Consider the following 144,179-nt stretch of genomic DNA (forward strand, 5'->3'; position numbering starts at 1 on the left):
CTTTACTCTTGTATACCAGTAGTGTTGTCCAAATCAATTTCTCCCATCCCCGTGTCTTCTTCTTCTTCACTATCTTCATCACCACTAACCTCCTCATTCTGATCATGGAGTTTGGCCATGTGCTCAGCAAGTAGTTTATCATCTCGTTCACTCACCTGGATCAATGGGTCAAAATCAATTTCATATTTGGAGAAGAAAAAAAGTCAAATCACCACACTAATTAATATACTTGGCTTCTGAAATATGTTATTTGTGTTTGAGGATAAAATAAATAAATAAAGGAACATTTTTTAAGACAATGTGCTATAGATACGTTGAGAGTACATAGGGTTCTCAAGAAAAGAAAATAGCAAGAAAGCTAATGCTGGATAGACTGATAACAATTGGAGAGAATGACTCACAGCTCTTGGTGCCTCCTTCACTAAGAGTTTTCCCTTGTGGCGATCTATTTCTTCAGTGCAAGCTTTGATTGCATTATTAAGAACCAATATCCCTTGTTCCTGCCCACAAAAAGAAACATTGGATGATTCATATAACAAAAATATCAACAAAGTATTATTACAGATATTTGGGGTCGGCCAAACGCATCATGTTCTTCCATTCCGTTCTCTTATATCTTCTATAAGCTTAAATGTAAATGAGAATTGCGTGATGCATTTTTACATTTGTTTTATGGGTCGGCAGGACTTGATCCCACGACCTTTGAAGTTGTGTTGCAATATGTCAAGCAACTGAACTATCGGTCCAAGCCCCAGATCTGGGCAGTTGTTCACCAAGAAATATCCAACTATCCGCAAACACACCCGCAGGAAGAGATCGAAAGCAAAGATTTTAAATACTAATGTGTGAGGCTTTAAGTATGCATTTTCTAAATAGAATAATAAATATAAAACAATTATAAGAATTCTAATTAAAGAGAATCAAGGGAAAAAAATCTCCAAATAAATCATGATAATTCATATTTCATGATTCAAGTTTAATATCATCATCGAGGCTTTCTCCCGAAGATTTGGGGTTGCTGAAATGAATCATGTTCCACCATTCGGTTCTGTACAAAGCCAAGTCTTCCATTATTGAAAGTGTTTTCACATCGGCTTTTTCACTATCTCAATCCACATTCTTTTGAGTCTTCCTCTCACGTTTTATCACCTTCAACTTGAATATTCCTTATAATTGGGAATGTAATCGACCTTGCTGAGCATACCCAAATCATCTCAATTGACTTTCTATTAGTAAGATTATTGTCTAAGGAGCCACTCCTATAAATTCTCGAATTTACATTTCTAATTTCATCCTTTCTAAGCTTTCCACTCATCCATCTCAACATTATCATCTCTACTATGCTCAATCTATCAACATGATGCTTCTCGAGTGCCAACATTCAACCCCATAAAGGATAACTGGTCTTATTATTGTCTTAAAAAAATATCTTTTTAATTTTATTGATCTGCATCCGTCACATACCACTCTGAAAGTGGACCCCACTTTAACCATCCAGCTCTAATTCTATGGACAACTTTTTCCTCAATATCTCCATCCTTACATATAATAGAACCTAGACTACAAAAATAGTTACTTCAGTGCATCTCCAGACCATTAATTTTTACTAGACTTTCATTTTCATGGGTGTCAGAACTAAACTTACATTCCAATGTTCAATATATTAGGACATGGTCCTAATTATTATAAATCCCTTGGACTCCAACATCTCTCCTTAATTCTAGTTTTTATGGACTCCCTCTCTAGTCTCATAAACTGCCACTACATTATACATCGAGGAGCATTCTTGTGAATATGAGCAGTTATTGCATATAAAACTAGACAAACAAATGCAGATTCAAACTTGGGTCAAAATATATAAAGCTAAACTCTAAACTCATCAAAATATAATTAAAATTGAACCATATTGAAGGTTTCATAATAAAAAAACTTTCCAAACCCTCAGAAAATTTAAAAAAAAAAAAAAAAGGAAATAGTGTAAGAACTAAGAACCACTCTGACAATAAGACATTATACTGATCTATGACTAGAAGAAATGGAGCATTACATTCGGCATAAAAAGACAAATAAAAATAAAGAAACATTAAAAAATAATAATAATAAGAAGAGCCAAAAATTGTTGGAGTTGCAAAATGATTACAACTTATATATAGGCCAAAGGAAATGCAATGTATAAAACAAGAACCTTTTGTAGACTAAAGACTAAAACAGGAACAGTTTTATAATTATTTAAGACTATACGTAGGATACTGCAAAAACAGATAGAAATGAAAAAAAAACACACACACACACATTCTAATAATGCCTATTACATAGTTTAAAGACACCAAAACGATGTGCACTTCCCCAAGATGCAAGCGTTTTCAAAGGCTTTCTGGATAAGACATAAACCTTTGAGGGAAAAGGGTCTTTCCTTAAAGCCACAAGCCTTTTCCGATATCCTTTCCCTAAGGTATAAGTGTCTACACCTTTGAAAATATTGATAGAGGATATAGAATAAATACGCAGATTCAACTTAGGGTTTGAATCTATTTTCATTGTGATTATTTTGCTAGATTTTATGCTACAATTCCAGTTGAAATAGTAATACAGGAACCAGTTAGATCATCTGAAGCTAGGCTGACAGTATCTCAGAGTTAAAATAGCAGTATCAAAAAGACAGTTGAAAGAGTTATTCTTGTCTGTGTGGTAAAATATGCTATCATTAGAGAAATCATTCATATGAAGCTTTCAACTAGAAGAGTACATGAAACTAAGCCAGATATGATTATAGGGCTGTAAATTATTGTAAAGTTTCGCACGGACCTTGTCAAGAGTCTGGGTGGTAAGAACATATATTGGAGGAGCCACCAGTTTAATTTTCACTGGACAATCATTATTGCCTGTGGCTTCAGCTTTCTTCATAGCTTCCTGTTAAATAAATAAATAAATAAAAGCTGATATTTTCGAAAGAACGCATACTGAAACAGATTGTCAAGTCTTAGAAGTGAAAAGCCATCAAGGGGACATTGGCATCAGAAAGAGATAGTTATAAAGGATGTGTGATCTGCCTTGATGTGAAGAACCCCATCAAATTGAAAACATTTCATTTCAATGTCTGCACGAATCTTCAAAGGTTGTGGGGTCATTCGCCTCCTGATATTTTTTATCAAAGCATCTTTGATCTCCTCTGACATAGCAGGTACCACCTTAGTAACCTGTAAAAAAGATAAAAAATCGGCGGAGGCAACACATCAAATGTTCTTGACTATCAACATAAGAATAGTAGTAAGCAGATGTTACGCAAACCAGTATTACCTCCAGCCCATCAGGACCAACTTCTTTAATTTCACGTGTGAGGGAATTTAGAATTGAATCTGGATCAGTCACAATTAACTTGAATGCCTGATTGATCAAGAAAGTTTAGGTCTAACTGCATATTGGTGAGCAAAATATGTAAAGATGCTATGCAGTGTTACCTCAAAAGCATGCCCATATTTTCGATATAAAGGCCAGCCAACATGGATATACAGATCCTGTCATGAATAACATAGATATGAAAGAAGAACATAAGGATGAAAAAATCAACAGTTTAACATCATTCAGCAATGCATTATATGCCTGTAACACTAGTACTTAAAAAGAAAGAAAGAAAAGAAAAGAATGATGTAAACCTGTTAATTACATGTTTTATGAAGTTCTCTTTTGCAAATGGGTTGGTCTTTGGAAAAGCATCTCCAAGGATTACGAAGAGTTCCCAAACAACAACTAAGGCATAAAATTCAATGTTGGCAACGGGAACAACCTAAGACTTTAGGAGGACAAATGGTATGGAGAGAACCACCTGTCAACCTCCATCCTTTCAAAACCTTTATGAGAGTGTATAGATTAAGGAGATAATCTTGCAGAAGAATGTCTAGATATATAAGAGATAGAAATCTCTCACTTTTATTTTAGAAGAAATCTATATATGGTAGAGCTACATCCATTTACTGCTCTATTAGGCTGACAACTTGAAGAAACTCTTGTTTTGACAAATGATGAACTTATTCGTAACCATGAATGAGACTTTCATCTTGCACATTCCATTTCTGGACTATCATTTACCAGGTGGGCCTGGAGCCCCCCTCTTGGGTATGGTATGAGTCTGGCAGTCAGTTGGTTTCTTTGATAAATAAAATCAATTCATTAAGAAGGGAAAAAATAAAAGCTGAAAGGAAAGCTCCGAGGAGGTCGAGGAGACCTACCAAGAGAAGGGGGAAAAACCCATAAATTTGGTCTAATGCATATAAGTGAGGAGGCTAGCTTGATTACAGACTCCACACCCTTAGCCTACCTCCCTTTACACCATGCAAGGCACATGGTGTCCTCCTTAGTCCAGAATAATAACAAAGATACAAGAGCAAATCTCATGAGTACCTTATCTGTTCTTCTCTTTTATCTATATCCCACAACCCTCATCTAGACAACAAACAGTTTTTAAGACACAAAATGCTGGTGTTCGATAAAAGGTAAATTGGTTCATAGAAAAAACTGAAGTCAGCATCACACATCCGAGAAAGAGGAATGACATCCACTCATCCAGAATGGAGAAGAAAGTAGAGGACTCCATACGTTGGGTCAAGGGTGCACAAAATAATCTTGTACCATAATCTGAAACAAGTGGATTTTCATGACCTGGATATAGTGTTGTCAACGTAGACATGGAAATGGTTTAAGAAAACACCCCTTACCCTGGAATCAGCGATTGGTGTAAGTATTTATATGTTGCGGCCAGCGTGGAGAAAGGGATTCTGAAATAGGGAAAAGACAAGCAAACCATGCCCCCTGGAGAGATTGGGATAATGGACACAGATGTTCTCTAAATAAAACCAGATGTAGTGATAGTGCGAAAGGTCCTTCATTATTTAATAAGGAAAAAAATATTATAGAATGTGGACATCTAATAAAATAAAGGACCTATCAATTGAGTTTGGACATAATCATTGAATCTTTGCTTATCAAAAACATTTAAAAAAAAAAAAAAAACAAAAAACAAATCAACGGTAGGGAAACAAAAAACATAAAGACAAACCAAAACAACACCCGACAACTACATTGAAATATACAAACCCAATCCCATCACCCCAAAAAATCTTTAAAAAAAATAACCCTAGACTATTCAAAGATTTTACACCAAATAATGCAAATCCCAGAATGGAGATAATGATTTTCTGAATGTCAAAGCCTCGTAAATATAATCTGAGGTAGGCATCATGAGTTCTACTCTGCCAGTCAATTCTATAGGGCAATGTCCTATGTTAGGAATGTATTTTCAAATCTTTTCTCACCATCTCAATCCATGCCACTTTCAGCCTTCTTCTTCTTTTTTTGTTTGTTTTGATAACTAAGATGATTTATTGGAAAGCTAAGGATATAGGAGACCAAGATGGTGGCCTACCTTACATACCAGGAAAAAAAAAGTAAATACAAAGGAACTAGCAAGATACAGAGCCTTCAAGATCATAATAAACCTCACTTCAAACAAATTCATCAAAAAAGAACCCTCTAAACTCTTTGAAAACTTTGCTCCAATAACATAAAAGAGCAACTATGGACAGGATAACCTTGTGAAGGGTATTTGTCTGCTCCATCCAAGTAACCCAACACACGGCAAATTGGGGTAAGGACCCAATGATTATTTTTCCTATGAGAGGGTGCTTTTATTTACCAACCATAAAATAAGGATAAAATTGAAAACAAAAAACAGAGATCTGAAATAGCAAAAGAAAATGAGACCAGACCTCTCTTGCAAAAGAACAATGGATAAGTGTATGATTGGCTGATTCCCCCCGTAATTTGCAAAGAAAAATAGAAGTTAACAGAAACTACTCCCTTGCTATGATTCGGTCCATTGTCAATTTTCCCAAAAACAACTTACCAAATGAAGAAGGATATCTTAGAAAGAACTTTAGGCCCCCAAATGGCAATGTTAGGAAATAATGATTTGAGGGATGATAGCTATGGACTTGTAACAGGACTCTACAGAAAATAGATTATCCTTGTTCCATACCCAACCCTGTCTATCCTTATCCAAAGAGTTGATATGGATCTCAGATGTACATTTGATTAAGCTAGAAATCTTTCTTTTTTTATGGGTATTAGGCTAGAAATCTCTTGAACCTCCCAATCATTAACGAAGCTTCTCCCTTGTAAAATCTCCAACCTGCATCATCTCAATTGACTTTTTTTATAGTCTATATCTATATGGAGTATGGACTACACTCCTAGACTACCACCATTGTTCTCTCATTTTTTGTTTTCCCCCCTAGTCTTCCCACACATCCAGCTCATTACTACATTCATTTTGTGACTCTTATGTTTCTTGTTTGCCAACATTTCCATTACTATCTTGCAAAATTTCCTTTAGTCTAATTGCAACATGCCAACCACATAAGCAATCCATAAGAAGACCACTACTTTAGCCACCCAAATAACAATCAAATCAATGCAATAACAACCGTCATTTGGGGTATTTCCTAGTTCTTACCCATCAACCTTCACTGGCAGCTCATTCTCCGCAATTCTCACTAAAATTACTTTGCATGAACACTCTATTCAGAAAAACTTAATTTTTAACAATATTTGTAATCCATGGAGAAAACTAAAAATGACATAGAATCTGTGTCACTAAAGAAGGAAAATACCGAATCATGGTGGCAGCCATCAGCTGCTGCTGGAAACCAGAGGAGGTTCAAATGGGGAGAAGGAATTTAGGATAAAGTAGGGTAGTGTAAAAGACTTTTCTTTTAAATGCAGGGCCCACTCTATGAACGACATAGGAATAAATGAGGAGTTCCTAACACACTATCTAAGAGAGAAGTCTAGATATACATAGTTACATACAAATCAAGGAAGATTGCTTCCTTTTTTTCCCGTTTTCAGGACTTTTGTACAAGTTTAAATCAAGAAAGAACCTAAAAAGGACCAAGACATTGAGCATCCAGATTGGGAGGAATTTTCTTGTAATGTGTTGCTCTTGTTCATGGTACCTACAAGTACAATAAAAACCACCAGCCCAAAAATCTCCATCTGTGAATTTTTCATTAATTGGCATACGGATGCACAATTATCAAAATGTCATGTACTTTCATTATCTAAATGACCAACACGCATCCAACAAATAGGGGGAACAGAATACTGTTTCTTATCTGCACAAATAGAGATACAGTTCCTTTCTAAGGAAAATAAAATTCATAAATTCAATCACAATGTAGAGTACAAGTTCGCAAGCCAATTATCATAGTCCGGAATCAACATCATGGCTAGGATATCCAAAGCACCGTTTATATACTTGTTATAATTAAAATCAACTCAACCCAATCGAACATTACGACATTTCATCAACCGCGATGAAGAAATTCAAAAGTACCCGAAAACCCTGATTGAGCATTCAACAGAGGTTTTAATTGTCTTAAATTTGATGCCACCCCATTTGATTCTAAATTTAATTTCTAGCATTTCAAAAATGGAAATACAAGTAAACAATATAAAATGAAGATCGAAAACACCAAAAAAAAACAAAAACAAAAATGAAAAAAATGGGTATCAATTCATATACCTCCAAATCGACTTGCATCGTCTCCGCAACATGGCGCATGATGGAGTGAACAAGTTTGCTCTTATTATACCTCTCCTCACATGTCTGGATATCTTCTTCAGAGACCCTTCTCTTACTGAGATCGATGTAACCCTTCTCCTTATCAACCCTAAGTACCATCACAGGCTCTTGTCGACCTACCTTAATCAAACTACTAACACTACGAATCCGACGGCGAGAAAGCTCTGAGAAGAGAATCATACCCTCTATGTTGTTGTACTCGAGGAGAGAAACGTAAGCACCCATGTCAGCTATGTTCTTCACCTGAATCATCACTGCCATGTCGACTTCTGGGTACTTCGCCTCGTACATCCTGCACTCTAGATTTGGAGTGTTCGTCGCCATGTATCGATGGAATCGAAGAACTAGGGTTTTTTGGGGGTTTCAGATCAAGAAATCCCTTAATTCGTGAGAGTTTGTGCGAGAGCGTTTTTGGTTTACCAAGGTTTCTTATTGAAGAAAATCTCTTCGATAACTCTCGCTAGTTATTGAGGGGAACGATGACCAACAAAGACACTTGATCTTTCAATTAAAATTAGGGTAACTTATAGAGATACTCATTATCTAGAGGTGTAAATGGGCCGGGCCTATTCGTCACTTCTTTGGTCGGGATTAAGCGATAGTGGGTCGAACTTGGGTCAGAACATTAGCCAAGTTCGAACCCGAGTCCGACTCATGTCCTGGGTATAAAGTGGGCTTAAGGTAGGTCTGTCAATTGATCCGATCGGATCCAACATTGATCGGGTTTTCTTTGGGAGATAGGCCTATTAGATGGTCTGGCCCGTCCATGCTTTATAATTAAAACATTTATACAAGGAAAGCATCTAACAAACAATCTTAGCCGAACAAAAGGTGTCTTTAACCATATTAGACGTCGGATCGTGCTCGATTTAACGGCTGTGATATGTTTGAATTTTTTAAGTAAATACATTTTACTAAATAACAACACCATACCTCATTTATTTTGTATTTATTACGACATCCTTGAACCCAAATGAGACCTTTGATTGTCTGTCAAGAAACAAAGATCTCACATCTAAAGCTTCTCTACTCTTCTCCTTCTCCACTCTCACATTCAGCTTCATCTCCCTCTAAACACTTGTCTCCTTCTCAATCAAATTAAATTTAAAAGGCTTTTCTCTGCTTCTCAAAATCAAACAAAATTCTAAACCACATCTGCATTCATCTCCTTCTCACTCAAACGAAGACGAAGACAGACTCATTATTCTCTCGACCTCTCTCACTCTCAGGTAAAGAACTATTTTGTTTGGTACATTATTCTTTAGAGGTCGTTTGTTAAACTAAATAAATAAATGTTGAAAAATTATAAGGGTAATTTAGCATGTTGAGAACTATTAAAGAGGATTTTATGAGGGTAATTTAGCATTTTTGAGAAATCCTTATTTTATTTTTATTTTTTTTACAATCGTAATAATCTGACGCTCTTTTTTGTACGCTCTCTGACATGGCAATTCACATAACCATTAATCTTTGTTTGTGTGTATCTCGAAGCAAATGATCTATAGTTATGTGAAGAGAGCGTATAAAAAAGAGATTCAGAATGTCAAGACTTTTTTTTCTCAACTAAAAGTGCTTTTATAATTATGATTCTCAAGAAGTTGCACGTGGAGGAGGAACAAACTTCAGGTAGGCAGTTTACTTCAAAATTTTGAAGGAACTCTCTTCGCACTACGACACATGGCATCTTCAATGAGGTATCCCAAATATTGATGAAAAAGTAGGGATATAAATTGTAGATGTGGATTTTCGTTCTACCTTGAGATCTATGAAGCAACCTTGCGAGCCCTTATCCTCGTTCTCTTGGGTGTGCCTACAACGACACCACTCCGACGTTCAAATCAGAGATTTAGTACAAAAAATAAGTCAAGTTTTGAGGGGGGAGAAAATCATACCATTTAGCTCATTTGTCCATTTATATATATAGAGATGAGACCTTAGGACTTAATTAGATCCCACTACCAATTTTACCCTTCTCCAACTTAGAAGGGGATTTTGGGACATATCTCGTAAGTATTTTGTACTCTCTGCCGAGCTTACCCTCGTAAATCCATACCAAACTCGAATCCCTAGGTGCCACGTGTCACTCATCGATTTCTAGTGAGAAATATCCTCCACAATACCCCCTCTCGGGGGTTTGGACTTTTAGTCCGAACGCCCAAGAATAAATGAATGGTACTATGTGACACGTGGTCACACACCCTATAAATTGTCATTTTCTGATTATTGACTGCGCTTGGTGTCATTATAAACCCGATCTCCAAAACCAATAAATATAAACCCCTATGGTCGGGTTTGGAACAGAAATCAATTAAACCCACCCCCAATGGATGGACTTGCCTCCCTTATGAACCAATTGGTATATATAAAAAAAAAAAACACAGACGAGTTAACCCGATCCTCATTGATTGGGCTTGGTTCCCTTCACTCGCCACGATTTTCGTTGTGTGCCAACCCCCTTACGATCGAGATTTGCTCCTCTCACGAGCTAGGATTTTCTTTAAATAATAGAAGAACCGACCGAAGTCCCAGTGTAGACATGAGAATGTTCATCTTTGAACCTCGATGCTACGTTGTTTGGAGTCACCACCATTCTTTTTTGGAAATGGGTGTGAATGGACATCTGAATCGATTCTTTTGAAAATAATTTTTTCATGGCATTGTAGTGACTCTCAATCATGAAAAAGGTATGGTCTACTTAAGATCTAAGTAAGGGAATTCGATTAGAGAATGGGAAAGGTATTAAGCACCCCATTCTCTCCACCTAAGGTGGTTACCTTTAGATTTGACCATTTAAAGAATATTAGCATAACAAATAAAATGCATGGGATGCATGAAATGGGTAGGTGCACATGGTGTGTATGTAGCTCTTTGAAAGAGGATTTGATGTTGGTGTTGACATAAGAAATATCTTATGGAGAAGATATTATATGGAGTCAACACACCTTTGCATGAGTTGATATGTTGGTTTAGGATTTTAGAAAAGTTCCATGAATGAAGTTTTCTTAGATCTATAACCTTAATGCATGCATGCTTAGCTAGAAACTTAGTGTTTTAACCCCATCAAGAGAGTTACATATTTCTTCATCATAGCCAAACATGTGTGATGTGTGTGCATAGTGTACATTATAATGCATGATATGAGAATAGGTTAATAAGGGCTTCAACTTCCATCCTTTCAACCAAACTACCTCAAGCATTCCATGCCTATGGTTGAGGTTCAATCTACTTGAAATGAAGGAAGATTTTCCATCACATCCTAAAGGTTTCTAAAAAGAAAAAGAGAGGGATAGAAGAAGAAGATGCAAGTTAAAAAATAAATAACAACTATTATACCCACATTGTCCCATTGGAGGTCTTGAATGAACTTGAGTTCGATAAATGAACTTGAGAATTGAAGCATGTAGTTGAGGGTTGAGAGAGTTGAAGGTTAAGAGATGAGAGATGAGTAGAGATTTTGGTAGAGTTTTAGGTTGAAAGATGGGGGCTCGAGAGCATAATTGTTCTTAGAAAATGAGGGTATTTATAGAGTTTTTTTAGAACTTTTTGGGATAAAATGGTCCAACCCTAAAAATAAAGAAAATGGACATGAGATTTAAGTTATTTCTTTTTGAATTTTTTATTTGTTTGAGGGCAAAGATGACATTTGTGAATAAACCTTAAAAATATTCTTTGATATTTGATTTTTTGGTAAATAAAGGTGAGAGAACAAAAAGTATTTTTGGGAGGGTGAATAAGGGAGTGACATGTATAAAAGTGGTAGGTAAAAAGTAGACCTTGGTTCATTTGTAAATAACACACAAAGCAAGGGTAGGAATACATTTTTGAAATGGATCAATGAGAGAACAAAAGTACTTTTGGGAGGATGAGTAGGAGAATGACATGTGTAAAGGTGAAATGGTAAGTGAAAAGTAGACCTTGGTTCATTTGTAAATAACACATAAAGCAATGAAGGAAGTATAATTTTGAAATGGACTAATGGGAGAGCTCCATGTATGTGCTTGAAAATTTCCACCTTTTGAAGGTATGATTGAAAATTCTCTCAACTTTATAGATTATTACCAAAGACCAAATTATTTTTTTAATTTGACCACACCTTTTGAGAAGGGTATTCTTGGATTTTCACATGAAAGAGTTGACTCTCCAATTAGATAATGCATTGGGTATTGAGGGCTTATGAGAGATCAACATGTGTCATCTTTTGAGAGATGTGAGAGAATAAACTTAGAATGGGCTTGGTGTTGGGCTTAGGATATGGACTTGGGTTTGGGCTTAGAATATGGACTTAGGTTATGTTGAAGAATAGATATAGGTTCGGATCGGATCATAGAAGTAAGTAAAATTAACTTGGATTAGGGACAAGGTATGGGTATGCAAAAATAATATGAGATGATGCATGTATGCATGAATAATGTTACCAAGTGGTAATACGGGCCTGTTGAGAGGCTCGAGTTCTAAATTGAAATCAATTCGAGGAAATTCAGATTTTTCTTAAGGGTTCGTGCAAATTGGGGTGTCTACACCTAGATCGGGCTTGGATCCCAAAATGATCCAAGACTTAGATAAATAATAGAAAAATCGATCAAAATCTCAGATCGGACTCGGATCTTACAACAATCTAAGACTTTGATAAATAGTAGAATAACCGATCGAAGTCCTAAATCGAGCTCAGCTCCCAGGTTTTAATAAATAATAGATAAACCGACCGAAATCCCAGATCGGACTTGGATCCCAAAATGATCCAAGACTTTGATAAATAATAGAATAATCGATCGAAGTCCCAGATCGAGCTCGACTTCCAAGACGGGCCAAGGCTTTGACAGAAGAATCGACCGAAATCCCAGATCGGGCTTGGATCCTAGAATGATCCAAGACTTTGATAAATAATAGAATAACCGATCAAAGTCCCAGATCGGGCTCAGCTTCCAAGACTTTGATAAATAGTAGAATAATCGATCGAAGTCCCAGATCGGGCTCGACTCCTAAGATGGGCCAAGGCTTTCTGTTATACCAACCCCTCGGTTGGGCTCGGCACTAGTGAAGGGCCAAGGCTTTCCGCTATACCAACCCCTCGGTTGGGCTCGGCACTAGTGAAGGGCCAAGGCTTTCCGCTATACCAACCCCTCGGTTGGGCTTGGCACTAGTGAAGGGCCAAGGCTTTCTTTGTAGGCCGACCCCAACGGTCGGATTTTGCACTAAGTGGTCCCGCATGACCGACTTAGGATGTGGACCAGACTCCCCATACGAGTTGAGTGTGTGTCAAGTTCTTCTGCTTCCTACATCTTTAAAGTAACAGTAGACACGCAACAATAATAATTGCATAAAATAATAAGGTAATAAGTTCCTAGTCCGGTGTTGTCGATCTGTGTCATTGCTTAGAACAACGTGGTTTGATCGAATTTGATTTATAAATCAATCTCTTGAGTCAAACCTACTCGGCTTGTTGAGTCGAGGTCAGCAAGTTGGGGTCGAATTCCCATACGACTCGGTGAGTCGGGGTTAACTTGGACCCTCACACATTTTCCCATAATCCATTGAGCTACTCGACTTGGACGAGTTCTCAATTAACCAATTTGAGTCAACAGAGTCCCTTGACTCCGAGGATTGAAACCCCACCACTCGAATTGGGCATCTACCAATCTTAGTAATTAAATTGGGTGCTCTCCAATTTTACCTTTTTATTTTCATGTTCCATCAGTCAATGATAGGTTTAAATAAATATAAAAATTGGTGTATACAAATCATTAAGCCCATTTACATCAAAAGTTGATGTATGCCCAAAGCATTTAGTTAAACCCAATTCTCATTTATGTTTGATGTTTCCTAATTAGTTTTACCATCAGAGGGAATTATTGCACAACAATTTTTTGTGTATGCGATGCACCCTATATAATTAAGATTTTTAGCCGTTGAGTCCGTTTAAATGACATAGGCCAGGTGGATCAACCATTTCCCAACACAAGCCTCCAAAGCTTTACAAAGCAAGGTGGAGATTTGTTTGTGACATTAAATCAAATACCCTGGATAATTAGAACTCCACAACCCCAATTCTCATGACTTGACTTGGAATTGGATTGGAAGAGAGAATGGAACCCAAATCACCTTTACCTCTCTTTTCACCTCTGTTTATTTATTTTATTTCAAAGGAAAAATAAATAAAAGATGAAAAATACCTTGTTTATCACAACTTATGTGATACTGTTCCTTTTTGTTTGTCAAACAGTGAGTCAACGCCACCCAAACTATCATATTTTTCCATACTCAATTTCAAATGAGTCTTGATGCACCCTGCTGGGTCAAGTCAAGCTTTCGCAACTTGTTGTGAGCTTTGTTGAAGGTTGGTCAACTTTACACAATAGCATCCCCCGCTTCCCATTGGGTCACAGTTTTATGGGTCAACTCCATCTTGTCTCAACTCCAATCACCAAATCATAAACCCGATCCTATGGTAATCGGAGTTGTAGTGTCCCTGAGTCACCAACTCAACTCAATCGGGTCCCACTTTTGTGTATCCTGTCCATGTGTAAATGCTCCCAAAATAACCATTTAATGCCTTCACCTATTATCACCTTATTTATTTCCATAGCCACCATATTAAACCTGCAGTATCATTATGCCGATGTGATGTTTTTCCCTTTAACAAGCAATGCAACTGTCAACATCACATAAACTCCATACATCAACAATGATGTGCAGGCTTATGTATCAAAACATAACCTTCTTTATCTCTTTTACTACTATTATCATGGAAAATGAAGGCGGTGAAGGGGAAGTATCAACCGTTGATCTAAACCAACACCATCGATTTAGGCCCCAACTATGCCATGATCTGAGCTTGATCTCGAGCTCCAATAATTGAGTTGGTGCAGAGTTGGAAGATGAAGGTTGAAAAGCGAGAGATGTAGACATGGCTTCTTGAATTTGTAATTCAAAAGTTAAGGCAAGATCGGATTCGAGATCTCTAGCTACCATTAGTTCTCGATGATGCTCTGAAACTTAATACAATAAGATTGTCTTTGTTCATCTCTCTCCTCTCATGAGACCAATCAATAGCTCACTGAGAGATCTCTTTTCAAAGGATCTTTGCCGTTCAATGTTCAAAAGCTTCGATTTAAAAGGTGGATGAAGGCACAAATCATAAAAAACGACTCTCTTTTCGAAATCTTCCCTCATCCATTACCCTCATTTGGTGAATTTGTGGTTCATATTCAAATTCCCATGGACGGCGTCAAATTGTAGATGCGGATTTTCGCTCTACCTTGAGATCTGTGAAGCATCCTTGTGACCCCCTCTCCTCGTTCTCTTGGGTGTGCCTGCAACGACACCACTCCGACGCTTAAGTCAGAGATTTAGTACAAAAAATAAGTCAAGTTTGGAGGGGGGAGAAAATCATACCATTTAGCTCATTTGTCCATATATATATATATATAGATGAGACCTTAGGACTTAATTGGATCCCACTACCGATTTTATCCTTCTCCAACTTAGAAGGGGATTTTGGGACATATCTCGTAAATATTTTGTACTCTCTGCCGAGTTTACCCTCGTATATCCATACCAAACTCGAATCCATAGGTGCCACATGTCACCTCTTAGTTTCTAGCGAGAAATATCCTCCACATGAATTAAATACGAAAAGTCACAAGTCACAGTGTAAAGAGGGTTTCTTCAAAATGTTGAAGCGAGCTGCCCGCTTCAAAGTCGAACTCATGTGGAGGATATATCAAAAAGTCGTGATAAACTATCTCAAGAAACAACTACTTGAAATTCACTTGTTGACGTGGCATGCGCATAAAACCATAGATCTATGGTTCCATACACACATCCACATCAGCGAGTGCATTTCGAGTGGTTTTTTTTCGAGTTAGTTTATCCTTAGTCTATGTCAGAGCATCAACAAATTAGTTTTATGTGGCTCTTCTTTCAATCATTGCACTATATCGAAGAGTTCCGTAAAAGGGAAACAACTTCTTGATGGTGCCTTAATAGTTAACGAATATATCAATTCAAGGACTTGATCTGGCAATCCAAGGATAGTGTGCAAAAATTGAGAGTCCGGATCTTATGCACCCTAAGTGGAGGATTGAAACCCTCCTTCCACACCTCAATGCATGCCATGTAAATTACAATACAAGGAATCAATGCCTAAAATATCTTCTTTTTAAAATTTCCTTGAGTTATGGCTTATGTGGTATGTAGTGAGGTGTGGGAGGAGGGTTTCAAATTCCAATCCTCCACCCTAGGTGCATACAATCTAGACTCATGGAAAAAACTTATGACCACGTAAATAGAAAGTTTTGTGGAATATATCTCCTTTTCTTTTCTAAATATTGATGGAGGCTTTGGAAAAGTTGATGGGGTCTAATGATCTCCCATCTCCAATTTGTCGATGACACTCTGAATTTTGTTTGTACCTCTCTTAATTTAGTTAAGGTATTGTACATTATTTCAAAGCAATGTTTGAACCATCCATATATGAACCTAGAGAAGAAGAAAAAAAAAAGACAAAGTTCTTACCATCGGTGACATCCCCAATTTAGAGTCCTTAACAAGTATTCCCGAGTATAAGATGAGGTGCTTACCCTTCATTCATCTAGTTTTTCATTGATCAGCTTCAGTAAAAAAAATATTTTCTTCTTAAATCAAAATGTTTTCTTTTCTTTAACTTGAACTTTCCCTTTTAAACAATTTCCTTGATAGCAGAAACAATCTTTACTTTTCCCTTTTAACATCTCAAGTTTTTGTTTTCTTTCTTAATTTCACCACATGTTGAAAAAGGAATTACAAGTTAAACTTCACAACAACAAAATATTACAGAAAAGTTCTAGTCTACAACACTGTTTGCGAAGATATTTTCTAGAAATCCCCTTACAAAATGGATCCCAAAGAAACCTGTATTGATCCCTTGTAAACCTGTGTTTTTTTTTTACTATTTCATGGTCTATGCTCTTGACAAATTATTTTCGACAATAGGCACTTTTGCATCACATATAGCGAGATAAGATGCCCAACCACTGTGAGAAGCAAAAAAATTTATCTTTGTGCATGTTTCCAAATTGAACTCATTAATTAGGATTGTTTTAAATAGAGTTATTATTTAATTAGAACTCTATTAGGGTTTTGACTTTTAGTCTCACTTGATTGACTTTGAGATTTTGACTTTGGTCTTACTTGATTGACTTTAGTCTTACTTGATTGACTTTAAGATTTTGGAGAAATCCCCTTTATTATATCTTTAATTCTTTGGGCCCCAGATGAAGGGGTCCTTTAATAAATATCTGGACAACCATTAACAATTTTGCCTGATAACCTAATTGATCGATTTTTTTGGTTCAAAATTTTAAATTAATTTTATTAATATTTCACTTTGTATTATTTAATTTTTTATTTATTAATTTTAAAATTTTTAATTATTCAAATAGTAAAATTATCGTTTTGCCCTCAGAGAGGATTTTTTGCATTTTAAGTCGTTTTTCAATGTTCAAGGATGTTTTGGAATCGATTTTTCTTAAGGAATTTAATGGGAATGCTGGTTTTTATCATTTATGAAGTTTTTGTGTGAAATGGTCGTGAACTTTATGAGGGGCATTTTTGTAATTTTGTCGAATTCTATGAAAATTGGCGAAATAATTTATTTGATTTCGATTTGTTATTTTATGTGTTTAAATGAGTTTTCCTAAGTGTACTGTAGGCTCTAAGGGTATTTTGGTAATTTGGTCATTTTTTAATGATTTTTATCGTGAAGCTTCTTTTTGTTTACAAGATGATGATTTCTATGTTTTTGAGGTTATATTTTCCTAGCGCAGTGTGGTTTCTACAATTTTGTTAGTTCGAGATATCTCATCCGGATTTTTGAAACATATCTAGTAACAAAATAAAGTATTGGAATGATTATCATCATTATGAACCGTTGCAATCGGGTTGACGAGTTGATTAATTAGGCGAATGCAAAAATGGGGTGTCTACACATGGACTTAGAATTTGATCTTAAACAAAACATAATAATTAGATTGAAAAACAATAAATGTAAAATACCTAGATTCACTTTTTTGATAATCCACGAAGAACTCTTTGATCTTGACTTGCGAAGACTAGACGTACTACCCCAATTCTGCCCACACCTTTGGTGATGGGAACCTCTATCTCAATAATAGAATAATCTGTGTAGAAAGGGGAGACAACCACCTATTTATAAAAGAGGATACTAGGTTTTCTACTCATCATAGAATTCTAGTATTAGGTGAATACCATTTAACCTTTGATAGGATATTCACTAACCCATCATATTTGATGTTGGTAACCAATGCCAGACCACAAGTATAATTTTCAATTTTACCCTTTATGTTTTGAACAAATCACAATCCAGTATTTATATAAAATTTGTATATGTGAAAAGGCCATAAAATGATTTTAATAATAAAAATAATAATAATAATATTCCAACAATCTCCTACTTGACCTTCACATATACTTTTTGTTTAAAATGACTCTTTAGATTGTTACCTTTTGAATAATTAAGTGCATTCTTTTGAAAAATAATTGTTCAAAATAATTCAGATAATCTTTAACTGTCACCTTTATTCAAAAATACCACTGATGATGGATAATGGATGTAACAAAGTGCTCATTTATCGGTCCTAAGATAGTTCTATGGTCTCAAAACTAGTATTATCAATGAATTCATGAGTTTACCTTTACATAAAAAAAATTGTGGTATTAAGGCAATGTACATTTCTCAATATAGTCTGTATGTACATTCCTTAAGTGTCCAGCTTCACACTCATCATATGTCATTCTGATATCTTACTAGCAACCAGCCATGTGATATTCCAATACCTTTCTATCTAGAATGAAGACTTCATTAACGTGATGCCAAGTCACGTCTAGTCCAAACATTTTTAACATTTTACAAATGCATCTAATCACAGGCAAAAACATGTGTATACAATAATGCATAAATAATTATTAGTTATGATCAATTTCTTTAAGTAATAATAAATAGTTTATCAGGAGTATAAATAAATCAAAACAAGCATAAAATGAACTCAATACTTAAATAACTTGAATAAATGACATGATAACTGTGGAAGTCATTTTTGTGATTGACCTCGAGATTTTATTTTTAACAAAATCATTCACCAATAAATCATAGAAATAATGAAAAAATAACGAAAAAGAAAAGAACACAAAAGGTTTTACGTCGTTTAACAAACGTGCCTTCATTCACAGGTTCGGGGAGTTGTTCCACTATAGATTTTAAATTTACATAGCTTTATCTCCCTCTTTCCATCTTTCCTCCTTCCTCCTTTACAATAGCTCAAGGTCTTAAAAAAAAAAACCCTAATTAGAGTCTTAATCCTAATTAATTACAATTTACCACATTGTCCTTTATCCAAAATATCAATTACATAATAAGGAGAATAATCCTTTTAAATTTAAAATCTTCCCTAATAAGATAGAACTCTCTTTAAATGAGGCCACATGTCCACCTCGAGATGTACATTGATAGTGCGAATGGACGATCCGGATAGGAGACGATTTTAGCCCTCCACAATAACTCTCATACGAGTTACATGTTCCTTGAAAATCTTTGGCGGGAATCCTTTAGTGAGAGAGTCAGTTATCATATTGTTAGAATCTATCTTGACAATCTTGATCAATATTTCATGAATCTTTTCACATATTAAAAGGTACTTCATTTCGATGTGTTTGTTTCCTCTGGTAACTATTTCATTATTTGCATAATCAGTAACGGCATTAATATCACAATATATAACAATAGGTCTATCAATGGAATCTAAAATCCTTAATTCACCTATAAAATTCTTCAACCAAACTGCTTGACGAGTTGCTTCGTAACATCCAATGAACTTTGAATACATGGTCAAATCTGTCAAAATGGTCTATTTTACACTTCTCCATGAGATAGCTCCATGCCAAAGCATAAAAATATAATCTAAAGTAGATTTCAAGCTATCACGACATTTAGCATGATCCGTATTAGAATAAGCAACAACTCGAAGCTCAGTATATCTTTTGTATACTAATATAAAGTCTTTTGTTCTTTGCAAATATCGGAGTACTTTCTTTATTACTCTCCAATGAGCAATATCGGGATTCTACTAGTATCCCCCAAACATACCAACGATGTAACTAATATAAAGTCGGATGCAAATCATTGCATACATAAGACTACTGACTGCTGAGAAATATTCTAATATATCAACTTCCATCTTTTCAAATTTATTCTTGGGACATTGATCTTAGTTAAATACATCTCCTTTTACCACAAGAGATTCACTAGGGGTACATTTATCCATACCAAATATTTTGAGCACATTTTCAATGTATGTCCTCTGTGACAAATCCAAAAATCCAGCTTATCTATCTTTGTGAATTTTAATCCCTAGGACATATTGAGCATCCCCCATATTTTTCATTTCAAAACTTTTTGACAAAAAAAACTTTGTATCACACAAGAGATAAACAACATTACTTGCTAATAATATATCATCAATATAGAGCATAAGAATGATGAATCGACTCCTACTCATCTTGAGATATATGCACTTATTGACAATATTTTTTTTAAATCTGTATTTGGTTACCACTTGATCAAATTTCAAATACCACTATCTTGATGCTTATTTCAAGTTATAAATTGATATTTTCAACTTGCATACAAGATGTTATCTTTTATCAACTTTAAAACCATTAAGTTGTCCCATATAAACCTCCTCATCTAATTCACCATTTAAAAACGTAATTTTTACATCTATTTGATGTAAATCTAAATCATAGTATGCCACTATCGTCAAGATGATCCTCAGTGAATCTTTAGAAGAAACTAGGGAATAAGTTTCATTAAAGTCAATACCTGACTTTTGCCTAAAATCCTTCGCCACAAGTCTCGTTTTAAATCTCTCGACCTTACCTTCTGAATTTCTTTTAGTTTTGAAAACCTATTTACATTATATTATTTTACGATCTTTTGGAAGCGTCATTAGTTCCCACACTTCATTCTTTTATATAGATCCCAATTCTTCTTTCATTACTTCCTACCAGAATTGGGATTTATTTGAGTCCATGGCTTCTTTGAATGTTGAAGGATCATCTACATCACCTTTGATTAACTCTCTTTCTTGAAAGTACACTTTATAATCATAAGTAATAGCAAATCTACGTTTTCAGGTAGATCTTCTAATGGGAATGAGTGGTTGCGGAACTAGAACCACTACCGTTTGAGGATTGGGTTCTGGTTGAATTGTTGCATCTTCTTTTACAACTATTATACTGGCATGTGAAGCCACTAAATGAGTTAAAGGTTGCAAAATAAAGCATATTGGTGGATCACTACGTTTCTATTCAAATATAACCTTCATTTACTTTTCACTCCTACTATTTTGATCATATTCAAGAAACCTAGCACGGTTGATTTTAACAATCTCCATATGTCTCGATGGCTAGAAAAATCTATAACCCTTCGACCTCTCTAGATAATTAAGAAATTGACAAGTCGTCATTCGATAATCAAGTTTTTTCTGATTTGAATTGTACATCTTTGTCTTGGTAAGACTCCCCCAAACATGAAGATGGCCAAGGCTTGGTTTCCTGCCAGTCCATAACTTGAAAGGAGTTTTTGGAGCTACTTTGTAGGGAACTCTATTGAGAATATAAACTACCGTCTTCAAGACTTCACCCCAAAAGTTTTTTGGTAGGTCTAAGTAATTCATCATACTACGAACAACTTCTTGATAAGTCCGATTTCTACTTTCAGCAATTCCATTTTGCTTAGATGTTCCAGGTGTGGTATATTGAGGAACTATTCCTTACTCCCTTAATTATTCCACAAACTTCCTATGGTTTGTTCAATTTTATGTTTGGGGATAAAAATATTTTCAAACTAGTTAGTAACTCAGACTTTTTCCCAGAACATGCAAACATGATTTTTAGTCTCGCACAATATATTTTCTCAAAGGTTTTCTTAGCCTTCAAGTATTTTTTTACTCAAAATTTTCCCAGATTCTTTTTGAGAATTTTCTCAAAAAAAAAAAACTTTTCAGATTTTTCTTAGATCTTTATCAGATTTTACTCGAATTTTTCTCAGAATTTTTATCAGGTTTTCTGTAAACTTTTTTTAGTTATTTCTCAAAATTTTCTTATAATTTTTCTTAAATCTTTATAAGATTTTACTTAAATTTTTCTCAAAATTTTCTTAGGTTTTCTATAGACTTTTCTCAGATTTTACTCAAATTTCTCTCAGGTTCGTCTTAGATTTTTCTTAAATTTTTCTCAGACTTTTCTTTGTTTTTTTTAGACTCATCTCAAATTTTTCTCAAACTTTTCTCAGGTTTTCTGTAGACCTTTATCAAATTTCACTCAAAATATAGTGAGGAAAAATGCTTTACTATGCCTCATCCACTGTCAAAAAGACATCGAGATGTGTTAAATGAGACCTTGATATTTGTTACAAATCTCAAGGACTTGCTTTACGAATCTTGAAGTCTTTTGACGATGGTTGAAGCATAGTAAGGCCTTTTTTCCTCTCTATGTTAGTACGACTAGTCGGACTTTTGAATAAATTAGTAAGGGAGCAATTACTTCTAGATCACCTTGAACTGATTGCACCCCATCATTTAAAATAAGATTCACCTTACTATGTTAGAATGGTTGCACTCCTTTTCTAGAAAAGAAAGAGAGAGAGATAAAGTCTACCTGATCTTCTTTGAAGAGAGAGGGGAAAGGAGGAGAAGAAGAGTTAAAATCAGAGTGAGGAGAAAGAGGATTGAATTGAGAGAGAGAGAGAGGGAAAAGTAAAATGATATAAGAGGTTGAAGTGGATATGTGTGAAAGAGATATTATTCTGTGGTAGAGAGAGAGAGAGAGAGAGAGAGGGGGGGGGGGAGTTTCGTAGTGGTTTGCAATTTGTAAAATTTTTAGAAATGTTAGAAAATAGACAGTTTTTTGAAATAGGGGTGCAACCGATTGGTTGAAGGTGATCTATAGGTCTATCGCTCCCAATTACTAATTAGAAACTACCGTTGTCAATGGATTGATTCCAAGTTGGGTCAATCCGATTTGGTAACATATCGACAAGGATCTATCAATGGGTTTTTTTTTATCCCATCTCAATATTAGTATCCAATAACAATCGAATTGGGTCTAGATAATAGCAAATCCAATTTGATATACAAAATTTAGATAAGCTTCGTATATTTAAAGAAACATATAATATAGTTATATATTTTCTCACATTTTATCGAATTGGTCCCTATAAGATCAAGTCTTGGTTTATCCAAAATCAATTTGATGTTAAGAGGTAGGATTGAAACTAATCGGATTGGAACCTTCTTGATATCCAAATTCTTGATCTAGACCCAAAGTTATAAGATCAAATTTTAGGTTTAATCCGATCCATTGATAGCCCGAATCATAAATATGATAAAATGAAATAGGGACAAGTGATTAACACTGACCCGTCGACCTTTCGATGAGTATTTGAGATGTTGTTATGTTTTCAAAGTAATGACCATCTTCAATCTTTAGCCACACACACAAAAAAAAAATCCTTGATTATTCTTCTCAAAACCTGTCTTCTTAAACCTATATGGTAAGTGAGTACCTATAAACTAGGGATCTTGCGTGACCGTGTAGTATTCGTGAAAATCCCCAACATTTCAAACTACTGGCCTTGCTTTAAGTCGATAAGGTATGTTACCTGACCCATTCATATTGTGTGAAACCATGTATCACCCCATGTTCTTCCCATAAATACCCATCTTCTTTTATTCTACCATTCTTCTTTTTCTTTACCATTGTGTGTTGTCTATACAATTTCGTTCTGTTTTTCTTCTTTATTTTATTTGTGTTCCCAGTGTTCTTTAAGCATTCTCAAGTGTTCAGGCACTCCTTGGCTCCCCCCCCCCCCTTTTTTTCTTTCAATTATCTCTTTTTCTTTTCTATTCTTTTGAATCCTTAATCAAGTTTATAGGCCTTGTGTCTTTGGCCCATCTTTAGACCCTCTTTTTTTCCATTCTTCCCATTTTTTCCTTAGAATGGGGAAGAAACCCTCAACCTTATTAAGGTTGCTATGGAGGATCCAAGGGCCCAATTTCATATCCATGACTCTTATACAATCAACACAAGCCCTTTAGCTTAGTGCGAAGAAGGAACCACAGTTGAGTATTGGGGCCAATTTCGGTTTGGTCTCTAGATCCTACTAAGTCCTTTAACCCAAGAAAATTTGAGTTGCTCCCAAAAGGTTGCTAGTCAGATGATCGGAATTTTTTATCGACTCATTCATATGATTGAGTTGGTCAACATTAAGCTTGACGATAACCACAAGCTCAGGCTTGCTGACATCTGACCCCAAAAAGGGTTGGACATTGCTATTTGATGAAGATGAAGGGGAATGACAAGATTTTTGGCCTCCCTAACTTCTATAAGGAGTGATTTGTGTTTCTGATCTTAATCTACCATATTGTATGAATTTACTAACTTGTCTTGTGTTACTGAAATAAATAGGTTAGGCTTGTTTATTTCATAAATACACAATACTACCTAACTATTATAATATGTTTATTATTATTTTTTGGGTGTTACATCCGTTGCACCGATTGGAATCTCGGGTATATGTTCAAGCGATGACAGACCAATTCTGGGTCAATCCTCGTTATATCCTTTAATGACCATTATTTTCTTTCAAAAATTGTATCATGGTTTTCCTCTCCTCTTCCTTGAGCTCTGTTCCAATGCATGTCTTATGCACCCATTCATCTCCCAAATTCGCCTCCTCCACTTTGTCGAATGTTGCCCTATGCTCTAGAGGAGACCCGTTTTGTAATTGTTATTGGGAGAACAAGCCCTTTTCTTCTTCCCCCATATATTTTCTTTTCTCTTTTTCCCTCATTAATAGCTGTCATAAATATTTTCGTGCCACCAACTGACTCCCCTGATCTCCATAGGTCATAATTGGGTTGAGAAACATACGACATGATGGTATATTGAAGGGACTACCTATATGGTGTGAATCCATCTTCTTCCTAAGAATGCCTTGTATGTTGATCTCGTATCGATGATCATGAACCTTGTCATAATGGTTTATGGACCTGCTGAGATCGAAAACATACTATCTCCCACGAAAGGGTTGCATTCCCATTGAGCTTGAATACGCTTGATTCAGATGGTTCGAGACTTCTGACCAATCCCATCTGCTCCGCTATAAACATAGACAAGATGTCCACCGCATTTCCCGCATCCACAAGGATTTTCCTTAGATATACCATTCCACTACCAAGGTAACGACCAATGCGTTGTTATGGGGTAGCTAACCCACGCAAGTAGTCGTGAGTGACCACGATTGATGTTGACCCCAAACTGACTTTGGTACTCGAGCCACTCTTACTCATTTTGAGATTTGACATACTTTTTTCTCGTGTATGGTCTTCCTTACTTTGTTTTTTTGAAAAACCCCAATTACCAGTATGATATTACACGAATATCGAAGACAAAATATTTTTGGGGGAATCAAGTTTTTCGCAAGAGGGTGATGACAAACATTTTGGTCATTTTGTTGATCTCTCGTAGAAGGCCAGGGTCAAGGGTCAAGAGTATGTCATCAGTTTAAACATGCAAGGTATAAAAAATTCATTCATACCCCTCCACGTGTGGATGATGTTTGAGATATCATATTTTCAAAATGATATACCCTCGAGTTTTCTTCCCAGATCATTAGTCTCCAATCTTTATGATAAAGGTTTTTACCATCATTTTCAACCTTAGAGATTCTATATACTTCCACCTTCAAACCTCGATAATAAGATATGAATTTTGAAGAAGTAAAAAATATGAGGAAATTTTGAGTAGACAAATCTAGGATTTTCTATGAGGGGGTTAAGGCAAAGTTGAAAATAACAAATCATGGATGAGCTTGAAATAACTTACCATATAGGTTAAAGAAGACAAGTTTTGAAAAGAAAAATCCAGGATTTTTTGTGTGTGACTAAAGATTGAAGATAGTCATCACTTTGAAAACATAAGGACATCTCAAATGCTCGTCGAAAGGTCGACGGGTCAGTGTTAATTATTTGTCCCTATTTCATTTTATCATTTTATTAGTGATAAAAAACCCCATTGATAAGAATCTGATAAGATGCTTATCATATTTAATAGTTACAGGCTCAATTAGATCCTTATCGATATGTTACCAAATTGGATTGACTCGACTTGGAATCAATCCATTGACGACGGTAATTTCTAATTAGTAATTGGGAGCGATAGACCTATAGATCACCTTCAACCAACCGGTTGCACCCCTATTTCAAAAAATTATCTATTTTCTAACATTTCTAAAATATTTACAAATTGCACACCACTGCAAAACTCTTCCCCCCTCTCTCTACCACAAAATAATCTCCCTTTCATACATATCTTCTTCAATCTCTTGTATCAATCTCTCTCACTCTGATCTCAATTCTCCCTCTCCTCCTTTCCCCTCTCTTCAAAGAAGATCAAGTAGATTTTCTCTCTCTTCAAGAAAATGAGTGCAACCATTCTAACATAATAAGGTGAATCTTATTTTAAATGATGAGGTAGAATCAGTTCAAGGTGATCTGAAAGTAGTTACTCCCTTATTAATTTATTTAAGAGTCTGACTAGTCGTACGATCATAGGGTGGAAAAAAAAAAGGTCTTACTATGCCTCACCCGTGGTCAAAAGACTTCGAGATTCATAAAGCAAGTTCTCGAGATTTTTTAGAAATATCAATGTCTTATTTAATACATCTCGAGGTCTTTTTAACGGTGGATGAGGCATAGTAAGGCATTTTTCCTCACTATCTTAGTAAGAAAAGGGTTTCTCTTTACTCAACAATATTTTGAACGTTGGGAGAAAAATGAAACCCGCGAAATAGACAAGCCCTAGAAAAAAGCGGGAAGAATTTCCCCAAACCTCTTCACCTTTTTCTTTCAATCCATTCCGGCCCACAGCGACACCTTCCTCTTCCTTTATATTTATCTTCACCAATCACCATCTCTCCCTCATCTCTTTCCCAAATCGAAAATCAGATTCCACCTAAAAATCTCCAAATGCAGAGAAACGAGCAGCCATTCCAGTAAGTCCGCCACTTCAAACCATAGATTCGAACCTCAAGTAGGGCTTCGAATGCCCTAGAAATCTCATTCTCGTCTCACATTCGGATTCAAATCACGTGACAGGTATGACTCTTAATGTAATCTGAAACCCTAGATCTATGGTTCTTTACATTCCAAGCTTTCGAATTTAATTGCTTTTGTTAGGAGCACTACTTGATTTTTTAAACAGAGATCTTTCTTTCTGGGGCTTAGACCCATAGCTCAGCTGATTGACTTCGAACTGCGACTCTGAGGTCCTGTGTTCAAGACTTCAAGTCAAGCTTACCCATCCAAAAAAAAAAATTATTTGCAATGCAACTATGTTGAATATTTCTCCAGTGGATTCTGCCTATTTTTGTTGATTCCCTGATCTTTCATGAGATGAGATTACATATGCAAACGTCAACTTGGTAGATTTCAAGCAACAAAGATTTTATTTTTATTCAAAATATTGTTTTTTTAGGACATTTAGCAAAAAAAATTCCATAGGTTTATGACAATGGCAAAAAAAGGGCGACTTTTTTTTTTAAATACTAAAAAACATTTCGTTTGGTACAGTAACTCGTGTTTTTTTTTGTGTGACAAAAATGCCCTTCACTTTATTTCTTCATTCAATCTTTTGTAACTTTCCTCCCTCCTCCATTTTCAGATTTTTTGAAGGAGAAAACTCTCTCCATTATTACACTTCAAAACCTACTGAATAGTTATTGGAATCATAAAAAAAGATTCGACTGTGAGAAACGACCAACATCTTGTTGATCTTGGTGAATCTCGTGTTCCATCCATGATCTATCGGGCATTTTCCCCAAATGTTATCCCTCTCTTCTCTCTTTATTTCATTTCTTTTAAAATCCTTTGTATAATTTTATCCTCATAGTTATATAGATGGAAATCGAAAAATGGAAAATGGAAAATGGTATAAAAAATCTGAATAATTTTGCGATTTTTTGAGGTCATAGATCATTAAAAAATTGCAGTGTCAAGGTTCGACATTAGAATATAACAGAACTATCGTCGAACCTATACTTAGGTGCTGTTTGTTAAACTAAAAAAAATAAGTGCTGAATAGCATTAAGCGCTGAAACTTATAAGCGCTGAATTTAAGTGCTGAAAAAGTTGTTTGTTTAGATGTTGAATCATGTTTGTTACACATTACTGAAACTGATAAATTGTCTTTGTTACCCTTACAATCATATTATACATTGTTTACACGTTTCAAATACTTATTTATTATCAAACACAATGAATTATATTATTTTTTATAAAATTAAAATACAATTTATTTTTAAATAATAAATAATACTCAAATAATCTTCAATTTATAAATAATAATTTCTATTTATAAAAACCCACAAATTTCAAATTAAAAATAATAATGTCATACAAGTCACCAAAATTTGAAATCAACTTTAAAAGAACTTAATTTTGGATGAATAATTTTCGATGGAAATGAAGGATGTGTAATTATAAAAGCACCCTATGAATTAATAAGGACATCCCACACTATAGCCATTTTTTGTTTTGTTTTATATGGGTTAAAGTTTTTGGAATGAGCAAATTTTTAGTGAGGATGGTCTATATGGTCTAGAGATCATCATCACCAAAAATCAGTCTATTTTGAAACTTCTAACTCGTTAAAAATAGTTTTCAAAAAAAAAAAAAGGATAATTTACGGTTCTTGAACTTGTTTTGATAGGGTTAGAAGTTTCAAGATGTGCTGATTTTTTGTGAGGATGATCTCCTCATTGTAGAGATCATCCTCACCAAAAATCAACTCATTCCAAAACTTTTAACCCATACAAGACAAAATAATTTAGCTATGGTGTGGGTTTATTAATTTGTGGGGTGTTTATATACTTATCCATGGGATATAAGAGGTAATATCCTTTTAAGAATAAGGGCATACTTGTCCATGCTCAAAAAAACAAAGGGCATACTTGTCCGTGTTGAAAAAAGCGAAGTGCTTACCGCTTCAGCACTTTTTTTCAGCATCAAAATAGTGCTGAATTTTTTTCACTTATTTTCAGCAATAAGCACAAGTAAACAAACGCGCTATTTTGACAAAAGTGCTGAATTTAATTTTTTTCAGCAATAAGCACTGAAAAATAGCGCAAACAAACACCACCTTAATGTATAATCGTTGAGGTTCGATGATACTAAAGTTTTATTTAACATTTTGTTATAAATTTGTTGTTGAACGTCTACAATACTATTATATTCGAACCTCTACTTAATATACAATCATCGAGGTTTGACAATTCAAACAAATTTTATTTATAGAAGAAACGTTTTATTAGTCATTGTTGAGGTTCAATGATAGGTAATGTTGAACTTCGACGATACTTCTGTTATATTTTAATGTTGAGCCTCGACATTGCAAATTTTGTATGATTGATGCCCTAAAAAAATCGCAAAATCATTCAGATTTTTGCTACCATTTTCTGTTTATATAACTATGGGGATAAAATTATACAAGGAATTTTAAAAGAAATGAAAGAAAGAGGGGAGAGAGGGTTAACATTTGATGAAAATGTCAAATAGATCATGGATGGAATACGAGATTCACCAAAATCAACCAGATGTTGGTTGTGTCTCACAACCGGATCCTTTTTTATGATTCCAATAGCTATTTGATGGATTTTGGAGTGAGAATGTGGAGTTCTCTCCTTCAAAAAATCTGAAAATGGAGGAGGGAGGAAGTTGTAATTTTCAAAAGGTTGAATGAAGAAGATGAAGTGAATGCCATTTTTGTCAAAAAACACGAGTTATTGTAGCAAATGGAATGTTTTTGAGTATTGAGATACTATTGCCACACCAACTTCTGCTAATGCCACCCAATTCATATTTAAATTGCCAAAAAATTGTACACATCTTGGGGTGGCATTAGCAAAAGTTGGTGTGGCAATATTAGCTCTCAAATTTTACCCTCCCCTATTTTATTTTATTTTTTTTTCAGAATTGTATAGGAATCTTTTGAAATGATATGAATTGGATAGAATCTCTTTATGGGTATTATCAGTTAGTACTAAAGTTTCATTCTATTATTCTGGTTTGGTTCTACTTATTCTTAAGCCTTTGGGCTTCGAAGTTGATCTACGTAGTTCTAATTTTGCAATGAATACCTCTTTAATCTCATCGACTTATATTGTTTCATTTTCAAATAACATATAAGGGACCTACTCTTTAGTATGATGAATTACCTCATCAATCAATACTGCAATAGATACAAACTCAAAGTCGATCCCTGATGTAAACCAACTATAACAAGGAACTCACTTGTTTTCTCATCATTTGTTTCCATATGGTTATATTTGTCTCACACATGACCTTTATTATATTGATATTTCCCACTCGGACTCCCTTTTTTTTGCAATACGCACTAAATTAACTCTCTAGATCCTTTGTTGTTACTCAATAAAACTATGTTGAGATTTTTCATCTATTCTCTAAGATTTTCCACATGGTTGGGTTTGCAAAACATGAAGCTAATGGGTACCATAGTACAAATATTCATAGTCATGATAGTCTATTGAGAATCTTTACTTAATGGATTTCTTATTCCATAAAAACGAGACGGTTTAGGTTAGGTTTGCATCCAGTATTAAGCTTTTGGTCAAACCTTCAATAAGACCATCTATGCTTTATGGAGCAAAATTCTTGGCAATTAAGAAACAACAGTTGCATAGAACATGTGCTACTGCCAAACAAGAACTAAAAGAGACATTTTATAATTCATATTTTGGACCAAACTTGGGGAACATTGAGAGTATCTACACCATAAATGGGAAGCTTTTGAAGCTACAAGGTGCATAGGCATGACCCATCAACTAATGATTGTAATTGCGTAGAATATTTTGTTGCTTGATTGATAAGCTTGAGTTACTATTGTGAATGTATATTTTCTGAACTTTGTATGCATTATATTGCCCTATCAATAACTAGTTGCTTAGGTATGGTTGAAAGCCACTCAAGTGTGTCAAGAATCCAGATTGATGCAGGAGTATTGTACAAGTGGGTAGACTTCCTCCTAGATCCTCTAACTAACTTTGTGTTATCAGGACCACCATAATCCAATGCTGTTGAGCGATAGTCCCACATTGCCTAGGTAGCATGACCTTGGGCTATATATAAACCTAGGGTAATCCTCACCTTACAAGCCGGTTTTGTGAGGATGAGTTAGGCCCATGGGCTTCTACATGGTATCAAAGCAAGTAACCATAGGGATGTAGGAGACATGTTACATGTGAGGGAGAGTGTGAGCGATAGTCCCACTTCACCTGGGTATCTTGACCTTGGGCAATCTTCACCCTACAACTCGGTTTTGTAAGGATGAGTTAGGCCCACGGGCTTCTACAATGCGCCTCCCCATTCTACTTCTCACTTTATTGAACCTCCCTAAAAAGTGGAAATCTAGGCAGGATTTTTCCCATTTTTCATGACAACTAAGATGTTGAAATCTAGAGAAAAAAGATTTAAGTTTTGATGAGAGCTTAGAAGCATTAAAAAAAGAAAAAGAAAAAGAAAAAGAAAAAGAAAAAGAAAAAGAAAAAGAAAAAACATGCTCGTGTCACTTTATTGAACCTCCCTAATAGGTGGAAATCCAAGCAGGATTCTTTCCATTTTTCATGACAACTAAGATGTTGAAATCTAGAGAAAAAATATTTAAGTTTTGATGAGAGCTTAGAAGCATTAGAAAAAGAGAAAGAAAAAACATGCTTGTGTTTGTTGAAGCTTGTCATCTAAATCTCATTCTTCCTAATCGATTAGTAATAGGGGTTTTCACATTTGAAATTTGCTGGGTTCTTTGTTTTCTTTTGATCCTGTTGTTGCTCATGGCAGGTACACTTCGTAGATGATCCTATGGAGCATTAATTAGGAAACCTTAATTCTTGTTTAATGTTATCTTCAAAAATCTAGGTTTGATTTGCATAAACTGTGGAAGTAATTGGCCTAGTGGTAAAACAAAACAAAGTTAGAGTTGTCTTTTGAGCATCTTTACTGAATGAATTTTTCATGTTGTGTTAATGAGCATTCTTGATTTGCATTGCTCTTCCTTAGCCCATAATAAAGAGATGGTTCAAGGTTGATTGGCACCAGTCTAAAGTTTTTGCTGAACATTCAATTTGACCAGCAATGCCTTATGGAGAAAAAAAAATGTTGGGTAATTAAAAACTAACACTTTCTTTTTGATGAGTAAGAAAACACATGTAGAATGAATTTAGTTAGATGAAGATACTTATATGGATCAATGACAATAACAGAGAAGGAATTTTTTTTTGGAATTAGCTCATCTAAGGTAACCTAGGGCATTGAGGCCCTTGTGAGAGACTAGAGTACATCTGTGCATGTTAAAGCCTCTACCAAGAGGTGGATGAGACCAAGAAAGCTTGGTTCAAAGTAGTGAAAAACAGAGCATTGATGCACTCGTGAGAAAGAGTACATATATGCATGTCAATGCCTCTACCAAGATGCATTGACACCCTTGTGAGAGTAGAGTACATCTGTGCATGTCAAAGCTTTTACCAAGAAGCTGGTGAGACCAAGAAAGCTTTGTTCAAAGTAGTGAAAAATAGATCATTGATACACTCTTGAGAAAGAGTACATCTATGCATGTCAATGCTTCTATCAATAGGTGGGTGAGACCTAGAAAACTTTCGGGATAAAAAGCTTTAAAATGACCCATGTGGCATTAATAGGTAAATGGCCATGGAGATTTGGAGAAGAAAAGTTGAGCTTGTGGAGGAAGGTTATTAGAGGAAAATATGGCGAGAAATTGTATGAGTGGGATAGTAAGGAAGTGAAATCACCTTATGGGTGTAGTTTGTGGACGAACATTATGAGTGTGTACACAAAATTCAAAGAATTGTTGGCTTTTCGATGGGGAAGTGAGGAAAGAATTTGTTTTTGGGAGGATAGTTGGTTTGGTAACTTTTCTCTCTCGATATAATTCCCAAGGCTTTATGCGTTGTCTTTAAAAAAGGATAAATCGATTGTCGAATTTCCGAGCAACCTTACTAACGAACGTGCTTGAGATTTGGGATTTAGAAGGGATTTTAATGATTGGGATATTCAAGAATTGGCAGAGTTGACCTTCAAGCTTGATCAGTCTTTATTGGAGAGGTCGGAACATGATAAAAGGATATGGACTTGTTCGAAGGATAGAGTTTTCGGTAAGTTCATTCCGCGAGTTGATTTCAAATCAAGGTGTTCCTTTCTTCCCGGTGGGTCCCATTTGGGGTCACAAGGTTCCGTCAAAGGTTTCTTTCTTTATTTGGTCGGTAGCATTGGGTAAAATTCTAACTTTTGATAATCTAATGATTTGGAGTTGGGTGGGTCCAAACGTTTTATTAGTAAATCACATATGCCATCCTAGCATATGCAGTTTAAGATTTTTGGATCATTATGCCATTGCATACAAAAATATGCAATGGCATATGCGATCACATACTATAATATGCAATGACATATTACTCCAATGGGCAAAGATTTGATTGTTGGAGCATTAAGTTCAACTTTTTTTAATCTATCTTCTCCTACAAATACCTTATTTCCCCCTTATTCCTACATTATTCTAAGCCATTTCTTTTACTCGCATATACTCTCTTTAAGTCTTGTTTTTTACTATTATTATTTTTCTTCAAAATATTGTGTTTATGCATTTTAACATAAGATCATGGTAAACTATTTAAGTGGACTCCACTTTAATTATCCAAAACTAGAACTTGATAATTAAACCTTCGTATCGTGAATAGTTTATACATTATTGACTATTTGGCTTCTTGAGTTCTTTTATTCTTGTTACTAAATGTAGTCAATTTAATTCAATTTGGAAAATGAATGCTATCCAAATATATTGTTTTAGGTTTGTTTTTATTTGCTTATATTTTTCTGATTTAAAAAAATATTTTTTCTCCTGTAAAAAGGGAGATATACTAAGAGGATAATTTGCATAAAATGCGCATTATCGACACTCCCTTAGTAAACAAAATGCGGAAGGAAAATGTTTTAAATTTTTTATTTTAAAAAATTGCTCAAGAAAGGATTGAAATGACTAAGAAATTTTGGCAAAAAGATTTTTGAAAAAACACTCCCCAACTTAAACTATTCATTGTCCCTAATGGATGGTAAAAGTTGGATTTCTCAAAAACATGCACGATGAGGATAAACATGATGTGAGACATGCATTCCAAAATGAAATAGATAGGGAGAGGCTATCTTTGTTCTTAATTTTTTTTATTATAGATCTTTGCATTCTCATAAGAGTCATTCATCAGCTCAGCCAACTCATAGAGTTGGAACTTTCTTTGGACACCAGCTTTGTCCAGGTCAAAGTTGAGCTTCTTGATTGCCCAATAGGCCTTGTATTCTAACTCAACTAGCAATTGACATTCCCTCCCAAAAACCAAGCGGTAACCATAAGCAGTTATGTAAGCCCACAACACATCAGATAGGCTTAAGGATGAATCCTTGCGGTTTGGGTTCACAGTCTTCTCCAAGATATTCTTAATCTCTCTATTGGAGATTTCAACCTACCAGCTTGTTTGAGGGTGATAGGGGGTAGCAACTTTGTGAGTTACTCCATATTTTTGCATGTGGCTCTCGAAATGCTTGTTACAGAAGTGCTTCCCCTCATCACTAATGATGGCTGTTGGGGTCCCAAATCTAGATAGGATGTTCTCTTTCAAGAACTTTAGGACAACCATATGGTCATTAACTTTACATGCTACGACCTCTATCCACTTGGACACAATCTACAACCACTAAATTGTATAAATTGCCAAAGGAAGAGGGGAATGAGCCCATGAAGTCAATTCTCCACACATCGAATATTTCGATGATGAGGATGAGATTCAAGGTTATCATATTTCCATGACTAATGCTACCTAACCTTTGGCATCTATCACATGACTTGCAGAAAATGTATGCATCTTTGAAAAGAGAGGGCCAATAGAACTCGCATTGTGGCACTTTGAAGGCCGTTTTCTTCCCAAAGAAATGGCCCCAATGAGCACCAGAATTGCAGAAGGTCTAAATAGAGTGATGCTCGGTTTCGAGTATACATCTACGTATGATCTACTCGGGACAATATTTAAATAAATATGGATTTTCTCAAAAGATTTCACCTCAAAATAAAATTTCTTTTGTCTTGTTTAGTCCAATGTGAGGGAACACGTCTAGTAACCAGGTAATTAGCTATGTTATCATACCATAATGCTTGGAAAATCTCAAACAATTGCTCATCAGGAAATGTCTTAGTTAGTAGGGCATTTCAAATGATGAGTGTAAGGTTAATTTAGATAGGTGGTCTGCCACTACATTCTCAATACCTTTTTTTGTCTCTGATTTCCAAGTCAAACTCTTGTAATAGAATGATCCACCTAATTAGTCTAGGCTCTGCATCCTTCTTTGAGAGAATGTACTTCAATGCAACATGGTCTGACTAAATGATCACATTAGAACTGTGAGGCATGACCTAAACTTGTTGAGAGCAAACACAACAACTAACAACTCTTTCTCTGTAGTATAGCTATGACATAGCCACTAACATCACACATTACCTCAAAAGGAAATGACCAATCCGGAGGTTGGATTATGGTAGGACTGGCAATGATCCGGATTTGACCCAGTATATGGTCTGAAAAAATAGGATTCAGATACAAATTTTCAATTTTTGGACAGATTCAGTTTTAAAATTAGAGATCCGATAAATTTTTTGGATCGGATTCGGATCAAACCCAATCCAATCCGATAAAAGTCCGATCCGAATCTAAATATACATATTACTCTCTTTCACTGCTCACTTGTTTTGACTTAGTTTTCTCCGTCATCTCCTTAAAACAAAATCTTTACTAGAGATTTAAATCTTTTGGTGATGAAACCCTTGTTTATACACCCCCAAACACGACCATGGTTGCTGCAAATGTTTTATGAAGATATGAATCGTTTGGTTGCCTTTGAGAGAAGGTTGAGAACATTGGCTTAGTGGGTTGATTCGAACATTGATAGAACAAGAACTAGGGTTTTCTTTGAAGATTTTTCCTTCACACATTACAAGTAAGCTCTCTCTCTCTCTCTCCAGCCCTAGTTGAGCAACCTCAACCATGTTTGAAGATCTCACCTTGTAACCTAAAATGGCTAGAGCTCATCAACTCCTGTGTCTAGTTGTGATGTTTCTTCCCGCATCTTCATCTTTCTTGAACCTTCCGCCATTGAAGAAGTTCCACCAGCACCACTACTACCTCTGCCACTATTGATTTAGTACTCTCTTTTCATGGTTTCTCCTCTGAGAATCAAATGTTAGAGAAAAATGGAGAAAAGTTTAGGTAGAGAGAGAGGAGAAATAGGGGAAAGGGGTAGATAAAGAAAGTTCTGGAGATTTGGTCTTGTGCCGTAAATGGACAAAGGCATTTAACTTGATCTTATTCAAATCGGATCGGATCGGTTTTGGATATCAGAAACATGTAGTCGGATCAGATCCGGTTTAACAACTTATTGATTGGATTGGATTTGGATCGTACAATAAAAAAAAATCAGTTAAGTATTTTGATCCGGTATTGAATTGATTCAATGCCAGCCCTACATTATGGCGCTGTGGTCAACAAAGTCTTAAGATGCTCAAAAGCTAGATTGCAATCTTTACCGAAGTTCATGTCAACATCCTTAGCTAGAAGATTGCAAAGGGGTAGGATATCTAACTAAAGTTTTTGATAAATCTTAAAAGACCTAACTTCCCTAATGGTTCTAGGGATGGACAAGTGAGAAATGAGAGATCTATCTTAGCTTGGTCTACCTCAACCCCCTCGGAGGAGATAATATGCCTTAGACATTTCCCTTTGAGACCATAAAATGACAATTTTCCCAGTTAAACACTAAGTTCTTTTCTTGACAACGGATAAGAACAAGTTTCAAATGTTGCAAGCATTCCTCAAAAGTATCACCAAAAATAGAAAAATCGTCCATGACGACCTTAAGAAACCTTTCAACCATGTCGGAGGATATACCCAACATGCACCTTTGGAAAGTGGCAGGTGCATTGCACAAGTCAAAAGGGTATGCCTACACACAAAAGTTCCAAATGGGCAAGTGAAGGTGGTCTTCTCCTTGTCTTCAAGAGCAATTTCATTCTAGTTATAACCAGAGTATCCATCCAAAAAGCAATAGAATGAGTTTCCAGCTAGCCTCTCAAGAATCTGGTCAATGGAGGGTATGGTTCTTCCTAGTTATCGAGTTCTGCTTTCGGTAGTCTATACAAACTCTCCTCGTGGTTCTTTGCCAAGTTGGGACAAGTTCATCATGGTCATTTTTGACTACTGTTATCCTGGATTTCTATGGTACAACTTGGGTTGGACTAACCAATTGGCTATCCGAGATGGGTTAGACGATACCCACATCTAAAAGCTTGAGGATCTCAACTCGGACATCTTTCAAGTTTCAGGGTTTCATTGCCTTTGACCCTCTCGGGCAGGCTTGGCATTGTCTTCAAGATGGATCTTACGTGTACAAATGGTTGGGCTAATGCCTTTGAGGTCTGCAATGGTCCAACCTAAGGCTATCCTATGCTCCTTAAGGACTTCTAAGAGTCTAGCCTCTTGTTCTTGGGATATCTTATATGAGATAATCACAGGAAAAGTCTCTTCTTTCCCTAAGAAATCGTACTTGAGTTCCAAAGGGTTTGAAGTCAAGCTTGGGGAACTCTATAGATGATGGAACAGGTTTGGTTTCGGTAATAGACAATGGTTCAAAATTTTACTTCCACCTAGTGGTCTCCAAAAGAAGGGTAGAGTTCACAATTATCACTTCCATCATCAAAGTCTTATTCAAAATATTCAGGTTGTTAACTTGAATCCAATTTTTTTCCTTTCAGGCCTATATTCAAAGTTAGCAAGTTGAAGTTCGGATGGATCCGTGTTAAGAGTTTGACAATGTTTTGGCTATCAGCTAGTAGCGATCCACCTCTTCTATTCAGGGTTAGGAGTGACAATGCAACTGTAATGCTTACACAGGCACAGTTTTTAGATACAAGTATTTAAAATATACTTTTTAAATATTGCTAACCAGGTGTTTAGGGTAAGGCCATGGTGACAATGATAACATAATATATTTTATTCTACATTTCTTTCTCTATAGCTCATCTACATGGGCATTTGTTAGCATATTTCTAGATAATGATTATCTGTTTTTGTCACCTTACTCGTGCATCGATTTTTTAACAGAATGTACAGCTCTAAACATAAGAACTGAATCATGTTTTTAGCCACAAATAATTGGGATGAGGCACCATGAATTTTGGTTCATGAATTTCTTGTTTGACTTCTCAGATGTTCATTGATTTAAATTTTAATTATACAGGCCTTATTATTCTTATTCTTCAAGAGAAGATTGGACAAACAGTTTTTTCAAGGATGATGCATAATCAAGTGTTCACAAATTTCAGAGTTTCAGAGATATTCACTAAATCTGGAGACTGAAGAAAATATCCAGTTCATGCATTCGAATCTCATCCTCCTTTGCTTTAATATTGGATTGGGAACCATTTGGGTTTGTCAGTTCAATTTAAGAGAGAAAGAAGCGAATTCTGTTGCTTTTCAAATGGACAATCTTGCTATGAAAATTGATATTGGGAAGTGCATTTCATATGGTGATGTTATTGTTGAAGTCCTCAAGAACAAAAAGGACATTAGCAACTTGAGGCAATCTCTTGAAGGGGCTAATATGCTTCAATCATCTTGTGAGACAGACTTGTCAGAGGTTCAGAACTCATTAGAAGGTTTGTTATTTTTTTTTTCCTTTGTTTATTGCTTTCATTCATGTGTGGGGTCTCATTTAGGTGGTTTTTTTTTTTTTTTTTTGAATTTATATATATTTTCCACTTAAACCATGGCTTTTTATGAGTTTATTTTATTATTTGCTTGAGTGTGTAAAAGGGAAAGTGTTGCAGGACCATGATAGCTGCTTACAACTTACAACAACAAATTGGCCTTTTGATTTTTAACTTATATACTAGATTTTTCATGATAGAGGTCGAGAGTCAATTTGTCAAGGATTACAGTAGTCTTAATTGATGTGGCCCTCTCATGAGGATAATTATTGTTGCTGCAGAGTATCAAAAGAAGATAAATGCATGCAAACAAAAGATAAATGAGGCAAAAAGTGGATCTGTTGTTGATACAGATATAGAATCTCTTGAAAATGAGTTGGAAGAGGAACTTCAAAGAGAACATTTACTTAAGGAGGAGCTCAGATAAGTATTTACTTGATTTCATTTTCTACTATTAATTAATAATATTTAGAAATATTAATCACATTGATTACTGAAATATTTGTCAATTTTACATCGACACAATCATCAGTAACGAGATTAATGGCCTAGAACATCAGAGGGTTTCTATTGAAGAAAGGAAGAAAAGCGTAAATAAATCCAAAAAAGATGAATTAAGAACACAGTAAGTACCTGATGACATGACTTGATAGAATGGTTTTGATAGTTCTCTGTTTAAGTTATTGCTTTCTCAATTGGTTTGAGAGATGATAGATACCGTAGCTCATCACTGCCGCCATCCAAGGCTTTATTGTTTCAGTTTTATTATGTATTATGTTTCATACATATAGGTATGCCATTATCTGATGGCTACTGATTCAACATTTCCTTGCCCTCTTAGTTATTTAGCTTTAGGGTAAAGGGTACTCATGTACATACTAGATGTTTGGTTGGAAAACATTAGACAATATGGACATAATAATTTGGAGGTATTTTTTTAGAAGCATAACATTTATTTTATTTTTTAATTTCTTCGTTATAAATATATGCATTTCTTTTTTGGACTGCTAAATTTATTTGTTCCATCATTTTATTCTGTTGATTCATTGAGGTAACACTAAATTCTCGGAAAATTCATCTGTCAAAGACCCTAAAAGCTGTAAAACAACATACATTTTTAGATTATATGTTGATTTTCCATGAATATTGTTACACCATCTTCACCTCCTTTCATTCTCCATTTCCTTTGTCCTCCCTCCATCCCAAACCCTCATCAATCACCTCAGCCAACTTGTCACCACTGTGACGGCCCGCCAAACTCTGTCAAATCTTAAGGTATAAGGTGGCACCTCGAAATTTTGGCATGGTCTCCTCTGTTTATGTTAGTATTCCAAGGCGTTCAACGTGCACCTAATAAATGACATACAATCCTGCAAATACACATACAAAAATATAATACTAGCGGAATCTTATATACATCTAATAACGTACGATAAATCAGAGTGCGGAAGGATAACAAAATATAGAATTATACAACTATTTCCTCATTCTAACAAAAGTCCTAACGCTCGATAAAAAAATCCATAATACTCCTAGACGAATCTTTCACCATTAGGGGTATAGCCCCAATACTCACCAAGTGACGAACTCTGGTTGTCTATTTGACCCACTAGATAATTCTCACTCGTTTTTTTTTTTACACTTGTCTTGCCAAGCTTCGGATCTGAAACTAAAAATAGAGAACGAAAGAATGAGTAACAATGGTTACCCAGTAAGGAAGAAAATAATTTATGCCAATAACCTCTCCTTACATGAACGAATAAACATACTGAATCATTTTAAAATAAGCAAAGTTTTACAGAAGAAACTACAATTAACTGGTACATATAGCCGGGGATGAGCAACAAAATGTTTTAAAGCTCACATTACATCGATCAACAGTACTCACTATAACATTTTCTTTTTATACAAGACTAATTGATCAAGTGGAAATATTAAACGTGTATTTCATTTTATATATTAAAATAAGGTAACGGATACATAATACACAATGGTGGAGTAGTGGAATTAGAGAGTTGGGATTCACGATTGGATTGCTCCCAGTCGGGACATGGTGTTTCATAATAAAGTATTAGTTCTTGATTTTGTGGCTGGTCGTTGTTTACCACACTTGCGGGACCATTTATTCGGCTCAGGCTGGTCGTTTGACGTGACCGTAAGCAATGGGTCTCTTTTCGATGTGTCAAAACGTTGGACTACTATAGATTGTTAGTGATCACTAACTAATCATCTTCGTCTATGCCTATCAGGCATGCATGTGATTCCCAAATATATAAACCATTCGTATACGACCCACCTTTACATTACAAGTTCACTGGTAAAAATATAGAGGAATAACCCGGATTTCAGTTGTGACTCCACTCTTATACGCGTCCCATACCACGTATGAGCTTGGTGGTCCCTACCGTACATCCCAGGATAGTACACCACTCCGGATGATATGACGCACTATCCCTTCAGGCATTCACAGACTCTTTAACAACTCACAAAATAGTTATATATATATTATTTTCATTTGAAAACAATTTAAAAATTAACAATACAAGATTGAGAATAGATATCCAGTTTCCTACCATGCAATTATGGCCACCCGACCTAAAATAAATAACAGAACGGAAAAGTAAACAGCGCCTTGTGCTAACAGAAAGTAAATAAACATGCAACCAGTAACATTATCCTTGGATATCCGTTCACCAACCTACATACAACACAACAATGTAAAATGTAGACATCACCCCTCGGGTGTGATTGACATTTTACTGTTTCATACCCTTTTCCCTTTTTGATTTTTACAATTTTCAATCTCTTAAACAAAATATCCACTTTCTGATATTCATCAACTCAATATGAGTTCATTGAATATTAAATCTTTTTTCTTTTCAATTATGAAATTTATTTTTATCATTTAAACTGAAAATTTACAAAATTTATATCAAAATAGGGTCCAAGCAGTGCAAAAGACCCAATTGGCGAAAATAACCCGGTGAAATATCATACCCACGTATAATTTGTTATAAAATACAATTAAACATATTAAATATGCAAGTTCTGGCGTGAATTTGAAATAAACAAACAAAATTCTATATTTTTTGAAATCTATAACAAATTTCCGATAAAATCTTAAATACAATTTTCATAATCTACGATTACTAATAAAAATTGAGAGTTTCTTACAATTTCTAGGCGATGGAATTGAAACACGTGCGCGGAAATCGAGGCGATCGGTTCGGAAATCGAGACGATTCAAACTTCGGGACAGCTGATTTTCGAATCTAACTAGATGGTTTCGAAGATCTCGATGTCGTAGTCTTTTCTCCCTTCTGCGGTGGAGGACGGTTTGATCCCGAAACGGATGAAATCTGAGGTCGAAGTTTCGAAACCCCCGTATATAAATACGATTGATTTTTGACAATATGGGGTGAAAAAGGCGAGAAAACGGAAGGAACTTGGGTGGATTTTGTAGAGAACAAAGTTGCAGACAATTTTCTCTTATGCGTTGAAGGTCGAAGACAGACCGTTTACGACGAATCTGAGGTTGAACTTCGGGAGAAAAATCAATTATTTCTTTTTAAATTCGTGGCTGATTTTTGGACGACTTTGGAAGATGAATAGTGAAAAAAAATTAAAAATTTTAGTTATATAAAGTATTGGGACGAAATCGATATTTCGCTTATTGTTTCGATCGACGATAACTTGACCATCCGGATTCTAAAAGTGATGAATGAATACTCTATTTCGTCTAATTTTTCATTCGGGATCTAATGGTGTGGTCAATTTCTACAAATTCTGTCTCGAACAAAAATTTGCATTTTTGGCCCAATGTGACCCTAAAATTGATGTCGTTTTCGTTTTTGACGATAATTCGACTTTCTGGTCTCAAAAAATGATAAGTAAGTAGTCCATGTTCAATAATTTTTCGTTACAAACCCAATGGTATGATCGAATTTTAAAAATTCTTCCTCTAGCAAAAAGTCATTATTTTAGTTTGGTCCGATTCGGTAATCGAGAATTTTACAACTTTTCTGTTCGGACTCGCATTTAAGCGTGCTTATAGGTTAAAGTATGTTTTTCAATCATTTTGAATCCAATGACGAGGTCAGATTCTATTAAAAATGATCAGAAACATCCTAAAATTTTATCTCTAAGTCCCACTTTTAGGATTTTTCTCAAGTTTACACTATTTATTTTTCCTCGAGATTTTACAGCCACCATATTCATCGTTGCCATCACACAATTGCCACCGTAGCCATCACCACCACCTCCATACCACCCTCTTCATTTTTTGTAGGCTGAGGTTGATTAGATGCGGCTTTTGTATTTCTTAGTTCCGAGGGCATTCAGATTTCAGTGGAGGGACTTGGGAAAGATAGTTAAAGAGAGCTGCTATTGGTACCCCCACTTTACTTGTTACACCCAATTAAAATAAAAATAAATAAATCAATGATTGAGAATAATTAAAAGTTGGGGTGCCAATAAAATTCTCTCTTTTTTTTTTTTTGTTGAGATTTCTATTTGCTAGATTTAGGATTTTATACAAGCCTAATCCTAATTGTAAACAACTGCTGAAATTGTTTGAATGTGTTATAATGCTTTGTAATGTTGAGATAATAACTTGAACCGAACTTTTATAATGTTCGAAATGTGCATTTTATTCTTTAGTTAGGGTGATAAATAATTTAAGAAATTAGGGTGTAATAAGTAAAAGTTGGGGTGCCAATAGCAGCTCTCAAATTTAAATTAACTTGAGTATTATTTCTTTGAACTTATTACCCGAGAAACTATGTTTCTCCTAGACTAGTACCTCTTTTCATTATCTACATTAAATTATGATATTCATTATCCACATTCAATTATGATAAATAAAGAGGATTTTGCCATAGAGTTGGTGGTTGAGATGAGTATGTTCATATCATATGAGTATAACAGAGATGAATGACTAGCAAGAGAAAAAAAAAACAGCTATGAGCACATTTAAGGGAATCTAGGAGTAACTCCCATAAATAAAATTGATTGAAATGGTCTGGGCATGTACAATAAAATGAAGATTGATAGTGGTACCAATGAAAAGGAGTGCTCTGGTCTGGGTTTAAGGCTTTAAAAGGGGCAAGATGAAGGTTGGAAATGAAATGGACTTGTGTAAGAGATTTGAAGACATAACTCCTGAAAGAATAACTTGAAATAGGATTCATGTTGAATGGCAAAATAGGATTCATGTTGGCAGCTCAGATAGTTGGGGATCAAGCATTGCAAATGATTATGATGAATAACTTGAAACCGATATCGAATCTCTCTTCCAGCATTCTCAAACTGTTCTGTTGCCTTTTTATTGTGAAAGTTAGTTTTTGAGGTTGAAAATATACGTAACTTTGTTTTATAATGCAGGAGTATGCTTTCAATGTATGCTTCAGTCACAAATATCATCCCAAATTTGGGTGATCAAAATGAAATTTCTGGTCGTATCCTTACAGTATGCATCAAGAAATTCTTGAAATTCAGATAAGTAATTTTTTTTTTTTTTAAATTTCATTTTGTGGCAATTGGGTTCTCCTTGATCCGGTTACAGATATCGTTGAAAGAGATAAAAAGATGGTTGAGAAGTTTGAATTTGAGACAGTGAATGGATCCCCCTCGGAGATATGCAACAAGCTTTGGAAAATGATAGATCTATGAAGGGGAATTTTTTTCTCTGTTTCCCATAGCAATACATAACATATCTAGAGCTATGTTTTCAGTATTCATATTCTCACAGATATTATGATAATTTATGAAGCTGTGATGTTTTAGACCATATTTTGTGATGTTTGCCTTTAAAAGCAAAAAATAAATATGAACTAATAGACATAAAGAACTGTCTATAAAAGCAAAACCTTGTGGATTGGATGACTCTTGTCATTTTATTACACTGATCTGAGTTTTATGAATTGTCAAAAGCTGGTTATGTTCCATGATCTCTTGAAGGATTTTTTTGGATCCACCATAGGGCTTGAACCCTTGATCCCTTGCCACACGACACTGAAATTTACAAAACTGCCCTCCATTTTATTAAAGGACCATGCATCTCTCTCTAAAGGCAACACTTTTATTTATTTACTGAAGATGAGAGGGCATCTAGTTCTTTTCTTGTTAGTCTATTTGAAAAGACTCAGGTCAAGTGGCATGTCATCAATTTATAAAAGAGGGGTATCTCAATTATTCACTAAAATCAGTCATTTTCAAGTTCTTTTGATCTCTAATAAATGATTTTAATCTATTAAATTTCATCTTCAATGCATTGCTTTCAACCTCACTTTAATCCTTTGAAGAAAATGGCTTCAACTCCTTCATTCCCAACCTCAAGAGTGAGCCAAAATTTGTCTTATATAGGTTATAAGTTTTGAAATTGACTGATTTTTTGAGAGGATTAAGTAAAAAATATTAAAAAGAAGAAAAAAAATACTTTTATGAGTCGTTTCTTGACTAGTTTAGGTGGCACGTGCAAGGCATGAGCCTGTGATTAAGTTTAATTGTTATAATTAAGAAATTAATTAAGCTTTATTGATTTTAATTTAAGGTGTTATTAGTTAACTCACTACTATAAATGAGTCGGAAGCACACTGCAATAAGACACTAACTTCATGTTCAAATCCTACTTGAAAAGGATATGTGCTTGGGGGTATTTTAGGTACAATAGCACATACATTAAAAAAAATTAGGATTTATGCATGATGTATATATATATATATAGGGAAATGTTCAGCAACAAACATTTTGACAAACATTTTGGCAAAACATTTTGCAAAACATTTTGCAAAACATGGGTTAGAGGTTTTGGAATGGGCTGATTTTTGGTGAGGATGATCTCTACACCGAGGAGATCATCCTCATCAAAAATCAGCCAATTCCAAAACTTCTAGCCCCAGTTTACAAGTTGAAAAATCGTGGACCGTCCATTTTTTGTAAATCATTTTTGATGGGGTTAGAAGTTTTGGAATGGGCTGATTTTTGGTGAGGATGATCTCTACGGCCCTAGTTTACAAGTTGAAAAATCGTGGACCGTCCATTTTTTGTGAACCATTTTTAATGGGGTTAGAAGTTTTAGAATGGACTGATTTTTGGTAATGATGATCTCCTCACCGTAGAGATCATCATCACCAAAAATCAGCCCATTCCAAAACCTCTAACCCATGTTTTGAAAAATGTTTGTTGCTGAACATTTCCCTATATATATATATATACCATATTATAACTTTTAATATCTTCTAAGGATTTTTTATAATATAAAATATTAACTAAAGTAATTTGCATATAACATAATAATTTTCTTATAGATATTTTAAAATTTTAAATAAATAATCTAATTTATATCATATTTTATCATTTAATATCTGATTATGGTGTTTTTGTAATTTAAAATATTAACTAAATATAATTTTGTATTTTAAATCTGAGTTTTATCATGAAATCTAAAGGTAATTTTGTAATTAAATCAAGGTTCTCAAAATGGATGGCTATTGAACTTCCACCCAACTCTAAAATTTGAAATTAAAAGTTAATGGTTCAAACTAATTATTTTTTCTTATTTACATAGAATTTTTCCTGTACATCTTTGTGGCATCATCATGTTTTTGGATGCCACAATGTGTCCTTAGTAAGACTTAAATTAGTAAAGCTAGATTTACTCATCGTTTTAGAGGACTGGATTATGAGTTTTTCTGGATATGAAATACAAGATTTTGTGATTTAAACACCTACTAACAAGGACTCGATTATGAGTTTTTCTGGATATAAAATACAAGATTTTGTGATTTAAACACCTACTAACATGATTTTAAGTATCGCATGAGACTCAGATGACTTACCCAAGTTGAGTCATCTCGGTCTCCTTTAGCAATAATGTCTCAACAATCACATCATCTCGTTAGATCATTTTGAACGATATTTTGAAAATCTCAACCGAGTCAACCAGGATTTTATAGATTTCGATTAAAATAAATAAATATATTTTTAAATCTAAGTACTTACTATATAAATAAAACGTGATTTTATCACCAACATCTTCTAATCTACCTTATTTTATTAAAAAAATCATAATTATTTTAATTTAAATATATGTAAATCAACCATTGTAAACCAAGTTGACTTGTTCGAGACAACTTGACAAACGAGATGAGACGTCAAACCGAGTTTTGAAACCATGCCTACTAATCCACCTTTTAATAGAAAAACAATAATTTTTTAAATATAAAAAAATTAAACCGATTTGATGGGTTTCACTCATTTGAGACAAGATGACTTAACAAGATTCAGTAAACTATGAGGTAATTTAGTCTTATTAAAAATAAAGAGATCAAAATGCACCACTCATTCATATCTTGCTCGCAAAATAAAGCACAATAGACGCTTGGGCAAAAGAAAACGATAATCACACTAATATAAGTCATTATTTTTACATAGAATAGAATAGTAGGATGTTCAAACCATAATATAATCTAAAATTATAAACTTTAACTTACGTCCCTTCCACTCAAAAAACCTTGATATATATATACTTGAGATTTGCAACTGCAGGCTTTCAAGAAATAAAACCTTTGCTCTTTAAACTCTCCACAGAGTCCTTGATGATTTGCTCCATAGGGATGAACTGGAGACCCAAGTCCATCAGCTTTTTTGAACCATCCTTGGTCCTCAATAACCCAGGTTGGGTATCCTTTGGGAACCTAAATAAATCACAAATATAAATTAATTCTACTTTCAATACTGATTAAATCTCACAATTACTCAACGCCATAATAGCAAATATAGTACACATGCAAACAATGGGTCTAGAAGATTTCTTTAGGGGTTTAGGGATGGATCTAAGAAAATATTTATTTGAGTTACAGTTTCCTTTTTTTCCATTTTGATCTCAGATGTTTGAGTGAGGAGAATTAAGATTTAACAATTTAACAATTTTGGATTTTTTATATTTACAACAATGCCATTGCATAAAGATCAACGTACCCTTGTCATAGCATAGTTATAAGGAAAATAATTTAATATTCACAAATGTATTACAAACCACGCTTCATATATAGCAAAATAAAACGTATAACAGATAATTGAGTCAAGTTCATTACCTGGGCAACTTGTATTCAGGGTAAAGTTCTGCAACTTTATTGGCGAAGTCACTATAATGACGAATAGCTTCAACACACAAGTGCCTTCCTGATGCTGATGTATTCTCATATAATAGAATATGAGATAGGGCGACATCTTTAACATGAACTGGTCCCATATAAAAATCCCCATACTCTTCAGTGCACCCTTTCACAAGAAACAAGCATTATAGGTTCAGATCAGATTGATTACAATTCTCCAAAATCCATTTAGTAAAGAAAGTAATATACTTCTGAAAAGGAATATTTTAAAATTTAAGATCTTTTGTTGAAGCAAAACCAAGATAACACTCCAAAGATGAGATGAAGAGAAAAAATCAAGATAGCATTTTTAAACAGGTAAGGAAAAGAAACCTAAAGATACAAAGATTCCAGAAAGAACAGAATTTGAAAATCAAACAACGAATAAATATTTTGTGCTAGAATTTTCTACTTAAATTCAAATTTGCAACAGACACAAATGGAAATGAATTGATAAACATTCCTATAAACAAAATTCTACTACTCGTAAATAGATTCGATTGGGTAACAAAAAAATATAGATTCAGGCTCGTAAAGATTGCTATTTTTGCAGGAGAACATAACTTCCTTTTAGCCAAAAAGAGTTTATTTTTCAAAATGTAACTCATTTCGCTCGTAATTTTTTAAGTAGCAGCTATTACATAAAAATAAATTTTATGAAACACTATAGCTTGTGGTGGGATAAAATAACACTCCATCTGGCCAGACATGTGGCACCAAAAGTGCGAAGCTCAATGTATGACTAATTCAATGCAGATCTTGAAGTTCACCCATCTAACGTGTTATGATCTTATCTGATTTAGAAAAGGATCCCGACTGGGCAATTAGAATTCCTAATTGATTAGGATTCTTTTTCAGTCACCTTTTTTATCTATTAAATGAGGGGCTACCCATGTAATAAAAGAAAATGCATATAACAAGATTTAATATGAAAATTAATGGAACGACTTTTTGGAGTCCAGGGACATAGTCGATGGATCCACAACGAACCTCGTAAACAAATATTGTGTTATTTCTCTTCGCGTAATTTATGTTTTGGTTACTGAAGAATTTTGGGAGATCAACATAACCTCCTCCCAGAGGTGGAGATTGATTTAATTGATTCAAACCTTCAAGAATATTAAATCTTGCTTGAATTGATTCAAACCTTCAAGAATATTAAATCTTGCAACTTCTGATAATTTTCCCAAAGACAAACTGACTTCACTCCTAGTTGAGTTGGATTTATTCTTCCATTATGGACAAATCCCTGAATGTCATCCAACCCATTGAGTCCAAGTCCAAGACAAGTTAGATTTGTTTTCCATCCATCATGGAAGATACTCCTTGAACGACACCTTACCAATACATTTGACTCTCCTAACCAATCTCCCAGAGCTTTCGCCACCATCACATATAAAAAAGGTGACAATGGATCCCCTTGCCTCAACCCCTTGAACTTTTAAAATGACTCACTAGGCTTTCATTGATAAGAATCAAAAAAGAAGGGGATGACACACATAACATTCTCCACTCTATCCATTTATCCCAAAAACCCATCCGACCCAAAACATACCTTAAAAAATCCCAATTGACGTGATCAAATGCTTTTTGAAGATCAAGCTTGACACAAGACAGCGAGGGAAGAGAAAAATAATGGAGGTTGGGGAATTTGGTTGATTGGGTTAAGGATTTGGTTAGAATATGGTAAATCCAAAGAGACTTGGGTCGTAGGGTTTAATTTTGGCATTTTGCAATTATAACCACAATCTAAAAAAATGCAAAATTTTATAATTACGATATTTTGATGATTGGGATTAATTGATAGGGTATAGTGACGTAGCGAAAGCATGTGAATCAATAGATTCGATAGGTCGTGTTCAATTGAACACTTAAAATCAATTTGAATCAATAGATCCAATTGATAAACAAGCAATAGTTAAAAAAAAAATAAAGCATAAAGCTAAAAAGTAATTAAAAGAGAAAAGATAGTTGAATTGATTATTGATTGATTGCTAATTTTCAGATTTGGAGCTCCGTATATAGATAACTCCATAATAACTTATAATCCTACTAAAATACTAAAAATTAACATTCTTAATCTATCTATAACATAATACTAACTTTCTAATCCTATTAAAATTCAAATTTGAGACTTCTAGACACTTCTAATTATGGTTTAAATAATAAAAACGAATTTAAAACAATTAGAAACTAACAAGGAATTATACTCCTAACATAATTATGAAATAGAAATCCTATTAGAACTAGAAATAGAAATCCTAATAGAATTCTAACTAGGATTGTAGATGTTCTACATCAAGCCCCTTTTCTTTGAGAAAACTCGTCCTCGAGTTTGGTGTAGGAGCAAAAAGACCATCCTCCAGAAAGTAAGGATAGATGTCCTTTACGTTGAATGTCGGGGATATGTGCATATCATCAGGCAAATCCACCATATAAGCATTATCGTTTATTTTTTCAAGATACGAAAAGGCCCAATTTTTTTAAGCTTGGTCTTGTTGTAAGTTCCAGCAGGGAAGAAATCTTTACTAAGATAAATCATGACAAAGACTCCTTCATAGCTCTTGAATCATTTATGCTTATCGGCATTTTCTTTGTACTTTTCATTAGAAGCTTCAAGATTCTTCTTCACTTGTTCGTGGAACTTGTGAAGGTTCTCAATCATATCATTGTTGACACATTGGAGTTAAGACGAGAAGGAATTTGCACCAAATCCAAAGTATGACTAGGCGATTTGGAATAGATTATATGGAATGGTGCGTAGCCCGTAGAGCGATTAGGGACTGAATTATAAGCGAATTCAACTTGTGCAAGTGCCAAGTCCCATTGTCTCGGTTTGTCACTGGAAAAAGCACCAAATCAAGTTGCCAAGAGTACGATCCGAAAACCAACTCAAGAACTTAAAGAATAACGATCTGAAGTGATAGTCTTGGGGATGACATGTAGACGTACGATTTCCCTGAAAGAAGAGGTTGGCTATATTTATTGCATCGTGAGTCTTGTGGTAAATGATAAAGTGCGCCATCTTAGAAAAACGATCAACAACGAAGGTGGAGTCGTTGCCTCGTTGTAGTTGAGGTAGTCCAAGCACAAAATCCATTGAAAGATCTTCCCAAAGGGCCATTAGGGACGGTAAAGGTGTGTACAAACAAGTGTTTTGTGCTTGTCCTTTCCTTTTTTGGCATATGAGGCATCGATGGATTTAATCTTCAACATCTTTCTTGAGAGACTTCCAAAAGTATCGTTCTTCCACAAGTGCAATGGTCTTGTCTCGTCCAAAGTGTCCCGAGAGTCCGCCACCACGTAACTCTTTGATAAGATGCTCACGAATGGAACCATTGGGAATGCATAACTTTATTCTTTAGAAAAGGAACCCATCTTGAACCACAAAGTCTGAAGTACCTTGCTGTTCCAAGTTGCAATTTTCCCACATAACTTGGAATTCTGGGTCGTCAATGTAGAGTTCTTTGAGGAAGTCAGAGCCTATCACATTGCTCCTTATAGTAATGTGCAAAGAATCTCTATTTTGCGAGGCGTGAGAAGGACTACAATTTACTGTGTCAGCAACTTTATTGTTGAGGTCAGATTTGTGTTGAATAGTAAAGTTGAACTCCTGAAGTAAGGTGATCCATAAAGAATGCATGTGGCTGATCGAACTTTGATTTTGGATGAATTTCGAGGCCTGGTGGTTTGAATAGAGCACAAATTCATTTTGGATCAAGTAATGCCTCCACTTTCTATGAGTGAACAACGACATAGAATTCAAGTTCATATGAACTCCAGTTTTGCCTTGCCTTCATTGGCTTCTCGCTAAGGAATTCAATAGGCTTTCCTTCTTGAAATAAAATAGCTCTTACTCCATGTATGGAAGCATCACAATGGACTTCAAATAATTTGTCAAAGCAACGAAGTGCCAAAAGAGGGGTGGAAGTAAGTTTACCTTTTAAGGTATGAAAGCTAGCTTCAACATCATTGGTTCAAGTAAATTTTTTGTTCTTCCATACATCGGTTAAAAGTGCTGTGATGGAGTTAAAGTCATTGATGAAACACCGATAGAAGGATGCTATCTCATGAAAACTTCGAGCTTCGGAGGCTGACTTTGGAGAAGACCAATCTCTTATGGCTGTAATTTTAGTTTCATCCGCGTGCATGCCTTGTTATGAGACTATGTAACTTAAGAAAAGTACCAAAGATGTACATTTCTTCAAGTTGTTGTAAAGATAGTTGACTTTGAAAGCCTCAAAAACAGTCCATAGATGCAGAAGATGCTCCAAATTAGATTTGAAATAGATTAAGATATCATCAAAATAGACCACAACGAGTTTACCAATAAAGGGTTGTAATACTTGGTTCATGAGGCGTATAAGTGCTAGGTGCATTTAATAAACCAAACGACATAACTAGCCACTCTTACAAGCCGTCCTTGGTCTTGAAGGCCATTTTCCATTCATCTTCAGGTTGGATCCATATTTAATGGTAGACACTTTTCAAGTAGAATTTAGAGAAGATGGTTGAACTCGTTAGCATGTCGAACATGTCATGAAACCTTGAAATTGGAAAGCATTACCTTATAGTAATTTTGTTCAGTGCACGACTATAATTACACATTCTCCATGTACCATCCTTCTTAGGTACCAACAAGGCTAGAACCGCGCATGGACTAAGACTTGGTTGAATGAGAGACCCTTACAAAGTAAGTCTTCTACTTGTTCCGTCAATGTCATGCTATTTTGGACTCATCCTATAATGGGGCATATTTTGAAGACTTGCACCGGCATCAAATCGATGTGGTGTTGTATATTTCTCATGGGAGGCAATGAATCAGGCAAGTCCAAAAGAAGAATACAAGAAAATTCTTTAAAGAGGGGTTGCACTTGAGGAGGAAGGTCCTGAGTAAAAGGTTACACTACTACTGCGAACACTTGACTTGTTTCCTTTAAGTCCTCATTGATTTGGGTAGAAAGAAAACATGTTCTTTTCTCTTTGACTAGCTGGGAAGCTTTAGGCTTGGCATAGGAAAGATGTAGGATCACTTTGACACCGTTATGCATGAAAGAATAGGTGTTGACTTTTTCTAGGTAGGTGACATCATTATCATGAAGCCAAAGCCTTCCCAAGAGGATGTGACACGCTTTTATTGGGACGATGTCACAAATAACCTCATCTTTATTATGTCCAATGCTAAAAGAAAGGGGGCATTGTCTAGTCACATTCTTCTTCAATCCATCTTTTCTACATTTTTTGAGAGATCAAGAAACCATTAAAAAACCTTTAATCCTTTCAAAGAACCACATATAAAATTTGTTTTCTTGAAATCTTGCAATCTTGAAACACATTTCATTTTACCTTTAATCCTACCCCATTTTCTTTTAACCCTCATTTCATTAATCTCTTTTCCAAATCTACCCTATATTATCGTAATTGATTCTTGATTCTAAATGATAGGATATATGGTAGATTTGGAAAAAAAAAAAAGATTAATAAAATAAGGGTTAAAGAAAATGGGGTAGGATTAAGTGTAAAATACAATAGGTTTCAAGAAATAAAAAATAAAAAATAAAAAAAACAGATTTTATGGGTGGTTTCTTAAAAAAATTAGAGGGTTATTTATGGTTTCTTGATCTCTCAAAAAATAAACATAAAAAAAGTAGAAAAGATGGATTGGAGAAGAAAGTAGAAGATAAGAAGAAGATTAAAGAAAGAAATAAAATGTTATTTACCTTGGAATCACCTCAATGATTTCCATGGCATCAACCACATTGAATGCACCAACATTCAAAAGAAAACAGAGATTTCTGTAATTTTGTTTATTCCATTCATTCTTTCCGTAAGTAATCCTAATACAATCTATAAATAAAGAAAATCAACCAAAAGTTCTAATAAAACTAAAATACCAAATAAAATAACCTAATTTTTCAATTCTAATAAACTTAAATAAAAGATAAACCATAGTTATTAAACTGCCCTTAAATATTATACTAAGATCATAAGCCAATAAAACATGAAAATAAGCCCAAAAAACATAAAAATAAAGTCCTAAAATAGAAAATTAAATAGAAATTAAATCTATTTTTCAAGCTTTGTTGTCCCCGACAAAGCTTGTACACTAAGCCTAGTTTCCTTCCTTTATTTTTGAGTCTATGCATTCATATGTAATGAGCACACCATCCAGGATCTACCTCCCCTTTACAAATGCCCATTGTTCGGAGCCAATTACCAATCCTAACCCAAATCGTAAACCCAGTTTCAAATCCTTAATCCTTAACCCAAATCTTAAACCAGATTCCCTAAACCCCCTATATTTTCTTATCTCCCCTCACCGTCCTGCATCAACTATCCTTTCCACTTTCTCCACTTCCGATAAAACCTCAGCCAATCTTCTCCACCAAAAGTCCCTCTTATGGAATAAATAAAGCTGGTGAACCCCTCCCATTTCTCACATTGAAAATTCATTTAAAGCTTCCATTCCTATTCGAACCTTTTTCTACAATTCTGATATCCAATTCCCAGCACGATTTTCTCCACATCAATATCTCACGATGGATCTTCAAAGCTTCAATCAGGAAACCCTGAATCCATTTCACTTCTTTACGAGTGAAATCCAAATAAAAAGATCCTCTTCTATTAATTTTTCCCACCATTACCACTAATTTATTTTTTTGCCATTATTTCTGCACCAAGAACCTCTTCACTTCCACTACAGAACAGATTTGTTCACTCCCCTTCACCATTTTCACACACTCCCCAACTTGGATTTAAACAACTTCCGAATCAGATGCTCCAATTTTAGTTATAGCTTGTTCGGATGCTATATAACGTGGGGAGCACAAACAATTTTGCAACTAATCCATGAAGAGAAATAGTCTACACATTTCTTAAGTTCGATCTTTCCTAATTTGACTCAGTTGAATCAAAGCCGAGATGTGAATGATGAACCTCCACCAGCACAGTTGATCATCGTTTTCTATATTTCTACGGCTCCTAACTATTAAACCTCTCCCAAATGGAGAGGAAGGAGTAGTTTCCCGCTCCAACTCCAAAATACCTTCAAAATGAGGTATACAATCAAAATGTCGATTCTAGTACTAAGACTCAAGACTTTGCAGCTCATAAAAATAAAAGCCACATGTTCTCAAAATATCGAAAAATCGTAGAGTTCTGCGAAAATCAGAAATATCCAACTTGGATAGCTCCCATTCTTGAGTGAGATCATCAAACAAGCACGACTTGATGTTTGATATCCTATGGATGGTGTCAAATTGTAGAGGAATAAGAGAGCACGACTTGATGTTTGATATCATTTGGAGTATCACAATAAATCTTGTTATACTAAATAATCTAACAAAGATACCCTCTCACAATCACATGTTTCTTTGAATAAGGAATGTATAGGTGGTTACAATAAATGTCCACCCTTGATTATATTGATTGAATGATTGATGTGCTAGAAAATGTCTTTTCTGATTTTGATGGTCAACACCTCTCTACGAAGCCCATCACCATCGCGATGCTCATCTCGAAACTGTTGGCACAATCACCAAATTCAACGATTTATTGGAAAAAACCACGATTATATGATGACTCTCTTCCTTCAATTTAATCACAAGGTAATCATGACTTCTATATAAGTTGTGACTTTTCGTTTTAATCATGAACTTCGCAATTAAAACGAAAAAGTTACTTCTCACTTTTTGGAAATAAAAATCAAAATAAACCCAACCTCTCACACTGTCTCCTATGGCTTGATTATCTCTTAGTGGATATTATGAATGAGGAAAGGCAAATGGAAAGTCAGTTGGAATAAGAACCATGAGTCTAATCATAGAATTGGAAGCAGCCATGGCCTTGATACCATGATAGAGCTCAAATCAAACTGAATAATGAGCGAGTTTTGGAATCTTTGTAAATCACATTAAATAAAGAAACATGGACAAGTGTAGATAGTTTCATAATTATCATAACTATTTAACCTAATCCTAATCTGATAATGATTTGGTGTATCACAACACACCTTATCATACTACATCATAAATTGAATACTTGATAGATTCTACACTTGTCATTCTCATCAATATGGTGAAAGGGTCTACCAAGGTACATACCAGGTTTGACTTTTCAAACCTGGACTCAAGGGAATGAACTAGTGTAGTCACCCCATTTTTGTACTCATCTGATTGATTAACTCAATTGCGGTGGTTCCCAATGATTGACGGATATTCTAAAGGTTTTTATCTATCACTAGATGTGCTTTCAAAGCTTAGATGAGATATTCCACGCAAACAAACCTTAGAAACCACATTATGCTAGGAAAATTTGATTCTAAAAGAAGCTTTGCGAGAAAACTTGTCAAAAACTGACCAAAATACCCCTGACACCCCTTTCGAACACATATAATAACATGGAACCAAATAAACTATTTTGCCAATTTTTACAAAATGCCCCTCATGGGATCTACACCTATTTCACGCCAAAAAGTCATAAATGACACAAATCGACATTTCCGTCAAAATTCCTCATGAAAAATAGATTCTGAAACATCCCAAAACGTTGAAAAATGACAACCTAAAGCAAAAGCCCCTTTTTAAGAGCAAACCGGTAATTTTCCAACTCTAAAATTTGAAAATCTAGAATTAATAATTTTAATAAATGTAAAGGGGAATCTTAATAAATCAAATTAAATTTTTTTGACCAAATATATGCAATTAATTGAAGCCCAGGGGCCAATTTCAAGTGGTTGTCCATCTATTCAAGTGGGGCCCACCCAATATTTAATTAAAGAACCCTCCATGGGGGTTTTCAAAAATTAAAAGATTTAATTATACGTAAGTCAAGTAAACCAAATAATAATCACTTGAAATCTTATCTAAAACCACATTAAGATAAGTTAGAGATGAACTCCATCTAAAAGAGACCTAATATAACTCAAACATTATCAAAACTTCATTAAAAAGCCAATTCTACTATCAAATCTAGTATGTCTTCAAAAAACCTAGAGCAAATAGGTCAAAAGATTCCCAGAACTCTTCCAAAACCTTAAATTTGAAGCCCCAACTCAATATACATACCCCATGCCTTGATTTTAACCTGAAAAATGCTCATAAGCCCTAAAAAATGCCCAGATTTAGCATGAAAAACGTTCAAGAATTCTCATCTTGGAGATTCGGAGCAGACTAGAAGTGAATATAGACTGAGAAAATTCTCTTCTCACAAGGTACGCTCACCGCTAGTAATCAATCACATGCAAAAATAATCACTTAAACACTAGCGACTAGGATTTTTTTCAATGTAGAATTTAGGTATTAGTAGAGACTAGCTTTCATCGGATGGGATTGGTGCTTAATATCTTCCAATCCCGTAACTTGATCCCTGTACCAGTAGTCTATTCGTAGATTTTTGTTTTATCTATTTAAAGTCAATTTTTGATTCCTAGACTGTAAAATTACATGGCGAACCCAGAAAAATGGATTTTTCATCTAAAACCTTAAAGTGAATCTGCACTCTCTGATTGAGGCGCTTTAAGTGGTAACTCCACTGGGGATCAAATTTAAAACTACCACAGTACATTGCAAGATCCGTACTAGTTTTCTCTTTCTTAAGGTAGGATTTTCTCTCTTTATTTTAGTTTAGTTTCAACTTATTCTCTTTTCCTTAATCTAAAATCTAAAATGTGGTGCCATTGGATCATACTTTTGAGTGCCACATGTGAGCTTAACAACCCTTAGCAAGAACGGAATCTTACTAAGTAAGGCTAGCCTTACCTTTTTGGGTGCCACACAATAATCAGGAAGCTTTCTCAATTTACAAAGGACTGGGACTATTAGTGTAATTGGAAATGATATAGAACTTGGTACATGGGTTGAATCTTTAAAAAGAAATGTGGATCCCGGTTGAGTAACAAATATGATAAAAGTTCATTCTTTTTATAAAAAAAGTGGGTCCCACACAAGATTTGTTAAACTTCGAAAATTGTTTCATTCTTTAAAACTAACAAAACAATGGGTCCCATACATGGTTTGTTAAGTAACAAACTTGACAAAGTAAATGAATTTTCATAAACAATTGTAACAGAACAAAAATCCCTTCTTTTTTCTTGCCAACACACACAAAACACCTACATCTCTATCCTCTCTTCCCACACACATATTTTTGTTTTTTTTCCCTTCTTTTTAAACACCTACAACACACACATACTCACTCATTTTATTTGAAACCCTTTTTTTTCTCTTTTCACTTCTAGCAGATGTCGCACTCACCTTCTCTACTCATATTTATCTGATCATCTTCTGTTTAAACACAACAACCGCCTTGCTGAATAGAAAAATCTCTCCCTTCAGATCATCTTAATCACCCTCATGGTTACTTTCTCTCTAATCTCTCTAACGCACTTTTTTTTTTTGTTGCATTCCATGAGAATTGTTTTAAAAAAACATTCTGAAACGTATTTTGCAGCCCTTGGACAACAACACTTCTCCTTTCCTCTCACAACATGCAGCTGCCTATCTCTTTCTGCCTTCTTTTGTTTTAACAAGAATCAACTCCTTTTTGGCACAACCCCACAACCAAACTTTGAAAAACCTTTTTTCTTTTTTTTTTCAAAACAAAAAACATCTTCATTTGTTAATTGAGAAAGCTCCTTTGATTATTGTGTGGCACCCAAAAAGGTAAGGCAAGCCTTACTAACTTAGTCGGATTTCGTTCTTGCTAAGGGTCGTTGAGCTCATCATGTGGCACCCAAAAGTATGATCCAATACCACCACATTTTAGATTAACAAAAAGAGAATAAGTTGAAACTAAGCTAAAATAAAATAAAGAGAGAAAATCTTACCCTACCCTAGGAAAGAGAAAACTAAAATACCTAGTAACCCTAACCAAAACCAGTATGACTCTTGCAATGTAATATTTGGTACTTTTAAATTTGATCCTCAAAATATCCCTAGTGGAGTCACCACTTGTAAACACCCCATTTTCACATTCGCCTGATTAATCAACTTGTCAACCCGATTGTGACGGTTCTCAATGATGGATGAATATTCTAATGTTTTTTGTTGTTATTAGATGTGTTACCAAAATTCGGATAAAATATTTCAAACAAGCAAACTTTAGAAACCACGTTATGCTAGGAAAATATGACAAAAAATATAGAAAACATCATTCTTGGGACAAAAAGAAGCTTTATGAGAAAAATCACTAAAAATTACCAAAATACCCCTAACATCAAAACATCCCTAGAGCCTACATTACACTTAAGAAAACTCTTTCAAACACATAAAACAACAAATTAAGACCAAATAAATCGTTTCACAAATTATGAAAACACTCTCATAGGGTCTACGATCATTTCACCCTTAAAACCCATAAGTGACAAAAATCAATACTCTCATTAAAATCCTTACGAAAAACTAATTCCAAAACGTTGAAAATCAACCTCTCAACTCAAAAGCTCTCTTTGAAGGCAAAACGGTAATTTTTAAACCCTAAAAATAAAAAAATCTGAAACTAATAATTAACGTAAAGTGAAATCTTAATAAATTAAATTACAATTTTTGAACAAATAAAATTAATTAATTAAACCCACAGGTCAAATTTTAAGTAGTAGCACACCTGATATTTAATAAAGAACCCTCCATTGGGGGTCCCAAAGAATTAAAAATATAATTTAATAAAGAACCCTCCATTAGGGGATTCTCTAAAAACTAAAAAATTTCTCATTCTACGTAAAATTCAAAATCTTAATTGTATCCTAATTGAAACAACTTAACCTTATTTTTAAGAGACCTAATCAAACCCTAATCTCCCAAAAGCTCTATAAAAAGGAATTTCCACCACCTGAATTTGAAGGCCAAGAAAAACCTTAGGAAAGAGAGGCCAAAAACTTTTCCAACTCCTAAATTTGAAGTCTTAAGTCTATACCTAACACCAAAACCTTATTTTTTTACTTCAAAACACCCAAAAATTCTCAAAACACCTCAAAAAGCCAAAAAATATTCAGATCTAGGAGGAGAAAACCTCATCTCGGAAGCAAATCTAGTAACGGAGATAAAAATAGGAAGATTTACACGAGGAATACTCTCCACCAGTTTTGAGGGAATCAACCGTTACAATCACCCAGGTAAAGAAGGTAATTTTTTTATTTTAATTTTATGGTCATTTTTTATTGCAATGTAAAATTTTTAGGAAAAGTAGAGATCGGCGTTCACTAGGCGTGATTGATGCCTAACAGCTTCCAATCCGGTAACATGATCCCCAAACCCATTTTTTTTGTAGATCAATATTTTTTATCTGTTTAGAGTCATGTTTCGATTCCTAGACCGTAAAACTAGGTGTCAACTCCTCAAAATAACAAAAAATAGGTCCACATCCGTGGATCGATGGTGCTTTCAGTGGCGACTCCACTGGGGATAGTTTGAGGATCAAACTTGAAAAATCCCAAATCTTTGTGCATTGCAAAATTGGCCTAATTTATTTATTTAATTTTTTTAAATTCTTTTGGCATAGTTGTAAATTGTTTGGTTGCTTTTTTGTAGATATTTTCTTTTTCAGTGATTTTTCTAGGGTCACGTTTGGTGACCCATAATAATTTAAAATTTTCAAAAATAATAATGAATTAAGGATGAATGATGGGGATTGAGATGAAGAGCCATGGGATTTTTTTTTTATAAAAAAAATTCTTTTTTTTTTTAATTTTGATGTGGTAGTAGAATATTTCTTTTTTTATTGGACAGTGTTTTTAGGTTTCTTTAAATAATTAGTAGTAGTTTTTAAACAAATATATATGAGTAGCGTTCAATGGCCAACAGTTTGGCAAACACATTTTTCAAAACATGGGTTAGAGGTCTTGGAATGGGCTGATTTTTGGTGAGGATGATCTCTATGGTGAGGAGATCATCATCACCAAAAATCAGCCCATTCAAAACTTCTAACCTCATCAAAAATGGTTTACAAAAAATGGACGGTTCACGATTTTTTCAACTTGTAAAATGGGGCTAGAAGTTTTGGATTGAGCTGATTTTTGGTGAGGATGATCTCCTCACCGTAGAGATCATCCTCACCAAAAATCAGCCCATTCCAAGACCTCTAACCCATGTTTTGAAAAAGTGTTTGCCAAATGTTTGCCAAACTGTTGGCCACGGATAGGGACCCAATATATATATAGGGAACGGATCAAGGGACATGAAAAAACATACGTAAAAACAATGTACCATTAATAAAATTTCAAAATATGGGTTAGAAGTTTTGGATTGAGCTGATTTTTTGTGAGGATGATCTCTATGATGGGAAGATCATCTGAAAAAAAAAATCAGTCCAATCTGAAACTTCTAACCCCATTAAAAGTGATTTAGAATGTGGATCGTTGATTTTTTGCCAATAATTTGTAAACCACTTTGATGGATTTAGAAGTTTCAGATTCAGCTGATTTTTTGTAAGGATGATCTTCTCATCATAGTGACCATCCTTGCAAAATCAGCTCAATCCAAAACCTCTAACCCATATTTTGAAAAACCATTGTTTTCACATATGTCCCATGAACCGCACCCAATATATATATATTAATATATATATAATATATTTAAAAACTACTAATTATTTAAAGAAACCTAAAAACATTGTCCAATAAAATAAAATAAAAATTCTACTGCCACACCAAAAACAATATAATTATATATATATATATATATATATATATATATATATATATATATATATATCTTATATATATATATAATATATGGGTCCCTATCCGTGGCCAACAGTTTGGCAAACATTTTGGCAAACACTTTTTCAAAACATGGGTTAGAGGTCTTGGAATGGGCTGATTTTTGGTGAGGATGATCTCTACGGTGAGGAGATCATCCTCACCAAAAATCAGCTCATTCCAAAACTTCTAGCCCCATTTTACAAGTGAAAAAATCGTGAACCGTCCATTTTTGTAAACCATTTTTGATGAGGTTAGAAGTTTTGGAATGGGCTGATTTTTGGTGATGATGATCTCCTCACCATAGAGATCATCCTCACCAAAAATCAGCCCATCCAAGACCTCTAACCCATGTTTTGAAAAATGTGTTTGCCAAAATGTTTGCCAAACTGTTGGCCATTGAACGCTACCCTATATATATATATATAGATATTATATATATATATATATATATATATATATATATATATATATATATATATATAATATATATCTATGTTTAAAAACTACTAATTATTTAAAGAAACTTAAAAACACTACCCAATAAAAAAAATAAAAATTTCTACTGCCACACCAAAATTTAGAAAAAAAGTATTTTTTGTATATATATACATATATTTTTGCTTAAAAACTACTAATATTTAAAGAAACCTAAAAACACTACCCAATAAAAAATGAAAATTTTTATTGCCACATCAAAATTAAAAAAAAAAATATTTATATATATATTTGTTTAAAAACTACTACTAATTATTTAAAGAAACCTAAAAACATTGCCAAATAAAAAAAAAGAAATATTCTACTGCCACACCAAAATTTAAAAAAAAAATCCCATGGCTCCTCAACTCAATCCCCATCATTCCATCCTCGATTCATTATTATTTTGAAATTTTAAAATTATTATGGGTCACCATACGTGACTCAGGTTACCCTTGATTAAGACCCTAGAAAAATCACTGAAAAAGAAAATGTCTACAAAAAAACAACCAAACAATTTACAACTATGCCAAAAGAATTTAAAATAAATAAATAAATAAATAAAATAAAAAAGAAAAAAGAAAAAAGAAAAAAGAAAATTAGGTCAATTTTGCAATGCACCAAGATTTGAGATTTTTCAAGTTTGATCCTCAAATTATCCCTAGTGGAATCACCACTAAAAGCGCCTTTGATCCACTTTTTGTTATTTTGGGAGTCACCACCTAGTTTTACGGTATGAGAACCGAAACATGACTCTAAACGCATAAAAGGTACTGATCTACAAAAAAATGGGTCCGGGGATTACGTTATGGGATTGGAAGGTGTTAGGTACCAATCCCACCCGACGAGCGCTGATCTCTACTTTTCCCAAAAATTTTACATTGCAATAAAAAATGGCCCTAAAATTAAAATAAAAAAAAAATTACCTTTTTTACTTGGGTGATTGCAACGGTCAATTCCCTCAGGACTGGTGGAGAGTGTTCCTCGTGTGAATCTTCCCGTTTTTGTCTCCATCGCTATATTTAAATATTTTCTGGCTTTTCGGGGTATTTTGAGAATTTTTGGGTGCTTTTAAGTTAAAAAGTAGGGTTTGGGTGTTAGGTATGGACTTAGGGCTTCAGATTTAGGTTTTGAGAAAGTCTTGGGGAGAGTTTTTGGCCTCTCTTTCCTAAGATTTTTCTTAACCCACGAATTTAAGTGGTGGAGACTCCTTTTTAAAGAGTTTTTTTGGAGATTAGGGTTTTGACTAGGTCTTTTAAAGATAAGATTAAGTTGTTTCAATTAAAGTTTTGAATCTTATGTAGAATGAGAAATTTTTTAATTTTTGGAGAACCCCCCCAATGAAGGGTTATTTATTAAATTATATTTTTAATTCTTCGGGACCCCCGGTGGAGGGTTCTTTATTAAATATCAGGTGGGCCCCACTTAAATAAATAGACCACCATTTAAAATTTGACCCATGGGCTTGATTAATTGATTTTATTTGTTCAACAATTTTAATTTAATTTATTAAGATTTCACTTTACATTAATTAATATTTTAATTATTAGTTTCAAAATTTTGAATTTTAGGGTTGGAAAATTATCGTTTTGCCCTCAAAGAGGGCTTTTGTGTTGAGATGGTTTTCCATGTTTTGGGTTATTTTGAAATCAGTTTTTCGTAAGGAATTCAATGAGAATATCGGTTTGTGTCCCTTATGAGTTTTTAGTGTGAAATGATAGTGGACCTTATGAGGGTGTTTTCGTAATTTTGTCAAATTTTGTGAAAATTGGCGAAATAGTTTAGTTGATTTTAATTTGTTGTTTTATGTGTTCGAAGGATTTTCCTAAGCATAATGTAGGCTTTAGGGATGTTTTGATGTTAGGGGTATTTTGATAATTTGATCATTTTTTTTTTTTTTTTTTTCATAAAGCTTCTTTTTGCCCCAAGAATGATGATTTCTATGTTTTGGGTCATATTTTTCTAGTGTAGCGTGATTTCTAAAGTTTGCTTGTTTGAAATATCTCATCCGAATTTTGAAAACACATCTAGTAACAAGAATATTCATCCATCATTGGGAACCATCGCAATAGGATTGATAAGTTAATTTATCGGGCGAGTGTGGAAATGGGGTGTCTAGACCATTAAAAGCGCCTCGATCCACGAATACAAATCCACTTTAAGGTTTTTGACGAAAATATCATTTTTATGGTCGTTACATAGTTTTACAGTGTAGGAACCGAAAACTGACTCTAAACAAATAAGACAAAAATCTACGAATAGACTATGGGTACGAGGATCAGGTTATGGGATTGGAAGGTATTAGGCACCAATCCTTCCTAGTGAAAGTCGATCACTACTAATACCTAAAATCTACATTGCAATAAAATCATAAGCTCTAGTGTTAAAATGATTACCTTTGGATGAGATTGGCGATTGATTACTGGGGATGCGTTCTCTTAGCAACTGGCAGTGAGTGATCCTCGTGCGAATTTCCTCGGTCTATATTCGCTTCTAGATCTACTCAATGTTGTTTCTGAATACTGATTTCTTATGGCAAAGAGAGAAGAAGTTTTAAACAAATCTTAATTTCTTTATAGAATGTAAAGAAAAATATTACCTAAAAAGAAAATGGTTGAGGCGTGCACAAAGCACTGTCCTAAAACGAAATTCGCCCCTGCTACGGTACCACAGTCTGTAGGCGTTCGTTCTGCAGGATTCAACAACCCACGTATCCAAAAGGGTACTCTAAATTGGAACGTAACTTCGAACTCGACGATGTTGTGTGCTCTCACAACAAATAATAAATTACTGATAATTTGAGAATATGAAATAGCAGAGAAAGTTCAGTGGTTAAAATCGATTAAACAATTGATATAAATAAAAGAGAAAGTGACTGTTTAGAACAGTCACAAACTGGTTCCGAACAGGCACATTGTGCTGGTTCAGAATAGACACACTGGTTCAATTTAAATTTAAAAAACGTCTAGAATTTTTAATAAAAACGGACCTTGAAAATTAAAGCAAAAACGGGCCTATGCACGCACCCACGTGAGGTGTAAATCCGAGAATTTGCACCCCCCCCTGCGCGCACGTCGTACGTGCGCACACGCATTAAGGTTTTCGGACCGGTGGATCCAAATTCCAATTAGAACCATGGGTTTCCCTCTTGGACCCCCGTGTGCGCGCGTGAGCCCGCCCACTACTTCTATCCACTTTAAAGTTACTAGAAGCACAACTACTTAAGAATTGCAAATCAATTCTTCTCCTAGTCGATGTGGGACTAAAATTATTCAAGGCAAAATCAAAACATTCAACTAAACATAAAGCAATAAAGTAAAAAGCATAAAGCATAAAGTAAAAAGCATAAAGCAAACATGGGATTTAAATACCCTATGGTTAATAGATTGATTTACCATATGGTTGCAATTAAATGAATATTAAAGGGTTTTCTAATTCAACCCTCTAAATTCCAACACTCAAAATCTCCAAGATGAGAATTCTTGGACGTTTTTTTAGCTAAATCTAGGTGTTTTTTAGGGTTTCTGAGTGTTTTTTGAATTGAAAATCAAGGCTTGAGGTATGTGAATTGAGTTGGATTTTCAAATTAAGGTTTTGGGTGAGTTTTAGGAAGCTTTGGATATATTTTCTAAAGACTTCAAGTGATTATACTAGGATTTCTAAAGACATACGAGATTTGGTGGTAGAATTGACTTTTTAATAAAGTTTTTGATAAGATTTGAGTTAGATTAGGTCTCGTTTAGATAGAGTTCATTTCTCTCTAGGTGATTTTAGATAAGATTTCAAGTGATTATTATTTGACTTAGTTTATTTGACTTACGTAGAATTAAATCTTTTAATTTTTGAAGACCTGCCATGGAGGGTTCTTTAATTAAATATTGGGTGGACCCAACTTGAATAGATGGGCCGCCATTTGAAATTGGGCCATTGGTTTTTAATTAATTGCATCTATTTGTTCAAAAACTTTTAATTTGCTTTACTAAGATTCCCCTTTACATTTATTAAGATTTTTAATTATTAGTTTCGGATTTTTCGAATTTTAGAGTTGAAAAATTACCAATTTACCCTCAAAAAGGGGTTTTACTTTGGGATGTCATTTTTCAGCGTTTTAGGATGTTTTAAAATCAATTTCTCGTGAGAAATTTATTGAAAATGTCGGTTTGTGTCATTTATGAGTTTTTGGTGTGAAAAGAGTGGATCACAAGAGGGGCATTTTGGTAATTTTGTCAAATTTTGTGGGAATTGACAAAATAGTTTATTTGGTAATAGGTTGTTATTTTATGTGTTTGAAAGGGTTTTCCTAAGTTTTATGTAGTCTCTAGGGGTGTTTTGGTAATTTGATAAGTTTTGACAATTTTTCTCACAAAGCTTCTTTTAGTCCCAAAATGATGATTTCTATATCACATTTTCCTAGTGTAGTAAGATTTGTTTGGGTGGAATATTTCATCCGGGCTTTAGAAACCTATCTAGTGACAAATAAAAACCTTAAAAATATCCGTCCATCATCGGGAACCAACGCAATCAAGTTGACAAGTTGATCAATTAAGCGAGTGCAAAAATGGGATGTCTACAGCTAGAGCAAATACAGGTTTCTTATCTATGATACATAGCATAATCATAATATATGAAAGACATGCTATCAAGGTGATAATTAATTATATACAGATGTGCATGTTAATAACCAAGACAAATGGTTAAGGGGGTATATACTTAACAAATGTTAATGCAGGTGTAGCAATCAGGACTTTTGATGGGCTGGTCTGACAGTTGACCTTCCAGGGCAGGTTCATGTTTGGATCTTCAGGCCCATATGACTATGCAACCAGGCTCGAACATGGTAACAATTGCAAATTAAATTGGCCTGACTCAGTCAAGCTCATGTTCTATTCAAAGGCAATGTCCCACTGGCTTTGGCGTACCATGCTTGGTGAGGCCTGGGATTGCCATGACAAGCCCAGGCTTGGCAGCTGTAACAGCACTTACCAACCCAATTGAGCAAAACAGATATTTTAAAGGCAATGCAGCAGATAAATTGATGCATGGGTTGTTTAAATGAGTGTGAGCATACACATTATTTGTGTTCTAACCATAAATGTTCATTCTTGGAGAACATTTTTGGTGTTGTAGAATCTCGAGGAAGAGTACCTTCAAGAAGGCGCTTGAGCATCAATATGCTGGCATTGATAGTGGGAGGAAGAATAGGTCCCATTACAGTGCCAGGATTTATCACAACTACATCCAAGCCTGTGTCCTTGGCAAACTCCCATGCAGCTTTCTCTGCCAGTATTTTAGAAACAGGATACCATAACTGTTGCACAATAGAAACAAAATAGAATGAAAAATATGATAATCAAACAATGAATCAGCCAGATGAGTCAAATGTGTATATGGTTATTCTCTGTCAAAAATGGCATGGACAAGATAGATCATGTATTAGGACTAGAAAAACCATATTGACTTAAAATTTGACCAAAAACAAAAATAAAGAAAACTCCATTGCCAAAAATATTGGATTTTATCAGTGGGGCCCATGGAATGGTAGCCAATCCTCTTGTTTGTGCCCTGTGTGCTGATATCACACTTATATGCTAGCACTCCATAATACTCCTATTCAACTTTAAAAAAGGGCTCCAATTGCAGCACAACAGAGAGATGTGATCATAGACGAATGTCATGTTAATAGAGGGGGCCCAATGTTTATGTAATAGCATTACATAACTTCGAAAGATATTAGGAAAAAAAGGAACTGAAACTGAAGTAGAATTATATCTATGTTTAAACTTAAAATTGGGAATTCAAATCTAAATTTAGTTCAAAAAACAAATGCTAAATAACATTAAAAAAAATGTTAATCTCAACTATTTCTAGCTGCTTAGGAATACAAGTGCTGTGCTGGAAAAAAATTTCAAAAATTTATCCTTAATAAAAGCATTCCACCACTTATACCTAAAAGGTATTTATTTTTCTTGTCTCAATATATCCATAAGAGTTCATCTCCTCCTACCACCTCTCCCTAAAACATAGAAAACCTACCATCTTATATAAAAACTGGACTGTAGGGGTGAATAGGTCAGTTCCGGTTCTTGTAAAAACAAAGAAAAAGAAAGATGGATCCAAAACTAGGATAATCCATTCCAGTTCCAGTCAGATATCAGATATCAGTCCAATGTATTAGAAAGTATGAAAGTAATTTTTTTAAAGCACTTCCCCAAAAAGCTAAACACATTGGTTCCAAGAAATATGTAGAATTAGCAATCGGAAATCTGAATAGCACTACTTGGACTTATTACAAGCTCATTTTATGCAATTTTGCAATGGGTTGAGATCTTTGACACACACAAATCCCAGACAGTTAAATATGGAAACAACTGTCAGGGTTTTTTTTTTTTTTTTTTTCTTTTTTCAAATGCATACCCCTAGGAAAAGTCTTGACCATTGGATTTTGTTTTTTGAAGGCCAAGATTTCACATTTCTTTATGAGTCATTTTTCATGTCACTGGATTCCCAACCTTTGGGGGAATCTCTAATGGTAATTAATAACTCAGTTACCGTAAAATTGATATCTACTAGAAAATTCTGTCCAAGATTTTCACTTGTGGCAAAACTGAGACACATGGAGAGGGGCACCCATCAGTCACTTAAAGAGGTCCAAACTGGTAGATCCTCCACTAGGTTGGATGATCTTAAACAACAAATCTACAAAAGTTTCTTTAATTTGTTCTAATCCAAACCATAGTTTTAAAAAACATTCGAGACCCGAATGATTAGTCCACGTAAACCAGTTTTTTGGAAAAATAATTAATATCTTAATAATTCAAATATTTATATATAAATAAAAATATGATCTTGTGAATGTGCATTTCCAATCCACCTTATTCTATAAAAAATTACAACTATTAGAATTTAAACATATATTAAAACGACTGTCCAAACTCCAAACAACCCAACTTCCCTGGTGCTCATAATATAAACAGATGAAAATCTCATCAAGGTATGCACATGGGCCCAGTTAGGTCCTTCGGGTCAACCCAAGCCTTGGTCTAGAACTCAACAATCTAGGCTTAAACAAGAACAAGTCCAAAGAAAATTTGATCCAAGCCCGGCCAAATACTGAAAATAGGCCCATTTAGATAATTCCAGGTACAAATTAAGATGATCGTGATTCGTTAAACATGTCAACTACGCCAGTGGTACGTAGCGGCCCAGTTAGGTCCTTCGGGTCAACCCAAGCCTTGGTCTAGAACTCAACAATCTGGGCTTAAACAAGAACAAGCCCAAAGGGTTTAGGGAATTTGGTTTTAAGGAATTTGACCGGTCCACAAGACCTAGTTGATGTAAGACGATGAGGGAAGAAGAGGAAAATAAGGGGGTTAGGGAATTTGGTTTAGGATTTTGGGTAAGGATTTGGGCGACAATAGGAAAAGGGTTTCCAAAATCCCAATGGGCTATATGTTGAAATGTAAAACACAGTTTTCCAATTACCACATTTTGAAATTATGATTAGGGGAAGGTTTAGGGGTTGAGATTTGTAGGTTTCAAGAGTCAAGAATTAAGAAATAGATTTCAAGAATCAAGAATCAAGAAAATAAAAAATAAGGAACTAAAAGAAAATCAAGAAAAATAAAATAGAAAAGAAAAATAAAGAATAGAAGAAAAGAATACTATATTAGACTCACTCCAAAATGGCCTCACACTACACCCAATGTCGGGAAGATCAAGCCCAAGCTTTCTTTTTATTTATCATATTCTTCATTATAAAAAGACCCTAATACGATCTATATATAGAAAATAAATCAAGAATCCTAGTCAAACTAAAATACCAAATAAATTAACCTTATTTTCGTAACTTTCTCTCTCCTAATTTTCAAATCCTAATAAACTTAAATATAAGATAAACTAAAAGTTATTAAATTGTCCCTAAATATTATATAAAGACCATAGGCCAATAAAACATCAAAATAAGCTCAAAAAATAAAAAATTAAAGCCTTAAAATAGAAATCTAAATAAAAACTAAAATCTAATCTTCAAGATTTGATGTCTCCATCACTAGTCCAACTCTTTCTTTTATTGAGTTCCTATTTTTCAAGTTGTTTAAGTAGTAATAGTTAGTTTTTATTTTAATTTTAGAAGGTTTCTTTTCCATCTTAGTTTCTAATTTGTTTTATGTTTCTATTCTTTTTTAAAATTCGTTTTTATTTTTTAGGTTATAATTAATAGTCCTATTGTAGAAACTAGGGGTACAACTTGGTTCGGGTTGGTTCGGTTTAGAGTAAAATCAGAACCGAACCGACCTTGGTCGGTTCCATTATATATGAACCAGAATCGAACCAAATTAGTCTAAAACCGAACCAACCCAAACCGACTTGAATTCGGTTTGGTTTGGTTCGGTTCCATGGGTTAGAAATACTAACCTGACTGCGTGTAACCAGCAATTATAGAAGTCCAACACACGACATTTCTTTCAGGCATTCTATCAAACACTTGACGAGCATCATTTGTTCGACCACATTTCGAATAAAAATCGCAGGTCGTATGTCGCTGGCCGGAGAGAGAGAGAGAGAGAAGGAGAGGGGGATGAGCCGGTGGCAGTCAGTTGCAGGTCGCACTGTTGCAGCCGCAGAGACGACGAGAGAGAGAGAGAGAGAGGCAGCCACAGGTTGCAGTCGGTGGCAGCTAGTTGCAGCCGCAGGTTGCAGGTCGCACTGTTGCAGCCGCAGAGACGACGCGAGAGAGAGAGAGAGAGAGAGAGAGAGACAAAGTGAGAGACGATGAGGGTTGCAGTCGGTGGTTGCAGAGACGAGAGAAAGAGAGAGACGAAGAGAGAAACGAGGGTTTCGTTTTGAAAAGAAAAAAAAAACATTTTATTTTTAAAAATAGAATCGGTTTCGGTTTGGGTCGGTTATTTATCAACCACGAACCGAAAACCGAACCGGATTCATCGGTTCTTATTTTCTTTAACCCGAAACCGAACCGCATTTACTTAAAACCGAACCAACCCAATCCAAAATTCATGGATTGGTTCAGTTCTCGGTTTGAACCGAATTAAGTTGCACCCCTAGTAGAAACCCCATTTTTGCACTTGCCTGATTAGTCAACTCGTCAATTCAATTACGACGGTTCCCAATGATGGATGATTGTTCCAATGTTTTTTATCTGCTACTAGATATGTTTCAGAAATTTAGATGAGGTATCTCAAGCAAAGAAAACTCTAGAAACCATGTTACGCTAAGAAAATATAACTCACAACGTAGAAATCATCATTTTTCAGACAAAAAAAAACTTTATGGTAAAAATCACTAAATAATGACCAAATTACCCCTAACATCATCAAAACATCCTTAGAGCCCACAGTACGCTTATAAAAACCTTTTCAAACACATAAAACAAATTGAGACCAAATAAACCATTTTGCCAATTTTCACCAAATTCGGCAAAATTACGAAAATGCCCCTCATAGGGTTAACAATCGTTTCATGCAAAAATTTCGTAAATGACACAAACCCATTGAATTCCTTACGAAAAACCGATTCCAAAACATTGAAAAATGACTTCTCAACACAAAAGTCCTCTTCGGGGGCAAAACGGTAATTTTTCAATTTTAAATTAATAAATAAAATATTAATTAACGTAAAGTGAAACCTTAATAAAATTAATCAATCAAGCCCTCAGGCAGAATTGTTGATGGTTGCCTACTTATTTAAGTGGAACCCCTAGATATTTATTAAAAACCCCTCCACTAGGGGCCTAAAGAATTAAAATATAATTAAAGGGATTTTTCCAAAAACCAAAAATATATTCTTTCATTGAACGTAAGAATTAAAACCCTAATCTAAAGAAACCTAATCAATTAAATAAGACTTAAGTCGAAACCCTAATCTATAGAAACCTAGTCAATCAAATAAGATTCAAGTCAAAACCCTAATCTATAGAAACCTAGTCAATCAAATAAGACTTAAGTCAAAACCCTAATTCACCTTATTTAAAAGGAGACCTAGTCAAACCCTAATTCTTCCAAAAAAATTAATAAATAGGAGCCTCCACAATCTAATTTCGCAGGTTAAAATAAACCCTAGAAAAAGTAGGTCAAAAAGTCTTCCTAGCCTTCTCCAAACCCTAATTTTGAAGCCCTAACTCCCTACCTATCATCCAAACCCCAGCTTTTACTCAAAAAACACCCAGAAATCCATCAAAAAATCAAGAAACACTCAGATCTAGGAAGAAGATACTTCATCTTGGAGACCAGAAGAGGATCCAGTGACGGAAACAAAGCAAAGAATCTTATACAAGGAGTCTCTCCACCAGCTTTGAGGGAACAAATCGTTGCGATCATCTAGGTATACCTTTTTTATTTTTTTATTATTTGTTTATTTAAGGTCTTTTAGCAATGTAATCCTTTTTTAGGAATTAGTAGAGACCGGTTTTTGCTGGGTGGGGTTGGTGCCTAACACCTTCCAACCCCGTAATGTGATCCCCAGACCGTAGTCTCTTTTTATTCGTAGATTAGTTGCTTTCATCTATTTAGAGTCAATATTCGGTTCCTAAATCGTAATAACTAGGTGGCGACTCCCAAACCTCAAAAATCAAAAGCGGATCCACACACCCCGCGGATCGAGGGCGCTTTCAGTAGTGATTCCATTGTGCCCTCGATCCGCGGGGTGTGCAGATCCGCTTTTGATTTTTAAGGTTTGTGAATCGCCACCTAGTTATTATGGTCTACGAACCGAATATTGACTCTAAATAAATGAAAGCAACTAATCTACGAATAAAAAGAAACTACGATCTGGTGATCACATTACGGGGTTGGAAGGTGTTAGGCACCCACCCTGCCCAGCAAACGCCGGTCTCTACTAATTCCCCAAAAAGGATTACATTACTAAAAGACCTTAAATAAACAAATAATAAAAAAATAAAAAGGTATACCTAGATGATCGCAACGATTTGTTCCTCAGAGCTGGCGGAGAGACTCCTTGTATAAGATTCCTTGCTTTGTTTCCGTCACTGGATCTACTTCTGATCTCTAAAATGAAATATCTTCTTCCTAGATCTGAGTGTTTCCTGATTTTTTGATGGATTTCTGGGTGTTTTTGAAGAGTTTTTAGGTGTTTTTCGAGTAAAAACTAGGGTTTGGATGATAAGTAAGGAGTTAGGACTTCAACATTAGGGTTTGGAGAAGGCTAGGGAGACTTTTTAACCTACATTTTCTAGGGTTTATTTTGACCTGCGAAATTAAGTTGTGGAAGCTCCTATTTATAGATTTTTTTGGAAAAATTAGGGTTTGACTAGGTCTCCTTTAAGATAAGGTGAATTAGGGTTTTGACTTAAGTCTTATTTGATAGACTAGGTTTCTTTAGATTAGGGTTTTGACTTAAGTCTTATTTGATTGACTAGGTTTATTTAGATTAGGGTTTTAATTCTTACGTACAATGAAAGAATATATTTTTGATTTTTGGAGAATCCCCCTTAATTATATTTTAATTCTTTAGGCCCCCAGATGGAGGGGCTTTTAATAAATATCGAGGAGCTCCACTTAAATAAGTAGGCAACCATCAACAATTTTGCCTGAGGGCTTGATTGATTAATTTTCTTAGTTCAGATTTTTAAATTAATTTGATTAAGGTTTCACTTTACGTTAATTAATATTTTATTTATTAATTTTAAAATTTAAAATTATTAAAATTAAAAAATTACCGTTTTACCCCCGAAGACAAGTTTTGTGTTAAGAAGTCATTTTTTGATGTTTTGAAATCGGTATTTCGTATGTAATTCAATGGGATTATGAGTTTGTGTCATTTACGAATTTTTTGGATGAAACGTATGAGAGGCATTTTTGTAATTTGGTGAAAATTGACGAAATGGTTTATTTGGTCTCAATTTATTGTTTTATGTATTTGAAATGATTTTTCTAAGTGTACTATGGGCTCTAAGGATATTTTGATGTTAGGGGTATTTTGGTAATTTGATCATTTTTTAGTGATTTTTACCATAAAACTTCTTTTTGTCTTAAAAATGATGATTTCTATGTTGTGAGTCATATTTTCCTAGCGTAACATGGTTTCTAGAGTTTTGTTTGCTTGAGATATCTCATCTGAATTTCTGAAACATATCTAGTAGTAGATAAAAAACATTGCAACAATCATCCATCATTGGGAACCGTCGCTATCGGATTGACGAGTTGACTAATCAGGCAAGTGCAAAAATGGGGTGTCTACACGTACTAAGATTAGAAAGTTAGTAATATGTTATAGATAGATTAGGGAAGTTACTTTTTAGTACTTTAAAAGGTTTCTAAGTTGTCATGAAAAAGTTATCTATATAAGGAGCTCCAATAAAACAAATTCGACAGTTAGTTTTTTTGAAGATTTTGATTAATAAAAGAAAAAAAAGAAAAGACTTCTTTTCACTTTCTTTGTTTTTTAATTTTTAGCATAAGAACCAGATATTGGTTCTTAATTTTAATGTTTGCGATTGATTTCCATCAATCTCAAACATAAATTAAAGTTTCTAATGTTTTGCTTAACATAGAGATTTCTCATCACTCCTAATTCTTGGGCTTTCACCCTAGAACATGATTTTCATCATAAACTTTAGGTTTGTGTGTTCTACCTTACATCAATTTGATGTATGTGATCAATTACTTTAGTAGTTGTGTTTATGTGGGAAGAAGTTATTTTTTATGTGAGTAGTTGTTTATAATTTAGTAGGAAGTTAGGGGATTGCAATGGGTAGTTAGGAGTTAGGAGTTAGGAGTTAGAATACTATATATTTAATTCCTTGTAATTGTATTGAGATATATCCAGTGAAAATATTATTAGAATCATGTTGATTTTAGAGACTAACTAATGCGGAACAGAAATCAAGTCAACGATCAAGGATTCCGATGGAAAATTTGTATTTATTTAGGTTTTCACTTATTTGGGTCTAGATTTATCATTTTATCGTTCATGATTATTTTGGATTAGTTATTTATTTAGCTTCTGTTTTAAGACTTTGATTTTATGTTTTTTAGGCTTATTTTCATGTTTTATTGGCCTATGGTCTTAGTATAATATTTAGGGGTAGTTTAGTAATTTTAGTTTCTCTTTTATTTAAGTTTTTTAGAAAGGTTAAAAAATTAGGAGAGAGAAAGTTACGAAAATTAGGTTTATTTATTTATATTTTAGTTTGATTAGGATTCTTGGATTTATCTTCTTTATATAGATTGTATTAGGATTTGTTTTTATTGAAAATGAATATGATGAATAAAAAGAAAGCTTGAACTTCATCTACCCAACAATGAGTGTGGTGTGAGGCTATTTTGGAGTGAGTCCAATATAATATTCTTTTCTTTTAATCTTTTTATTTTTTTTGTAATTCTTTTGTTTTTCTTGATTTTTTATGAAATCTTGAATTCTTGAATCCATCAAGAATCATTTTCTTTTGATTTTCCTTTTAGTTCTTTGTTCTTGATTCTTGATTTTTTATTCTTGAAACCTACAAACCTCATTTCCTTACCCTACAAACCTTTAACCATTTTCATTAGGATTGTGGTCATAATTGCATGAAGTCATAATTAAATACCCTAAACCTTCCCCTAATCGTAATTTCAAAATGTGGTAATTGGAAAACCGTGTTTTACATTTCAACATATAGCCAATTGGGATTTTGGAAACCCTTTTGGTATCAGAGCTAAACCTGGAATAGATAGAGATGGTATCAGAAGTCAAAACCAGATTTGTTTTACCTTCTAAGAAGTCATTGAAGGTATTGTGCAGTGATGAATAAGAGGAAAACTTGATTTCCACAAGATTTCTGAAAAGATTTTACAGAATGTTGAAAATAAAACTTATTGTGGTTATCGTGACTACAACTATGTCATTCAGTTGCTGAGTGCGAGGTGATTCCTCTAAAATATTGTCATATTTGGGTCGAGGTTGGATCTCACAAGTACAAGCTACATTTGATGCGGAGCGAAATATTTTACATGCTACTTTAAGCAGACAATATGATGCAGGACAATGAGAGGAGATAAGAAAATTTAGAGGGTTTAAGGAATTTGGTTTAGGATTGGGTAAACCCAAAAAATAGAATAAAAAACAATGATTGTAGGTATGACCACAATCCCAATGAAAATGGTTAAAGTTTTGTAGGGTAAGGAAATGATTAAGGGTAAAAGATTTGGAAAAGAGATTAATGAAATAAAGATTTAAAAAATTGGAAAAGGATTAAGGCTTGAGGTTTGAAGGTTTCAAGAATCAAGAAAAACAAAAAAATAAAGATTAGAGAAAAAAAAAAAGAGATAGAAAGGTAGAACCTTGGAATCACACCAAGGATTTCTTGGAATCACACCAAGAACGGTGGAAAACCCACTTCACTCCATGAAAGAAACTCATTATTTATTCATCAAAATCTTCATTAATAAAAAAAACCCTAATACAATTTATATAAAGAAATAAATCCAATAAATCTAATCAAACTAAAATACTAAATCAATAAACCTAATTTTCGTAACTTTCTCTCTTTTAAATTTTCAACCCTAATAAACTTAAATATTATACTAAGACCATGGGCCAATAAAACATGAAAATAAACCCAAAAAACATAAAATTAAAGTCCTAAACAGAAAACTAAGTAAATAACTAATCTAAAATAATCTCAAATGATAAATCTATATCCAAATAAGTGAAAACCTAAATAATTACAAATTTTTCATCGAAACCCTTGACCGTTGACTTGATTTCCATTGCGTATTACAATATCTATTCATGGTATGTCCATGAAAATCAACTCCTGTGGTACCATCAGTTCAAGAGTAGATTGAAGAAAAAACAAATCAAACATCAACTTCTGAAGATGGTGAGCCTACAACTCTAGAATCAACGCGGGAATAAGATCATGAAGTGGAAAATACGTCAAAAGAGTCTTAAGGAAGATCTTTTGGAGACAACATCTACAATTTGTATTCATGATGCAATTGTTCCATCACTATCTCAAATCGACTTAATCATCTTAGACGGGTACAATGGAAACTTTACCAAGATAAAATATCGTAATTTGAAGTTATTGGTTCAACACAACATCAAGACACGAGGACTAATTTTGGCCAAAAATGATGAATCACAAATTGTTATGATCATTCTCAAACACTTTAAAACTCGATATGAGTTTTCTCCAACTAGAGAAAAATAATGCGAAATGGAAATCAAGTCAACGGCCAAGGGTTCCGATGAAAAATTTGTAATTATTTAAGTTCACTTATTTGGGTCTAGAGTTATCGTTTTATCATTCGGGATTATTTTAGATTAGTTATTGTAGATGGTGCGTAAGATCCTGGTTAGTTTAAATGATGATCGTGAGGATGATTTAGGTAAGAGGAGGTTCCCTAAGAGAAGAGAATGAACTCCCCCCCCAAAAAAAAAGTTAAAATTCAAGTCCCTCTTTTGTTGTCATAGTGTCTAATTTATAGGCAAAAATAGAAGATTGAAATGACTTAAATACTCTTATGAGATACTTTTGTGTTTTTTAACTGATGGAAAGTCCCCTTGACCTAAGTCATTTGTTAATATAGACTAATTAAGATGACTTAAATGTCCTTATGATCCATTTTGCACCATCATCTATAGTTATTTATTTAATTTTCTTTTTTTTAGGACTTTAATTTTATGTTTTTTGAGTTTATTTTCATGTTTTATTGGCCCATAGTCTTAGTATAATATTTAGGGGTAGTTTAGTAATTTTAGTTTGTCTTTTATTTAAGTTTATTAGGGTTGAAATTTTAGGAGAGAGAAAGTTACGAAAATTAGATTTATTTATTTGGTATTTTAGTTTGATTAGGATTCTTGGATTTATTTTCTTTATATAAATTGTATTAGACTTTTTTTTTATTAATGAAGATTTTGATGAATAAAGAATTAGTTTCTTTCATAGAGTGAAGTGAATTTTCCACAATTCTTGGTGTGATTCCAAGAAATCCTTGATGTGATTCTAAGGTTCTATCTTTCTGTCTCTTTTTTTTTTCTTCTAATCTTTATTTTTCTTTTCTATTCTTTTTGTTTTTCTTGATTCTTGAAACCCCTTTCTTCATTCTTGATTCTTGAAACCTTCAAACCTCAACCCTTAATCCTTTTTCCATTTTTTAACCCTTATTTCATTAATCTCTTTTCTAAATCTTTAACAATTAATCATTTCCTTACCCTACAAACCTTTAACCATTTTTATTGGGATTGTGGTCATACCTATAATCATTATTTTTATTTTACCTTTTGGGTTTACCAAATTCCCTAAATTGCCCATATTTTCTTATCTCCCTTCATCGTCTTGCATCACTAGTCATTCTCCCTCCAATGAGATCATTTTCAATATTTATTTTCATCTTTTTATTACTTTTATAATTTGATCAAAGTAGTTACCTAACATTTGGTACTAGAGCATTGATCCTCGAATGGAAATCGAGTCAATGGATGAAGACTTGAAGGAATTTATCAAGTTAATGCATGATGATTTGAAGGAATGTCATCGCTTAATTGAAAATTTTTGCCTAAAAAATGAAAAAATGCTCTAAAGGTTTAATAAGAAGAAGTTCAGTGTTGCTGTGCAAGAAAATTTTGAAGAAAAAAAAAAAAAAAGTAAAGTGAAGTATTCGCAGTTGAAAGTGATATATATATTATCAAACCAATTGTTTTCAAAAAATGCCAAGAGACAAAGATTGAAGACATTGATGCGAGGATAATATTATTAATTTCAAGAGACAAGTAACTTGGAAGACATGTGTTGAAACAAATGTAATTGGTTCCAACATCATTTGGGATCCAGGAGGTTTTGATCTTGAAAACAAGGTCGCTTTCAAGAGAGATGGAATATTACGTAACTAAATATAACAAATGGGAGTAATGTAGCTTAGGTGTATTTGATGCATGTGATCATTACTTTAGTAGATGTGTTTATATGGGAAGTGAGAAAAAGTTATTTTCATGGGTAGTTAGGGAGTTATTTCTAATTAAGTAGGAAGTTAGGGGATTGTAATGGGTAGTTAGTACACTACATATTAGATCTATCCAGAGAGAATATTATTAGAATCCTGTGGGATTTTGGTGACTAACCATCTTGAATTGCTTTTGGAGGTCCGATATTCCAAATCATTTTCAAACTTTTTATTATTTTTGTGTTACGATCAAAGCAAGTATCTAATAATCAAGAGCGAAAACTCACCCCTTTTTGCTTGCAGTATTCAAGATCGGCCCAACAATCCTCCCTTTTGGGGACATCGGCTGGCCAATTAGGGCTCGGTGTGATAGCTGATATGGAAGATGTCACGACTACTCGCCTTACTTTGAGTTCTTTCGCTGCTTTTAACACATTAATCGTCCCTTTAATTGCGGGATCCAAAAGTTGCCTCTATTAATAAATAAAAAATTTCAGAAAAAAAAAAAAAAAGCAAAATTAAATTAACCAAAATAAAAAAGACAAATTAGGTTGGAATGGTTTAATGGCCGTTGACCTATAGACTGACCTCGGGATCAAGAACTCGGTCAACAATGCAAGGCGAAGCGAGGTGGAAAACGCCAACAGTGCCCTTGAACGCCGCAAGGATAGAGTCATAGTCAAGGAGATCGATTTGGAAGAGACGAAGACTTGTTTCCGCACCTTCTAGGGTTTCTAGATGCTTGGTTTCTTTCTCATCATCTGGAACAAATAACAAGTAAAATTACCTTAATGCCCCTAGATTTCTAAGGAATTATATGAAGGGGCCGACTAAGTTACTCATAACCTATTATCAATTGGACTCCAATCTAAAAAAATTGCACTTTTTGAGATATTTTATTGGCACACCAACTTTTACTTATAACAAATCAATCCCTTTGAAATTAAACCATTGTTTATGTTGGGGCAGTCTAATTTCCCGATTGCAATAAGATCCCAGATCCCGGCTACGCAAAGATTGAATAAAAAATACAAAGAACTAAAGAGAACAAGAAGAACAATTTGTTGTTGGGGTTCGTTGCAAAATCGCAGACTACGTCCCCATGCTCATGGTGAGCGGATCCACTAATGTATGATATGACTACAAATCTTCCATTCCGATTACAAATTTCTCCTATTATTTACATCATGTCTCCCTACTCCCTTCCATTTTATCTCTCCTCCTCCACCGATTTTCTCCTCCCCCTCTTCACATGTCCTCCCCATTTTTATAGAACTAAGAGTACCCTAAAAAAGAGCTCAAATACGATTAAAAAATAGAAATCCCCCAATCCCCCTTGATTACTTTCTAATTCGAAGTCTTAATCCAACTAAAATAGAAACTCCCCCAATCAAGGAAAACTTCTTATATGTGTAGATGCATATCTTTTCAATACCACCTCATTCAAAACGGGAGACATGAAGAAAAAGCTTAGGGAGATATTAGGGAGACTTGAATTTGTGAAGAAAAAGATCATGAAGCCTTGGAAACGGAATCTAGAATTTGTGAATTTTTGATACCACGGTTCCTCTATATACTTTTCAAGAAGAAGAAGAACTGTACACATTTTGTGTTTGGAGTGCAATCATAACAATGGAGTGCAAAGTGCAACTAGTCGGTACTTGTGTAAGTTGGGTGATTCTAAAACAATCACTAATGATTTTCTGACTTGAAAATTTTCACTCAATCTGAACTCGGCTGACGTGGCAAGGGCACAGAAACGTTGATAGTTTTACTTGTGTATCCCGATGAAAAAGATATATGGTTCTGTGCCCTCGACACATCAACAGTGTACAGACCAAGTGAAAATTTCTAGTCAGTAAATCACTACTCTCTAACCAATTTGATCTAGAGATCTCCTGCTGTGGTCCTTCGTAAAGTACCCAAGAACTAGAAGTAGACAAGTTCTAAGTGAAGTGGCATATCTGTGAACATGTGCATTTCACAAAGCAAACCATAAAAGGGAAAATTAAACAGAGAAAGAGGGGTAAAAAGGTAAAAGAAATACTGAGATCTTTAACGGTAGCGTTAACGGTGTAACCACGATCGAGGAGGAGACGGACGAGCCACGAACCAATGTAACCACTTCCGCCTGTAACGCAGACCTTCTTCTCCTCTTTCGACATTCTCTCTCTCACACTCTCACACTCTCTCTCTCTCTCTCTCTGTCTCCTTTCTTTCTATGTGAGTTGCGATTCGGAACGGTGTGCCCTTCATATAGGGAACATCGGTGTCTACGTGGCACGTGTTTATTAGAAAACAAACACATTGTATCGCGTGACATAGAATAACGGCTTGATTAGAATTCCAACGTGTCTTAAACTCTTACCAAAACACGTCACGTAGACATCGTTGCTATGCTATACTTACGGAACACCATTTTAGTTCCTGACTTCTCACTTTATTATTTTTTTAAAGAGATCAAATTCTCGATGGGCCCACTTCAAACTGCCTTCCAGGCCCAAACCCATTGTGGGCTAATGGGCCGTATTTGTATTAGGAATCAGAGCCCAATTTAAATATGCTGGTAATTCCGCTGTATTTACATCAATGTAATATGTTTGTTTGATGAATTAGTATTTGTTGGGCTAAAACTTCATCCTAAATTCAGCGAATCAATTCGTCTTGGGCCAAAGGCTAAACTGATAGTCCGATAAAGAAAAAGAGGGAATTACCATTTTGTGAGTTGAAAATGAGTTATTTACGATTCTGGCTCACTATTTATTTTAATTACCAAAATGTGAAAATTACGTTTTCATTATTAAAAATAAAATTCAGAATAATAACGAATTAGGAGGTTGTAAAGTGACTATTTCACAGGTTTAAAGTGATTAATTCCAATTAGTCACTTTAAACTTGCGAAATAATCACTTTAAAAACCTCCAAATTCATTATCGTTCACATTTTGGTAATTAAAATGAACAATGAGTTAGAATCGTAAATTCATTAAAAGTTGATTACTAATATCCCAAGAAAAATAATCCATGAGTTTGGATTGAAAATTGACTTAGATAATTTGGGAATGTTTAACTAAGAACGATTACAATTCCAATTACAAGGAATATTCAAGTAAAAGGCTTCAAAGTAGTGAGAGGAAGACGTTGACGTAGATCATGAAAGCAAATAAGAACACTTCCAATAACAAAAGCTATGGTTCTCGACATATTGGAACAGAGGAAAATGATTCATTTAGCTGATCCTATATCTTTGAATTAAGGCTTCAATTGAAGCATTGTCTTACAAGTGTACTAAGGAGCTATCACACATGCACATTGTAAGGGGGTAAAGTAGCACTTAATCTCAATGGGTCATGTGGCACTAAAAGTGTGAATCTTGATGGCAAGGTCCAAGGTGGATCTAAGATATCAAGATGACACATATCCTCATATTTGCATCAAATCCATTTATTATGCCATGTATTTAGGGGTGTCAATAGGTTGGTTCCAATTCGTCTCCTAAGAAAATTAGAACCATAACCACTATTTTTTTTTTTTTTTGGCTCCGATTCTAATATAAGTGGAATTAGAACCAGAATCGTAAAAAATCACAGGTATCCATCGGTTCCAATTCTCAAGAATCGAATGAGAAAAAAAATATTTTAAAATCATTAAAATAAAATTTCTTCTAAAAACTAACATGGCATCTACTAAATATAGCTCAATAATAGTTTCTTCCACTAAAACTATGAGTGAATGATTTTTTTTTCATAAACTAAATTCATCTCTTTACAAATTATAAACTTTAACAAGAGATGACCCATTTTAAACTCTAAAATTTAATTTATATGAAAATTTGAAGAACTTTATATAATATATGTCAATTCTAAAATATAAAAAAAAAAAAAAAAAAATCTTAAATCATGTATAATGTAAAACAAAATTATAAAATAAACCGTTTCCGATTACTCATTGGATAAAACCTAATGGATCTGGTTCCTATCGGTTCTGTTCTATGTTACATCGGACTTTAATTGATTCCAATAGGGGTTTATGAGTATGGATTACCTTACTTTTTTGAGAGCATAAAGATTACTTCTAAGATTAGGTTTTTATCTATTTAAAAAGAAGGATGATATTTTATAAAGTGAAGAAAAATATATCACAAATATTTAGATTTTAAGGAGTTTCGGAACTAGATGAACCCTAACAGTTTGTTTGGATTAAAAGAAATAGATAGAAGAAAAGAGAACAAAAAATAACTTTCTCTCCATCCTACTTGAATAGATAGAAGAGAAAAATAAAAAAAATAAATTGGAAGTAATTTATTTTAGTTTCTCACTTTCTCTCCAAATCTCTTCAAAATTGAACAGTTTTATCTCCATTAACTTTCTCTTCACTCCTTGCTTAACTTCCCAAACAAGATAAATGGAGAGAAAACTTATTCCATCCTCTTCGCTTCTCTCCATTTCTCTCAATCCAAACATAGTACAAAAACAAATCTTGTGTTCTCTTTTTCTCCTCGTGATTGGAATTGCTTTTTACATAATTGATTGAACAAATATTATTAAAAAAAATTAGCGATTGTTGAAAGATTCAAGAGATCAACTGCAACCCAATTTTTCCATCCACACATATTAGGCAAGATAGATCCTAAATACAAGTGTTAGTAGCTTTTATTTATTCTTTGTCCACCTCATCATTATTGCTATAAAAAAAAATTGGTTTAAGTTAAGTGAATCGCCTAGGTGGCAAAGAGACAACATTGAGGTGCCAAATCTTCCCGTTGATACGAATTCTTGGGAAAGATCAGGATGTTATCCCTAGAGTAATTTTTATCTGTTGAACGACGGCCCTTTCACTTGGCACCATCGGATCACCAAGGCCGACTTTCATCCATGTTTGACGGGTGGATCTTGTAGTCAAACTCCCTTCTGCCTTTGCACTCAAGGGCCACTCTTCGTCCAACTCGAGGAAATCTTATTTAAAAACTTAAACCAGAGGAAAGATCCATGACCTAGCACCTCCATGGGTGTAAAGCAAAAAAATTTAAGAACTTCAAGAACAATAAACAAATAAAAAGAAGGAAATTTTCAGAACATTTGAAATTTAACTTGGGAGTTCAATGGTAATCATTTCAAAACATTTGATAAGGCGAAAAAAAGGTTTTTTTTTTTTTTTTTTTAAATGTTTGAGCCAGCTAGTCTAGTCTAGAGGGCTGAGGTGTTATTGGTCCTAACTCCTAATGTTTTAAAAATGAACTAAACCAGTAGTTCTCTAGGGAAATTATTTTTTCTCACAAAAATCTGGAATAACCCAATCACACAAACCTGCGGTATTGAATAGCATCCCTAATTTACAAATTTACCCTTATTAGTTACAAAACTGACCTAGTTAGTTAAGAACTTTGAAAAAAAATTTGAAAAACTAAATTTAATTTTAACCCTTTAATTTCCTTTTAAATTTGGAAGTTCAGCAGCCATCACTTTTCAACACCTTCAATCAAGCTCTTTTTTCAATTTTTTTCTTTTGAATCTAAGTTTTTTCCTTGAAATCTAGAGGGCTGTGGTGTTGGATTGCCAATCTGACCATCCAAGTGGACCCAAAGAACCTTAGTAAGATTTCAAATCTTACTAAGTTAGTCATGCTAGCCTGATTCATTAACTAAGGGTTGTACCATAACAAACTTGATGAAGTAAGGAAGTTCATGTAATAAAATTGCAACATTTGGGCCTTCCCAATAAATCTAACTATTGAGCCCCATCCGCTTTTTGTGGGTGTCATCTTTTGACAGAACTAATCAAGGTAATTTAGATTAAAAGAACAAATATTTTAAACAGGGACCACCTAGTTGCACATCACCTAGAACCAGTTGCACTCCCACCACTTTGAAAAGAAAAGAAAAAAAATCATGAGCACTCCACTCTTATGGTTGCACTCCAAAAATAAAAAGTTGCATTGTTTTTATTCTCCCTGAAAATCAAAGAGGAACACGAAACCAAAGCTTCATAAACTCTAAATTCTATTTTCAAAGTTTCGTGATCTACAAAGGAGTGTGTTGGGGGGAGTTCTTGCTAATGGTAGTTTTGGTGTAAATGGATTCTTCATCTTCAGTTCAATTATATGTTTAATTTTTACGAACTTTTTTTTAAACCAAGGTATCCAGGCTTTTTTCTAGCGCTCGACTAATACTTGGGGCACATGTAGTTCTTTCACCCATTTAAAAGTTAAATGGGAGTGTAACAGGAATTGAGAGATTGGTAACGGTTTAGTCGGTTGGTCGGTACTTCTTTACCAATAATGCATCACCTATTCACATGTAGCAAAGGTGAAAATCCCTAGATATCGATCTTGATCTGATGACTTAATCATGATATATTTAAGACAACTAAAATTTCTCATACAAATTAATTGCCTAAAAATCATCCTCAATTGCTTAAGAAACAAATGAAGGGCCACTTCCTTTCTCTTTTTTTTTTTTTTTTAAGATAAATATAAAATAAGCTTTTTTTTTGTGAAAAAAGAAAAAAGATCCAAAAGGGTGTCATCTCAACCCAAAGCTAATGACCATATACCAAATCCCATCTAAAAACAAAATCTTCAAATATCATCCCTTTAAAATCGGAGTTAATCTTGGTCCAAAAAAATATCAACCCAAGAATGGAGATTACAAGCTCATGACATGCGTCACCTCGTCTTTTCCTCTCCCACCATAACCACCCTAGTACTTGTGAAAAGGTAAAAACCTTTTCAAGGTTTTCTTTCTACCCAAAAACAAATCAAGATCCCAGCTTTGGAATAGAGAAAAAATCGAATTAGGGAGAACCCAATAGACCCTGAAAAGTTTGAAGAACCGAGCCCAAATGATTTAGGAAAAACTGCAATGTAATAAGATGTGGTCTATCAATTCGCCAGACTTATTGCCAAGGAACTAAAAAAATTCGAGTCACAAAACTCCTATGAATCAAAAGGTCAAGTGTAGGGAGTCTATTAACCACTGTTAACCAAGTAAAGAAAGACACCTTGGAAGGGCTTGCCATTTCATAAAATTTGAAATAAGATGGATTGAGGGAGGATGAAAATATCTTTAAGTAGTGTACTTTATACAGTTTTATGGGAGATAAAATGCAAAAGGATTCACATTCATGATCCCAATATTTGGGGCAAGGCATTGATGATTATTGATTATGAAGGTGAGAACAAGGATACACCTGAAGTGACTATGCCGAGTCCAAGGATCTAGAAGGGCATGACATCGATAGAGAGAGAGAGAGAGAGAGAGAGAGAGAGAGTAGGAAAACATATAAAGAATCATACCCTCAATAACCCAAGATAATGTGGAATAAAAAAAAAATATCGAGAACATGTGACCCTGTATCTCCATTAACTGCATTACACAACTATTTGAACCCATAACAGACCCCAAATCAAATTTCATCTGAGGTTGAACCCACTGAGTCCAATAGAAGCAAATGTTTCTATTTTTGACCATTCGTTGAATCCATCACAGGATCTAATACTGCCATCTCACTCCATTTTCTACCATGGCATACCTTCTGCATAGATTCAACCAATAAGGCCACCCATATAAGCACTTGCTTCTACATGACATATAATCCTATAAGCCTCTACCAAAATAACAGAGTAAATAACTGAACTCAGTATGTTACCCATAAAATAGAAGTGTGCCATGGCTACCAAAATTCAATTGTGTGCAGGCCCAAGTAACAATAGCATAAGTTTGCTTCTCTATTATCAAACAAGAAATCAAATTAATAACAAAATCTCTTTCTCCCGGCATTATTTCATGTATAGCTTCTATATGATCTACTAATTATCCGCAGTTTAAACAAAACAATAGGCTCACTAAAGAAGCTACAATGTAGGAATACGGACAACTGATGGGAGGAAAGGTAAGAATAGGACCTAAACAAAACAAAAGGAAAAGTAGCTGGTGAACTAAGAACAGAAACAAAAAAACGAAAATAAATAAATAAATAAATTCTAGTCTAGATGTAATATACCACAGATGGGCAGAGGAATGGATAAAATTTGGAATAAGGGGGAGAAGAATTAGTCAATCATGCCTATCCAAAAACTTTTCAATCAGGACCGAAAACGTTGCGAAACCTGCACAGCCAACGCAAGCTGCTTTTGGACCACCTATAGGAGCACATTCAAGGAGGTGTTAGCATAATTAGCATAATTCTTCAACAGGAAAATGAGAAGACATACAGAGTGAATGGCCAAAAAAGTCAAATGTACTAGCAAGATATGATAATGGCTAGGTGGCACTTCAACCTGCATAAGACGCCTTCTATTGTTTTCGATGGATGATGACTTCAATAAAAAAAATTGAGAAAAGAAATGCCAATACAAAAGTCCACACATGCAATGCCTCATTAATTCTTGAAATTCGAGGTTATTTTTTTGATCGGTAAAAAAGATTGTTTATTAAGAAGCTTAAAGAAGGCCAAAATGGCCTACATATGAAACGACAGAAAACAAGCAGAAACAAAGAGGTTAACAAGATACGAAGCCTTTGAGATGAAGATGAACATAATAAGTCTCACTTGAAAAGCAAAAAAAACCCCCCACAAAAAAAAAAAAAAAAACTCCTTGAATGCTTTGCTCCAATAGGATAAAAACCCAACCATGGTTTGAAGGACCTCATGAAGGGTAGGCTCCTTCCCTTCAAAAACACCCCCATTGTTCGGCTCCATCCAAAACCCGAACAAATGGCAGAAGGGGTTTTATGGACCAAATGATTCTTTTTCTTTGTTCATCTGCCAGCTTTGAAAAGGGATAAAACTGAAGATGGAAACACCACAGAATTGAGAGTCCATTTGTTAACCCTATTATTGATTCCCTTATAGGCTACCATACCTGACACAAGATATGCAATTGTTTCTTTCATTCCAAAGGATCAGAAAACATAGGACAAATTTGTCAAAGAGTGAGTCTTACTCTAAATGCTAAAAGGTAGAGTAATCCATTGCATCCTCAAGTCTTTCACAGAGCTAGAAAGCACCCAAACAATGTTGTAGAAGGAAAAGGAAAATCATATCCTTCAATGCTAATCTATACAGAAACAATATAAAGGGGGGCTCCTCCCCACACCAAATGTTCTCATAAAAGCAACCATATCGCCCAAAGCCCATCTAAATGGATGCATACGAAAGCACGTCGTACCAATTACATACACCTCTCCAAACATTAACAAATAGGTATTTACAACGCTATTACAATCAGACAAGGTTTCTAGTACCAAAACCACTTGGCCCTTCCAACCTTAGAGTGATCACCCTTAATCTTAAAATCCCTGCTCTACCGGCCACTTAAGGTCCTCGAACAACTTTCCACCCAACAAGTGTGATCACTTTGGATCTTTCCTAGATTCTCAACAATTGAAAGAAACAAATTTCTTTCAAAATTTCAGTTATATCAAGATTGATCATAGTGATCAAAGATCACTTTTAACCGCGACTTTTCGTTTCATTGCAAACTGCACGATTAAAATGAAAAAGTAGCCTCTTACAGCTTTTTAGGTATATATATAAACTGTAAAACAAAATAAAACTTAAGCATCTCTCTCTCTCACACAAGTCTCAGTCCCTAACCCCCTCTCCTTTCCTCACATGACTCCTCTCTCTCAGGTGAAAAAGAACCCCAAGGGGAACTTTTATTTTTATTGTTATTTTATTTCAAAATTGGAGGTTCCATAATATGAGAATTCTGCAACCCCACTTTATTTTTTGTTATTGTAATTTAATATTAGATTTGATGATATAATAAGAACACCACTTGATAGGGAAAATTATCCAGCCCTAACCCTATCCGGATTTTCCCAAACTTTTTGAATTTCGCCCTTTGTCAAATTTTCCCTTGCCGACTTATTCTTGAACCTAACTTGGTGACTATGCTTTTCATTAATGCACTACTCCCACACCATGATATGATTCCTCTTCTGCATTACAGAAATCCTTTCAAATATTTTTTATAATCAATGCCAAATCACTTAGGAGCAACAACTCTATCCAAAGGAACGCAGAAGCCCATCATTCTCCTTGAACCTATTAAATTTTGTGCACCTATTAAAAACATCCTTAACCCCACATAAAAGCAAGAACTTTCCCTACTTACCTTTTATTTTATACATTGTACAAATAAGTAGCTCATACATTTCTCCTAGAAGAACATAAATTTGAAGTTGTTGTGATGTAATATCGATACTTCTAGCCCATTCCTCTTGCAAATCCAAGGGATATTATCCCTCAATGCCTCTCCCCTTACAACTTCGTTGTATAGCATCAGTGGATCCTCTTCCAACTTTTCACCAATCCGTGTAAATTTCTATTTGCATCCAATTAACGGCCACCACTACCAAAATCCTTTAGTTAAAAGAGTAACAAATGGAATGATATGTGGGTTGTGGTTTTGTGATATGGATTATTTTCTTTTTCTTTTAATCTAGCCTTCCACTAATACAACTTATTCACCAATACTATAGTGGTCATAATCACATGCAACCTACCTAGCTTGAGAGTTAAGCTGAGGTACCTTATATGCCAAGCCCTAGCATGTTCAATCAAACAACTCAGCCAGTTCCAGCCTTTTCTTATTTTCTTCATTTTTCTACATACGAAAATCCAAGACTTGTCATCCTTAACTGAAGAACATTTACGTAGTAGCCTAACTCATTGCACTAGCACAAACTCAAAGAAGAAGAGATAAAATGTAATTTTAAGAGCTTTCCTACTCGACTCATCAACAAAGATGATAAAATCCTCAACTTTTGTAGGTGAGAACCTCCTAACAAGTTTATAGACGGGAAAACTTCAGGATGTTCACTTGCCAAATCTTTGTGAAGCACGAAGCTAAACTTCCATCATAATTCATGAGAGTAACCTCAAGTGCACAACTACATTGCCAATTTTGCATTGGTATGGGTTAAGAATGTCAAAGTAAACATGGGGAGTTGGAGTCCAACATGTATCTAACATGGGGGTACTTCACCTACTGCAAGGAGTCGATGCAACATAGACGCCAACAAAATAGGTACTCAAGAGAAGCCAACTTTTGGCATTCCCACCTAGAGAAGAAAACTCACTTCTCCACTATGCAGTAGACTTCCTCATGATGAGGCTTAAACTTATACCTAAAGTTAGGTACATCACTGGTCTTAAGTCATAACTACCCTAGTCCAACAATTTCCTTTGCCTCCAAATAATTGTATATAATGATGAACGATTTTTTTAATTTAAGGTCATAATTTTATTATTTAAGGATTAATTGGTAATTTTATAGTTGTAAGTTTAAGAGGTTCAAAGTGGAAGAAACAAGCTAAAGATGGACTTTTGGATGCATTAAAAAGTTAAAGGGATGAAGAAATAATTTTGGAGGACAAGGACCAAAAAAAAGAAAAAAACATAAAAGAGATTTTCTCCCTAATTTGGACGTACCAACTCAAAACGCAACCAATTTCTCTCTCCTACCATATTCTCTCCTCAAATCTTTCTCTCCTCTAATCTCCTAATTTCACCCAATCTCCCATTCTTTATAGTTTATTTTCTCTTATTTAACCTCTTCTCCTCCAAAAAACCCTAATCTCCAACCATTATTATCTTCAAAAATCTCTTGCTTAATATTCATGTTCCGTGAAAAATTCATTTTTTTACCAATTTCTCCCAAATCTCTTCAATTTTTCTCGAATTTGTCAAAAAAATCAATAATCTAGAACGAAAAGTGATTGAAAAGGAAAAGTGAAGAAAAAATCGAGTTATACTCACATCCTCTAACTTTTTTTTTTAATTTTGTTATTTATTTTAGTTGATAAAACCAATGTTAAATTTTAAGATGATCGGCTAAAAGCTTTGTTAAGGTGAGAGAAGGGAAGCCGCAAATTGTATTTAGATTTTTTATTGATAAATTAATGTTTTAATCTTCTTGAATTTATTATTTTATTGTTTGATTTGATTTTCGATCTAACTAATTTACTTATAATTTTTTTTTTATCGATACTTATAAAATTCTTTGATTTGATGTATATTCCGATTACATGAGATGTTTGGAATCCCCTATAGTAAATTAAGGTTTAAAATTGATTAACAACAATAATTGATAAATTCTTTATTTTTATGGACAATCTAAACGGTTCGAATCTCAATTTTAGATTTTCCGATTAAATCGAATCTTTATTTGCATTTAATTGAGCGATAAAATCAATAAAAATAGCTTTTATAAATTGTAGTGAATCTTTAATCCTTAATAATTTTCCCAAATTTAATTTTAGTTTTTTTTTTTTTTAATTTGATTAAATTTAGTTCCAATTTTCAAGTTTTTTTATTTACAGATTTAGGATTTTTAATTTCCCTTTAGATTTCATAATCCATAATTTTGGTCATACTTCAATCCTTGTGGATTGATCTCGGGCCCCCGAGTATTTTATTACTTCGCTACATGTCCTACGCTAGGGATTTTGAATCTGCAATATTTAAGTTGTAGCACCTCCAAAGTCTAACTTGAAAAGTAAGTGACTATCTCATCGATAATCATTACCTGAAAATTGTCATTATTCACTTTTTGTTGATACTCTCTTGGTAAAAAAACAAACCTAAAAAATCCTCTATTCCATCTCCCTAAAACCTTATCTACACAGTACTCTTGGAGATTTTATTTTCAAAACTTTATATGTGCTCCTTTCTCTAACAATTTTTTCATTCGATAGATACATTTCCCTAACAATTTAGAGTGCATATTGTGCCTTTCATCAACTAATTAAGCTTGGTTGATTGCCATATTGACTTGTATACAAGGTGATGCAGGACGATGATGAGAGATAAGAAAATAGAATTTGATTTAGGCAAAATAAAGAATTTAGGGAAATTTGGTTGGGGATTGGGTTAAGGATTTGAGTGACAATAGGAAAAACGTTTCCAATTAAAACATTTTGAAATTACAAGGTTTAGTGTATTTGGATTAAGGGGAGGTTTACAAGGTAAGAAAATGATTAAAGCTTAAGAGAATGGAGAAAGTGTTAAGGGTTGAGATTTGTAAGTTTCAAGAATCAAAAATCAAAAATCAAGAAAGGGATTTCTAGAATCCAAGATTTCAAGAAATCAAGAATTCAATATTTCTTGAAAAAAAAATCAAGAAAACAAAATTTATGGGTTGGGTTTTTGAAATGATTAAAGGTTTCTTGATCTCTCCCAAATAATAATAAATAAATAAATAGAAAAGATGGATTGAAGAAGAGATAGAGGATAAGAAGAAAATTAAAGATAGAAAAAAATGATATTTACCTTGGAATAACCCCAATGATTTTCATAGCATCCACCATGTTGAATGCACCAACATTCAAAGAAAACATAAACTTCTTGTTTATTCTATTCATTTTCCATAAATAAACCCTAATACAATCTATAAATAACCAAGGGTCCTAAACTCCTAAAAAAATTAAAATACTTAAATTTCATAACTTTCTCTCTCCTAAATTTTCAACCTTAATAAAACTTAAATAAAATACATCATAAAGTTACCAAACTGCTCCTAAATATTATCCTAAGCCCATGGGCCAATAAAACATGAAAATAAACCCAAAAAATATAAAAATAAAGTCTTAAAACAACTCAAAACTAACAAAAAAAAAAAAAACTAATCTAAAATAATCTTAATAATAAATCTAGACCTAATTAAGTGAAAACCTAAATAATTATAAATATTTCGTCAGAATCCTTGACTATTGACTTGATTTGTGTTCCGTTACAAGGTTAATCCCAAATCTTTGGGAGAACTTGGGTCAACATTACGTTTCTAAGCATTGCCTTTTTTTATATAATAAGTTGGACTTGAACCAATGACCTCAAAGTTGCATCATAATATGTCAACCAATTGAACTATGGGTCTAAGCCTTTCTAAGCACTACTTGGATTTCCAACTGTTATAAACAAGAACCGCCCAGTCATGCAACTATCACAAGACAAATCAATCTTAAATCATGATTGAATTATGATTAATCTCCATTTTTTATGTATTTCATTAATGATAAAGCCCTTTCTATTTGTTTGCTATTTGCCGTTGATATTTAGGAAGTTATGTAATTAATTTAGGTAAGAATTGTCGATTCAAAGTTCAACAAGTCTTTAAAGAGTTCTATCTCGTATTTTTTGGATGTCTGGATAGAAGTAAGCGAGAAAAAGGATGTTGTCCGGGCCTCCATAAATAAGTCCCTTGTATTAAGTTATTTGAACCCAAAATTTACTAATTACTATGGCTTAGGCTACCTGACTAAATGAGTCTTTCCCCTATTTTCTATGTATACACGCTTAAAATAATAACTAGGGTTGGAGTTTTTTCCTTTTGCGATCCATTCTCCCCCTCTCCACTTGTTTTTCTCTTTGTTTGAATTGTGAACCAACCTAGCAAGAGTCGGGCATGGCCTACATTTTCTTGAATGCATTCATTTCTAATTTTATATTTCCTAGTGTTTTCATACATTTATCCCAGCATCATCATCTCTGCTAAGCTCAGTCTTTTAACATAATGCTTAGCTATTAATTTTTGTTCCTATATAATGATAAAGAGATAAAAGTTACCCTTTGCAGAAAGCATTCCTCCAGTTGCACAACCAGCAACAACCGTATTTGTTGTGTCATGTTTCGCTCGAGCCTGAATCCACAAAGGGGAAAAAAATACTCTTATCAGTTCCAGAGTAAAGCAACCCACTGTGATTAAGAACAAACCAAACACAATTTTGACTTCTTTTATACCTTCTCAACAACACATTCAGCAGCCGAGAAAACCACACCCATCACAGCAAAGGTCTTGGCAGAACTAAAGCTCTTTTTCCCCATCTGCTTCGCCATATAAGTGAACTGTTGCCTTGCACTCATTTCGTCTTGATGCAGAGGACTATCCAATGCCCCCAAAAGAAAACCCATAAACAACCCAAGCCCACCTCCTACAGATTTTACACAATAAAGAAACCTAAACTCAGAAATCATCCAAATACCAAAAATTCAAGATTGTAGAAATTTATAAAATAAACAACCTGAGAAACCAATAAAAAAAGATTTCACAGGGTGAAATATAAGAAAATAAGAACTTTGAAAATCTTGCGAGACATTTGGTGGTCTAAAACAGATAACCAAAAAACACAGTTACACCCAGAAATCGAATCTAAGGATGTGCGTTCTGTTACCTACTATTCCACTAAAGGCACTTCGGACAAAGCAGTTGTTCCAGATTTCTTGACCGCGGATATCATCGACTGTTGGTAGTCTTAACGGCTCTATGTGAGGTTTCTCTGGTTCTTTTGAACTAGAAGGTCCTGTTGTAGATTCGGTTTCTGAGGAGTCCACCATGTTAAACTCGAACTGATACAAGATGAGAGAATCAAACAGCCATCTGAAATCAAATACAAACATCAGCCAATATGTTTAAAGCATAATACACAAACATTAGGTTTATCAAATATGCCATCTGAAATCATCCCTATAAATGAGAAACTTAAGAACAATTATTATCACTTATCAACAAAAACAAAAAAACAAAAAAAAACCGAACAATTATTATTAAAAAAAATTAAAGAAAGAAAGAAATTCCTAGCCCAAAATACAAAGATTTCAAGAATTCAAACAATATTGACTAGTTTGAAAAAAAAAAAATCATCAAAGATACTAGATAAACTAATACAAGAAGATCAAAACCCTAGAAAACCTAAGCAGCTTAAACCATTTCCCGGAAGAAAAAACAGATTACTAGAAAGCTTGCATTTATTTAACTCTGATTATAATAAAAAAAAGAATAAAAATATATACAATTACAAAACATAGAAACTGTAGATACAATTTCTTGTATTACCTCGAGATCTTCAACTTTCGTTTTGGATCTACAACTCCTTGTGCTCCTAGGTGTGCCTGCAACACCACCTCTTCGACACTTTAATCAAAATCTTATATTAATGAGTAGCAATTCGAATTATGAGGAAGAATTACTTACTTTCATCCTTTCCTTCTTCTCCTATTTATAAGATTTCCTTAGTTTATCAAACAAAATATTCCCTCTTTTTTTGGTAACGAATTAACGTGTATCTTATTATGAAATGTGTCTTTATTCATCCCTTATTTCGGGGAGATTTTCCTTCAATCAAGGATAATCCCTCGAATTCCAGATCAAATCATACCTTACCTTATCATGAATCTTGAATCCCTTCGGATTCGATTCTATCGTTAGACCATACCGTGAAATATGGTTCTAAGTCCACTTATCATTCCTATCCCGAGGAGGAAATGCTGTAGATTTTCTAATTCATCGAACTCGGTACCTTAGAGAAAGTCAGTGCATACTGAGTCAGAAGTGGAGCCACATGTCACGATCCCGTGTGTTACAAAAAAAATTCTCCACAATACCCCCTCTCGGGGATTCGGATTGTATCCAAGTTCCCAAGAGACGAATTTGAGCGCTAGTGGGACGTGGCACCGTTTGATCCCATTTAATGCACCGTTTGATTTTTCGATAGCTTGAATGGCGCAATGATGATTCTATTAATTGTTGCTCTAGCCGACACCCAAATTGTGTCATTCACAAAACTCGAGAACGACGCATTTATTTCCCCTGCCACGTGTCTCCTTTTCAATGGTCTTTAGCACATGCACGTTTATACTTGTCGTTTCATTACTTGAGCCCTAGTTATGACGACTCATCATTACCCCACACCTCCAATCAATCTCCCCCATTAATTTCAAATTATTGATCTCAAGGATTTTGCCTATAAATACCTCTTGAACCTTTTTGTTTTTCTTTTACGTTTGCTTCCTCATCTTTCTCTCTAATTTTTCTTGTCATTCAACTTTTTCCTTCTCTTTTCGTCTTCCTTCATCTTTCAAAGCTCTCGCACAGCTCTCCTAGTGTTCTGTTGCAGTTCTTCTTCAAACAGAGGTTAGTACATTTGGGATTTCTAGGTCTTCTCCTCTATGCTTCAGATTTTTTGTATTTCTCTAATGGCTAAGGGGAAGTCTTATGTCCCCCCTTGCCTTCCTATGCATGCGGTTAGGGATGCTTACAATATCCCTGAGGAGGTTGGGACCTCTTACACAAAGGACTCCCCTACCTCACACGATTTCCCCGCTAGAACCATTGTGGTGTACTAGGATCAGTTTAAGGCTGGCTTCCGAGTCCCATTAAGTTGTTTGCTTCAATAAGTTCTTAATTGTTATAGGAGGGCCCTAGGCCAAATGAGCGGTAATTTCTACTGACTCATGCATACTATCGAGCAAATCAACACTCGGTTAGATAAGGGTGAGAAGATCAAATTGCTAGATATCCAACCTCACTTCCCCCTGAGGAGATGCCCCGGTCAAAAAGGGTACTTCTATCTGACTAAGAAGAGGGGGAAGGCTCCCTTGTTTGCCTTCCCTTGTTTGTTCTCCCCAACTCGGATAAGGATTGGTTCCTGTACCCGATCCACTTTACCGACGATTAGGAACATGCGGTTGGGGAGGAGGATCCTCCTTTGTCTTTCAACGAATTTAATTTGGCTGGTAAGTCTTCCGACCTTATGCTTGAATAATTTATTCTTTTCTGTTTTTATTTCTAATGACCGAGCTTTTTACTTTTTTCTTCAAACCCAGGCAAAGACAAGAGGGTCCTAGACTCAGCAATTATCGCCTATCTGATCGAGCCCTCTACGACAGGGTAACGGAGTTCTTAACTCCTGAGGGAGATAACGAAGAAGTCACTCAATCTTTCCCCGACCAATTCAACGTTTGAGGGACGAAGAAGACGACTTGGGAGATATAGCCATTCTCCGCACCAAACGTCCCCCTACTGTCAACTCTGATTCCCAGGCTAAGGTTTAGGAACTACCAGGGTCGAGGTCTCCCCCCCACCCCACCCACCTTCTACTATCGCTCCCTCTGATTCTTTGGGACCTTCCAAGAAAAACCAGAAGACGAGTGCTTCTTCCTAGCTCGGTTCCCATGGAACTGTCTACTATTGAGGGAAAGAAATCAAATCCCCGTCCCTCATCTCCAACCCCGACTCCTACTGAAGGGTCGAGTTTTAGGTGGGTGAAAACTTTGGGAACCCCCTGGTCGGTCACCCCCAAGATCAATGACCTTGTTGTCACTGAACAGCATTATGCGCTCAACAGTGCCCAAGTGGCATGGGTGGTGATGGAGGCGGCTTGCCTCCTAAGGGACCTGATTATGACCAGTTATGGTTTCTCCAACAACCCTTCGGGGTTTTTCAATGACGTCTTCCGTGCATTGGTGGTGGTGAGTTTCTTGTCACAGTGTTCCCTTCTTTTTAATTTTTTTTGAATTTTAACCTATTGTTTCTTGTTTCTTGGTAGGTCCAACACGAGTTGACCAGACTTGGTCAATCTCGAGACCACATCATCATGGAGGGGCGCAAAGCTGAGGCAATTGACTTGAAGTTGCTCAAAGAAAGGGGCCTCTGCACTCAGCTCAAGAAGGCCAAAAAGGAACTGGAAGAGGACAAGTCCAAGCTTCTGAGTTTAAAACTTCAGGCGGAAGAGGAATTCAAAAAAACTTGGACTCTTAAGGGCTGAGAGGGACTGGGCTCACGCTTAGTTGGCTGGGACCGCCAAGGAAGAGGAGAAGGAGAGGGCTCTGGCTGCCCATGTCACCTTCGTCCAATCGGAAATAAACGCCTCAAAAACGAGGTGGAAAAAGGCCTTCAATAAGTAAAAGTTAGACTGGAGAGGACCAAGAAGACCTTGGTTGAAAGGGTTCCACCTCCCTCTGTCACAACTTCTACTTCCATGGTCAACCTGGACGATTCCTTCTGAGACTGTTGTTCTTGGGATCTTTGCTGTGTCAACTAGCGGGTCTCCTCATCCCGAGCTACCGACTAATGCAGCTAGCCAAGACCTTCCTGAAGTTTAACTTTCTTTCCTTTTTGTAATTTTCCCTTTTTTCCGCCCTTTTATAATGATTTTTTTAATGAAGTAATATTTTCTTCTAACTCATGTCTGAATTTACTCTTAGGTTTCCTTTTCTCTTATTTGTGCTTGAGCTTCCAAATATCCCGAAGTAGACTCTTTACGTTATATCACTCTTTCAGGCTTACGGCCTTAAATTTTTTGTTCAGAATTTCTTCTGATCCCAAACTTGACTCCCTACCGAGTTAGGACTTCTCAGGTGCTGACCCCATACGATCGAACTTAGTTCCCATCACGAACCAAGTACCCTACTGGATCTGATCCCCAATAGCCAGGCTTGACTCCCTATCGAGTTAAGATTTTACAAGTGCCAACCCCATACAGTCGAACTTGGTTCCCATCACAAGCCAAGTACCCTGCTGGATCTGACCCCAACAACCAAGCTTGACTCCCTATCAAGTGAAAACTTTATAGGTGCCAACCTCATACGGTCGAACTTGTGTATATGTAAAAACCTTAATCATGAAAGAAGTTTACTTTATTAAAATAGATACCGACTCAAAAAGGTCAATTTCTTTATAAAGCCTGCAATTTAATTTACTTGTAATACTTCTTTGGGTTGTAAGCATTCCAATAAGACTCAATCATTTCTCTCGTTCTTGTTCTAAGGTGGTAAGCTCTAGCTTTCCCGAGTTTGTGCACGATGTAGGGTCCCTCCCAATTAACTCCGAGCTTCCCATTATTTTGCTCCTGTGTGTTTAGGAATACCCTACGCAATACCATATCCCTTGGCTTAAATGATCTGCATCGAATTTTCCGATCATAAGGCCTCTTCAAATACTGTTGATATCGCCCGAGTCTCTCTAAGACCCTGTCTCTGGTTTCATCCAGCCAGTCCAAATTCCAAGCAATCATTTCTTCATTTTCTTGTTTCTATTATCTGGGTTCAAGTGGTCGAAATTTGTATTTCAGTTGGGGTATGACAACTTCCGTTCCATAAGCCAGAAAAAAGGGAGAGTACCCAATTCCTCTTCGTGGGGTAGTTCGATACCCCCATTGGATACCGTGAATTTTGTTTACCCATCTGCACTTGTGTTCATTTAATTTCTTCTTTAAATTGTCGATGATGGTTTTGTTTGACGCCTCGGCCTATCTGTTTCCCTATGGGTACCTTGGTGTAGATTGCAAAGATTGTATTCCATATGTTTTGCAGTAGCTACCGACTTTGTTCCCCTTGAATTGTGTTCTGTTGTCTAAGACGAGTGCGTACGGGATTCCAAACCTGGTTATGACGTGCTCCTAAAGGAATTTAATCACCTTTTCTTCCCTAATCCGAACCAATTGTATGGCCTCAATCCACTTTGTGAAGTAATCCGTTGCTGCTAAGATAAACATTCTTCCTCTTAGCCCCTGACGCAAAGGTCCCACGACATCCATTCCCCAAATTGCAAATGGCCATGGATTCACCATGGGGTACAGGTCTCCCACTTGGTTGTCAAGCTACCTTAACATGTTTTTGACACTGAACGCAGTTTCTCACATACTTCTTGCAATATTCACGCATCCGTGGCCAATAATAACCTTGTGTAATCACCTATTTTCCACAAATCGTCCCCTAAAGTGATTGTCGCAGATGCCTTCGTGTATCTCTGCCATGACGACTTCTGCTTCTTCTGTCCTTAGGCACTTTAGATGCGGCCCACTGTAAGATATCTGGTACAGTTCTCCTCTAACCATGACATACTTGATAGATTTTCGTAACAAGTTTTGAGCCTCTCTACAATCTCGATGGAGCCTTCCCTTTTGTAAATATTCGATGTAATCATCCATCCAACTCGAACTTGGATCGATTTGCATGCATTCTTCAACTCGTTCTCCTATGCTCGGCCTCTACTGATATTCAAATGGGATTTCTCGGGACTCTGTATCTCTTAGCATGGGTGCAATGTAGACTAACGAATCATTGTGCCTATTATCCTCCTGTGTATTCTAATTTCATGAAAAGTAGCTACCTCAGCTTTTACAAGGGTTAAGTAACTAGCCATTCTCCCATCCTTTTCCTGGTACCCCCCATTGTTTTGGTTTGCCACTAATTGTGAGTTGATTAATAGTTGCATCTTCTATATTCCGAGCTCCTTTGCCATCCTTATCCCTACTAATACTACTTCATAGTACCTTCGTTATTTGAAGCTCTGAATCCAAATTTCACAATTTTCTCAAACCTGTCATTACTCGGTGTTACAACCACTATCCCGATCCCTGAACCATTTTGGTATGCAAATCAACAAACATTTTCCATCCGGCTTCAACTCCCTAAATGTCTTCTCTTTCAAATACTTCTTAATCGACAACCTCTTCTTCCATCCAGTTCGGATCGTTTGCAGGGAAATCAACTAGGAAATCTGCCATTACTTGCCCCTTTTAAGCAGTTCTGTTCTCATATGCTAGGTCATATTCTCCGAGCATTACTGCCCACTTCACCATTAGCCTTAATTTGTCAACTTTCTACAACATCTCCCTAAGTGAGTAGTCTATGACCACTTTAATTTGATGTGATTGGAAATATAGTCGAAGCTTCTACACAAAATATATTAGGGCCAACTCGATTTTCTCAGTTCAGGTGTACCTGACCTCGAACCTACCCAACATTTTGTTGAGGAAGTAAACCAAGTATTCTTCTGAGATCTAGGCGCAATGAGACCAAACTCACTGAGATAGGTGTGGCTGCGTGATAAATTCCCAATTCTTTTCCAAGTTTGGGTGTACTCAGTACTGGAGGTTTTCCCAAATATCATTTCAAATTTTGAAATGCTATCTCACAATCCTCGCTCCACTCGAATCTCTTCCCCTTCCTAAGAAGGTTGAACAATGGTCAACATTTGTTTGAAACCCGAGAAATGAACCTGTTCAGGGCGGCAATTTTTCCTGTGAGTTTTTGTATTTGCTTCACGATTGACGGACTCAACATATCCAAGAGGGCTCAAATTTGATCTAAATTGGCTTCAATACCTCTCTGTGTAATCATATACCTCAGAAACTTCCTTGGAGACACCCCAAAAGTACATATCTTCGGATTCAACCTCATCCCGAACTATTTGAGTTGCCCGAGAACAATCTTGACGTCTTGCTAGTGATTCCCCGCCTTTTTACTTGTTACTATCGTGTCATCAATGTATACCTCCATGATCCGACCTATTAGATCTTCAACCATCTCAATTACCAGCATTTGGTAGGTTGCTCCCGCATTCTTCATTCCGAACAGCATGACTCGGTAGCAAAACAATCCTTGTTCTGTGATAAAAGTCGTACTCATCTGATCTTCTGGACTTAACGGTATCTGATTGTATCCAGAATATCCATCCATAAAGGATAGCCTTTCGTGTCCTGAAGAAGCGTCAACCAATCAATCAATTCTCGAGAGTGGAAGATTGTCTTTAGGACAAGTTTTGTTCAAATTTGTGAAGTCAATGCATACTCTGACCTGTTCGCCCTTTTTCGGAACTGCTACTATATTCGCAATCCATTCTGGGTACCTTCTCTGATAAATCCAAGTCTCAGCAACTTTCCAATCTTTTCATTCACGCTATGTCGAAAGTGTGTAGCCAGTTGCTTCAGCTTCTATCTAATTGGTTAGACTGTTGAATCAACATTGAGCTTGTGGCATGCTATCTAAGGATCTATGCTTGACATGTCCTCAAAGACCATGTGAATACGTCCTTGTTGGCTTGCAAAAAGAGGATCAAGTGTTCTCGATCTTCCTTTAGCAATAGCTTGCCGATGAACGTAGTATGCTCTCCATTTGTTCCGAGATCTATTTCTTCTCTTTTCTACCGCTGCCACCTTGTTTGATGTTGGCTCATGTTGTAATTGCTATAATCGAGCATCCTGAGACCTTTCTTTTCTTTTTCTGACTACGAGTTCCGATGGGCTACTTCCGATCTTTAATGATGTCACGAAACACCTTTGTATCGTCTCCCGATCTCCTCGAATTTCCATAGGCCTCTCTGCTTGGAAATCTTATCACCTGATGATATGTGGAAGGGACAGCTTTGAGGCTGTGGATTCATCTTCTCCCAAGTATAACATTGTAAGTGGATTCAGTATATACTAAATGAATCTGGTCATGACGACCTCTGGTCCTGCTGTAACTAACAAGGTAATTTCCCCTACTAGAGTAGTTGGTGATCCGTTAAACCCGAAGATGGTAATCTGTGGAGGGTCTAACACTGCTGCTACCCCCATCTTTTCTACCACTAAAAGAAAAAGGATGTCTACCGTACTCCCTGCGTTTACCAGAATTCTTCAAAGGCCTACATTCCCGACCGGGAGAGTAATGACCAATGCATTGAAATGAGGTGATACAACTCTAATGTCCTCCTGCGTGAAAACGATAGCTTTGTCTCCCCAGATTGACTCGGGCACCCGAGCTGTGTTAACCCCCACGCTTACCTGGTTTACGCTGGTCTCATACCTAACTTTTCTTATCATGTTCCGAGTTGAATTCCCAACGTTCTTCTCAGATCTGAATTCTCCTGCAATTGTATGGACTACCATCTGTTCCTCCCGAGGTTGTTGGTTCTCCACTCTTGGAGGAGGAGGGAGTAGGCGTCGGACTTCTCGTTGCCGACTCTTCTTTCCTTAATTACTGCCATGTACCTCCTTAATTTACCTTCTTCTATCATGTCCTGGATGATGTGCTGAAGTTGATAGCAGTAATCTGTGGGATGATCTTTTACTCTATGATACTCGTAGTAAGGCTTCTCTAGCTTGCCTCGATACTCCTGTGGAGGTGGTATGTAATTTGGATCGTTCTGAATATGCTTGAGGATCTCTAACAGACTTTCATTTAAAGAAGTATACACCCGTCTTGTCTTCCATGATGTCCTAGCCCTTGAATCTCGGCTTCTCTTTTGCCCTTGCTTTTTAGTCAGAACTTCATTTAGCTTTGGTTCTGGATCAACCGTGTTAACAATGATGGTCTTCGCTGCTTGGCTATGTACCTTCATTAACTCCTCTACTAGTATGTATTTCTCCACCTTTACATAAAAGCCCTCCAACCTCATGAGCCCCAATTTTATCAATGATTCATGGGGTTACGACGGTCATGAATGCCATACAGACCGACCTCTCGTCTGGTTCTTGGACGGTCAAGAGTTTCGTATTGAATCAGGTCGTGAATGCCCGAATAGTTTCTCTGTGCTCTTGTCTTAGATGAAAAAGAACATTTACCCCAACTTTCGCTTCTTATTATGTATGTGTTGCCCCTTGCCTCAGAGTGGATGGGAAAAGTTTGCACATTAATGCAACATCTCTGTGATAGAATACCCTCTAGTCCTTGTAATGGAGTACGTGTTCCAACGAGTCTGTGGTACCGTCAAATGTTTCGAACTTCGAAAGATGAAATACCCTCAGTGGTTTGGCTGCCATTATTGCTTCTGAGAACAGGGTTCCTCGAGGCTCTCGAATTATATTCCAAACTATCCTACCAACATTTCCTTCTCGAGTATTCTCATCGTCTCTTCGTCGTAGCAAATCTTCTACTTCTTCTCTGGTCATATGTTCTCAGGCAATGAAATTTCCGTCGACAACTGCGACCTTTCTTAATCCTAAGTTTGTTCTAGGTTTACTCGTTCAGATCCATCCGTTTGAGGTATTCTCCCTTTGATATCTCGATCTCCAGTTGCTTCCGTCCCTTCTGCTCCTTGCTGACGTAGCCCTTTATTCTCCCTCCTAAGGGCTCTTATTTCCACATCTTGCTTCTCCAATCATGCTCTCATTTCCGCCCTCATTTGCATGAGCAATTGTTGCATAGCTTGAATATGATCTTAGGGAGCAACCTCACCTTGAGGTGTTCATTTTTATTTCCTTCTCGCCTTGTTCTTACCATGATGGTTGTTTCTCCTTGTTTGGTTTCCACGGACGATGCCAAATTATAGATACAATTTCTTGCACTACCTTGACATTTTCAACTTTCGCTTTGGATCTGTAACTCCTTGTGCTCTTAGGTGTGCCTGCAACACAACATCTCCAACACCCTAGTCAAAATACTATATTAATAAGTCACAATTCTAATTATGAGAACGAATTACTTACTTTCATCCTTTCCTTCTTCCCCTATTTATAAGATTGTCTTCGTTTATCGAACAGAATATTCCTTCCTTTTTTGATAACAAATTAATGTGTATCTTATTATGAAATGTGTCTTTATTCATCCCTTATTTCGAGAAGATTTTCCTTCAATCAAGGATAATCCCTCAAATTCCGGATCAAATCATACCTTACCTTATCTTGAATCCATAATCCCTTGGGATTCGATTCTATCATTAGCCCATACCGTGAAATATGGTTCCGAGTTGACTTATCATTCATAACCCAAGGCGGAAATGTTGCAGATTTTCTAATTCATCAGACTCCGTAGCTTTGAGAAAGTCGATCCATACTGAGTCAGAAGTGCTGCCACATGTCACGATCTCGTGCGTTACAAAAAATATCCTCCACAAAAACCCTAGAGATATAAAACCCCTGCAACTAAGAAAATCTTAAACCAACGTGATACGAACCCACGTTGATCGAATCACAAAAATAATAAAAGCTGAAGAAAGATCAGAAATTGATCTCGTTCGAGGGAGATCGAACCTCCTAAGCCACCAATTCGAGTTGGTGAATCTCCAATCCAATTAAGGACTAAATATCTTTTCTCTCCATATTTTCATTAAGATCAAAATGAATTTAAATACAAGAGAAAATAAAACTACCCATTTTCCCACTCTTAAACTAACTACTCTAAACTACCCACTCATACTCATTCAAAGAACTACCCCATAACAAAGCCACGTACTCTCAACCTCCCACTCACAAATGGTTATGATCCCATACAATAAAAGCACCATAAACTACTCTACTCACATTTCTCCCATATAAGCACATAAGATTTCACCCTCCTTGAAAAACAACCTTGTCCTCAAGGTTGGAACCTCCTGGATCCCAATTGATATTTGAATCAATTACAACATTCTTAACCCGCACCTTCCACATTACTTATCTTTTGGCGATTTGCTTGTAATTAATGATGGATTTCAATCCATTTGAATGAAACATAAATTTCGATGATTGGTCAAGGGTAATCGAAGTTTCTCACGATCTTCAATTCCATCCAAGCACCCATTTGCAAGCTAATCCACACCAAGAAATATGTAGGTTTTCTTTTTTTGGAGCATTTCTTCTTTTCTTTGGAGAAATGATTCAATTAGGTGATGAGATTCCCTCAAAGCATCCCGCATTGACTGGAAAATTTTCTTTAAGTTATCACGCATTGACTGAATTACTTCTATGAACGTTTCATTTGATTCTGTAATCTCCATAATGTAAATCGACAACATGCAATAAAATGATGATTGAAAAAATGTGATTGGTATGACGATCGACACAAAGTAATCCAAGGATCGTCGGGCTCTAAGACCAATTGATACGAACCTACTTTGATCGAATCACAAAAATAATAAAAGATGAAGAAAGATCAGAAATTGATCTCGTTCGAAGGAGATCGGACCTCCTAAGCCACCAATTCGAGATGGTGAATGTCCAATCCAATTAAGGACTAACTATCTTTTCTCTCCATATTTTCATTAAGACTAAAATGAATTTAAATACAAGAAAAAATAAAACTACACATTTTCCCACTCTTAAACTAACTACTCTAAACTACCCATTCATACTCATTCAAAGAACTACCCCATAACACACCCATGTACTCTCAACCTCCCACTCACAAAGGGTTATGATCCTATACAATAGAAGCACCCTAAACTACCCTATTCACCTTTCTCCCATATAAGCACATAACACAACGCAACAACAACTTCTCTACTCTTATATTTCTTAGAAAGAACATGAACTAAAACCATTTTAACATTCAGAAATATCGAGCAAACGAGGACTCAAAAAGAAGAGAAATAGAGCAAGAAAATGTGAGGGAAATATTAAAAATAGAACGACTAGAGAGTGTTCTCAGAGAAGAGATGACCGAAACCTGAAGATTCAACCAAACAAACAGATTAAAGAGATTTTTCCATCTTTTCGTTTCCATGGAATTACAGACGTCAAAAAAAAAAGATGAAATCAACAGGGTTTTGCTCATAAATGGAGTTTCAGAGAAATGCGTTTCGCGTTGGGCACTTGGCACGGCAGTACAGATTCATATGTAAACAAGATAGATACAGAGAAAGAGGTACCTGTATTGTGCCGCACTTCTTTCACTTCTTCTCTCTGCTTTTTTTTTAATCGTTTTTTTCTTCTCTGTCCGAATGAGTATAGTTGCTTATGAAATGCCCTTGACCTTGGTCTCCTCTAGAAGATTTTGTCATTTAGAGAAAAACCCCATGTTTTGATAACTGCTTGAGATACACCTGCATTTTTAAACTGATGACACTCCCCTTGACCACAGTCTTCAATGAAGGACTTCTTTTTAAATATTAATGATTTTATGACGCTCCTCTCTGACATATGCCCCCATCATAGAACCGTAGATCATTTGCCTTAGGATACTCATAGTCAGAAATCTTTTTCTTGTGTATCCCGATGCAAATGATCTACAATTCTATGATGGGGCCATAGGGGGGTGTATGGGTGTCATATTATCACGACTCATAATTTAATTCATTGGATGTTTCGATATTGTTTCGACTTTTTAAAAAAGATTGAAACACCAAATCAAAAAAAAAAAAAAAAAGATTTTAAACTCATTGTTAAAATTATTCTTCTCATAGTCAAACTAAGACCAATGTTGTCAATGAATACCAATCGAATCGGATACAAGTGTATACAAATTCAAATTCGAAATTAAAGGCATCTGAATTCGAATATATGAAATTTTAATCGAATTCGAAATCGATAAGTTTATCAGATATTCGAAAATACCTTATCCGTTCGATAAACAAAATAACCACAATACCCACATCTTCATCAAATACCCATGTCTTTAATCTTGCAATTAAAATCCCCAACTTTTTTCTCTCAAAATCAGTCATCTTCAATCTAATTCATCTTTCAAACTTCAATGAAAGATAAAACATTAAGGGAAATAAAATAAAAAAAAATATGGGATTTGAGATTAAAAACATTAGTTGAGGGTGATGGATTTTACAAAAAGAAATCAATGGTTATTTGGTGAAGGTTGCACACATAAGAGAAAAAAAACATATACATTATGTGGTCGTCGTCGCCTGAATTGATATGCTTGAAGATGGTAGATTTTTTTAAGTAAAATAGGAGGTTTATGACTCATGGATTGAATATCAAAGAAAGAGAAAAAGAGAGAGCTTTATGGCTTAACATTGAAGATTAGAAAGAAAGGGAGAGGCTATTTACTTGGAAAGATAAATAATCGATCGTCGTTCGTCGAAGAAGATGATCTGAGTCCTGATTCAAAACACACCCTAAACCGCGAAGAGGAGAATAAAGACTATAGAGTTGGGGTTCAAGAGATGAAACATTGAAAGATTTCTTTTTTTTATCAAATATAATGTAAAATAAATATATTAATTTTATTAAGAAATCGGATCGAATGCATCAATGTCTGAATCCGTATCTGAAAATATTTTCGAATGTGGAAATAATTTTTGAATTTGAATCCGAATTTTTTTGGATAATATTCAATGTTTCAAATACAAATTGGGATTCAGATTTTGATTATCCATTGACATGCCTAACTGATACATCAATATACTCTTGATTTTAAAAGCAGATAACTCGTCTAACCTCATCCCCAACTATGATTTCAAAACTCATTTTGACGAGACCAAGTTGTCTCGGATGAGTCAACTTGTCTCGAACGATTCACATAGACAAACTTACCCAATTTACCTTCTAAAAAAAATTATTGAGATCAATTGCCCTTGTCATCTCAATTCGGACAAGTTTTAAAACCATATCTAATCGAAATCTAGCTAATGACCTACTATGATAAGGGGTATCAATGGGTATCTAGATGGCCAATTACACGATGCATTTAGAATCGATGAATTGATTGTGTCTATCAGAATGACCAAATCATTTTTTAGTTATGTTCTATATAGCGTTCTTAGGGACTTGTTAAGACTTAGGGCTTCGTCAAGTACCTGAAGGATATCCTTTGATTAAACAAATATTGAATTTGTTTTATTTAATAATGTTTTTTTTTTTTTTTTGCATGGCAAATGAAGAATAATCCAGAATTAAATTGGGAAGAATATAGATCTTCTTGCTTAAGTTATAACTTATTTAATGATGATAAGTATAAATATTATCAGGATTTTATGGAGCGTACATTTTAGTCGCAGCGGAGACCTAAACCTTGAGTCGTGTTACGTTGAGTCGATCGTCGGAGATCGAAAATTCAAATACCCGTTATGTCAACGCTTTTAGAGTAGTCATTGTTTCCACGCCTTAAACCCTAGGATCTTTTGATAGAAACCCAAAAAACTGCCTTCTTAGAGAGAAAAAAATTATTGAGACAATCTGATATTCTGTAGTGTGTGTTTCACGTCCCTATTTCTTATCTATTTATATAAATAAATATAAGAAATAAGATTGCAGTCTCCTAGTACAATAGGGACTTAATCGTATTAGGACTCTGACTCCAAAAGAAGTCATAATACGTGATAATCATAAGTTGGGTCCACATGGATGTCCAAAATAACCAACATCTCCCACTCGTCTATGGTGGGACTCAACAATCATATCCTCATCTCAAGTTATATATGTATTTTATTCATACAAGAGAATAAGGTGTGCGACCAATGGGAGTTTGACTTCCGGAGAGAGCATTATGTCAAGTTTCTATATAATTGACAAAACACATCTCATCTCATATAACTCACATATGCCCCAGACTTATTTGACCACATCGGATTGAGCATTTTCTAAACCCTCGCAAGCCTAAGCTCAGAATAATGTTCAACTCTGTACACAATGCACGAGCTTTCTTTCTAAAAGAAAATAATTTGTAAATCTATACATTTCGTTGAATATACAATAGTATAAAAAAAACTTTTTAAAAGTAGAAATATCAGTGCCGGCATAAGTTCTAGTCATTGTGTATAATCTATTAATAGAATGTGATGCCAAATAATCTTCCTCAAGTCCTCATGTTGCTTAGTATTGATTAAGTTTCTTTCTCGATCATGTTCCATTAGACCTTATCAATCCTAGTCATAGGTGACAATGCTAGAGTCAATAAACATTGACATCTACTTTACAACATAGTCATAAGTCACTAAGGGCACAATAATTATCTAATTATTCAAAACACTTACATAGTAAAGAAACATTGAATCATTCACTTACTCATATTGGTAATAATAAAGTTCAAAAATAAATAGCACATGTAATATGACTTACATGTTATGGTGGAGCTCCTCAAGAATTTGTCAACCTCGACACCGTACGAATCTAAGTCTGGTTGCATTGTGAGCACCTAACCTGAACTTCCAAATCCAATTACTTACCAAAGCTCCTGATTAAAGTTCACATTCGGTTTCTTCAAGTTTTATGATTCTATTAGTCTATAAATCATAATTGATTCCTATGAATCTTATCTTGACAATATTCGATGTGACAATACTCGCAATCATTACGCCTTATAAATTGGTTCAACCCTTAAGGTTTAATTGTCTAAATAATACCTTCCTACTCACAATCTATGCGTCAAGGCAGTCATTATGTGAGTAAATGACCTTAACCTAATGACAAAAATCAAGTCTATGTTCAAAAACATAATTAAATGTGTGGACATAAGATAATTAAAAATATATAATATAATGATGATTTAATAAAATGAAAGGAATATATATATATATATATATATATATATATATATATATATATATAGAAACATCTGATAGTTATAATAAAACAAGAAGTCTATTACAATCACAAATCAACACCTACAAAGTCCCAAACTCCTAATATGAGTATGACAAATGTCTCGGGGAATAGGTTTAGTTAGAGGATCTACTACCATCAGACCTGAAGAAATATATGATAAGACTACTTCATTATGTGCAACCATGTCTCGAATGTAATGGTAACGAATGTCAATGTGCTTCGATTTTTCATGGTATTTAGGATCATTTGCATATGCTAGTACTATCATATTATTACAATGCAAAGATGCAGGATGTAAGGCACTATGCACTATACTGAGTCAAATAAGGAACTTTTTCAACCACAGCTTCTTGAACCATAGCACTACATATAACACATTATGATTCCATCGTAAATAATGTAACACAAGATTGTTTTTTGCTAGACCAAGAAACAACACCACCTCCAAACAATAATGCATAACTTGATGTATATCTACGTTCATCTAGATCACTAGCCCAATCCGCATCATTATAGTCCTATAATCACAAATCTACTCTCTGGTAAAAAAGTGTATAATCTGCAGTCCCACGCAAGTATCAAAAAATTCTCTTTACTACCTTCCAATAAGCAGTTCCCAGATTTCTTTGATAACGACTAACTAATCCTACTGCAAAATAGATATTTGGTCAAGTACACATCATAACATACATCAGACTTCCAATTGGATTTGCATATGGCACTTGTGCCATCTTTTCATTCTCTGCATCTGTCATAGGGTAAAGTCCAAGATATAAGGAATGCCCCTTTTGGACTAGAGTGTCTTTGGGTTTACAATTTTGCATATGAAAACGTTCAAGCACTCTTTTAATGTAAGTCTATTGAGACAAACAAAGAATTCTGTAAGAGCGATCACGCGTGATCTTAATTCCAAGTATAAAATTTGCTTCACCTATATTCTTCATTTCAAAATTTGAAGATAACTACTTTTGAGTAGCGACAATCAACTCCATATCATTAACAGTCAATAAAATGTCATCAACATGCAAAGAAAATATTAAAAACCTAATTCTACTCCGTTTAACTTACATACAATGGTTCTCTTCCATCATCGTAAATCCATTTATAGTAATGGTTCGATGAAATCAAAAGTACCATTACCTGGATGTTTACTTCAAACCATAAATTGACTTTTTAAACTTGCAGACTTTGCACCCATGTCCTTCTATTTTGAAACATACAGGTTGATCTATATAGATCTTCTTGTCCAAATCTCCATTGAGAAATACTGTATTAATGTCCATCTAAAAGAGTTCTAAGTTTAAATGTACGACAATGACTAAAATGAGACGAACGAATGTAAGTCTCACTACTGGTGAAAAAGTCTCATCATAGTCAATACCCTCTATTTGGGTATATTTTTTCACAACCAGACAAGCTTTATACTTATCAATAGTTTCATCAACCTTTCGCTTGATTTTTAGAATCTATTTGTTTCCAATAGTCTTATGTCTAGGTGGAAGATTAACAACTTCCCAAACTTGGTTCTTCATCATAGAATTAATTTCATTTTGTATAGCAGTCATTCATTCTTTAGAAACAAAAGATGACAATGTCTCTCAGGAATTCCTAGGTTCATCATCATCAAGTAAAATAGACATGAATGATTTCCCTTCAATCTCAAATCGATGATGGGGTATTGTTCCACGTTTACTCATACATAGCTCAAGATCATCATCAGTAACATCTAGTGGTACACTCACACTGATTGGTACACTCCTACTATCCTCGACGATCATCGAATTATTAAAATGTTTAGTTACCCTACCTTCGTCGAGAATAGGTAGAGGTTCATTTTCTGATTCTGGATTTGGTTCTATCAACTCATAGAACTCATGTGATGTCTAAGTTTTTTTCTACTTGAGAAATCATTCTCAATGAAATCCACATCTCGCAACTCAATCTCTACCATTTCACCATTGTCTCATTCATAAATAAACACAAAACCCTTAAAATGCTTAGAATATCTTATAAACATGCATTTCTTAGCTCTCATGTCTAACTTCTCAATCTAATAGGAAGGAATATAAATAAAATCAGATGATTCCCATAGACATAGATAACCCAGATCGAGTTTATACCTGTCTATAACTCACAAATGGTGGATGTAACAGATTTAGAGGGTACTTTATTGAAGATGTAGGCTATAGTCAAAAGAACATCTCCCCAAAAAAATAAGAAGGTTTGCTTACGCCATCATCGATATCACCATGTTTAAAAGGGTTATGTTCCTTTTTTCTGTTACGTCATTTTGTTGTGGAATAGAAAAAATTGTTAATTGCATACGAATGTCTTTTTCTTCACATAACCTTTTCATAGTGTCTAATAAATATTCACATTTTAGATTAGTTCTAAGAGTCTTAATTTTTCTCTTCAACTGATTTTCAACTTCCAACATAAATTTCTTAAAGTAATATGATGTTTCAGATTTATATGAAATCAAATAAATATGTCGAAATTGCGAATAATCATCAATAAATGTGATGAAATAGGTCGCTCCATAATGTGCCCTCATATTAAGTGGTCCGCAAATGTTAGAATGGACTAACTCTAAAGGAATTGACGCATGTACCGCCTTTCCAAATGGTTTCCTACTCTACTTTCTAGTTAGACAATGTTCACAAACCGGAAGATCAACTTTTGAAAGTGGACTCAATAATCCATCTTTCGTTACTCTTTTCATCCTATCTTGTCCAATATGACCTAATCTAGCATGCAATTTCAAAAAATCATAAACAATATTATTGAAAATCAAATAAGGATCAAGATTTAAATTATTAAAATTAACATCTAATTTAAACAAACCATTTGAAATAAAAACGTATCCATAAACAATTGAATCCAAATAAATGCTAACTGTTTCTAATGAAAAATAGAAATCAAAATCAAAATCTAATAATAATATAACTGAGAGCAAATTACGTCGAACTCTAGGCGCATAAAGAACATTGTAAAGTAACAATGTGCATCCTATGCGCATTCATAGTTGGTACATTCCCACTCCCACTATGTCTTCGCTAGAATTGTTTCCCATGAAAATCTTCATGCTATCATATGGGACTCGATGAAGCTCTACGAACCCTACTCTATCCCTTATTATATGTTTGATTGCTTCAAAATCTATAATCCAATCAAGATCACAATAATCAGCAACAAACACCTATGTGCAAATAAAACACTGAAAGGGGGTATTAGAGTTGGTTTTTACTAGAGGTGCACATGGTTTGGATTTTGGCAAAATTGGAACCGAACCAATCCAATTACCCTATAGAATCGAACCAATCCAATCCAATCTTGGTTCGAATTGGTTTTCGGTTCTCATACTTAATATTTTCAATAGTCATAAAAATCATTAAAAAATAATGAACTAATGCAATAGTAATAAAAATCATGAACCAATCTAAAATACTTATTATTTTTAACACATTAAAAATAAAAATCATGAAAACAATTAGAAAATAAAAATCATTTAACATTTACCTTGTAAGGGATGCTTGAAGATCAAAGGCATGCTTAAAATCAAATGTTGTTTGTTGCTTGTTGCTTATTTAAAGTCGAATCCATCATCAATCAAGAAAATATATCAATCTACAACAACATAAAGAACACAATTATGCACTTATGCTAATTAATATTAAATATCATAAAGTAAAAACATTAAATAAATAAATAAATTCACAATCACCAATGATTTTAATCAAAAGGCATAACAAAAATAAATATAATATGAAAATAATATAGAAATCAAGCAAATAAATGAATAAGTGAATAAATGCTTAACCACAATTCATGTTTATGCCAATCTAACTTGAATTTTAAAAATAAATTCAAATAAGAATCGTTCATCAAACAAAACAAATGTCTCACTCACAAAAATAAATACACTCATGAACATATGTCTTATATAACACAAGTCAATACAAAATGGAATTATAACTAAAATCAAGTGAGTCAATTCCATGTCTTCTTTCATACTCCAATCCATAAGACCTAAAAATCGAAAAATAAGTATCATCATAAATTCATTATTAAATAGGTATTTAAAAAGTAATTTACTTCATTACTATAATTTTAGAAAAGTAATTTACCTATAATCGCAAGTGAAGAGGCATTTGAAAATCAACTAATTACTAAATAAATGGAAAGATTTCATCATCTATAATGATTGGAAAAAAAATGAAATAAATTTTCATTAAATATAAGTATTATAATTTTATAAATGAGTAAAATGACAAAATAACAAAAATAAAAGGTTACCTGATTCAACTTCTTCAAGTTCCTCTAGCATCTCTTCAACATCAATTAGAAGAGGTGAAGCACGTAATCAATCTTGTCCACAAATTAAGCATTTCACTAATTTTGGAGTTAGGGAGCTTTGAAATTGATCTAATAAACTACCTCCAGTGCTAAAAGCACTCTCAGAAGCAACAGTGGAAACAAGAATGGATAATAAATCTCGTGCCACCTTAGAAAGTATGAGATATTTGAAAGAATTCATTTTCCACCAATTCAAAATTCAAGTCTTGCTTTTCCACTATTTCTTTCAAATATTTATCCACTTTCGATTTGCATTCCACACTTTCTTCTTCTTCCATTTGTCTTAGAAACTCAGATTGGAGACACTTCCTTTGCACACTAATTTCACTAATTGGTCGATCAAGATCCATCTCTTTTGAATTCTGAGTAAAACCAGATGAAGAAGCAACTGAAGTTGAATTAAGAAGTTGATATTGTTCAAAAATTTGATTCATTGTTTCTCTTACCTTCTTAACCAAGTCATTAACCTTCGTGGGTGTATAAAGATTTGAGTAGCAAAATTTGACATACCTCAACTTGTAACAAGGATCTAACACCACTGCAACCAACAACATCAAGTTTACTTTATCAATGTTCCCCTAATATTTATCAAAATTTTGCTTCATCTTTATTGACATAGAACTCAAGCAAGGATCAAGGCTTCTAGACCAATCAGAAATAGTGCTTTCAATAGCACAAACTTCATAAAAATATGTATTAGCAGTTATATACAATGAGCCTGACATGCGTTTAGAAGTCTCGTAAAAAGTTTTCAAAAACTTAGTTAATACCTGAGCATAATTCCAATCTTCTTCAGTGGGAAGCCCATCTTTGAGTTCATTACTAAACTGTGGTTCTTGTTCTTCCAATCGTTCAAATGCTTTTTGAAACTTTATTGCAGTTTCCAACATAAGGTATGTTGAATTCCATCTAGTTGAAACATCAAGAACTAATGAACTCTTACACGTGATTCTTTCTTGGTCAACACACTTCTTGAATTGTTGAGCTCTTGCAGGGGAACTTCTAACGTATTTTACAACACCACGAATTTTAATAATTGAATCATGCACATCATTCACCCCATCCTTCACAATCATATTTAATATATGCGCACAACACCTCATATGCAAGAACTCACCATCTAAAATGCAACCATGTCTTTATTTAGCTTTCTCTTCATGTATCTCACGGTAACATTGTTGGAACTTGCATTATCAACCGTAATAATGCACACATTTTCTATGCCCATTAAAGCAAACATAACTCGATCATTTTACCAATTTCCTCGCCATTATGACTCGTAACTACACAAAAGTTAATTATCCTTTTATGTAATTTTCAATCTTTATCTATAAAATACGCAGTAAGACACATATAAGAGATATTTTGTAAGAAAGTCCACAAATCTGTTGTGAGGGAAACTCTATGCATATAACTATTCAATAAGTTCTTCAACTTCTTCTTCTCAGCTGCATACAATTGTAAACAACCTTTTGCCACCATGGTGCATGATACTAATTACAATTTAGGTTGCAACACACTTAAAAAGAATCTAAATCCTTCACGCTCAATAATCTTAAAAGATAATTCATCAATAATAATCATCATAGTCAAGGCATCTCTACACAACTCTTGATCAAATTTTCAAGCGGTAAGATTACTATCTCCTTCTTGTCCTACTTTTTAGAATGATAAAAGTTTTTGTCTTTTGTCATTATTGTATAGATACTTGGAATATTTCCTTAAATATTTTCTTAATGTGGTAGTCCCGTTAGCACTTGAATACCCATAATATGTACCATAATAATTGCATTTAGCCCTTTCTGCCTTACCTCATTTATCAATTTTTATTTTGACAAAATGTTCTCAAACATCAGATTGTGGCCTATGAGATTTCTTTCGAGTAGGACTTACATCTACTTTTGAGGTTGCAGTGTCACTACCAATTGTAGAATTATGAGTAACAACTGGTTCAATACTAGAAGTTGAAACGTTCGCTTCTCCGATACTTGACATCTAATAAAAATAATAAATCCTTAGTCTAATCTTACATCGATCTATCAATACATACAAAATTACTAAAATTTATTTTAAAAAATGAAAAAGGAAAGAAAATACTACTTAACAATAAGATTAATAGCTTCAATATCATATATAGGAAAACATAACATTAAAACAATTATATAAAGCATTACATTCAAAGAGTTAGTACTTTGATGCTAGTATCTCATGATTTTGGTGTATTTATTTCTATTTATAAAAAATAAAAAATAAAAAAATAGTTAAAAAATATAACTAAGAAGCAACCAATTATTAAGAATAGAGAAAAAAGTTAAAACTACTCAATAATGGCTTTTAAATGTGTTTGGAGATTAGAAAGAGTCCAATTGAACTCCTCCTCTTTAAGGTATCAAGCCCCCATTTTTATACTGATTTTTTTGTCTCTCTTTAATGTTTATTCTTTAAAGAGAATGGAGATTAGAGAATTCCACCTCTCCATTTCTCTGATTTGTCGAAAATATAAAATATAAAATTTTTATTTTGAAATTTCTATTCTAAAATTTTTGTTTGAATAAAAATAAACACCAGAAGTTTCTATTTTATTCCACCTCTCCATTTTTCCGATTCATCGAAAATATAAAATTAAAAATATATGTTTGGAATTTATAACCTAAAATTTATGTTCGAATAAATAGAATAAAATTTCTATTTTGAAATTTCTATTTTTGTTCTGAAATTTCTGTTATGAAATTTCTGTTATGAAATTTCTATTATAAAATTTATATTCTAAATTTTTTGTTCAAATAAAAATGAACATCAGAAGTTTCTATTTTATTCCACCTCTCAATTTCTCTGATTTATCGAAAATATAAAATTAAAAATATGTGTTTGAAATTTCTAATCTAAAATTTATGTTCGAATAAACAGGAACATTAGAAATTTCAATTAGAAATTTATGTTTGAATAAAATTAAAAATAAATTTTCTGTTATGAAATTTCTGGTATTCTAAAATTTATGTTCAAATAGAAAGGAACATCAGAAATTTATATTCTATTCCATCCAAGTTACAGAGAATCTCACACACAGTTATATTCTATCCGAGCGAAACTCTTCGTTTTTTAAACGAACGAGAACGAAGACAACAACAGAGAGAGAGAGAGAGTTACCTCTGTGTTTTCCTACGAGGTGAGATAAGCGAGGAAGACGACCGAGAATGGAACAGACGGCGATGAGGTTTCAAGAGAGAAAGAGAGACCTCTGTGTTTTCCGACGAGGTGAGCAAAGGAGACGATCGAGTGCTATCCTATATGTATAGTATGCACATGTTTCTTGAAGATCGAGAGTCATCTCATTAATGGTATTGAAATTTAGGACTAAGGAGTAAAGGGAAACACTGACGAGAATTTTTTTTCAATTTAATTTTTTATTTTATCTTATTATTATGGCTTATGGACAATTGAATATTATTAATGTGAACTTTGATTTAGTATATATATTTTTTGTCTAAATATTCTTTTAATGATGGATTTGAGGTTGTGTGTGATTTCATTTATTAGGTTGTGTATTCAATGTTGTATTTTTTGTTTAAGATATTCAATTTATTTGTTGATTAAAATAAATTTTGGATTATTCAATGAGCTCAACCCTCCAAATTACTTAACTTAGGCTAACTTGAGCTCAATCTGATTTTATATGCTCAAGCTCAAGTAAAGTTTGGGTTAATAACTTTGATGGTTAGGTTGTGTTGAGCTCGGGTTGAGGGTTCTTCTACTTGGGTTGAGCTTGCGTTTACCTTCCAACCTACCCAAGTTGTAATCCTAATAAAAGTCTCACTCAAGTTACAATAGAGTAAGGTTCACACTACTCTATTTGATTACATTTTATCTTCATCCCTGTGTAGACATCCCATTTTTGCATTCGCTTGATTAATCAACTCGTCAACCCGATCGCAACGATTCCCAATGATGGATGTTTATTCTATTGTTTTATTTTGTTACCAGATGTGTTTTAGAAATTCGGATGAAGTATCTCGAACTGACAAAACTGTAAAAACCACGCTACGCTAGGAAAATACGACCCAAGAAACATAAAAATCATCATTTTGCAGATAAAAAGAAGTTTTAGGATAAAAATCACTAAAAAATGATCAAATTACCAAAGTACCCCTAACCTTAAAACGTCCCTAGAGCCTACGTTACGCTTAGAAAACCCATTCATCTAGGGGCCCGAAGAATTAAAGATATAATAAAATGGGGCTCTCCAAAAATTAAAGTCAATCAAGTAAGACTAAAAGTCAACCAAGAAAGACTAAAGTCAAAGTATTAAAGTCAATCTCATACGACTAAAGTCAAAACCCTAATCTAAACTAATCAAGTCAATCTCATAAGACTAAAGTCAAAACCCTAATATAAACTAATCAAGTCAATCTCATAAGATTAAAATTAAAATCTTAATCTAAACTAATCAAGTCAATTTCATAAGACTAAAGTCAAAACCCTAAATTAAAACCCTAAAGACTAAGTTAATCTCATAAGACTAAAGTCAAAATCCGAATTAAAACCCTAAAATAAACCCTAATCAAACCCTAATTCTTCTAAAAAACTTTATAAATAGGAGCCTCCACACCCTATTTTCGTATCCAAGAATAAACCCTAAGAGAAGTAGGTCAAAAAGCTTCCCTAGCCTTCCATAAATCCTAATTTTGAAATCCTAACTCCTTACCTAACACTCATACCTCAACTTTAGCTCTAAAAACACCTAGAAGCCCTTCAAAAACACCCAGAAATCCATAAAAAAAATTCGAAGAATCCAGATCTAAGAAATAAATACCTTATCTCAGAGCTCAGAGATCAGATCCGGAGATAGAACAAAGTGAGGAATACTATACGAGGAGCTATTCTATCAGATATGAGGGAACAAAATCGTTACGTTCGGAAAAGGTGAGTATTTTTATTTATTATTATTATTATTTAAGTCTTGTTAGCAATGTAGTTTATTTGAAAATTAGTAGAGACCGGTGTTTGTTGGGCGGGGTTGGTGCTTAACACCTTCCAACCCCGTAACGTGATCCCCGGACCCGTATTTTTCTTTTGTAGATTAGTTTATTTGTCTTTTAGAGTCAAAGTTTGGTTCCTAGACCGTAATAACTAGGTGGCGACTCCTAAACCTCAAAGGTCAAAAGCGGATCCGCACACCCCGCGGATTGAAGGCGCTTTCACCTTGTCAATTCTATTGCCCCCCCTCATCCATTCCCATAAAATCTCCCAATTTCACTATCTTTCATTTTTTACCTCTTTTTTAATAATACCCTTCTAATTTTACTATCTTTAATTTTTTACCCCCTTTAAGCCCAAAGAGTATGCCCATGTTATAGGCATGAGCAATCTTTACTTTATATGATAAAATACAACAGTGAGTCCTACTCTAACTACGATTGTGAAGTCTAAATATTCACTCAATTATAATGGAATGGAGTCTACATTACCCACTTTATTACTTTTTTTCTCTACCCCCTTCAATTTTATTGTCTTTCCTATTTCTCACCCCTTCCTTTTTAATAATATCTCTCTAATTTTACTTTATTTCCTTTTTTACCCTATTTTTAATAGTACCTCTCTAATTTTATTATATGTTCTCTTTTACCCATTTAATCCCAAAGAGGATGTTTGTGTCGTAGGCACTAGCAAACTCTAATCTATATAATAAAATACAACGATAGATCCTACTCGGTTACAATTTTGTGGGGGTATAAACATCCCACTCAACTATAGTGGAGTGGGATTCATACTAACTACTTTATTATATTTCCTTTTCACTTCTTCAATTCTATTGTCTTTCTTCTCTTTCCCTTCTCCCATTCAATAATATACCTCCAATTATATATCAAAATTAAACTTCTATTGGCATCTCAACTTTTACTTACTACAACCCAATTGCATTTAAAAATACAAAAATAAATAGAATATTATTCTTTATGGTATGACATAATTATATGTAGACCCCTAACGTTTTGATAATTACATTTACCTCCCCGATAGTTATGTAACAAGCTCACTTTTCGACTTTCCACTTATTTTTCGTCAATTAAATAGTTAAATTCTGATTTTCTTTTTCTTTTTTAAAAGATTATTTTATCATTTTAAAATATCATTCTTTGTCATTAACAAAAATATCTTTGTGCAAAAAATGGTTCATATGTAAGAGTGTGCAAATGTTCAGCTAGGGGCATTTTTATTTTTTCAATGAAAGAAAATAAAATAAGAGGGTATAATAATAAAATGAAATTTGAAGGTTATCAACATTTGACATAGGGGAGATAAGTGCAATTGTAAAAAATTTAGGGGGCCGACATAGAATTATGCCAAACTATAAGCGGTCAAAATGTAATTTATCCTAATTTTTTTTTTGGATTTAGTTAACATGTGCTTTAAGAATTAAGCTGCATTAAATACACCTTGGAAATAAGCATTTGAGGGTATTATTGGTAGAAAAAAAAATTTGACATTTTTGGTAGGACATTAAATTTTGAAGGTGTATTTAATGCCATTTAATTTGTGCCTTTAGGGTACCTATTAATAAGGTTTAAAATGTTACACATTTATTTTTTCTGAAGTACGAGTGATCCAAATCTGAATTTAACGGTTTCATCAAGTATATCCGAATTAAAATATAGTTCAAATATGGGTTGATGTCCCTTGACCCGAGTCGGATACGGTTCCATCCCTATATCTGCCAAAATTTGAATGATATATTATTTTGCAAATTGTATTGTTATATTTTTAAGTCACTTTCATCAACCAACAATAGTTGGGTGTAGTAATCAAGGTCTCTCTTCAAAATGAAGAGGTATTGAGTTCAAGTCACCATTTACTTATATTTTAGTAATTTTATTTGAAATAATCTTAAATGACCTGAATCAATTAATTTAATTGATCAAATTCGGATATGATTTTAATGAAGTAAAATGGTTCGGATATGATTTTCACTAATATGATCAAATCCGGATATAAATTCGGATATGGACATGGACACACTCATATCCGGCCTAAACCTTAAGCCCTACATGTTAACAAAACCCCAAAAAAAAAAAAAAATTTGGTATTTACCGACACATCTTATAAGCATCAAATTTGGGCAAAAAAAAAAAGCCCATATATTTATTTATGTTTTATGTGTTGCGATCCAGAACGATATCCCCTTCCTACAACAACATACGATTTCTAGGTGACAATTTTTTTTTTATTTCAGTTCAAACACATCGGGTTGCATGCACACCTTGATTAGGACTACAAGGTGTTTTAAACTCCAACAAAAAATGCCTCATAGACACCATATCTAGGGTTGCAACTTGGGCTGACGGGAAGGTCAACCCAGGCTCAACCAAGTTGTAGAACCCTCAACCTGAGCTCAATTCAACTTGACCATCGGGTTAGAGCTCATTAACCCAATCTCAACTCGAAATTGGGTGGGTTGGACAAGTTGGGCGGGTTGGGCTCATTAAGCAAGCCTAATTTCATTTTCAAGTTAGACAATTTTGCGGATTTAACTTGTTTTTCTCTTTTCAACATTTATATAAAAACGACTCTTTATCTTCAAAAATCAGTAAAATATATAGTTAAGCATAAATAGCAATAGATTTAAATATAGATGGAAAAATAAATAAATAAATAGATTTTTTTCCTTACTTTTAAAAATATATTTAGGAAGAGAACACTATTTTTTTAAAATAAATAAAAATGTTTATATGTAAATATATAACATCAGGTTGGGATTGAGTTGGGTTGCTCGAAGCTTCAACCCAAATTCAATTCGGGTTAAAATTTCCTAACCCAGGCTCAACTCATTTTCCATATAACCCAACCCAAGCTTGCCCATCAATCAGGTTGAAGTTCAATTTAGCCCATCCAAATTGCTGCCCTAACTGTATCTGATCCTAACTCGTGTTTTCTTATTAAAAAAATTCAAATTTTCAGCCCTGTGGCTACATAAATATTTTTTTTTTTTGGGAAAATTACTTAAAGGACCCTTGCAGAGGGACTTCTTTCTAAATAATCCCTAAATTTTCGACGGTAACTTGATGAGACATTTAGTAAAATATTCTTTTCTAAATGGCCCTTCATTATTGGCGAACTCACCGCTTTTTTTATTTATCATCAAGTTCACCACTTTTATTTACTACCGAGTTCACAATTTTTGCTGTCGAACTCATCACTATTTATTGTCAAGTTCACCACTTTTAGTAGTTGTCGAACTCGACGCTTTTTATATATTGTCGAGTACACCATTTTTTAAATAAAAAGTGGTGAACTCGACACTAGTAAAACCCACCCAGTTTCAGATTTTTGACTTTTTTCGACTAAAATACATGGAAAGATCGACTAAAAACTTGAGATAAGACTTATTTAGATGATTTCAACCCAAAAGAACCATTCTTGATCGATCCAAAAACTATAAAATAAATAAAATAAAATAAAAGTGAAAAAAATACTAATTTTTTACGTACATCTTCAAAATATTTGAAAAACTTCCTGAAATGACTTCTTCCTTCTTAAATCCTTTTCGACGGAATGGAGTCTTTGAAATTTGATTGAGATGCCAAAAATCCAATTTTTTTTATGAAAACGATGAGTTCGAACGGTTAGGGCATTCAATTGTGAGAAATGTGGGAGTTGAGGTCCAGAGACCGTTAAGCAAAGAAAAATTTACTAAATGGACTATTAAGAGACTACCCAAAACTTAGGAACTATTTAGAAAGAAATCCCTCCGCAAGGGTCCATCAAGTAATTTTCCTTTTTTTTTTTTTCCAAAGTTTAGTGGGGCCAGCTGATAGCCTATACTCGGCCTCATTTAGCTTCGCCCTTGATTTGGGGTGTAATAAGGAAACATTGTGGTCAGGCCCCAAACCCTAATAAGAGACAATTTTGCAGATGATACGTTGGTCTCTTCGGTAGGCGAGATGAAGGCTCAAGGCGAGCTACCGTGTGGGCTAGCTCTTCTTCTTTCAAGGGAAGACAACTCATAAAGTAAGGATTCAATCGTGCTCTCCTTGCTAGCTTAACACGACCCAAGAAGAATCATATGAATCATAAGAAGAAGAATAAGAATGGGATAAACAAAGACAGTGATTGGAGTGAAGGATAGAGGCTAATTACAGTCATAAACCAGCGACTAAGTCTCCGTTGAGAATTCATGCTTTTTCTTTTCCTTCTCAATCCCCGGGCATCCATCCAATGCATTCTTTTCGCGGTACACTTTACACCAACTCAATCTCGAAAGCAACAAAAACTAGTAGTTCTTGTAAATTAGATATAGATAGAAGTATCAAATTAGAATCTCACTCATCGAGACAAAACACCTCATTTAGCTAAGCCCCTGATTTGGGGTGTAATAAGGAAACATTGGGGTGCCAAAAGAATTTCTCCCATTTTTTTTTAAAAGGTTACTCAAGTTGCGGTGAAAATTAGAGATACCCGGCCTTTTAGAACCAGATGAAATGTTAGGTCTTCAATCTATTTGTCAAAAACTCTTGATTTTCAGCCAAGAAGGATGCCACTACCTTTCAAACAGATCAAATTACACTTGTGAAGTGGATAAGATATACTAGGCAGGGAAAGAAATGCTCTAAACTCAAAATCCATACTTTTTGGTAACAAGTTGAAGACGATGCAAAAGAAAAGATTAATGTGCTGCATTGATAGGGTTGGTAATTTGAACGTGAAGACTGGTTTTAAAACCAAGTTGCAGCATGAACGTACACAAAAATTTGGAAAAATTAGTAAAAGGGGGTCTAGTGCACAAATGAGCTAGAACTTGGTCCAGATGATACTAATGTACATAATTAAAAGTTAATTATGTCTGGTAGTGTTTTTGTGGTAGAAAAGAACTTGTTAAACCTGAGATTTTCTTGCTAAATGTGCTCAAATTTTGGATAATACATGCTAAAGTGATTTCCTACAACACTGCATTCAACACTACGCTGACATGGATCTAATCATAGATGTTTTTCCTTGAGAGATATGAGTGAAAATCATCTATGATTCTCAGCACAGCTCCATGTCAGCTCAACATCAAACACAGTGTCCTGCATTGTTGATTCTCAGCACAGTCACTCTAGCATTGTTTATAAGTTAATAACCCATAACTTTTTTTTAACTTAAATGTAGCATTGTTAGATTGCTCAGAGTAGAAGACAAAAAGTCTAGGACTTGTACTCAGAAGTCTATCACATCTCATGCATCTTGGTTCTGGATCCGTCGTAGGTGAAGGTCTATTTGACCAAAAGTCTTCGGATTTATATCTGAAAATGAGAATAGAACAATCTTTGCCATTGTATACCGTCTAGCTGAAACCATTCAACCCATTTTCTTTCTTTCAAATAAATATTGAAAAACTCCAAACATTCCAGAATAATACTACAGACGGAATAATCATCCCTACAAGATCAGGCCAGTCTTTTGCCAAGGTATGTAAAAGGCCAATTCCATTCAATTTCTAAAAACTTTTCAAAATCAATCTTTTGACACATTGCACTTTGAGGTCGTGGGTTCAAGTTCCAACTTACCTATCAAAAAATAAAAATAAAAATAAAAATCGCCAAAAAATCTCCTAATTACAATTACAGCAAACCACCTCATATTAACATAATTAATCTTCATTTTTTACCTCTTATGGTGGATATACCCACCCTTCACAGTTGAGACTACTCCCAAGTCACATGCATCGCCCCCTCGGAAAGTCCTACGTGCAACTAATTGAGTCATGGGTCAATCGAACCTTGGAGGGTGGCCCTAGGATTTCATTGTTTCGTGAGGTTTCGAACACTTGACCTACCCTTCCTGAGGAGCTTATCAAGGCTCGGCTTGCACTAGGCTAACCCCATGGGGTTTTCTTCTTCATATATGAGCATTCATACTGCCAAATTACACAATCTAATAAACTCCATGCACATCTCATCTAAGTCGTAATGATTCTAAAATGATGATGATGAGCTAACCATAAAGATAAAATCCTTATACAACATACATCAGTCTTTGGTGTACTTCCCAAACACTATCTATTTCTTTCTACCTGAAAATCAATCCCAAAAGCATCCTTATCTGAAAATAAAGGTTTCTAACTCCTCACATCTCTAACTCCCTACTAGAGAGCCACCACACTCTAAAACTATACTCACAAGACACACATATAAAATTGCAATCAAGAAAAACGGGATATTTTATCTCATCATGCAGCAACTCCATCCTTGAGGAGCATTTGATCAAAGTGCCAAACTCCTGCAAAACCCACCAGAATTACGACTGTTAGCACCTTTGGGGGAGGCAGAAGTGATGAAAGTGGAGAAGGGTGATTTTGTAATTTGGTACATACCATGTCCCTTGCCAACCCTTCTCAATTGGGCAACATATTCGGAGATCTTTTTTATGGCTTCCACCTAGGGAGAGAGGAAACAAATTACAGACATCAAAATAAAACTACCACTCTTCGAAATTTAGAAACAAAATATGGAAGGCTATTCTACCTGCTCAGTCAAAAACTCGCTCTCTACAAAGTCTGCTAACTGCACATCATTGTTTTGATCTGCCACCTGTTGTTTGTTTATCAAGAATAGAGTATCTCAGAAAGAATAGAATATTTCAGCTTGCAAGCTAACATACTAAACATTTTGCAGGTGCTTGATCCTATGAGCTAACAAATACTTTACCAATTAGAGACCTAACCAATGGTAATTCTCGAAATTCAAATCAGGTAGAGATGTAAAGGGGATTAAGATATTTTACGCTGTGTAAATTCAAAAGCTTCTCATTTGTTAACTTCTCCAAAGACAATGCGAGCTCCATTGCTGAATCAAGGAATCATAGGAAAAACATATCAATAAGTGCTTATGAAAAAGACAGAATAGTCATCATTTCATGTAATTGGCATGATCTTCTCCCCTATAGATTATGGAAAAGAGTAAACAAATCACCTAGTACGATTCTTAGGGGAAAAAAACAATTTATAGAAAGCAAAATGCAAAATAGCCTATAAGTGTGCATAATCTGACAAAAGTTAAACCTAATTGGGCCCTATAACACACGAACAAACAAGTAAGCACCCATATGCATGTTTTTGAGGCATGTGCCTGAGTGTGTAAAGAGAAATATATTTATTTTGGATATAGATGCAGAAATTGATATTGCCTGACATATATATTTTTAAGACATCGAAAGAAATATATGACAAGTAAAAGAACACACAAGTATGTGCGTGCACACCCACACATCACGTGACTTAGGGAAAATTGATTTCTTATATCAAACCATTTTGTGTCCAACATTTCAATGAATTAGTTTATGGAAGCTGGCTGCTTGAAGAATCTTTTGAATTCATTTTTTATATAGAAAATCCTCAAACTAAACGGGTCAAACCAACTTACAAGCTGGGATGTGTCAGGTGTGTCCATATATCGATGTGATGCATATGCGCACACACATCTACAAAAACATCCATAATTCCATACCATCTACATCTTTATCTTCATACAAATAACAAACTAAGAAGCGGCCGTTAAATCTTACCATACAAGGCATCACCCTTCTCGTGGTGATCAAATTCAGACAGGGGCATCACTATAGACTGTAACTTCACTCTCCCTCCCCGCTTGTTCTGTGAATTAGAGAAATAAGAGTATTAGAGATACAAAATTCAAAATAAAACAAACTATGTATTAGTGGGAGAACACAAAGGTAATTAAGCAAACACCTGATACTCCATCAACTTCTCTGCATGCTCCCTTTCTTCTATGCTCGACTCCTTGAAGAATCTGATTGAAACATGAACAAATATGCAATCAACATTGCTAAGATAAAAAAGAAAAAAAAATGGGTTTTCTGAGGCTATTACTTGGCAAGGCCTTGAAGGGACACGTTGTCCCTGTCAAAGTAGGAGTACATGGCGTGATACACATATGAAACATTGTACTCCACACTGTTAACAAAGAAACCCAAGTTAGACAAGCATAGGTTTCAACATAAATAGATATAGAGAAAAGCCATCAACATGTGTCATGGACTGCAAATTAAGGGTGTCAATGGGTATCCAATTATCAAATTTCCCAACGTATCCCCATGATTTCTTTTGGTCTGGTTTTGGGTAGCCATCTTAGGGACCCGATAAGACTACGGTCTCCTTCGGGTACTCGATTAGTAAATTATTTTATTTATAGCAAAATTAGTAGTCGAATTAAACATTAACCAAGAGATATCTTGAAGTAAAAATACTTCAACGAAAACTAAAATACAAAGAGAATATGGAATCTTTATATTTCACCTTCTATACATAAAGGTCCATTCATATTATACATTACTTTTCATTTTCAACTACAAACAAATACTCCATAGCACAATTTCCAAAGATGTTCTTCTCAAAAGTTTGATTTGCTTGAAGTATTCATTGTTGGTAATGGTATCAACTCTTGATCATGGTTTTAAAACTCGGTTTCGCGACTTGTCTCATCCAGGCCCGATACCAAGTCATCTCGGACGAGTTTTCCGATATGTTTGATACGTCTCGTTCAAAAAACCAAAAAATTGAACTTGAGTCCTGAATCTCAGTCAAAAAAGTGACTTTGTGAGTTGGTCTCGGTCAGCTCTGATACCGAGTTAACTCGGGCGATACATCTCAGAAGAGTTTTAAAACCATGCTCTTGATTGAATAATTACAAGTTCTTTTTTGTCACTAAAAAACAATTGTCTATTTTATAGGGTCCTAGTTTTTTTCTCCAACCAAAAAAAATTGTCTATCTTAATGGTACCCAGAACTGGAACCCATAAGAACTGAACCAAAAGTTTATTTAGATTCCGGTTATGGGTATATGTGGATCCGAACTGAAACCGACCCGTAGACAGCCCTACTGCAAATAGACGAACAAAATACATAACAATCCATCGATTTAGTCAATCAAGGAAATTAAAAAAAAGAAAATAACAAAAAACAAGAAGATAATAAAGAGAAATTGCAGAAATCCATGAGAACCATTGAAAGAAAATGCCTTTGTAAACGAAATGGAGAAGAAAAAATGGAGAGAGATGGATTGAAATAACGAAAACCCAAGATCACAAATTAGACGAAAATCCCATAAAACATGATAACCCAAACAAGCAAAAATACAGTAACAGAGACAGGTAGATGATGGCAGACAAAGAAAATCTCCAAAACAGAGAGTAGAGAATACAAAAGAGAGATAAAGAGAACCAAACCCACTTGATCTGCTCGTTAATGGCAGCCTCACATTCGTTCGAGTACTTCTGGCGAGCGAGCGATTTATCTGGAACAGTGGGAACTAAAAGAAGCTCCTTTTTCACCTCTTCGAAGGGCTCGAACACTATACCCGTAAGTGGGCGATTATTCGACTCAGTTGATGCAGAGACAATGAACCCATCTTCTCTTCCTTTTCTCTGTGAGAAACGTAGAACAGAAGGAGAAGATGAAGAGCTCAAGAAAGAAGATGAAGACAAAAGGGGTTTAAGGCTCTCTCCTTGTGTGGTCGAGAGAGAGAAAGCAGAGGCAGCTCTGAGAAGCATGGTTGGATAGCAGAGTCCGACAGAGATGCAGATGAAGAAGAAAGTTCTGGTTGAGACTTGAGAACTGTGAGAGAGAGAGAGACAAAAGCAAATGAATGGTGAAAAGTGCGGTGGGCACAAGAAGATAAAGATGGTAGGTTTTGATTTGGACCATTGATGGACTGCCACGTGGGTGGTGATGATTGTTTGATCGATAAGAGCGTGTGGCGAGCTCGTGCTTTCTGTGGAGATGCTTTTCTTGTAAGATTCCAAAATAATATCTGATACAGATTCGATCAGAGACAGAGCGAGAGAGAGAGAGAGAGAGGAATATATTGATGGATAGAAATTCATTAGTGGCCATGAAAGGGGGGAAATTTTAGGGGGTCAATATTCATTGATAGAGATTAATGGTCCTTTAATTTCGTGGTAGAGGAAAAGAATAATAATTTTTTTTTTAAATAAATTTTAATTTTAAATTTGATATTTAAAGTGATCATCCATTTTTATTTTCTTGAATGAAGTCGAAAAAAAATATTTTTTAAATTTGATCTATGCCATGAAATCTATAAATATGTGATAAGTTGATAAGATTAATCTGACTTTTCATTTAATTTATATAATAAGACATAATCGAAAAAAAAGTGTTTGTCGATACCAAAATTTGAAAAGTTAAAAAAACCTCCACAATGACCTTTTCACAATATTCTAACTTCAAAATTTTCACTCAATCAACATGACAAGTGCACGAAACCATAGACATTTTTCTTTGGGATGGTTCTATGCACTTGTCATGTCGACTGAGTATTGACCATGTAAAAATTTCTGAGTGAGATTATCATTATTCTCTTTAAAAAGGTTTCCATCAAAACAAGTGAAAGTACAATTCCTCTACTGACATTAGTTAACTTTCAATTTTTTAAAATTATAAAATACCCTTACTTTCAAAATATCTTTAGATTAGTCTTTTAAATTAATCAAAAAGAGTATAAAAATAAATATCTATTTCAAATTTTAAAATAGTTATAAACAAAATTAATCAAGCATAAATTCTATATATATATTTTTTATGCACTCACCAACTACTAGTGAAAAATAAAAAATAAAGATATTTTTTAGCATTATAGTCAATTTTTTTCAAGGTATCACCTATCTTTCTTCCTACATGGGTCCAAACTCCAAATTCTTCATCCTCTAATTAATAAACTTATTCCTCTATCGCTATATTACTTTTATAGAGCAATGAGGCCTCAGGGATCAAATTGAGAGCACCCCACTTGGATGTATACAAACTAATAATCTGAGCTGTCGATTGGGTGTTTGATGATAATATTAAGAATTGGGTCTATAATGTTTGCCTGCACACGCTTATTTATAAAATATCACAGTGTGACAGGTCATGGTACTATAAAATTAAAATTTTATAAGACTTATCACTGTTAGAGATTATGATTTATTTTGTAGGTTGGATATGTGGCATACCCTTCAGATGTGTACATTATAATAAAAAAAAGTATAGACACTTTAAAAATGATAATTATAGATTGATCTAGAGAAGACAAATAATATTATTTTTCTAAGGGGTTGCAATTTGAATAACTCCATTTCCATGGAGAAACAAGAGTAATTGAGCCTTGAACGGTTAGATTTATAGTTCTCATTGGTAAATTATCTCTTTTAAGTGGATAAGATCTTTGTAATACAATATTCATTTCTTTCGTTGTTTTTGAAAAGGAACTTCTATAAAGGGAAGAGATCCTTTTATTTCTAGTCGAACTGCCCAACTCTTGATTGTCATGTGATCATTTCTAATAAGGCATCATTCTCTCTACTTATAATCGTGTCTCTCCTCCACCTAACGCCCCCCTTATTGGCCCTATGCGTTATATTGGTCTATCACCAATCCTTAAAAGCGTCTCAACACTTTTTACTTAAAAAATAAAAAAAGTAGTTTGGTGTTAAATTGGGTGATTTCTTTTTTAAAATAGGGAGTCACTGCCTGACTTAGGTTTAGGGACCAAAATAACTCTAAATAGATCTTAAGCTGTCCATGACTAAGAGATGTGGGCAAATAGTCAGATTATAAGTTTCAGAATGTGTTAGACACCGAACCCACCTGATTGAGATGATCGGTCTTTACTACAATTTAAAAAAACTCTTAAAGTTAAAAGACAGAGACTAAGGTCCAATCATCATCATTTCATGTCAAGTTGGTCAAACAAACCCTATAGGAAGGATTCTCACAAATATTATAAAGTTCTTCGAATTTTGTACACAAATGAGGAATAAACAATTTGAAGAAAATTTAAAATACATCCAATGCACTAAAGTACATATAGCAAGTCTTATGAAAAATTCGATTAGTGTGTCACATATATAATCAATTCGATAAATATCACGTGCACAAGTAAATTTCTAACTTGGTAAATACCACCACATGTATGATCAATTTGATAAATATCATTTGCACAAAAAAATTTCCAAATTGGTACATATCATATGCATAGACAATTTTCAAATTGATAAATATCATGTACGCGAATAAAAATTTTAAATTAGCAAATATCATTGCATGCATAATCAAATTTCAAATCGGTAAATATATCATCGTATGCAAAAAATTTCAAATTAGTAAATATATCATCATATCCAAAAATCAATTTTCAAATTGGTGAAGATTCATAACATGTATCAATATTTTCCAAATTTGTAAAAATTCATCACATGCATCAATATTTTTCAAATTAGTATTCATAATATGCATCAATATTTTTCAAATCGATACAAATTCATAACATGCATATATAAACTAATAAATTGGTTAAAAATTCACATGCATAAATAATTCCAAATTAGTAATATTCATAACATGCACAGTTGATTTCCAAAATGGTAAAAAATTTCAAATGCATAATTAAGTTTTGAATTGGTAAAATAATATCACATGCGTAAATAATTAACAAATTGACTAAAAAAATCATAATAGGCACAAATAATTACTAAAATGGATAAATATCATTGCATGTATGAACTTTAGATCATGCTCCCTTATAATATTTATATCGATATAAATTTATCCATTAAGCCAAATGGTTAAAGATTTGGTTCAAAAGGAAAGCTAGAGCCTTCACTTCTAAAATAATGATAAGGTCATCAATAACAAATATTAAAAAAAAAGAAAAGATGATAAATGAATTAAAGTAGATATTGAAACATAAGTCTCTAAAATCAATTATTTATAAGTAGGTTAAAACAATTTTTTTTCCAATGTGTATGGATTACATCCTAGAAGCTAGCCCATCAAGGTCTCAAAAAAAAATTGAATTTTTAGCCTCAAAATAGTATTTAAGGGGTAATATAAAAGTAGTTTATTTTATTTTTTTGGGTAGACCTTGGACTTGAACACGTGACTTTAAAGCTGTGTAGCGATATGTCGATCAGGTAAGACGTAGGTCCATGCCCTAAAACTTTTGAGATCGTCACCGAGTGAATAGGTTTCGAATGAGATTTGTGGTTTGGGGGATGCCAGTTTTGAACCCTACTCTAGAATATCAACCATAGTTTTAGAACTCATTGAGTCGACTAGAAATCTTATCAACTTGACTTGATTGGCGTTATAGGTGACTTAGTCCTTAAACTCGAACTTCAAAGACGTCGAACCTACTCATCAACTGGACCAAGTCAAATAAAAAATGCATCGAGTTGGGACATATGCTTGATCAAGTTTCGACTTTATATAATACTCAATGAAGCACAAAAATATTTCTTCATTTATTTAAAATATTAAAATTTAATTTTTAAACATATATTAATTTAATATATTTTTATTTAACTCGTTTGAGTAGAGTTTTCATGTTTTAAAACTATAGTAATCCCTTCGCTACCACCACAGAGCCCCAAAAAATTTCCATTATTTTACTTCACTACAAAATGTCGCACCGCGAACCTTTCAAACTTAGTCAATTAGAATTCGAGTCACACACTCAACACAAATGATACTCTTTAAAGAGTATTATATGCCTTGATAGGGACAAAGATTTGAAGATCAAAGAAATCTGTAGGCAAATCCACTAGGTTTGACAAAGTTTACAATAAAAAAAATGACATCTTTAAGGGTTTTTATTTACCACATTTGTTAGATAACAAATCACACAAGTCCATAATTTTGGAATATTCAAAATTGCATCCCTTACCATTGACTATCTCTAATGGAAAAAAAAAAAAAATCCCTCAATTTTTCATATTTTTTTTTCCCATTATCTATTGCATTCTCGGAAGATTTGTAGTTGAATCATTTTTAGATAGACTTAGTCAAAGCCAAGTTGAGGGCGGTGGATGTATTTTTGTACTTAATGTGGGGAGGCAAAACTAAGTTAGCTCATTTTTTTTGTTGAAAAAGGTTGGGAAGAAAAGAAAATCATTACAAATTTATCACCATCATTATCATGAAAATATTCTTCAAAAATTGTTGAATCAACTTAACGAAATCATGTTGGTCCATTGAATTCATGTCTTCAATCATGGCTTTTGTATTCGAATCTGTCTTACTATATCACTTTACACTCTTTTGGGTTCTTTCTCTTAATTTTTTTCAAACCTTCGACTTTATATCCATTCTAATTGAGTTTTCAACTAGCAATCAATTTTCATTGCAAGTGATCAAATTATTTTAGTCGACTTTTTCTTAGTTGATCATGTGTTGAGGCTATTCCTATACATTTTCATGAATGTGTTATTAATTTCTAAGTTATCTTTTATAGTTTTTTTGCATTAATCGATCTCAATATTATCATCTCTATTGTCCTCAATCTATTAATATTTAGCTATTTGTTCATCTAATGTTGAATCTACAATAGCATATTGTTAGTCTTATTGCCATCTTATAAAAGTTTTTTTTTTAATGATTTAGTTGAGATGCATTGGTTAGGTTAGATAGCGATGCAGAAGCACACCTCCACCTTAACTGTATGAGTTCAATTATGTAAGAAAAATCCTCCTTAACATATTAATTTATTATACAAAAGAGGATTTTATCCCATAATCCACGGTGTGAATTGTGTTGAAAACCCCAAGAGTTGGGAACATTTTCCACAAACACCAATGAAAGAACTGCTTGAAACTACCCGTAAACACATTTTGTGGCATGTGATTGTGTTGCACAAATCCTATAGTGGAAAGGATTTTCCATTAAATCAAATGAACTATTTGAAATCACTCACTCTCTTAAAATGCCTCGATGGATGTGCGGTTGGGAGTTGCCACCTAGTTTTGAGGTCTAGGAACCATGAAGTGACACTGAATTGGATTTGAGTCGGTTTGCGATAGAGAAACTGGATAGGGTTAGGTTACGGAATCCGAAAGGTGTTAGGCATTGGTCCCTCTCAACTTGAAAGTTGATTTCTACTACGATCCTTCGACTAACATAGGGTCAACTTAAAGGACTTACGATCAAATTGCCAACCTAGGCTGAATGAGTTATTTATCATCATCATCTTATACACACAAGCCGAAGGAGTCAAACGGATCCATTTCACTAATGTAGGATCAACTCAGTATACTCATCGAGTCGACTCAACAATTTAAAAAAATCAATTGAGCACCATGTTTGAGTTATCAAGTTGATTCGGTTTGTTTGGAAATTCCAAAATTGTAGGAACACCCAATCAAGGGATTGACACTTATCTAGATGGAATATTAATTTTCCCACCAACATGTATCACCGTATTCAATTTTCGCAAACACTAAAATCATGGTATCGACTTGCCATGTTTAGTCAACAATGTGTGACTTTAAATTGACACGAAATTTAAGGCCAAATAAACAATGAAAAATATATTCATATCAACACCAAATTGGTACGAATCCAACCACCAAGGGGGTGGCTAAATGGTACCAACTTGGGGTCAAGGAGTCTTCTCTTTCATTGGTCTCAAGTTTGGCTACTACCCATAAAAAAACCTTGGTGGCCACGCATTGTCACACGTAGTGGGTGAAGTCTAGGTGCGGGGCGTAGAGACTAGTCTAGTGCACGCTAGTTGGCCCAAATACCCAAATATCAACAAAAAATATATATATATATATAATATATATATATATATATATATAATATGAATACAAGAGTTCAAAATCACGTTGAAACTACTTAAAACTAGCATCAACATTAAAGCCTCATGTAGTGGGATAATTGAATTATGGGTGGGTTCCTATGACCCCCATTACGACTCACATTGCGCCATACCATTTGTCTTATATTGGCAAAAATGTTTGGAGTGGGCTGATTTTTTGTGAGAATGATCTCTGTGATGAGGGGATCATCCTTGCAAAAAATCATCCCATTCCAAAACTTCTAACCCCATCAAAATTGATTTACAAAAATTGGACGGTCTAAAATTTTTCAACTTGTAAACATGGGGCTAGAAGTTTCATAATGAGCTGATTTTTGGCAAGGATGATATCCTCACCATAGAGGTCATCCTCACAAAAAATCAGTCCCATTCCAAACAGTTTTGTCCATATAAGACAAAACGGTGTGTCGCAATGTGAGTCGTAATGGGGGTCTACGGAACCCGACCCTTGAATTATATATGTATTTCATCAATGCCTAAAATAACTTCAAAACCAGTCTTATACGGACTTCGAAACATGGACTCGAAATTACATTATGGCTGTCATTCAAAGAGGAATGGCATTATTGCACCTATCATAAATCTATGAATTCAAGAATACAAAAATAGTAAGAAGGAAATAGCGGATTGTAATAGATGGGGATGATGAGTTTAAATCAAAACTTACATAGAAATGAATGGTTGTTGTGATCCCTTTAGAGAATGAATTATATAAAATTTATACATCCTTGCAAAAGAGACCTCTTAGCATCTGAAATTTTTGTAAGATAATAACCCAAAAAAATTGCTATAGATTTGTGAAGTTTGGTGATAATAAGAAAGATCAATGAATGTGAGAAAGGACTATAGGCACCCCATTTTGCATCCACTTGATCTGACAATCCATCACCCAGTTGCTGCAGATTCCTAATGATATACGCAAAATATGCGAAGAAGTCGAAAGCTTATGAAAGAATTTCTCTCAATTTACTCTAATCCCTTTTCTAATTCTCAAATTCTATGATTTTCTTTTCTCTTCTCTTAACATGCTTGCATAGTAATTATGCACGCTTAGGATTGTCACACTCTACACTCAATTTACAAAGTACAAATACATTTAGGATCGCTACATGTTTCGATTAACTTTAGGAACCTCGTTACACTAAGAAAATGGAATTTCAAGACTTAGAAATAATCATATTTTAATCAAACAAAAGGCAAAAGGTTACACAAATCGATAAAATGATTAAAATACCCCTCGATGTTCAAATTACACCTAGAAACCTTGTTTCGATAGGAAAATGTGATATTGGGACATAAAAATAATGACTTGAGGCAAAACTAAGCTTTTCGCTAATGTTCGTGTTAATCAACAAAATGATCAAATTACCCTTCAAATTCTAAATAAAATTAGGAATTATTACACATAGGTAAAACCCCTAGACCACATAAAATGACGAAATTTAAATAAAAAATTGAAACCTCAATTTAGAAATTTGGACATTGAAACTTTAATGAAAATATTTAAATTAACCTTAATCACTAATCAAATAAACGAGTAAATCAATAGGACTTCAACAAATGAAATTTAATTTTTAATAAACTTTAACCCATCAATTTCACATGACAATCAAACCAACAAAAAAAATTGATCGTGGATTTTTAATTGAATCATCGATCTAGACCAATCGTAATCAAATTCTAAAAATCAAATTATCAATCAATAAGTAAAATTCAATTTTCCGAAAAACATTGGCCAATGAAAAGATTAAATCCTTGATTAAATTTGGTATTAAGGTCATCCACCGAAAGATATACACCTTAGCTAATCTGAATTGGAAGAAGGGCCAATGTAAAATAGATCCATGGGATCGATGCCCCAAGTTACTAAAATATTCTCACTCGGTTTCTCACAAACCCTTCACCCAAATGATTCAGCAAAAAGAAATAAATAAAAAAACAAATGAAGAAAGAAAACTTACCGGTTGGGATATCCAAAAAGAAATAAAAAGGATGAGTCCAGCATTCTGTTGGACTCCTCAAGATATTCTTCCAACTCCGTTGACACTTAAGAGAGGAAACCAAAACACGTGAATCCTCATTCTCTCTCTCTCTCTCTCTCTCTCTCTCTCTCTCTCTCTCACACACACACACACACACACACACACAAAAGTAAAATAAAATATTCCTTTTAGGAAACTTGCACACAAGAGATCCAAGGGAAAAAGAAAGAAAAAAGCTATAAATGGGTGGGTTTGTCTAGGGCTGTCAACTAATATTTATCAGTTTGGATACAGTAATATCTGAATTTAAATTTGATGGATGTTCTAAAACTCTATCCAAATTCGAATCTGATTATCTTATTAGATATCGCATAATATTCGATTAGAATTCAAATAATTTATATATATATATAACATATTTTTTTCCTTATCCAACTAATTATTTATCCTTATTAAAAAAAATTTATTATATATTATATTATATTATTTGTATAATAAATAAATAAAATTATATATACAAATTTAATCAAATAAATTAATATATATTATTTCCACTCGAATATTATCGGATTTGAAATGTTAATATCCGAATCCGTATTCAAAAAGAATTCGAATATATAAAATTATTAAAAAAAATTAGATAATGTCCAATTTTTTTAATTCAAATTCGAATGTGATTCAAATTTCCGACCATCCATCGACACCCCTAGCTTCGTCCAATCCAAGGAGAGGATCAAATTGGGGAAATTTTCAGTCCATAAGATCTCATGACCATCTCTCTCTCTCGTACTCTTTTTTATCACGTCTTATCCCTCTCTCACTCCTTCCATAACAGCGACGAACACACCTTCGTCACCCCTCCATCTTAGCCTTCATCCTCCACTTTCATCCCCTCCATAGCTGTTAAAATTCAACACCAGCCCAAATTGGAAAAGTCCACATTTATTGTCCAAGCCCAATAGTTATTTATAGCCCAATTTCTAGAATCTTCCTAGAGAAAACTCTAAATGTCTTTAGATAAGAGAAAAATAGAAGATTCTAGAATTATAGATATTTTGATAGAAAACTCTAGACTAATAGATATTTTTAGAAAGTTCTAGATGACAAAATTGTAACCACTAGATAAAGAATGTGTTGGCACAATCCTAACCATTAGTTAAGGAGGTGCTACTAGTATAAATAGGGGTGAGTCCTCTCATTTTGTAATCAAATAGTTAGAAATAAGTTGTGAGAAATAAGTTGTGAGTAAGAGGTCTTGAGAGGTTGTAAAAAGTGTGAGTGTTTGTAAAAGTGTATTTTTCTTAATAGAGTGTTATTTTCTTCTTCAACTTGTGAGTGATATCTTTATTGAGGGTATAGTACAAGTAAATTGTTTACTTGTTTATATCCAATATTTGTGCATTTATAGTCAAGTACTCTAGATTTTTCCTCAACAATTGGTATCAGAGCCAGGTTGCCAATGATCGATTTTGGTGGAGTTATCTTGAGTCGTGAGGAGTTTACTACTTTACAAGATCGTTAGTCAAGTTTGTTCCGTTCAGTCGAAGCTCTGTCAGCACGATGGGTGACCTTCAAGTAGTTGGAGGAATCAAGAAGCTCAACAATCAAAACTACAACACGTGGGCAACATGCATGGAGTCTTACCTACAAGGTTAAGACCTTTGGGAGATTGTTGGTGGTAGTGAAGTTACGCAACCGACAACAGAAGATGCCAATGGCATTTTGAGAAAATGGAAGATTAAAGCAGGCAAGGCGATGTTTGCTTTAAAGACTACAATTGAAGAAGAAATGTTAGAGCACATTCGAGATGTCAAAACACCGAAAGAAGCATGGGATACCTTCGCTACACTCTTTTCAAAGAAAAACGATATAAAATTACAACTTCTCGAGAACGAGCTGCTATCAATGGCGCAACGTGATATGACGATCGCCCAATACTTTCATAAGGTGAAGTCGATATGCCGTGAAATTTCAGAATTAGATCCGAATGCTACTATTGGAGAAACCGGGATAAAAAGAATAATTATCCATGGTTTACGACCCGAATACCGAGGCTTTGTTGCTGCTGTACAAGGATGGCCGACACAACCATCACTTGTTGAGTTCGAAAATTTGTTTGTTGGTCAAAAAGCTTTGGCTAAGCAAATGGGAGGAGTCTCGTTGAAGGATAAGGAAGAAGCACTTTATATAAGCAAAAGTAAAGGTAACTTTAAGCAGTGCGTCAGAGGTGGATCTAAAATGAATGGTGACAAGATAAGAGGTCATCAAAGAGAGGGAGGCTATCGTCTAGGGGGAGCTTCAAAGAATCACGATAATAGTAAAAAGTTCGAAGGCGATTGCTACAACTGCGGGAAGAAGGGCCACATGGCGAAAGACTGCTGGTCTAAGAAAAAACATGCTGAAAGTAATGCTGCTACTTCCAGTTCTAAAGAGAAAGTTGAAGATGAATGGGATGTTGAAGCATCGTTTGTAAAGGAAGAAGAAGAAGTAGCTCTTACAGCTACATCTGAACGGATTGACTACGAGAATGACTGGATCGTAGACTCGGGGTGCTCAAATCACATGACAGGTGATAGACAGAAGTTGCAAAACTTGTCTGAGTACAAGGGAAGTCGTGTGGTGGTGACGGTTGACAACTCAAGGTTACCGATAGCTCACATCGGTAAAACGATAGTCACACCTCATTATAATTCTAACCAGGTGCCACTTCAAGATGTCTACCATGTTCCAAGAATGAAGAAAAATTTGTTATCCGTAGTTCAACTAACATCATCAGGCTACTATGTCTTGTTCGGTCCCCAAGATGTGAAGGTATATCGTGACATCAAAATCTCAGAAAAGCCAACGATGGAGGGACGACGATTGGAGTCAGTTTACGTAATGTCAGCAGAGTCTGCATATGTAGACAAGACAAGAAGGAATGAGACAACAGATTTGTGGCACATGCGGTTGAGTCATGTTAGCTATTCCAAGTTAAGTGTGATGGTAAAGAAGTCGATGCTTAAGGGACTTCCTTAGCTTGACGTGAGAACAAACACGGTCTGTGCAGGATGCCAGTATGACAAAGCACATCAATTGCCATACGAGAAATCGAAGTTTAAAGCAAAGGAACCATTAGAGTTAGTTCACTCTGATGTGTTCGGGCCAGTCAAGCAACCATCAATCGGCGGAATGCGGTACATGGTAACCTTCATTGATGACTTCTCTAGGTATATGTGGGTTTTCTTTATGAAAGAAAAATCTGAAACATTTTCAAAGTTTAAAGAATTCAAAGAGATAGTTGAAGGAGAAGTAGGAAAGAAAATCCGTTGCTTGCGCACAGACAACGGAGGAGAATATAGCTCGGACGAGTTCTCTCTATACCTATGAGAATGCAAAATACGTCGTCAGTATACATGTGCCAATACACCACAACAGAATGGTGTAGCAGAAAGAAAGAATCGACATCTTGCAGAAACTTGTCGGAGTATGCTACATGCAAAGAATGTACCGGGAAGATTTTGGGCCGAAGCTATGAGAACAGCAGCCCATGTGATCAACAGACTTCCTCAACCAAGGTTAGAGTTTGTTTCACCCTTTGAGAAACTGTGGGACATAAAACCTACAGTTAGCTATTTTCGAGTATTTGGATGTGTATGCTATGTATTTGTTCCTGATCATTTATGTAGCAAGTTCGATAAGAAAGCAGTCAGATGTATCTTTGTTGGATACGATAATCAGATAAAGGGGTGGAGATGCTGTGATCCTACAACTAGAAGGTGTTATACATCGCGAGATGTGGTATTCGACGAAGCATCTTCTTGGTGGTCCTCAGGAAAAGAGGTGTTGCTAGACTCAAGAGAATTCGAAGACAAACTACAACAAAAGATGGAGGAGCACACTGTCAACATTCAACCAAGTTCAGATGAGGCTGGAGATCTGCATGACAGTGATGATGATCAAGAGATGGCCCAGAATCCTTGGGAAACTGGTGTGTATCAACAAGAAGATCATCATGGAGAAACGGAAGTATCAACTCCACAATCACAACTGAGAAGGTCAAACAGAATTCGCAAACCAAATCCCAAATATGCCAATGCAGCCATAGCTGAAGAAGCAACTACTAAAGAACCCGAGACATTTGAAGAAGCATCACAAAACTCTGAGTGGATCAAAGCTATGGAAGAAGAAGTCATAGCGTTAAAGCAAAATCAGACCTAGGATCTGGTGTCAAAACCAAAAGATGTGAAACCCATATCCTATAAATGGGTTTACAAGATAAAGCGTAATCCAGATGGATCGATCGAGTGGTACAAAGCTAGATTGGTGGCTCGAGGGTTTTCTCAACAATATGATGAAACGTATAGTCCGGTGACAAAACTCACAAAAGGATCAAGTACTGGTAAAGTTCAAAAAATTTCGTCGTCAGCTCTGCATGGTGCAAAGAGTAAGAGCTGGTGTTGAGGGGGAGTGTTAAAATTCAACACCAGCCCAAATTGGAAAAGTCCACATTTATTGTCCAAGCCCAATAGTTATTTATAGCCCAATTTCTAGAATATTCCTAGAGAAAACTCTAGATGTCTTTAGATAAGAGAAAAATAGAAGATTCTAGAATTATAGATATTTTGGTAGAAAACTCTAGACTAATAGATATTTTTAGAAAGTTCTAGATGACAAAATTGTAACCACTAGATTAAGAATGTGTTGACACAATCATAACCATTAGTTAAGGAGGTGCTACTAGTATAAATAGGGGTGAGTCATCTCATTTTGTAATCAAGTAGTTAGAAACAAGTTGTGAGAAATAAGTTGTGAGTAAGAGGTCTTGAGAGGTTGTAAAAAGTGTGAGTGTTTGTAAAAGTGTGTTTTTCTTAATAGAGTGTTATTTTCTTCTTCAACTTGTGAGTGATATCTTTATTGAGGGTATAGTACAAATAAATTGTTTACTTGTTTATATCCAATATTTGTGCATTTATAGTCAAGTACTCTAGATTTTTCCTCAACAATAGCAACCACTTTTGCCTTCTTATAACAGCCACAAGAGCCACACGGGATCACACACTCTCTTTCCATAAACAACACCTTCAACTAACAGCCCCTCATCACACCTTCACCTTCTTTTCCATCTTTCTCGCAACCTTTCTCTCACACTCACCTCTGTTCATAGCCACTCTCGACGTCACCACAGCAGCCTCACCATTATCCCCAACTCTCGGCCTCACCCATCTCAGACCACCATCCCACGACCTCCCTTAAATTCACTAGACAACAACCACGAACCTATCTCAGACTCACTGAACAATAGCCACAACTTCTTTCAAGCCTCACTCTCCCGATTTTTCGATCTCTCTCACGCTTTCGGACCTTCTCCATTTCACTCTCTTAGCCGCACAAACCTCCCTTTATCACCTTTTTCAATCTATCACAGATACTTGATCCCTGAAGGAAAGATATACATCAACCATCCATCAAGTTCATCAGTGTTTTTTAAGTTTGTTCTGGTCTGATGTTAACGATTATTCTTTGGTATATTCTAACTGTTGGGGTTTTGTGGAGTTTAGTTATGTTTGATTCAGTTGATGACTCGAACAGAATAATGTTGCGTGGTTTCTTAGTGGGAGATTTTCTGAGGCTTAGTCCATAGAGTAGAGGCTTGGGATGCAGGCCTAAGCCGGAGCACTCATGGACAAGTCTCCTAGGGGTCCAGGGGACAACGCTCTGGGAAAATTTTTTTTTGGCTCGTTTTGTAACCTATTGTAAATCCTGTGTGCGTAGTATATAAAATCCGTTTTTATGATTAGAGTTTTTTTTAAAGGTTTTCTTTTGATCGTCCTTTTGAAAAAGAGAAGCCATACTTTGTAATTTTTTCTTTTCTTTCTCTATTTTTATTTCTCACAAGTTTTACTGTTCGGTTGTGGGCATCAATTGACAAACATTATCAAAAGCGAGGATATCAAGAAAACCTATTCATCATTTTATATGTGGGCAATTCGGTGATCTTCGGAAGAGATGGGATGCATTGGAAAATTGATTTGCGTTTGAAATTTGGCTTAGTCAACCAATGGGTTTTTGTGACGTTTTTGATCAATTTTGTAAAAAGAATTTCCTTATAAAAACTTGGGTGGGTCAACTCACTGATTTTAAGGTTTTTTGTTTTTTTAGAATTGATGCAAAATATAAAAATGGTTTCATTAAACTTAACTGAGTCAAATCACTTGTTTGAATGAATAATTTTTCGTTAGAGTTAGCCGGGTCAACTTGCTATTTTTTTTGTGCATGTGGCGTGGTTCTAAAAATGATTTTCTTTTTTATAAATTCTACACCAGGATTGATTCATTGATTTTTGTGTTCTAAAGTCCAGAGCTGATTACTCTTTTTGCAAAATTTGGCACACAAGTTAACTCACCGATTTTATGCTCGTGGGAATTAAAATCGGTATTCTTTTTATAAAATTTGATTAATGAGATGACTCGCTATTTTTTTGGTGCATAGATGGATCAAATCAATCTTATTTTTCAAAGTGAGTAAATTGATTGGATTAAGTTAGTTTCTTTGCAAGGTCAATGAGTCAAGTCACTGCTTTTTATGCATGTGGCACCTCAATTAATTTTCGTTTTTACCAATACGCACCAATTTAACTGCCTTAACTCGCAAATCAATTTATTGATACATATTATGTGGAGCTTGTTAAAATTCATTGGAAATATAGTTTTTTCAAGATTTTTAAAATTCAAAATGTAGAAAGGATGATTTATTATTATTTATTTGAGGAAATCCTAACCATAGGATTTGATTGACTTACTCGATATACAATAATGATGGTTTGGCTGACCAATTCGATATAAATTAATGATGATGATTGATTCCAAATCTTCAGATTTTTACCTCATTAGGCATCCCTATTTTTGATCCTAGGATACGTGACCTTAGCCTTTAATTGTTGATCATAAGATAGTCTTAAATCTTAATAGAGACCAATCATTTTGATCAGACAGATTCGGTGTCTAACATCTTCCAAAAACTGTAACTTGACAATTTGCCCATGTCTCTTACCTGTGGACTAACCCAATTCTGCATTGAAATTATTTTTAGTTCCTGAACCTAAATTAAGTGGCAACTCTCTCTTCTCAAAAATTCCTCTAATTATCAATATTAACAAAAATATATTTCAACGCCTTGCTATTGTACTTTAATTTTTGAGTGCGAGACTTGTAGAGATGAGAAGAGACATGGAGAGAGGTATGGATTGAAGTAGGAAAGAGAGAGCCCAATAGAGGAAGGACTTTGAAGGGCTGCGAGGTATTGATGAAGTGTTGAAAGATGGAGGGTAGCAATTGGGCATAAGTAATAGACAGAGAGAATGAATAAAATTACAGATATGGAGAGGAAAGTACTCACAATCCCATACGACTTTCACTAGAATAACCTTCTTAGTTTTCTGTTTTTTTTTTTTTTTACCCACGTATATATAGCAGTAATAGCATTATTTTCTCTCTCTCGCTATAACTTTTGGTACGTTTTTTCCTAAAAAAAAAAAGAAAATTAATAATAATTTTATCCTCCCTCTGGCCACTGGACTCCTTTTTAGAGGCACTTTTAAAGAGTCATTTTCCAAATGTTCTCCTACGTGGATTGATTACCCAAGAGTCATTTTCCAATATTCTCAATC

General features: G+C 34.6%; 5 protein-coding genes across 9 annotated transcripts in view; 1 reads left to right on the plus strand and 4 right to left on the minus strand.

The window, feature by feature from the left end:
- LOC147386389 (eukaryotic translation initiation factor 2 subunit alpha homolog) overlaps positions 1–8,123 on the minus strand; it is an 8,384-nt gene extending 261 nt beyond the window's left edge. Inside the window, exons 1-7 of the mRNA XM_086422697.1 lie at positions 7,580–8,123; positions 3,459–3,515; positions 3,298–3,384; positions 3,051–3,197; positions 2,806–2,910; positions 402–500; positions 1–155 (exon numbers count right to left, since the gene is read on the minus strand). The exon at positions 1–155 is cut by the window's left edge and continues 261 nt beyond it. Of these exons, the coding sequence (XP_086278823.1) occupies positions 3–155; positions 402–500; positions 2,806–2,910; positions 3,051–3,197; positions 3,298–3,384; positions 3,459–3,515; positions 7,580–7,963 (1,032 nt within the window). The 5' untranslated portion in view covers positions 7,964–8,123 and the 3' untranslated portion in view covers positions 1–2. The remainder of the gene's footprint in view (positions 156–401; positions 501–2,805; positions 2,911–3,050; positions 3,198–3,297; positions 3,385–3,458; positions 3,516–7,579) is intronic.
- Positions 8,124–26,487: 18,364 nt separating this feature from the next.
- Positions 26,488–44,372, plus strand: LOC147386390 (kinetochore protein SPC24 homolog). The gene is made up of 6 exons (XM_086423608.1): positions 26,488–26,850; positions 38,116–38,533; positions 38,866–39,007; positions 39,108–39,209; positions 43,967–44,040; positions 44,148–44,372. The coding sequence occupies exons 2-6, from the start codon at positions 38,251–38,253 to the stop codon at positions 44,252–44,254; spliced, it is 708 nt and encodes a 235-aa protein (XP_086279734.1). The 5' UTR covers positions 26,488–26,850; positions 38,116–38,250; the 3' UTR covers positions 44,255–44,372.
- Positions 44,373–46,964: 2,592 nt separating this feature from the next.
- LOC147386391 (NAD(P)-binding Rossmann-fold superfamily protein) lies at positions 46,965–81,031 on the minus strand. The gene is made up of 6 exons (XM_086422198.1): positions 80,855–81,031; positions 79,396–79,568; positions 79,095–79,280; positions 67,055–67,217; positions 47,680–47,866; positions 46,965–47,280 (listed from the first exon to the last, which is right to left on the minus strand). Exons 1-6 carry the CDS (start codon positions 80,970–80,972, stop codon positions 47,136–47,138), a joined length of 972 nt encoding a protein of 323 aa, XP_086278324.1. The 5' UTR covers positions 80,973–81,031; the 3' UTR covers positions 46,965–47,135.
- A 5,476-nt stretch (positions 81,032–86,507) lies between these two features.
- On the minus strand, positions 86,508–106,067 carry LOC147386392 (mitochondrial import inner membrane translocase subunit TIM22-4-like). 5 transcript variants are annotated; one of them, XR_015171687.1, is made up of 7 exons: positions 105,716–105,894; positions 94,644–94,699; positions 93,982–94,187; positions 93,551–93,741; positions 93,377–93,449; positions 86,807–86,945; positions 86,508–86,708 (listed from the first exon to the last, which is right to left on the minus strand). XR_015171687.1 is itself a non-coding variant. In XM_086422078.1 (6 exons), the coding sequence occupies exons 3-6, from the start codon at positions 94,142–94,144 to the stop codon at positions 86,860–86,862; spliced, it is 513 nt and encodes a 170-aa protein (XP_086278204.1). In that variant the 5' UTR covers positions 94,145–94,187; positions 94,644–94,699; positions 105,918–106,017; the 3' UTR covers positions 86,508–86,859. The 5 variants fall into 5 exon arrangements, 4 of the variants coding, with proteins under 4 accessions (XP_086278204.1, XP_086278202.1, XP_086278203.1 ...); XM_086422078.1 differs by lacking the exon at positions 105,716–105,894 and adding an exon at positions 105,918–106,017 and having other exon boundaries at positions 86,508–86,945; XM_086422076.1 differs by having other exon boundaries at positions 86,508–86,945; positions 105,716–105,893.
- An 18,781-nt stretch (positions 106,068–124,848) lies between these two features.
- On the minus strand, positions 124,849–128,543 carry LOC147386393 (ferritin-3, chloroplastic-like). The gene is made up of 8 exons (XM_086423683.1): positions 128,126–128,543; positions 126,767–126,850; positions 126,626–126,686; positions 126,442–126,529; positions 125,662–125,723; positions 125,403–125,468; positions 125,252–125,315; positions 124,849–125,157 (listed from the first exon to the last, which is right to left on the minus strand). The coding sequence occupies exons 1-8, from the start codon at positions 128,443–128,445 to the stop codon at positions 125,108–125,110; spliced, it is 795 nt and encodes a 264-aa protein (XP_086279809.1). The 5' UTR covers positions 128,446–128,543; the 3' UTR covers positions 124,849–125,107.
- Positions 128,544–144,179: the final 15,636 nt, after the last annotated feature.

Source organism: Akebia trifoliata, chromosome 14, assembly GCF_017979445.1.
Source record: "Akebia trifoliata isolate Shusen 1 chromosome 14, ASM1797944v1, whole genome shotgun sequence".
Lineage (NCBI taxonomy): Eukaryota > Viridiplantae > Streptophyta > Magnoliopsida > Ranunculales > Lardizabalaceae > Akebia > Akebia trifoliata.

Excerpts from the sequence above, each read along its gene's own strand:
- LOC147386391 (XM_086422198.1), bottom strand. The coding sequence starts at position 80,972 with ATGTCGAAAGAGGAGAAGAAGGTCTGCGTTACAGGCGGAAGTGGTTAC. Across the intron at positions 79,281-79,395 it reads ACCGAGTTCTTGATCCCGAG|AGGCAACTTTTGGATCCCGC; the intron begins GTCAGTCTATAG and ends ATTTATTAATAG. Across the intron at positions 47,281-47,679 it reads CCTGAATACAAGTTGCCCAG|GTTCCCAAAGGATACCCAAC; the intron begins GTAATGAACTTG and ends TGATTTATTTAG.
- LOC147386392 (XM_086422076.1), bottom strand. The coding sequence starts at position 105,823 with ATGAGCAAAACCCTGTTGATTTCATCTTTTTTTTTTGACGTCTGTAAT. Across the intron at positions 94,188-94,643 it reads CGAAAGTTGAAGATCTCGAG|ATGGCTGTTTGATTCTCTCA; the intron begins GTAATACAAGAA and ends ATTTGATTTCAG. Across the intron at positions 93,742-93,981 it reads TGCCTTTAGTGGAATAGTAG|GAGGTGGGCTTGGGTTGTTT; the intron begins GTAACAGAACGC and ends TAAAATCTGTAG.
- LOC147386393 (XM_086423683.1), bottom strand. The coding sequence starts at position 128,445 with ATGCTTCTCAGAGCTGCCTCTGCTTTCTCTCTCTCGACCACACAAGGA. Across the intron at positions 126,851-128,125 it reads GCCATTAACGAGCAGATCAA|TGTGGAGTACAATGTTTCAT; the intron begins GTGGGTTTGGTT and ends CTTTGTTAACAG. Across the intron at positions 125,158-125,251 it reads AAGGGTTGGCAAGGGACATG|GAGTTTGGCACTTTGATCAA; the intron begins GTATGTACCAAA and ends TGGGTTTTGCAG.
- LOC147386390 (XM_086423608.1), top strand. The coding sequence starts at position 38,251 with ATGCATTCGAATCTCATCCTCCTTTGCTTTAATATTGGATTGGGAACC. Across the intron at positions 38,534-38,865 it reads GGTTCAGAACTCATTAGAAG|AGTATCAAAAGAAGATAAAT; the intron begins GTTTGTTATTTT and ends TTGTTGCTGCAG. Across the intron at positions 44,041-44,147 it reads TCAAAATGAAATTTCTGGTC|ATATCGTTGAAAGAGATAAA; the intron begins GTATCCTTACAG and ends ATCCGGTTACAG.